Genomic DNA, 141,313 nt, shown 5'->3' with positions numbered 1-141,313 from the left:
ATGGAAACAGCCACTCTCTAGTCTACTTTCTATTCATTTGGAAAGCAATGTCTCTCTTAGCATTTGAGGCTTCTAACCCATATTTTCAAGATGGCGATTCCCATTAGGAAATCTCTTACAGCCTATGGCAGAAAATACGCGGTTTGGGAATGACTGAGGTTTACGTCAGAGCTCAGAAATGAGTATTGAACTCAGTCTAGTGAAGTTATCTGGGCATTTTCCCCAGGTGTTATTGGCATGTCCTGCTCCACGTTGGGACATTTAGATAAATAAGAACATGGGCCATTCATTTTGGTTCCACATTTACACCCACCTTATTTCCTCAGTTCTGTGCCAGCCACAGTTGACAGAAATGAAGGATACTTATTCCTGCACCCGGGAGGTACAGGATGTGGAGAAGACAACACATAATTAGAAAGTTATAATGAGCTGAACTACTTGAGAGTATGCTGGGAGTGTGAAGCCCCAGAATAGACTTAGTGTATCTTTCTAGAGAGTTGATTTCATTGCATGCTAAATAATGTAAACCTAATTAGGTTATATGAATGTGCTCGGATATACTGTGGAGTAGAATGCAAAATACAAAGTGGATGTTGGTGAAAGTGGCAGAGTTAGGGCTGGGCACAGTGGTTCATGCCTGTAATCTCAGCATTTTGAGAGGCCAAGCCAGAAGAACCACTTCATCCCACAAGAGTTAGAGACCAGCCTGGGCAACATAGTGAGACCCTGTCTCTGGTAGGGGTTACCCCATCTCTGGTAAAAAAAAAAAAAAAAAAAAAAAGTTGCCAGGCATAGTGGTATGTACCTGTAGTTTCAGGTACTCAGGGGGCTGAGGCAGGAGGATTGCTTGCATTTGGGAGGTCAAGGCTTCAGTGAGCCATAATTGCACCACTGCACCCCAGCCTGACAAGACTGAGACTCTGTCTATTAAAAAAAACAAGTGGCAGAGTTAGGACCTCTGAAAAGTCTCTCCATAAAAGCAATGAGAAAATTGACAAAAATTATCAGAGCCAATTTTTTTTTGAACTTTGGAAATTAAATTGCAACAATCCGAGTAGTGTTAATATTTAAGAAAAGTGGCAGAATCTTGGTAAGAATAAAAAGCTTTGTGACATTTTAATTTATCCTAGTCCCATCCCTATGGCAACCTTGAAAAATTATAGCCTACACTAACAGTGAAAATTAGCATGGTGGCAGCCACCTAAGGGAACAGAATTGGCCTGGAGCTCGTTAAAGGCCCATTACCAGAGAGCTGTCATTATTTGACCTGTCTGGTGATTCTCTGGAAGATGCCCCTTGTAAGGCTGTCTGTATTTGACCTGACTCTGAACTTACACAGTGTGAAAAGCTCTTTTCCAGGGGCATTTATCAGAAACAATTACAGGCAATTGATTAACTTCATGGATGCCTGAGAGAGTAGAAAACAGTTGGGACAAATAACAGACCAACCAAAAAGCTTAAAATGAAAAGTTGGGGAATAAGATGTCAACGAGGGCATTGAAAAGCTCTGAAATATTCCTGGGAATCAAGAAGGTCATGTTCTTGTGTAAGGCTGTGAGCATGCCAGGACTGACCTGAAAAAAACCTGAGAAGGTCCTAAGCTCTCATCTCTGGCTCCCCTGAGACTCTGTGCAATCAGGAAGTGAAGGCTAAGGCAGAGTTGTAAACTGCCTGGCTGAGGGTTGCAGGCATGCCTAATGTACACACAGAGCCCCCCAGCAAAGACTGGGAGACTTATTTGTTTCAGATGTTTTTAGGAAGTCTCTGTTCAATCATTAACTGATCACTAGGCTAAAGGAGCAGAGACTTCATTGCTACATACAACGAAGAATACAGACTATGCAGAATTAGTTAAAAAAAAATACACTAAACAGGCTGGGTGCAGTGGCTCATATCTATAATCCCAGCACTTTGGGAGGCTGAGGTGGGCGGATCACCTGTGGTTAGGAGTTCAAGATCAGCCTTGCTAACATGGTGAAACCCTGTCTCTACTAAAAATACAAAAATTAGCCAGGCATGGTGGCACATACCTGTAATCCTGGCTACTTGGGAGGCTGAGGCACAAGAATCGCTTGAACCTGGGAGGTGGAGTTTTCAGTGAGCTGAGGTCATGCCACTGCACTCCAGCCTGGGCAACAGAGTGAGACACCATTTCAAAAAAGAAAGAAACAAACAAAAACCCCAAAACACTAAACAAAATGAAAACAACTACAAAAAACAATAAAAACCACAAACCTTGGAGAGAGAATTTGATTTTCAGAGCTGCCATAATATATTTATTTAAAATGTCTAGTTTTCAACAAAAAATAGGAGCATGGAAAGAAATAAGAAAGTATGGGCCATTCATGGAAAAAAAACAGTCAATAGAAACTGTCCCTGAGAAAGCCCAGATGTTGGACTTACTAGACAAAGACTTTAAATCAGCTACTTTAAATATGTTCAAAGGATTATATATACAAAAATATGCATTTTATACATATCTGGTTATATATAATATTTTTTTTATACATATATAATATATATTATTTATGTATACATTATATATACTTGGTTTTACAGATATAAAACCAAATAGAAATTATGGAGTCAAAAAGTATAATAACTAAGAAGAAAATTCCATCAGAAGGCCTCAACAGCAGATTTGAGCAGACAGAAAAAAAATCAATGCACTTGAATACATGTCAATTGAGATTATCTAGTCTGAAACATAGAAAGAAAAAAGAATGAAGAAAAATAAACAGAGCCCCTGCCAGGTGTGGTGGCTTACGCCTATAATCTCAGCACTTTGGGAGGCTGAGGTGGGCAGATCACCTGAGGTTGGGAGTTTGAGACCAGCCTGACCAACATGGAGAAACCCTGTCTCTACTAAAAATATAAAAATTAGCTGGGCGTGGTGGTGCGTGCCTGTAATCCCAGCTACTTGGGAGTATGAGGCAGGAGAATTGCTTGAACCCAGGAGGCAGAGGTTGTGGTGAGCCAAGATCAGGCCATTGCACTCCAGCCTGGACAACAAGAGCGAAACTCCATCTCAAAAAAAAGAAAAAGAAGAAGAAACAGAGCCCCAGAGACTGAGACCTATGGGCACCATTAAACACACCAATGTATGCGTAATGGGATAGAGGGAAAAGGGCAGGAAACATACATCAAGAAATATTGGGTGAAAAATTCCAACATTTGATGAATAATTGTCTATACATCCCAAATGCTCAACCAACATTAGAAAAAATTCAGAGTGAACCACAGCTAAACAAATCATGATCAAGTTGTTAAAAAACAAAGGGAAAAATCTTGAAAATGGTGAGAGAGAAATGACTCATCATGTGCAAGAGATTCTCATAAAATTAAAAGCTGATTTCTCATAAGAAACCATGGAAACCAGGAAGTAATGGGATGATATATGCAAAATGGTAAAACGAAAAAAAAAAACCTGTTAAACAAGAATTATATATTCAGCAAAACTATCCCTTAAAAATGAGAGGAGATGAAGACATTCCCAGATAAACACAGGGAATTCATCACTGGGAGAGCTGCCTTGCGAAAGATATTAATGGGAGTCTCTCAGGCTAAAATAAAAGAAACACTAGACAGTAACTTGAATCTATGTGAAGAAATAAGGGGCATTGGTAAAAGTAACTACATAGGTAAATATAAAAGACAGTATAAGTGTATATTGCTAGTAATTTTTTCCCCCCATCTCATCTGAAAGACAACTGCATAAAGCAATAATTAGAAATCTATGTAGAAATACTTTTAAATAATACAAAGTATATTTTCTCCCCCAAACAAAATAAAATTAAAATCAATAACAAATGAATTTGAGAAATGCAGAAATATGTAGAAATTAACCATATATGCTCAAATAAGCAATAAGAAATAAATGCAATCTATAGAGACATTGATTATTTAATCAACGGCTCAAAGAAGTAATTACAAGATAAATTAGAAATACCTTGAGATAAATGAAATAAAGATACACTATACCAAAACTGATGGGAAACAGATAAAGCAGTGCTTAAGAAGAAATTTATAGCTGTAAACACCTATGCTAAAAAACATGAAAGATCTCAAATCAATAACCTAATCTTCCATCATAAGACACTGGAAAAAGAAGAGCAAACCAAACCAAAAGCAGGGAGAAGGAAGAAAGAAATTACAACAAAAATCATAAATATATAATGTTTTCAAGGTTCATCCATGTTGTTGTATGAATCAGTGCATTTTTATGGCTAAATAATATTCCTTGTATGAATATACCACATTTTGTTTATCCATTCATCAGTTGATGGATATTGGGTTGTTATCAACTCTTGACTAATATAAATAATGGTACTATGAATATTCATGTAAAGGTTTTTGTCTGGGCATGCTTTCATTTCTCTTGGGGGCATGCCTACGAGTGAAATTGCTGGGTGAAATAACTAATTTCTCAAGAAACTGCCAGACCATTCTAAAGTGGCTGCACCATTTTATGTTTCCACCAACAGTGTAAGAGGGCTTCAACTTCTCCACATCCTCATCAACACTTGTTATTATCTGCTTTTTAAAGTCTAGCTATCAGGACGGGTGTGGTGGCTCACGCCTATAATCCCAGCACTTTGAGAGGCTGAGGCAGGCAGATCACCTGAGGTCAGGAGTTTGAGACCAGCCTGAACAACATGGAGAAACCCTGTCTCTACTAAAAATACAAAATTAGCCGGGCGTGGTGGTGCATGCCTGTAATCCCAGCTACTCGGGAGGCTGAGGCAGGAGAATTGCTTAAACCCGGGGAGGCGGAGGTTGCAGTGAGCCGAGATCACGCCATTGCACTCCAGCCTCAGCAACAAGAGCAAAACTCTGTCTAAAAAAAAGAAAAAGAAAAAGAAAAAAATCTAGCTATCCTATGTGGTTCAATTTATATTAAATATCCAGAATAGTGCAATCTATAGAGACACAAAACAGATCTGGAGCTACAGGGGATGGAGCCATTGGGAGGGGTATTGGGGATGGAGCGATTGGAGGTGGTTTCCTTTTGGAGTAATGAAAATGTTACAAAATTGATTGTGGTGGTGGTTGCACAATTGTGTGAATATACTAAAAGCCATTGAATTGTATGCTTTAAATAGATGAATTGTATGGTATGGGAATGATGTCTTAATAAAGCTGTTAAACAATACATGTGAATATCTTTAGGAGAAAACTTGAAACTCCAGGAAACCCTGACCCTGTGGATGGCCCTGTCAATCTGCATGTCCCATGCTGGGACAGAGGTGAGTCCAGAAGTTCAGGCAAAATTATCAAGATGAGGGTAAACTTTCTACTGCTATGCAGCCCTTGGGGACCAGGGTCCCCCAAGCTGTCAGGATGCCTCAGCACAGACCCTTGGAATTAAAGAGGCCTGTTGGCCGGACACACTTCCAACTCAGGCACTCTCAGAAGAGGCTTCCTGGAGCCCCTCGGCTTTAATCCCCGGCTGCAATGTGAGCCGGGCTCACTTGCTAAGCTCAGGAACTAAGCAGGGCAGCACAGCTGAGGGGCCAGCTCATCTTTCCCCCAGGACGTGCAGCCACAGGGATCCTGGGCCCTCCCTGCATGGCATGCCGCTAAGAATAGCGAGAGTACAGTATGTGTGTCTCTGAAGCTCTTCCTGCGAGTCAGGAGTATTTACAGCCTTTCCTGGAATAGAGCTCCTCCATCTGCAGTACTGCTTGGGAGTGCCTTGTGGTCTCTCCCTTCAAAATCCAGTCTTAAATTCCCCTCCTCCAGGAAGCATACCTTGACTTAACCAAACCCCCCTGGTTGAATTTTTTGAATGACTAAACCTGAATTAGGCTGATGAACCGGTCAGCGCCCTTTGAGAAGCAGGTTTGTTGGGCTGTGAGGAAGGGCTCTGGCCCCAGCATTTCCTCTCCAGCCTACCCATCCTCTTTTTGGACAACCTGATGTACACATAAGTATTAGTTACAACTCTTTGGTTGTAAGTGACAGAAACCCAAACCAAACCTGGGTAGTAGCCAGGGTGATGGAAACAGGAACTCACTGCTACCAGCACACCATCTCCCCTGTGGCCTGGATGTTGCCTTCTCTTCCATGGCACACTGGGCTTTTCCATACAGCCAAGGACATGGCTGTAGAAGCTGCTTTGCCTCCTCTTGTATTGGACTCCTAATGGGCTTCCTCCTGGCTCCCTGGTTGGAAAATCCCTGGGAAGGGCTCTAATTGGCCCTACCTGAGTCAGGTGCTCTCCTCTGAACCAATTGCTGAGCTCAGGAGGCGGGTCAGACTACCTGGTGGAGGGGAGGCGCAAACCCTCGCAAGAGGGATGCCTGGCAGAGGAGTGCGAGTGGGGCTGAGTGCACCAGCGACGGTACTGGTGCCTGGTACTTCCCCGATTCTGTGCCGTGGAAGCTGTTCGGATGTTAAACTCCTGGGAGATCAGGCTGAGGACGACAGTCACTACTTGTGCCTGCGCAGTATCCTCTTTGCCATAACAACAACCCCAGTTTCCTCTGGAGACCACCCTGTTGGCAGCCGTGTGTTCATGGGGCCTAGGAGTGGAACACGTGGCCGGGACCATCAGCCAGCACAGTCCCTTTCCTGTGACCACAGCCCCGGCTCGCAGCAGACTGCCAGCACCTGAGGGCAGGGTCTGCATGCCATTCAGCTCTGGGTGCGGCACAATGGTGGCTCCCAGACCTGGCCTACCTGACAAACCCCCCCAGGGGCCCCTGCCCACGGCTGGTCCCAGGCATTTATATTTTTAATAAGCTCTGTAGGGAATATGAATAATTAGTTTTGGGAATGGTTGCTGCATGGTGTTTGTATACAGTAGGTGCTTTATAGTTGCCAGTGTAATGGGAAAGACTGGAGTCGGTTTTCCAGGAGTGATCATCCTGGCTGTCTTTGAGTTGCCCATGGACACAGAGCTGCCAGGACCCTCTTTGCATGTTTTGAGGTGGTCCTGTCACTCCGGGCGGGCAGACCCTGGCCCTCCTTGTTGGTGAGATGGCACTTACTGACAGGATCAAGACCTTCCAATTCCAGGAGCTGGAAGAACCCCAGAGGGTTGGGACACTTGAGAAGACAGCCAGCTTGAAATGGGCTCACCCGATTAGTTCCAATCAGGCCACCTCAGGATGACTCAGTTAGAATGTCAGGGCCTTCTAAAATTAATCACAGCTGCCTCTGAAATCAGCACCTTGCATGAAGTCCCCAGCCCCTCTTGGCCCCACAGAGGTCTTGGGAGCTTGAGGGAGCTGGTTCTGGCCCAGCACCATCTCTCAGCCCCTCAGACATTCATCTGAATTTAGATTTGCTAACAGGCAGTTTTCTTTCTGCTTTTCCTTTTTTTTTTTTTTCTTCTAATCCTCTCCCTTCTAACTGCAAGCAAAGGCTATTTTTATGACCAGGGGTTTCATTTCTCAAAAGGAGGATGACAGGAGGTAGATATTTTAGTACCGTGTCCTAAGCTCTCATTAATGGAAGTTGGATACAAATTTAATCCAATATATTCAGTTTTTTTTTCCTCTCAAGATGGGTTTTTATTTCTTCTGAATAAAAAGTTTGACTATGAACATTGTAAATTCAGGTAATACAGGAAATTCTACAGAAAAAAGGAATAATTGCTGGAAATCCCTTATCCAGAGAGAAACAATTGTTGGCATGTTGATGCATACTTATAAAAAACCCTCCCAGTGCTTTTCAAAAAACCCCCTAAAAGTCCCTAGACTTTGAAAAATAAAAATGCATAATTTGCATATATGGAAATAAATGGTAATTCCAAGAAAGTCTTTGGCTTCTTTGTGACAAGAAAGTCTGTTGCAGGAAAGAAATCAGTTATTTGGAGGCTCTACATCAATGTCACTTTTAACCTTTCTCTCTGTCTGATTGTTAGATTATGAATTTAAATTTAATTCTTCTGGAAGACAGTTGGATTCATGTATATATACAAAAAGACAAACCTGCCGCTGCTGCAGCAAATACAATGGTAGGAATTTATCTTAGAGCAGAGTTTCCCAAGGTTTCTTGGTTCTTGGTGCCTTTAGTGTTTCAGAAATGTTTTCATGGCTTTTCCTAGGCCAAAAGATGCACCTAATAATTCCATTTAAGTAGTTAGGTCCAAACAACAATTTAGTAGTTGTTTGAAAAAGTAAGACAGAATTTGAAAGAAATTTTTTTATTTCATACTTAAGTAACATCAGATGGCACAATGGCCAATAGGAGGCAATGGAACAATGCCTTCAGTATTCCGAGGGACAGAGATTTGCGGCTTGAAGGACTGTTCATCAGAGGGCAGTGCCTGCCTCATCTGCATGCTGCCGGCACTGCCCCAGGGCTTGGCTCAGCCTGAGTAGATGCTCAATGCATCTGTGCTGAATAAGTGAATGAATAAACAAATGGATGAATGAATGAATTTTAGGGTTGTCACACTTTCCAGTTTTTCTTCAAAGTCCTTGGAGAAGAAGGCGTTGGTCCCTGAAGCTCCAGCCTTGAAAGTTTCCTCTGCATCGGGAGCCAGGAAGGCCCTGGGGCAGACGGCCCAGGAGAGAGGGCCGGGTGGGCAGGCCCAGGAAATCAGTAGCCCTTTGCTTTCAAAGCCTGGTTTGGAAGAGAGTATGATTCAGTGGTTGAGAGGCCACAGACCTGACTCCAGAGTCTCCCTCTGTGTCTCAGTTAAATTATCTGCAAAACAGGAATAACACTAGTCTCTGTTCTCATAGCGAGAATGACCTGTGTGTGTCTGTAACAACTTCCTGGTACACAGAGTTCCTTAAACACTAGCTATTAATATTAGTGGCTGATCGCTTAGAACAACTTTCTGCTCTCTAAAATGGAAATGACAGCATTGAGCGCTCAGTAAGAATTAGAGGCAACACCTGTGGGTCGGCCTCGTCTCTCCTCCGCCCACCGTGAGATGTGAGAAAGCTGTGATGGGCCTGTCTGTGCTTTCCCTGCGCGTCCCTGTCTCTCTCTGAACTTTCTCTCCTGCCCCTCCTGGTTTCTGCACCAAAGAGGAACAGGAAGTGAAAGCAATAAAAGTGGGAAAAGAAAAGGGTCTTTTTCTTTAAATCAGGAATGTGCTCTGATGTTCACCTCCTCTGTGAATTTTTTCCCATGGCTCACCGTAGCCTCAACCTCCTGGGCTCAAGTAATCCTCCCACCCCAGCCTCCTGAGTAGGGCTACAGGCAGTGCCACTACACGTAGCTAATTTTATTTTTGTAGAGACAGGGTCTCACCATGTTCCCCAGGCTGATCTCAAACTCCTGGGCTCAAGCAATCCTCCCACCTCAGCCTCCCAGTGCTGGGATTACAGGCATGGGCCACCGTTTCCGGCCTGTGAATTGATCTTGATTTGGGTTCTTTGAGAGCAGCCAGCAGGCTGTGCTGTGTCTGCTGTGTAGAATTCCTGGATAGCAAGGCTTAAGAAGTAGGAGAGCTAGCTCTTGTAAGATCCTGGCTCTGGCCACTCCTCTTCATTCCAGAGCCCAGGGGTCCAACTGACCCTCTCTCTCCACTACCCTTGACTGCTCACTCCTGGAAATTCACCAGTCTACAGGTGTTCTGCAGAGGTGAGAGGACCTTTGGAGGAGCAGAAGGATGGTGGCTGTGGAAAGCTGGTGACCCTTAAGTCCACTTACACTGGAGATGGCTCTGTGAGTGACATCCCCTTAGTGCTACACTCAAGCTAATCCTTCGGGGAATGTTTGAGGTGGACCAGGCGCCCTCATTTTTTTCTCCTTTATACTAGGTTAGGACTCCTAGGACATCAAGTGGTAACTCATCATTATCACCATCACACAGCAGCTGGAACCAGCAGCCTCACCAGGCCTTTCTCCTTTAATAATGACAAACATGGTGTACAGTCTGGGCCACTTAATCCTGTTCTGCAGATGGGGACTCCAAGACATAAAGAGGTAAAGATCATGCAGGTGACAAAGCTAGATGAAGATTAGTGTTCTGAGATATGAGAATAGTAACTGGAGGGTTGATTTGTAAATGCGAAAAATTGGAAATCAGCCTTGATTTCCAACAATAGGGTATTGATGTGTAATACAACCACACAGTAGGGTATTGTACAGCGATTAAGAATGATGCAGCAGTATTTGTTGACATGGGAACATTTTTCACAGTATGTCTTAAAAAAAGATAGATAAGTGCTTATTAATAATATAGGTACAGGAACTCAAGTCAAAGTGGGGATATATTCTAAACTCTGGTGACCAATTTCCTAAACCATGTAGTGTTTGCTATAGAAAACATCTAGCTGTGGGTCTGCTTGTAATACTCAGTAAATTACCTTATTTCATATGCCATTTATTTCTTCTTTATGAAAATGGTGTCATTCATCTTTATTAACGTAGTTGAAATTCATAAACTTTCTGTGTGAATCATTTAATCAAGAAAAATATGTTACAGGGATAGATTTTCTATAAATGAGAATGAAATGAAATATTTCATTAAAACATGTGTAAGTTGCCCAGTATATCTTAAGGAGAAATCGTATATATACAATATTATTGTATTTTTGTAAGATAAAACAAATGTTGTAAGACCTTAAAAATATTGTTAGGAGAAAAAAATACATGTATGCATAGAAAAATGTCTAGAAGGATAAATGCTAAAATGTTCATCCTGGACCTCTGCAAGATGGGGCTATGGGTGGTTTTTTACCCCTTCCTTTATTGTTCACCTGTATTTTCTGATTTTTCAATAACGTTCACGTATTACTTATTTAGAAAAGACAGGGGATGAATGTTTGAAGTGACGGATATGGTAATTACCCTGACTTGATCATGATACAATGTATATATGCATTGAAACATCACACTGTACCCCATAGACATGTATGGCTATTATGTATTACTTATAAATAAAATATTAACAAGAAATAAAAAGATAAGGGGGGTACTGGGCTGGGAGTAAGGAGACTCTGCATTCTGACGGCAGCTCTGCCTCTAACTCACTGTGTGATCCTGGGCAAGCCCTTTCCTTTCTGGTTTTGGAGTCTTCATCTGTAACACGAGGGGTTGTTAGCAGACAGGAAGTTCGCGAGAGCTGGGACCATGTCTGTTTTGTTCTGGCAGTGTCTGTAGCACAGGCTATGCTACATTAACGAGTGTGTGCATGAGTATATGGAATTAGCGGCTGTGATGAGTGGGAGACTTTCGGAGACATGGCCTGCTGCGGTGGTCCTCCACTGTGTTCCAGAGGCAGAAGCCCGGGAGGTTGTAAGGCTTTTTCTGGATGCTTTAGAAAAATCACGGGGCAGAGCTTTGCATTCGACTTACCCGCATGGGAGGCAGTGGGCTTAGTGTTGAACAGAGTTGAGTTAGGGACGTAGTGCTGCTCTTTGCCGGCAGTGAAATCTTGAGCAAATTTTGTATTTTTTTTCTCTAAGCTTGTCTCCTTGTTTGTAAACTGAGAGTTATTACTAATACCTGGCTCATAGGGTTGCTCTGAGCACTCGAAAAATCTATTTAGAAATTAGCTAAAAATGGCAGACTGAGCCCCAGCCACTTTTTCATGTCCCAAACCCTTAGAAATACCAGAAAAGATAAATACATATCATCCAAAAATGTTCTAGGAGACAAGAAGGGGCCTCGGTGGATATAAAGTTGTGAGGAATTCTTGAAAGAAGAAAGTTGGTGGGGTTGAAAGGAAGAAACCACTGCCCAAAATATGTATAGGGAGACCTGCTGTCATAGGCAGTTTTGAAGGGAATTTAAGCTTGAAGATGGTGAATGGGGTGGTGGTGACTGATAGGTCAGGGTTAGGATGTTGCAGTAGGAACCACAAAGCCAGCCAGCTACCTACTCCTCCCACCACACCTTTCCCACTTGGCCAAACAGCAGGCAGCAGGGATCTCTGTCTCCCTCATACCAGTGCGGGTGCCCCGCCTAGGGAGGCAAGGTGACACTCTGGACAAACGGACCTCGGATGCAGGCACACCACGTCCACCAACTTGTTTGCCACCCACGGTCATCTCTCCCACATATGGGTGATGGCTGGAGGCATCACCCATAGACTGGGTAACAAAGAACCTCAAACACAAGATGAGCGCACACCAGAGCCGCTGAACACTGAGGAAAGCACTGCCATGACTGGGACGCAGAGCACAGGAAACAGACTGACACCCAGATAAACAGCAAGCGGAGCACACGGACGAAGCACAGTTAATCTCAGAGAGCTGTGAGAGGAAACGGTGTGAGGCCTTAGAAATAAAAAGAAGACGCTCAAAGGTATACTCAAAAAGGGGCTTTTGGAGTATGATCAGACTAGAGGTAGGTCAATAATAGCACATTAGTGAACTGGAAAATCAAATTGAGGACTTCATCTAGAATGCCCCACAAAAAGAAGAGGTAGAAAGCATAAAATAAAAGTGAGGATCTACGAAGAATAGATTCAGAAATGTTAATACCTTTTAAATAGGAGCTCCAGAAAGAGAGACTAGAGAGATTGGATGTGGTGAACGCTAAGATTAATAGAGAAGGAAATTTCTCAAGTCTACAAAAGACAAAAGTCCTCATCCTGAAAGGGCCCACTTCATGACAAGCAGAACAGAAAATGATAGACCTGCTGGGCTGAAACTTAGAACATGAAGGATGGAGAAAAGGAAAACAGATTACTCATAAGAGAAAGCAGACTAATATTAGATTTAGCTACAACACTGCATGTTGGAAGATCTTCAGAGACCCAGGGGAAATATTTTTAGAGATCTAAGGGACACATGTTTGAATCAGCTAAAGCTATCATTCAAGTGTGAAGGTAAAATATGTAAAAACAATTTCAGACATCCACAGATGAGAAAATGAGTCACCCTCCATCTTACCTGTAGGAGGAGGTACTTCAACACAATGAAAATAAATCCAAGAGAAAGCTTCAGATTCAAGAAGCAGCGGTGAGTAAAGGAATTAGAATTTGCTGCTAAGTCTAAATGGAACTGGAACTAAAAGCTCAAATGGTATTAACATTGCAGGTGGGGAGGAGGAGAGGAAGGAAGTCCAAGTGGGCTAAGGTTTGTGCTTTGCTGAGCATAATGACAAGCGGCACTATACTTACACAGGCTATGAAGGGAAAATAAAATAATGGACAGATGTTGGAGTTAAAATTTAAAGGTAAGCACTTAATAAGAAATTAAATGAAGAAGAGCTGGTCGATTGATAAAAAAGGAAAACCATGGGGAAAAGTAGAAAGCATGGTACATATATTAATAAATATAAAACAATATGGCAGAAACAAGCTTTAACATGTCAGTAATCACAATAAATGGGAATGGTTTGAATTGTCCCATGAAAAACAACAGATCAGGAGGAAAAGAAATCCCTAAAATGCAGCTACGTGCTATTTCTGAGATACAAAGAAAAAATGACAGAAAAATTGAAAATGAAAGGATGGAAAAAAGGTACATCAAATATATGTTAACAAAAAAGGTAACAAGTTTAATAATGTCATAAAAATGGAATTCAAGGCAAAACAAAATTAAAAGGAAAAAAGAAAATATTTCATAATGTTATAACAATTATGAACTTTTATTCACCTAACAACCTAACATCAAAGCATTGGGAGAAAAGCACACCATGCTGTTTTGTTTACTATAGCCTTGCAGTATAGTTTGAAGTCAGGTAGCATAATGCCTCCAGCTTTGTTCTTTTTCCTTAGGATTGTCTTGGCTGTGTGGGCTCTTTTTTGGTTTCAAATGGGCTCACAGGAAACTGGTCACAGTGCCTACTCCCAGGGAAAGAATCTGGGTGATTGGGGGATGAGAAGAAGAGACTGTTCTTCTACTCTATGCCCATTGGTACCTCTTAAAATAGATATTCCTTTGACCCAAAAAGGAGACAAAATGCATAGGTTCTGGAAAGGAAGAAAACTGTTTTATTAGCAGATGGTACAACCTTCTACTTGGATAATCCAAGAACATTATTTGGCAAATGATTAAAATTAATGAAGGAACTTAGCATGCTGGCCAGGTTACAATAGCAACAAGCTAACGTAGGCCTTTCCTATGTTCCAACAATAATGAAGTTGAAAATGCCACCACCACCACCACAGTCCACTATTAGGGATTTATTTCCTTGAGCAGGCTGCTCTTTCAAAATGAAACTCTCCAGAAAAGCCGTCTTGAATCTCCTGATGCCTCAGCTTGAACGTCTGTCTCTGGGGTGGCCGGAGCAGATGGGAGAGCCTAGCCTAGGGTGGAACCAGGGAGGAGGGATGGGGTCCAGAGCGGATACAGCCAGGGGCTGTGGAGACCTTGCTTCTGCCTTGAGTCTCCCTCGCCCCAGAAGAGTTGCTGTTTTAGGCAGGACTAAGTGCTGGTACACAGAGTGGGGGGTCTGGGAGGCCCCCAGAGGAAAGTGAAGAGGGCACGCAGCCGCAGTCATGGGACCCTGCTGTCGGGCAGTGGGAAAGGTGGCTGTGGCCAGTCGACCCTCCAGGCCTCCGCTTGCCCGAAGCGCACGGCTGAGCACAGGGCAGAGTCCGAGGAAGGGAGGGTGCATCCCAGCAGAAGGGTTAATGCCTAAACCAGTGGCTCTCAATCTCTGGTGCCCCCAGGGCCACTGTGGGGTGGGGAGTGGAGGTGGGGGTGGGATGTCTGCCTAAAGGGCCAGCGGGCAGCCCCAGAAGCTGACAGTGAGAAAGGCAGAGCAGGAAGATATGCAAACCCCCAGGGTTGTGCCCCCACCCCGCCGCCCTCGCTCCCGACCCCGCCTCTACCCCTGGCGTCCTGTTGCAGTGAGGCCGAATGCCCTGGTGCTTGAAGTCCGTTTGCGCGAGGGTTCATGACAGGATGTTCTCAAAGGTGTTCCTCCTCACCGGCTGATGCTGCTGCCTAACTGGGCTCAGCCTGCCTGCTGGGCGAGTGGTGGTGACCAGTGACCTGCGTCCCGCCCTGAACTTGGAAGACAGCTGTCTGTGAGCGCAGCTGAGGAGATGTGCCCAGCACTCTGTCCTGTGGTCGGCAGGGCAGGCTGTGCCCACACCCCCACGCCTGCTGAGTGGCTCTATGGGAGGTGGCCTCAAGGAATGGGTCGCCCCCAAGAAAGCTGATGTGACAGACATGCCATGAGTGGCAGGCCTGGTCCGCAGACACGGTCCTTGTCACACCCTGCCCTCTAGGTGGATGTGAGGAATGGAGCTGAAGGAAGCGTGTGAAGAAACCCTGAGAAGGAGCGTCAGGACCTGGACGTAGCTCCAGGATGAGGGCCTTGGAATTTGGCCAACCGTTGCCCTTTGCACTGAGTTGGTGTCACCCAGAACTTTCGAGTGGTCCCCTGGCTTCCTATGGCAATGCTCCTGCTGTGAGAGGACGCTGCAGCTGCAGAGAGGGGGACAGTCCCCCAGCAGCAACATTCTCTGTCAGTTCATGCGCTGGTGTCTGGCTGGTGCTTGCGTCTCTGATGAGCCCCCGGGCCTGTCCCCTGGGACTGGTTGACATCAGGGGCCCTCTGAGCTTGCCAGGGTGAGCCCTCCACATGGCATGCTGCCCACTCCCAGGCCAGTCCATCTTCTTCTGCTCTCCCAGCACCCCTCTGTGGGCTGGGGCCATGGTGCTGCAGGGGCTCTGAAGGAGGAGGGGGTGCTTTGGACCTTGACTGGAGGGGCAGGTTCCTCCCCAAACTGCCTCCTGTTTTTCTGCAAGAAAAGCAGCTGCAGCCCAGTTCTGCAGGAGATTATTAGTATGTCAGGGACTTCAAAGGCTGAAGGGAAAATTGCCACAAGCCCCATGACCAGCCTCCACTGCAAATTAGGCCTTGCTGGTGACCTAGGCACTGGGGAGAGGCAGGTCTGAGGCTCTCGGAGGCTGCCCATGATGCTGCCCTGGCTTTCAGACCAGGACTTCTCCAGTGTCTCCCAGGCTTATCCTGGGAGTTAGTCAGGTCAAAGGTGAGATCCCTCAGCTCCCACACCTCATCCACACTGACCAAGCAATGTCCTTCCTGCCCTGTTTCTCTTCCCTCCCCATGGGGGCTAACACCCCTCCTGCACCCCTGGAGCTCCTGTTCCGTGGCTAAGATGTGGTTCCAGCATTAATCTTTGGGCAGACTTCCAAAACTTCCTTCCCCTATGGGTGGAAATGGACACTAGACCTTCCTGTGAGTCCCTGGGTCACCCCAGCCCTGTCTGTTCCACCTTGGGCATGGAGATGGGGTCAGCAGACTCCAGCTTCCCGCAAGGCCCCTTTCAGGCCTTCGCTCTTCCTTCCTCATTCCTCCCCACCCCTGTCCTCCTGCACGTGCATCCCACCCCAGGATGCCTCCTCTCTCCATCTTCCCCCATCTCCCACCCCATGCCCTTCTCTGCTCCTGAATGCCTGGGCCCCTACCATCCCAGCATCAGGGGCCAGCATGGCAACTGCTCACGTGGCCTCTCTGATGCCACAATTCCCTGACTTCCCACCTTGTACTGGGCACTGGCAGGCACTTGCCTGCCTCATCTCGTTGCTTCTGCATCAACGGCGGGCCTGCTCTGCCCTAGGTGGCATCTAACAGGGATCACTGCATGAGTCCTTCTTGATGTTGGGGACTCTCAGGGCCTGGGTTTCAGGAGAAGGGGACGAGCAGGCCAACTTGTCAGGACAGACATCCTGCAGTCCTGCAGCACAGTTAGGGGTTGGTGAGCTGGCTGTAGGATGCTGGGCATTGTCCATAGGTACTTCCTGAGCAGGCAGCTGAAATCTCCCAAGCGCTTCCCATCCTTCTGTCTCTCCCTACCCTCATCCATCCATCCATGAAGCCATATAGCTTAGTGCAGAGTCACAAACCCCTGTTCACAGGGCTACGTGGATACCATGAGTGAGTGGAGTGGACCAGGAAGGGGGTGAAAAGTGGCCTCTGATTCTTGTCTTTGGTGTTGGAGGTACAACAGGGAGTGGTGAGGACTGGGGCAAACAAGGCAGAAGAGTCTGATGCAAAGGGGTCAGCTGCTACCCAGCTCAACCAATTATTCCCAAGAGGAAACATAGGCCCAGTGGGGCCTAATGTCCTAATTTTTCTAGAGAATTCAGAAATGTGAGATTTAATGTTAACTCTTCAGATTGCTAAACGTTGACAACAAATCAAATTTAAAACACTGAGGAGGCCCCACGTGTGTGAATCAAGTGAAACCTGTGTACAGGCTGGAATTGGCCTGGGGCCAGCTTGCAGTCTGTGGCATGGGATCCAAACACAGGCATTGCAGTCAGATTTAGACTTCTCTGACAGCAAGTCACTCAACCAGTCCAAACCCCTGTTTCCTCCTCTGTAAGATGGGGTGAGATTCACCTACCCCACAGGGCTGGTGTGAAGGTTAGGGTAGATTATGCTTGAAAAGCACTGTGTACAACAGTCACCTAGAGAGCCTGCTCAAACGCGGGCAGCTGTCATTCTTATCATCTGTCATGAGTGTCTGCTCTGGGCCTGGCCCAGTGGCAGATGTGGCCTGCGAGGACCCTCCCAAGGCAGGGGCAGTCCCTGCAAGCCGGAGGCTGGAGGACGAGGGGGCCTTGCAGTCAGCATCGAGACTTCCCCTTCGCCTCTCCCTCCACCTTCCCGTTCCATCCTGTTTCTAGTCTTCTCTGGTTCCTTCTTCTGAAAGTAAAAAGGGGAAAAGGGTATTTTTAAGAAGCAGAACAGAGATTTCTTTCCTTTTTAAAAAATCCTATTTAAAGTCCCACTTTCCAGAAAAGTCAGCGGAAGTCACTGGCTATGCGTAGGGAATGAAAGAAGTCATCTTAGTGGGGCTCAGGGGCTGGGGGTGGGGGTCCCCTGCACTCAGAAGCCTTTGCCCCTCCAAGTGTGTCTGCTCGGAGGATGCTCTAGGGGATGAGGCGCTGCAGTTGGGGGGCAATTAGGTGAGTGGAGGGCCAGGAGGCCCCTCGATTCCATCTGCACCTGTGGCAGGCTGTTCCCTTGCTGCTGGAGTTGGCCTCAGTTTCTGTCGTTTGCACCCAGAGGGACTTGTTTTGTTTCAGGGAACAGTGAGTGGCCCACATCCTCACAGACCGAGGAGGAGGTCACTGTGGGTCCCCAGTAGCTCCACTCCGGGTCTAAGCACCTCTGGGTCTCTTCTTACCTGTTATGGTTTCATGGGGGCTATCAGGCAGGGGTGGGGGTCCTTGGACCTGCTGCGCTCCTGCCTGTGTGTGCTGCTCACTCCCACACTCCTTCTCTCTCTCTGTCTGTCTCTCTCTCTCTCACTCTCTCTCTCTGTCCATCTCTGTCCCCCAGCACTCTGTTCTCTCACTCCAGGAGTGCCCCCGCTTCCCACCTCGCACTTCAGTGTCCCTTGCCAACCAGCTGATTTTCTTTGAGCTTCTTATTTAAAGAAGAAAGGAGCCTGAGGGGAAGAGGTCTGTAGACACATCTTATCATTTGGGCTCAGCGCCATCATAAATCATGTCTGATGCTGGCCTGCTCATGCATCGATTGCCCCAGACAAGAATATTTATTTTACAGAATTGTCTGAAGAACACACATTTACTCCTAGCTCCAATGCATTCATGTCTGTATCCTTAGAGTCAGGTTCACATCAGTGTTCAGTAATTATCTGTTAAGTGGATTTGTTCGTGAGTGGTGGGTGTAAGCATCAATTAAGAATGTTTTTGCTGCAAGAAACAGAAAATCTTTTTGCTAGAGGCCAAACCAGCGAACTGGCTATGTTGGTTCAGCAAGCCCTGATGTCTGTGGAGCCTTGTCTGCAGGCCTCTTGGGTTTTACTCTTGCTTGTTGCCTCATGATTACAAAAGACTTGCTGTAGCTCCAGACATTGTATTTGTGTTCAAGGCAGCAGGGAGAGGGAAGAGAAGATGCCAGCTGCATATTTCCCTTTAATCAAGAAAAGCAGGCCAGGTGTGGTGGCTCATACTTGTAATCCCAGCACTTTAGGAGGCCAAGGTGGGAGAATCACTTGAGGCCAGGAGTTCAAGACCAGCCCGGACAGCTTAGTGAGACCCCATCTCTACAAAAAATAAAAAAAAAATTAGCTGGGTGTGATGGCATGCACCTGTGTTCTTAGCTACTCAGGAGGCCGAGGTAGGAGGATTGCTTGAGCCTGGGAGGTTGAGGCTACAGTGAGCCATGTTTGTGCCACTGCATTCCAGCCTGGGTCACAGGGTAAGACCCTGTCTCTAAAAAAAAAAAAAAAAAAAAAGAAAAAGGAAAAACAAACCTTTCCCAATCCTGGAAGATTTTCACTCAAGTCTCATTTCCCAGAGCTGTGTCAAATGTCCACTCCGTTGCGGAAGAAGCTAGCAAGTCTCTACCTTTCTCAGGCTCTTTGGGGAGGTGGCAAGGGACAGGGGCTGAAATCCTCACTTTTCTACCTGCAGTCTGCCTTAGGTTCTCCTGCCCTCCTCTTTCTGATGGGACTGTGGGGTAGAGGCATTTTGGGGGCTTATCAGGAATGTGCCTGGAATACAGTACACGAAAGAGGAAAGCCAAGTGCAGAATCTGGGCCTGGGGCAGGAGGTTTGTGTTATTAGAGGTGTGACCCTCAGCTAGTTCCCTCCCCGGACCTTGGCTTTTGTCTCCTTACGGAGCTGTTGGATGGAGTGCTGTCTGAGAGCCCCTGCAGATCTTATGGTCTGGCTTCGTGAGGTCCTGTGTGGAGGCCAGAGGGAAAGAACAGAGCGAAGGACAAAGAGAAAAAATACGCATGTATCTAAGGATATACGCATCGAGAGATATATATTTGTAGGCAGCTGGAACTGAAATGTTAGATTGAAGCATCCCCCGTGCTGGGTCAACCAGATGGAAGTGAGCAGGCTGTGGTTACCTGTGTGTCCTGAGCAGCAGCGCTCAGCACACTTGGTGTGGCTGTCAGGCTCAGGATGGCTGTAGCAGCCATGGCTGGGCCAGGGTTTTGGGGGGCACAGGGCAGCATGGGCAAGCGCTTCACTCTGTCATGGGAATGCGTCAGGGCATCGGGGCTCCTTCCTCTCTGCCTTTTCTATTTTTTTTTTTTTGAGACGGAGTCTCGCTCTGTCGCCCAGGCTGGAGTGCAGTGGTGCGATCTCGGCTCACTGCAAGCTCTGCCTCCTGGGTTCACGCCATTCTCCTGCCTCAGCCTCCGGAGTAGCTGGGATTACAGGTGCCCGCCACCAGCCCTGGCTAGTTTTTTGTATTTTTAGTAGAGATGGGGTTTCACCGTGGTCTCGATCTCCTGACCTCGTGATCTGCCCGCCTCGGCCTCCCAAAGTGCTGGGATTACAGGTGTGAGCCACCACGCCCAGCCTCTGCCTTTTCTTTCTAGGGAGGTGCTGATTTATTATTGGCCCTGAATCAGGACATCTGTTCTTTACTGAGCTTGTCTGTGTTTTCTGCTCTTTCTAAAATTGGACATGTATTATCCAAAATTGCAAAAAACAAAAAAAAAAACAAAAAAACAAAAAACAAAAAAACAACAAAAAAACAAAAAAACACACATGGAACAGAAGATATATATGTAAAATAAATCAAATCTTACCCTCATCATATGTTTAAATACCACTCATCTTCGGATCACTAGTTGACTCACAAAAGCCAAGTCTGGGCCTGTGGTAGTATTTGTTGTCTTTTAGAGGAAAAAATTATCACTTATCCCAAATGTGGAAGTGTGGGCTTAAATTATATTTTAAAAATAGCTTCTTAAAATATTATTATTTTTAATTTGTGAGAATGATACAGGCTTATTATAAAGAACTCATTTATAGAAATATTAAGAAACTAAATTTGTAAATTTTTAAAAACTAACTTTGTACATTTTCTTGCTATTCAGGAAAGAAGACTCTACAACAAACTTCACTGTGACGTGTTTACTTGAAACTATGGCCTAAATGGTTTTGATTATTATGTCTTTTAAATGTATACAAATATAAAATTAAGCATAGACTTCTTATGCTGATAGCTCTTATAATACTATAAAACCAAAGCAAATTTAGAAATCATATATAAACAATTATACAAAACCAATAAAATACAAAATAACTACATTAATTTAACATGAGGGCTGATAATATTTTAATGAAAATGAACAATTTATAGTATCACTAGCAGGCATAAGGCTTTCTTTTATCTTATTGTTTTGTTTTTGTCTTTGTTCAGCAGGTTTAGTATTCTGACATATTCTAAGGTCAAAAAAATGAAAAACAAGTCTTAAACTTCACTCGATAGTTTTAGTCCTCCAAGTAATTTCAGTATTGTAATTTTGAAACTATCTGATGCATGTTGTAGGTGAAAGTAAATAAGTAAAAATACTAACTGAAACTAAGATTTTTCAGCTTAAAGGAAAAGATATATGAAGATAAAATTAAAAGAAGTTAAAGGGGAAGAAACCCTATAATATTAAAGCTGAATTGGAAATATTAACATGGTTTTTTAAATGTCAATTTTCTGCAAACTACCTGGACCGGGTGGCTCATAAACAACCAGTATTTATTTCTTACAGTTCTGGGGGCTGGGAAGTCCAAAATTGAGACACCAGCAGGTTTGGGGTCTGGTGAGGGCCCACTTTCTTGATCCTAGATGGCGGTTTTCTCTCTGTGCCTTCACAGATGGCAGAAGGCAGAAGGGAGCTCTCTGGGGTCTCTTTTGTATGGGCACTAATCCCATGATCTAATCACCTCCTAAAGACTCCATCTACAAATCCTCTCCATGGGGGGACAATTCTAACATGTGACTTTTGTCAGGGGACACAAACATTTAACCTATATCAATGAAACTGAAGTATGTCAGGAAAAAAGGGAGCATTCTGTGTTGGAAAATTTCGTGTGTCACCTTAGACTATGGTGCCCAGTAGTTTTGTCAAACAGGAGTCCAGATGTTGCCATGAAGGTGTTTTGTAGATGTGATTAACAGCTACAATCTGTTGACTTTAAGTAAAGGAGTTTACCCTTGATAGTGTGAGGGGGCCTCATCCTATCAGTTGAAGGCCTCAAGAGCCAAAACTGGGTTTCCTGGAGCAGAAGCCATTCTGCCTGATTGTAGCATAGAAACCTCGCCTACATGTCCAGCGCGCTGGCCTGCCTTACAGATTTCAGACTCGCCTGCCTCCACAAATGTGTGAAGCAAGTCCTTAAAAATAATGTGTATATATATGTGTGTATATATATAACACACACACACACACACACACACACACACTCACACACCCCTCCTTTGGGTTCTGTTTCTCTAGGGAACCCTCACTAAATCACTTTCAAAGACTAATAGGGACATACCAAAAGGACAAGGAGCCAGCTAGAAGGGACTCCCGCTGGCCAGATTTGAGATACATGAGCATCAAAAAGAATAAGGACTGAACTGATTGGAAACATTGAATAAATAGAAATCCATGAATCCATAGCAAGTTTAAAAAGAAAGAGAGAGAAAGAAAGAGAGGAAACCCGTCTCATTTGCCCCCATCGATGACTATTCTACCAATTCCTTATTCTGGAAATAAAGAGAAGGAATTAAGCATTTGTACTATCTTTTTAGCAAAAATGCTTTTTAGAAAGATGGACAGAATTAGAAAATAACCACTTGGAAAACCCCAGTGAAATAACTGATTTGGAAATTGATCATCCAGGGATGGTTAAGCCACTAGTTAGAGCTTGCATGGTGCCAAATGACCATCCCGCAGCTCATCTGCTAACTGCAAGATGAAAATAAACCTTGACGACGGAAGGAGCAGGTTGTCACCAGCTCTGCCAAGTGATCAACCCGAGTCTCATTAACAACGGGACCAGCTGACATTAGGCACCTCCTGTTGTGATGCAGTGTGAAGTGTGTCTGCTGAAAAGGATCCAGAGCTGACTTCCAGTTTATGGTAAGTCCAGGGGAACAAGTTAAACCAAAGGCCAAGGAAACAACATTCAGAATATGGAACGTTCTTTAAGAAAACTGACCTGGTTTCCTCAAACAGGTAATATCATATCGTCTCAAAAGCTGGTGGGGACTGTTCAAAACAGCCTAAAATGTCCTAGCAACAAATCCAATGTGTGAACCTTAACTGAATCCTGTTTTTAACACCGTTAAAAACACCAGTGTGACAACTGGTAAAGTTAAATTAAATTTAATGTGGATTAGATATTAGATAATAGACATATTGCTAAATTTCTAAGGCATGATAATGGCAGTGTGTTTATGTAGAAATTCTTATTCTTAGGAGATGCACACTGAAATCTTTATTTATGTATTTATTTTTTTTTTTTTGAGATGGAGTCTCCCTTTGTTGCCCTGGCTGGAGTGCAGTGGTGCAATCTTGGCTCACTGCAACCTCCACCACCCAGGTTCAGTGATTCTCCTGCCTCAGCCTCCTCCGTAGCTGAGATTACAGGCGCACACCACCATATCCAGCTAATTTTTGTATTTTTTAGCAGAGACGGAGTTTTGCCTTGTTGGCCAGGCTGGTTTTGATCTCCTGAACTCAGGTGATCCACCGGCCTTGGCCTCCCAACGTGCTGGGATTACAGGCATAAGCCACTACACCCAGCTCACACTGAAATCTTTAGGAGTAAAGTGTCACCTGCAATGAACTTTCAAATGGTTCGTATATATATTTATAATAAATATATATTTTTTCACCACAGATATGTGTGACAAAGTAGTCACAACTGTTGCATGGAGATCATGGGTATATGAGTGTTTGTTGTGTTAATTTTTCCATTTATTTATGTTTGAAATTTTCCATTAGGAAAAGTTGGAAAACAATCGGTAAAACCCATAAAATAAAATTAACAACATAAATTGAATGTGATGAAGGATATTGCTTTATTATCCTCTTTGCAGGGGTACAGGCTGTGGCTCTGTCTTAATTTACAGGTTTAGCTGGCATGCCCATAGAACTTGGTGTCAGGAGAAGACTCAATTCTCCAACTACTTTACCCAAACTATTGTGAAGCTTTTTTTATGGGGCATTATGAAGTTGTTCGGCCTTCTCTTGACTTGATGCCAACTTTGACATTATGAAATCTGCCCTGTTTTCTTACATTTACCTGGAGACACAGAATTCTACTTGGTGCCTGTATGATCTTAAACAGAAACTGAAATTCCATGCAGATGTGGCCAACAGGACCTCGCTGTCATGTGGTCAGGCAGGTAATCCAGGGCGCCTGCACCAGTTGCCTGCTTTGCCTCCACACTGGCAGCGGGGTGGTCAGAGTGCTGTGTCTGCTTTAATACTCACTTTCCCAAATCTCCTTGTTGCTAAGCATGGTGCGTGACCCAGGTCTGGCTAACAGGATGAAAGCAAAAGTCAGTCACTGGGCGGGACTTCTGGATATCTGTACAAGGGGACACCCTTGGGGGGCTGTCACTTCGGCTCTTTTTGCCCCTCCCCTCCTCCCTAATTAATGCAGGAGGCACAGCAGCTGTCCTGCAGCTGTGAGGACAAATCTCTCACAAACTATTCTCAGAGAGACTGAGTTGGAAAACAGAAGGAACCTCTGTCCTTGATGACACCCTTGCACAATTGCATCTGCCCAAGGCTACCTTTCTGCAGACTTATTATTATATGGGAAAAATAAACTCTTGAGTGTTTAATCCAGTGTTCACTGACTTAACTTACAAAAAAGATATTCTCAAATGATTCATTCAGAAAATACTGATGTTAAATGTTTAGATGATTATATATGGCATGAATATGGATGCAAAAATTCTTAACAAAAATATTAGCAAATAGAATTCAGCAATATATACAAAGGTTATACATGATGACCAAGAGAGATTTATTCCAGCAAGGCTGGTTTAATATTCAATCATATGATCCTATCAACTGATCTAGAAAAAGCACTCGGCAAAATTCAACACTAGTTTATGATGAAAACTCTCAGAAAACTAGGAATTTAGGAGAACTTCCTCAACTTGATAAAGAACGTCTACAAGGAACCTACAGCTAATATACTTGGTGAAAGACTGGTGCTTTCTCCTTAATATTAGGAACCAGGCAAGGATGCCCACTCTTACCAGTGCTATTCAACATAGTACTGGAAGCTCTAGCCAGGGCAGTAAGTCAAGAAAAGGAAATTAAAGGCATACAGATAAGAAAGGTAGAAATAAAACTATCCCTATCCGTAAATGACTTGATCATCTTATAACAAATTCTAATGAAAGTAGTCAAAGAAAATCTAAATAAATAGAAGATATATAGTATTCATAGGTTGGAAGATTTAACACTGAAAAGATGTCAATTCTCCCCAGACTGATATACAATGCAATTCCTATCAAAATCCCAGCCGGAAATTTTGTAAATACAGACAGGATTATCCTAAAATTTATATGGAAAGGCAAAGGGGCTGGAAAAGTTATTCCATTCAACTAACCCAAACTATTCTGACACCAGTGAGGTGTACTGCAGGACAATTCTGGCAGAAGCTATCCAGAGTTAGCACAGACCTCACAAATTAAATGGCATGGACCTCAACAAGGACTGCTTTCTTCCAGGCACCAGCCACAGTGGGGTTCCCAGGACACCTGCACTTCTGACCAACTGGCTACAAACCTGGGGGGTTCCCATGACCTCCTCAGGTTCAAGAATTCACTAAAATGGCACTCAGAACTCAGGAAAGCACTATATTTGTGATGATACAAATCAGGAAAAGCCACATGAAGAGACGCATGCGGAGAGGCCTTGGAGGTCCTGGATGTGGAGCTTCTGTGCCCTCTCCCTGTGGAATCGAGATGCATCACCCTTCTGGTACACCAATGTGTTAACCAATCTGGAGGCTCCACTGAGCTTCAGTGTCCAGACTTTTTTTTGGAAGTTTCATCACACAGGCATGACTGATTGAACATGGATCATCTGATTGAATGCACTCTCCAACCCCGTCCTTTCTGTGGAGGTTGGGCTGCCTCAAAGCCCAGACCTTCTAACCACATGGTTGGCCTTTCTGGTGACCAGCCCCATCCTGAGTCATTTCATCTCTCATCATAAACCCAGGTGGGATCCAAGGCGCTCGTCAATAACAGACATTCCCGTTCTTTGGAAAATTCTGAGGAGTTAGTCTCCTTCCCAGGAACCAGGGACAAAAGCCAATCAAATTCTTTATTATACAATAGCTAGAGCAACTTCAAAGAGGAAGAATAAATCGGGGAAAACCTCTCTACCTGCTTTTACATAGGTACAGTAATTAACTCTACATGGGATCAGCAAAGAAACAGACACATAGATAAAGGAACAAAATAAAGAACCACTCCCAAAAAAGAGAATCCAGAAATAGCCCCTCAGAAGTGTTGCCAATTGATTTTTGACAAAGGTGCAAAGGTTATCAATGGAAGGATGATAGTCATTTCAATGACTGGTGCTGGAGCAATTAGGTATTGAGAGGCAAAAAAAATAAACTTTGCCCTAAACTTCACATCTGTTGCAAAAGCTGACTCAAAATGGATCATAGATTAAACGTAAGTTATAAAACTAGAAATCTTTTAGAAGGCAATGTGTGGAAAAATCTTTTGGACCTAACGCTTGGTGAAGAGTTCTTAAATATGACATCAAAAGTACCTTCCTTGAAAGAAAAAAAATGGATCAATTGAATTTCATCAAAATTAAAAAATTTTGCTCTTCAAAAGACCCTCTTAGATGGATAAAAAGACAAGCTACGGACTGTGAGAAAATATTTGCAAACCACAGTTCCTACAAAGGACTATTATCTAGAATACATAAAGAGCTCTCAAAACTCAACAGTGAAAAAAACAAGCAATCCAATTAGAAATTATGCAGAAGCCATAAAGAGACGTTTCACTGAAGAGGAGATACAGATGGCAAACAAGCGCATAAAAAGATGTTCAGCATCACTGGCCATTAGGAAAATGCAAATTAAGACCATGATGAGATATCACTATATGCTTATTAGAACAGCTAAAATGGAAACCAGTGACAACACCGAATGCTGGTGAGGATAGAGAGAAACTAGATCTCCCATACTTTGCTGGTGGGAATGGAGAATGGTACAGCCAGTCTGGAAAAGAGTTTGACAATTTCTTAGAAAACTAAACATATACTTGTGAAATGATCTGGCAATTCTACTCCTGGATGTTTATCTAGAGAAATGAAAATTTATGTTTACACAAAGGTGTGTACACCATTGTTCAAAGTAGTTTTACTTGCAATAGTCAAAAATTGTAATCGGCCGGGCGCGGTGGCTCACGCCTGTAATCCCAGCACTTTGGAAGGCTGAGGCGGGCGGATCACGAGGTCAGGAGATTGAGACCACGGTGAAACCCCGTCTCTACTAAAAACACAAAAAATTAGCCGGACCTGGTGGCGGGCGCCTGTAGTCCCAGCTACTCGGAGATGCTGAGGCAGGAGAACGGTGTGAACCCGGGAGGCGGAGCTTGCAGTGAGCCGAGATCGCGCCACTGCACTCCAGCCTGGGTGACAGAGCGAGACTCCGTCTCAAAAAAAAAAAAAAAAATTTTAATCAACGTACATGTTTCCCAATAGGTGAATGGTTAAACTGTGATCCATTCACCTACACCATGGAATACTACTCAGCAATGCTGAAGAATGAACTAATAATAGATACAACAGCTTGAAGCTTGGATGGCTCTCAAAGGTGTGGTTTTCAGTGAAACCACATACTCTATGATTCCATTGTACAACTTTTTTTTTTTTTAAGACAAGGTCTTGCCCTGTTGCCTAGGCTGAAGTGCAGTGGCGTGATCATGGCTTACTGTAACTTTGAACTCCTGGGCTCAAGGGATCCTCCAACCTCAGCTTCCCGAGTATCTGAGACTATAGGTGCATGCCACCATACTTGGCTAATTTTTAATTTTTTTTGTAGAGGTGAGGGTCTCACTATGTTGCTCAGGCTGGTCTCGAACTCCTGGGCTCGAGTGATTCTCCTGCCTTGGCTTCCCAAAGTATTGGGATTACAGGCACGAGCCACTGCTCTTGGCCATACATTTTTTTTTTGAGACAGAGTCTTACTGTGTCGCCCAGGCTGGAGTGCAGTGGTGCAATCTTCGCTCACTGAAACCTCTGCCTCCCAGGTTAAAGTGATTCTCCTGCCTCAGCCTCCCGAATAGCTGGGATTACAGGCATGCTCCACCATGCCGGCTAATTTTTGTGTTTTTAGTAGAGATGGGGTTTCACCATGTTGGCCAGGCTGGTCTAGAACTCCTGACCTCAGGCGATCTGCCTGCCTTAGCCTTCCAAAGTGCTGGGATTGCAGGCGTGAGCCACCATGCCCAGCCCATATAACATTCTTGAAATGATAAGACCTTAGAAATGGAAAACAGGTGAGTGGTTGCCAGGTGAAGGGTGGTAGGGGCCGATGTGACTGAGGGGTAGCACCAGTCACCTTGCGGGGAGGTATTTCCATTGTGGCAGTGGTTACTATTGTGGCAGGCCAGGTCTCACTAATGCAGGCCTCCATAACAACTGTTTCAGTACTGAGTGGTTAAGTTAAATATTAAAAGCCAGTGCCCTTATGAAAAGGCTGGAATGTAACAAAGAGCCCACCAAGAGTTTTGCCTAGGCCTTTCCTGGGCCTTAACGCATGACAACGTAATGAAGGAATTCTTAACAGGACCCATTTAGGATTAAATACGTTCTATCGTGGGTCTGAAGAAACTCCCCAGGCCTCCACAAACAAGCTTACTGAGAGTCTGAAGGAACGCCCCAAACCTCCATGATTTAGCAGGAGACAAGACAAGGGTAATCACCCCAGCACCTGGACCCATTTAGAGTAAGTAAATTTGCTGAGGTTCCAGAGGAAGTCTTCAGGACTCAGACCTTAGTTATAGATTAAAAGAAGTTAATCACTTATGTCTTTAGATGAATGCACACTTACACATAGACATATAGCTTAGAAGGTAGGCTGGGCACAGTGGCTCACACCTGTAATGCCAGCACTTTGGGAGGCCAAGGTGGGTAGATCATCTGAGGTCAGGAGTTCAAGACCAGCCTGGCCAACATGGTGAAACCCTGTCTGTACTAAAAGTACAAAATTAGCCAGGTGTAGAGATGGGTGCCTGTAATCCCAGCTACTCAGGAGGCTGAGGCAGGAGAATCGCTTGAACCTGGAAGGCAGAGGTTGCAGTGAGCTGAGATCGCGCCACTGCACTCTATCTAGCCCTGATGACAAGAGAGAGACTCTATCTCAAAAAAAAAAAAAAAAAAAAAAAGAAGGTATATAAGTTCTGGAAAACTTTGTAATTTTGAGTTGGTCTGGCGATAATTTCCAGACCTTCTCCCTGTAACCAGTTGCAGAAATAAAAACTTTCTTCCCACTTTGGCAGGCCGAGGCAGGTGGATCATGAGGTCACGAGATCAAGACCATCCTGGCAAACATGGTGAAACCCCGTCTCTACTAAAAATACAAAAAAATTAGCCAGGTGTGGTGGCAGATGCCTGTAGTCCCAGCTACTCGGGAGGCTGGGGCAGGAGAATGGCATGAACCCGGGGAGTGGAGCTTGCAGTGAGCAGAGATTGCGCCACTGCACTTCAGCCTGGGCAACAGAGGGAGATTCCATCTCAAAAAAAAAAAAAAAAAAAAAAACCAACTCTCTTTCTCCCCAGTTCATCTGCATCTCATTATCGGGCCACAAGAAATAGCAGCCCAACCCTGACTTTGGTCCGGGAAATGATCTACACATTTGATAAAATGACAGACCTATACACATATATTGTACCAATGTCAAATCCCTAGGTTTTATATGATACTGTAGTTATGCAAGACATCACCATTGGGGGACACTGGGTGAATGGTACATGGGAGCTCTCTATATTATCTTGCAACTTTCTGTGAATCTGTCATTATTTTAAAATAAAAAGTAAAAAAATATAACGAAAATAAAGACATCTTGGCTGGGCATGGTGACTCACACTGTAATCCCAGCACTTTGGGAAGCTGCAGCTAAGGAGTTCCAGACCAGCCTGGCCAACATGGTGAAACCCAGTCTCACCCTGTTTCACAAAAGGTGAAACCTTTTGTATTTTGTAAAAATACAAAAATTAGCTGGGCGTGGTGGTGCCGCACCTGTAGTCCCAGCTACTCGGGAGGCTGAGGCAGAAGAATCACTTGAACCTGGGAGGCGGAGGTTGCAGTGTGCCTAGATCATGCCACTGCACTCCAGCCTGGGCAACAGAGCAAGACTCCGTCTCAAAAAATAAATAAATGAAATAAAGACTTCTTCAGAAAAAAAAAAAAAGATAATATAGCATATGGGCCTTCCTGCGCATCTCTGTCCACTTCCAGGGCCCGCTGTCTGGTTGCTGTTGAGGGTGCACTGGGGAAATGAGCAGCGCCCTCCCCAGAGAAGGGCTTCATCCAGTTGGAGAAGGTGCAAGGAGAACAACCTTCCTTCCCCGCTCCCTCCAGCTCTCCTCCTCTGCTTCTCCCAGGATGCACATTTGAGTACACACGCGCCAGATGGAGATCAGTGATAAATAAGGCGGCACCTCCTTGTTGGGAGAGACAGGGGCTAATAGGGTGGAACAAGTGCTGTGAGACCTCATGACAATGGTGCTGGCCCAGCTGGTGAACCTGAAAGTCTTCCAGGATGGCAAGGTTCTTGAATTGGGTCTAGAAAGATGAGTGGGAACCAGTGAGGCAAAGTGCAGCTTGTGCTGAGGCCTGCAGGTGAGGGTTGGCAGGCAGGGCTGGGGCTGGCTTGAAGCTGAATATGCAGGGAGAGGGAGGGGCAGAAATAGGAGGGAGCTGGGCCGAGGATGGGGCTGGGGGTGGGTGTGTGGGAGGAAGGGCTGTGTACTAATCTAAGATATTAGGAATTTATCTTAAAATCTCCTTGGGGAGGCAGTGAAGGGCAGGAGAGTTGCATGGTCAGATGGACATTTTAGAAAAATCTCCTCTGAGCAGAGGAGAGGGTGAGTTGGAGGGGGAAGGCCAGGGTCCAAGCAAGAGAGCAATGCAGGCAAGAGGTGGGGAGGCCTAAAGGAGGGCAGGCTACGGGCATAAGCGCAGCTCAGGAAGATAGCGTTGGAGGGAGGTGTAGATGCATGCATCTCTAATGGGGAGTGCATTACAGAGCACCATGGGAGCTAAGTGCCCCAGCCAGGCCCCCTCCAAGAATCCTGGAACCCAGCTCCCTCCAGGCTGCCAAAATGACCCCACCTGGACCCTGGGGCAGGGTGGACCTAGGCCTCGGCTGCCTCATAACTCTCCAAGATGCGCCGCCAAGAGCAGGCTCACTGCTTGAGAATGCCTTAGTTCCTGCAGATGGCCTGCATGAGGGCCAGCCTTTTAGAATGGTAAGTCACAGTGTTGGCTGCAGGGACCGCCCCACCCCAAGGCAGATTCAGCTGCAGTGAGTGAGGCCCCAGAGAGGTCTCACACAAGGCAATTGCTTTCCTCCAAAGATGCTAAGTTTGTGGGCCAATTTTAGATGTCTACCCTTGCTCAGGGTGCTCTCCTACTTGAAGGAATTTTGGCAACAGGCAGCACTTTATTCTGTTAATGATGATCATCTGTCTCCTTCCAGACTGTGGGCTGTATGTGGGCAGGGACTTAATGGATTCTCTTTTGTGCATGTCCCCAGTGTCCAGGCTTGCTCAGGGCTCAGTGAATGCTGACTGGGGAGATTTTACTGCCTAGGAGGCAGAATTCACATCAAACAGCTGTTTTTGCATTTAGAGGCAGCCTGCACTAGGTCCTAACTAGACTGCAAAAAACACCTTCATCTTTGAGTTTACAGTGGGGTTTGCATAAATGATCATATGTAAATATAGCTATACACAGAATAGTATTTGGAATGCTAGCCAACAAGTGGTCTCCCCTCCACGTTTCCTGTTACTCTACCCTTTTTGTTCAAGCCAATGAGCTCTCTGCCTTCACGGCCTCGACGAATGGATCAAAATCTTGGCTTTTGACTTCTAAAAGCCCGGCCCGGTTTATAAACCAGCAGACTGGGGGCAACGCCGGATGAGTTATCCCAGAGGAAGGTTTCCTCCTGCCTGACCAGAACAGCATCCTGAGGGCAGGATGTTTAAGAATCAGAGAGGAAGTGAAGAAAACTTGGATGTTTCTAGGTTCCCAGGAGAGACCCTAGACCCAGGACCAATCCCCAGGGGTGGGGAGAGGGCGACAGAAATCCCAGCTAGGATTAGGAGAATCTGAGAGCAGAGAAGGCCTTGCCTGGAGCTGCCCCCAGCAGTCCTACAGAAGGCAGGAGAAACATCTGCCCCAGTCTGGGCAGTAGGCTTCAGGAAGCCTCAAAGTGTTGTCCCAGACCCCAACCTGGAAGGAGAAGCAAAATGACTCCTTATGTGTGTCTGCCACCTACCTGAGACACCCACCAGAGTTGAGCGTCCTAAGGCCTGAGGGATGTAGACTATTTCCCCATGCCCCGAAACAGGCCTGGGATGTAGCTGTACAGGTGACACAGGAGCTTGAGGGAGGGCCGAGGAGGGAAGGAGCACCCCAACATGCCACGCCTGGAGTATCAGCCGGGGGACAGACAGGAGGACCAGCGCTTTCTAAGAATGGGGGCGGGGGACAGAAGTGACCTAGGGTGAAAGAAGGACTTGAAAGACAGGAGTCAAGGAAGTCAAGTGTTTCTTGCACAGCCAGGATTGTGGGCGGAGATGCATATATTTTCAGGCATTTTTTATTTAAGCCAGCATTGTTGTGTTGTGGAAGAGAACCCATTGAATTGAGCATTGTCAGATGTTTACTTAGAATGAACAAAAACGATGATTATGTTCTGTGTCCTCTTCTGTAAAATCTAAAATGCGAGAAACATGATTTCACTGCAAGAGTGACGTGGACCACCTGCGCCCTGGTGAATGTTCATCTCTGTCTGTCCTGCCACGCTGCCACCCGAGGTCCTGCCAATCAGGCTCACTGGGTCCTGCGCTTCCTCCCATGCCCAGAACACAATAATGAGGTGGTGGGTAGATAGAAGCCAGCTTTGGAAGCAATACAGGTCAGCAGGGAAAAAGTGAGTTAAATATGTCCAGTGACTTATAAAACCCTAAGATCACACCCATGCCAAATGTCAGCAACAGAGACGAGGTGACAGGGCAGGACATAAGCAAAAAGACAGATAAGTAGGTGACTTTGGATGATGAATCCCCGGCTCCAGGTGGGCCCCACCCTGCATGCTGAGACTCTTCCCTGAGATTGGGTGGACCACGTCCATACATTTATCGGGTGCCTGACCTGTGGCTAGCTTCAGGGAGGGCACTGGGGGTCAGAGCTAAGCAGACCCAGCCCTGCCCCCCAGGAGCCACAGTTGGAAGCCGCGGTTCTGAGCATCACATCTACTGAAAGGCAGCCCACATTCTGTACAAGGAGTTGTCACTTCTCAACGTGGCCTCTGAGCAGGAGGTGATTTCATAACCTCCTCCCCCAACTCCGATCCTCAGCAGGCAAAGGGAATCCCAGTGGATGCAGCTCGTTCACTGCCAGAGTTAAGAATTGGGTCCCAGGGCACCTTTCCCCCACTATTGCAGAATGACTGTTTTGGAGGGGTGCTGGGTGTGTGAGAAAGGCAAGCGCAGGACCTCGGGGGAGGATAGACGAGGGCTACTTAGCCCTGCCTGAGAGGAGTCAAAGAGAACTCCCTGGAGGAGGTGAAACCTGTGCGTGTCTGTAAAGGTGAGGCAGGTTGCCAAGTTGCCTGGTGAGGAAATCGGGGAGGAGAGTTGGGGAAGTCAGATACGTATGCCCATGTCTTTAGGAAGGATACATGCAAAGCCCCGTAGGTGTTGGGGGGCTGTCTGGGCAAGGCTGAGGTGGCCATATCGGCTCTGGAGTTGGGGAGCCCGTCTCCATCCAGGTATTTATTTGTGGTCACAGGGACACTCATGAGATAAAACAGCAGCTGGGCCCACGATCAGATTTCAGATATGTATGATGAACTGGGGTAGGAGATGGTGCAGGAGGAAAAAAGAAAAGCAAAAATTCATCATGACCGAAGGAGGACCCTGCTATAAGGGACAGTGGCTTTGGGTAGAGCTCCAGTTGCTCCCACTCCCACCAGCGTTGGGTGTTGTCAGCCTTTTAAATGTAACCATTTTTGTGAGTGTATGGCGTTAACTCATTGTGGTTTCAATTTGTATTTCCCTAAAGATTCATAAAGACTCATCTTCTCCCATGCTTACTGCCATTTGTATATCTGCTGTAGCGAAGGGTCTTTTCAAATCATTTGCCTTTAAAAAAAAAAAGATTGCTTTCCTTATTGAGTTATGACAATTCTTAATTTGTTCTTGGATACAAGTCCTTCGTTAGATATCTGTACCATGAAAAGTTTTATCTGAGTGGATTACCTCTTCATTTTCGTAATGGTGTCTTTGGAAGAGCAGGCTTTAAAAATTTTGAAGTCTCGGCCGGGCGCAGTGTCTCACGCCTGTAATCCCAGCACTTTGAGAGGGCGAGGCGGGCGGATCACAAGGTCAGGAGATCGAGACCGTCCTGGCTAACACAGCGAAACCCAGTCTCTACTAAAAAACCCCGTCTCTACTAAAAATACAAAAAATTAGCCGGGCGTGGTGGCGGGCGCCTGTAGTCCCAGCTACTCGGGAGGCTGAGGCAGGAGAATGGAGTGAACCTGGGAGGCAGAGCTTGCAGTGAGCCAAGATCGCGCCACTGCACTCCAGCCTGGGCGACTGAGCAAGACTCCGTCTCAAAAAAAAAAAAGAAAAAAAAATTTTGAAGTCTCATTTATCAATTTTTAACGGTAGCTTAATATTCAAAATACAATTGACCTTTGGTCAGTGCGGCGGTTGGGGGCACTGACCCCTCACACAGCTGAAAATCTGTGCATGACTTTTGGCCCCCACAAAACTTAACTACTAATAGCCTACCTTTCATCAGAAGCCTTGCTGATAACATAAACAGTTGATTAATACACATTCTGTATATGTATTATATACTGTATTACACTAGAGTCAGCTAAAGGAAAGAGAATGTTATAAGAAAATTGTAGGGAACAGAACATATATTTACTATTCATTCAGTGGACATGGATCATCATAAAGGTCTTCATGCTGAGTAGGCTGAGGAGGAAGAGGAAGAGGAGAGGTTTGTTTCGCTGTCTCAGGAGTGGTAGAGGCAGAAGGAAATTCACATATATGTGGATCCATGCTGGTCAAACTCATGTTGTTCAAGGATCAACTGTATGGATAAACCAAATTTTAAAATAAGCAAATTTAACAATCCATGCCTGGACATTTAGATTGTGTCCAACTTTTCACTATTTCACTTGTTGTGAGGACATCACTGCACTAGTGACTATATTCTAAGGATAGAATCTCAGATGCATATGTTTGTCAGGCTTTGGTTAGACACCTGAAATTGCCCTCCTAAAGTGCACCTAGTAACTTGTAAATGAAGCCCAGTTTCAAGGAACCGGTCAGTCATCTTAGTAGCTTCATAGCTTGTGGGTGTGTTGATAAACAAACGAGAATTTAGAAATGCTTAAACATGGAGATGTGCAATCTTATCTCAGCACTCTGTTTAGAAAGCCATTTTTAAATAGATAATTAGGGTAAATTTCCAGTGAGTATTTCCGAAGTCTGGAATCTTCTACAGGAACTAAGCAGTGATTTATTAAAGAAGGAGTGCTGGGCAAAGGGCTGTTTGCTTTTCTGCACCTTTATTTGACCACCTGGAGAGCCAACAGAGGTCTGCCCCCTGTGTCTCACCAGCAATGCGGGCACATACTAGATTAACTAAGGGACTAAGAGCCACTATGTCATAACAGCAACTATGCTTTGCCAAGCTCAATCAGCCCTTACCAGGGACTGCCTGGTACCCCTAATCCTCATCAGCAGACTTTCCTGGTGAGTATGAAGGCCCCACTTAAAAGAAGCAGGCAGTGACTGGCCCAGGGCCACAGTACTCATACCGATGGAGCCAGGGCCTTTGGCCTAAAGCCTGTGTTGTCGTCATCAGCATCTCAGTCTACTACCTTTTAGCCACAACATAGACCACGCAGGGGTTAAGGTTTAAAGACATGCAGGACAAACACAAGCAAGCTGATTTTCTTCTTCTTTTTTTTTTTTTTTTTTTTGAGATGGAGTCTTGCTCTCTCTCCCAGGCTGGAATGTAGTGGTGCCATCTCAGCTCACTACAACCTCTGCCTTCTGGGTTTAAGTGATTCTTCTGCCTCAGCCACCCAAGTAGCTAGGATTACAGGTGCACACCACCACACCCAGCTAATTTTTGTATTTTTAATAGAGACTGGGTTTGACCATGTTGGCCAGCCAGGCTGGTCTTGAACTCCTGATGTTAGGTGATCCACCCTCCTCAGCCTCCCAGAGTGCTGGGGATTACAGGCATGAGCCACCGTGCCTGGCTAAGCCGATCATCTTGAAAAACGTTTTGCTTTTGGAGACTTTACTTGCTGGTGGCAAAAGGAAGTAACTCATTGCTGGAGGCCTTGCTAATATCCTGGAGTTAGTTGGGGGATCCACTCACTGGCTCACTCCACAGGCCTCTCCTACACGGCCTGGTGAAATCTAAACATCTGGGTCCCTTAGAAGCCCAGGGACAGGGCCTTCCAGATGGTTCTGTGGGGAGTTGTCTCTTTGTCTCTGCAAGGATCGACTCAACGAAAGCTGGTCAGGCTGGGGAGTCTGCACAAGCCTCAGTGTTCGGTGCCAACCCGAGCACAGTGTACCATGTCCTTAGCCTCTTTGCCAACCTTCATTCTGAACTCCTACCCCTTCACCCAGCTACTTATACATCCATTTGCCCAGGACAGTTCTGGCTTACACCTGCTACCCAGGTGTAATTATTTTTTTCCCCTTTCACTCAAAATTGTCCCAGTTTGGACACTCCATATTAATATAGATGGGTCAGGTGCAGGCACTCAGGAGAGACTAGCTTGATGATACCTATAGCATAACAAATGCATTGGAGTTGGCTCTCTGAAGGTCTTTATTAAGATAATGGTATATTGGCTGGGTGCGGTGGCTCATGCCTACAATCCCAGTACTCTGGGAGGCCAAGGCAAGCAGATCATCTGTGGTCAGGAGTTTGAGAACAACCTGGTCAACATGGTGAAACCCCATCTTTACTTAAAATACAAAAATGAGCCGGGCATGGTGGTGGGAGCCTGAGGTGGGAGAATCACTTGAACCCTGGAGGCAGAGGTTGCAGTGAGCTGGGTTAGCACCACTGCACTGCAGCCTGGGTGACTCCATCTCAAAAAAACCAAACCAAAACAAAACAACAACAACAAAAAGATAACGGTATGTTAGTCATAACACTTCTTGCAAGTGGCCTCAAATTGGCTTTAGCAAGAAAAAAATGTATTGGTTCCTATGGCTGATGGTTGGTGGTGGGAGTGGGCAGGATTTGGGCGTCACTGGGACCAGGTTCTTAAGAAATGTCATTAATTCCATTTCTCTCTGTCCCTGTTTCTCCATCTCTTCACTCATCTTGACCTCAACTTCTAGGCAGGTCTTTCGTGTAGTGGGCAAGCTGGCATCTGGTAGCTCTAGACTCACATCCTCCCAACTCTGCGAGTCTAGAAGAAAAGGGAACTTATGGGTCCTACAAGTATAGAGCATCCCAGGAAAGCTCTTCTTGGGCTTTTCCCAAGAGAGCCCAAACTGCATGTGCTCATCCTCAAGCCTGGGCTATGTGCACATCACAGTGTAAGAGACAAGGCTCATCAAAGCACACCCACCAAGGAAGGAGCTCCAAAGAAAAGCAGGACAATGAGCAGGGCACACCACAGTTATAGCATCTGCTACCCACTATAGATAGCCACCATCTACAGAGTCACTTCTGATATTCCAGGGGCTGTAAATATAGTGTTCATTATTTCCACAATAACCTAAAGAGGTTAATTTACCCCCACATTATAGATGAGGCTTGAACAGCTTAAGTAACATATCCAAGGATGAAAAAGTGGTAAATGGAGTAGCTGATTACTTTTCTTTTATTTTTTTCTTTTTTTGGCAAGACAGGGTCTGGCTCTGACACCCATGCTGGAGTGCAGTCGTGCAATCTTGGCTCACTGCAGCTTCTTGGGCTCAAGTAATCCTCACACCTCAGCCTCCCAAAATGCTGGGATTACAGGCATGAGCCACTGCACCCAGCCAAGGAGCTGATTTCTGAACCCAGGTCTATCTGCCCTTTCCAAAATATCATGGAACTTGAGAGTGGTGGCGTTTTACATGTGAGAAAGATAGAGGACAATTTGAGTCAGGGAGCCCTTCCTGAACACCACACCACACTTATGCTGCCCTGAAATAACTGGTGCTGCCTTAGAATCTTCTGCATCCTGAGCAAGACAGCTGCCTCCCTGTCTCTGTAAGAGGTGAAGTCTGCTGTCTCAGGAGGGAGGTACAAAGCTGGTCTGTTCAAGACACCACAGATGACCAAGTGCTAACTGATCTCAGTACGGGACCCACCAGCTGAGTGCCTTCAGGTAAGCCCACTTTTTCCAAGTTTCCATCTATAAAAGGTCAGCAAAAGTTCTATCAAATGCAGGATTATTATGATAGCCAAAATAGTATAAGCAAAAATTGCTTTGTAAGATAGAATGATGATGAGGATAGTAATATCGCTAGCTCAGAGCCTCTTAATCAATCCTCGAGTTGGAGAAGAAAATGGGGCAGCTGATCTTTTCTCTCCAAGGGATAGGAGGACTGTCCTTTGCTTGCCTCTGTTCCTCATGGTTTAAAAAAAATCATTTCCCAAACGACAATGAGATCTCATTACATACCTATTAGAATGGCCAAAGTCCGGAACACCAAATGCTTTCAAGGATTTGGATGGAGCAACAGGTACTCTCATTCATTGCTGGTGAGAATGCAAAATGGTCCAGCCACTTTGAAAGACAATTTGACAGTTCCTTACAGAACTAAACACACTCTTACCATACGATGCAGCCATCATGCTTCTTGATATTTACCCAAAGGAGTCAAACACTTATGTCCACACAAAAACCTGCGCATGGATATTTACAGCAGCTTTATTCATAATGGCCGGAACTTAGAAGCAACCAAGATGTTCTGCAATAGGTGAGTGGGTAAACAAAGTGTGGCGCATCCAGAAAATGGAACATTACTCAGTGCCAAAGGAAATGATCAAGCCATGAAGAGACATGGAGGAAACTTAGATGCATATTGCTAAGTGAAAGAAGACAGTCTGAAAAGGGTACAAACTGGTTCCAATGATATGGCATTCTAGAAAAGGCTAAACTGTGGAGACAGGAAAAAGATCAGTGGTTGCCAGGGGCTGGGAGATGGAGGGAGGGATGAACAGGCAGAGCACAGAGGATTCTTAGGGCAGTGAAACTATTCTATATGGTACTCTAATAGTAGACACGTACCATTGTACACTTGCCCAGACCCATAGAACGTACAAGCCAAGAGGGAGTTCTCACATAAACTATGAACTATGGCGGATAATTATGCATCAACGGAGGTGCCTCAGTTGTAACAAATGTCCCACTGTGCTGTGGATGTTGATAGTGAGGGGGGTTGTGCATGCGTGGGGCAAAGGTTATGGGAAATCTCTGTGCCTTCTGCTCACTTTTGGTCTGAACCTAAAAGTGTTCTAAAAGCCTGGCCAACATGGTGAAAACCCATCTGTACTAAAAATACAAAAATGAGCTGGGTATGGTGATGGGCGCCTGTAATTCCAGGTACTCGGGGGGCTGAGGCAGGAGAATCACTTGAACCTGAGAGGCAGAGGTTGCAGTGAGCTGAGATCGAGCCATTGCACTCCAGCCTGGGGTACAAGAGCGAGACTTCGTCTCATAAATAAATAAATAAATAAATAAATAAATAAATAAATACAAATAAAGCCTATTTAAAACAAATAAGCAAACAAACACAGAAACATGGCTTCTTCAGTCCTCACCGTTTGGATGCACAGCACACACCCTCTGCCTGTGTGCTTTATCTTTCTATTTTGCCACACTGAGGTTTCCCAACTATTGCCCCAGGGGACATTGTCCTCATTTCAATTTGTATTTTTAATAGCACTTCTTTCTGAAGACAAAAAGAGTACATGTACAAAGTTTGGAAAATAAAAAGAAAAAGAAGTAGGAGAAAAAAAACCCACCCCGAATGGCTCCACCCGGAGACATCAATCATGTTTTGGATAGTGGCCGGCACGATCCTGTTTATATGAAACTGTATTATTCTGTTAACATCACATTTCCCTATCATGAGAAACTTCAAGAACATATTCTTTTGGTAAACATTTCATACATGGCCATACCATAGTTTAGTCAGTCATTCGGCATTCAGGTGGTAATATTTAGATGTGTTCAGTTTTGCATTATTATAAATAATGTGATGAACATCTGTGTGGTGAAAGCTTTGCCACATTTTTGAATTATATCGTAGACTTGGAATTATAAGGTGGAAGAATATGGATATTTTGGTTATCCTTATTCTATTACAAGATTGCTTTCTAGAAATTCTGTTATCTGTTTACATTCTCAGAAGTAGAATGTGAGAGTTTCTGTCTCTATGGTTTTATTAAGTAACATAATTTTAAAAATAATTTGTTGATTTGACGAAAATGAAAACAGAAATGGTATTTCTTTTTTTTTTTTTTTTTTTGAGACGGAGTCTCGCTCTGTCGCCCAGGCTGGAGTGCAGTGGCGCAGTCTCGGCTCACTGCAAGCTCCGCCTCCCGGGTTCACGCCATTCTCCTGCCTCAGCCTCTCCGAGTAGCTGGGACTACAGGCGCCCGCCACCACGCCCGGCTAAGTTTTTGTATTTTTAGTAGAGACGGGGTTTCACCGTGGTCTCGATCTCCTGACCTCGTGATCCACCCGCCTTGGCCTCCCAAAGTGCTGGGATTACAAGCGTGAGCCACCACGCCCGGCCGGAAATGGTATTTCATTGATTTAATGAAACTTTCTTTTTTTCTGGTAAGTATGACTTTCAAAAACCTATTTATTAATTATTTGAATATACAATTTTATAAGTTGTCCACTATATATTGGGGTCTTAATGTTTTTCTTATGAATTTGTAAGAGTTCTATTTTATTGCCAAAAAAATTTTCCCTAGTTTCTTACAGTTTAATTTTTACGTCAAACTTATTTTCAAAATGGGAATAACTCTTTTCCTGGTAATTAAAATAACGGGCTGTCATGGTAAAAAAAAAAAAAGTACTATAGAAAATTATACGAAAAAAGTAAAAATCTACCTTCTACCCCTTGAACTTGTACTAACATTTTTAGATCATTTCCTCTCAAACTTTTATCCTATGCTTTTATGGTATTTTCTGAAGTTTAAGAATTTTAATTTTTATGTACCTCAAAGCAAGCATTTTAAAATTTCAATATATTCTCCAGTGCTTTTGTGTTTAGAAATGTCTTTCTAATCTAGTGATCTGATAAAGAATCATCTCTAAAAAAACAGAGCTGTGATTCTTTTTTTTTTTTGAGATGGAGTTTTGCTCTCGTTGCCCAGGCTGGAGTGTAATGGTTCGATCTCGGCTCACCGCAACCTCTGCTTCCCGGGTTCAAGAGATTCTCCTGCCTTAGCCTTCCGAGTAGCTGGGCTTACAGGCATGCACCACAATGCCCGGCTAATTTTGTATTTTTAGTAGAGACGGGGTTTCTCCTGTTGGTTAGGCTGGTCTCGAACTTCCAACCTCAAGTGATCCACCTGCCTTGGCCTCCCAAAGTGCTGGGATTATAGGCAAGGCATTATGTCATATTATAGAATATTTAGGAAATTAAGGTGGAAAGAAGTCAGCCTTAATGCCTGGACCCTACACATCTTGCTTCCTTTATGCATTGTTCTTTCAAGACATTGATCATGAGCTTTTAATTTATTTTAATTTATTTTTATATGATTGTAAGTACAATTTCCTATCTTTTCCTTTCCTTCATAATTATGCCCTAAGCATTATTTTCTTGTTGCTACAGAGTCTCGGTAATGGTTGTTTTAAATGGTTCCCAATGGCCCCTCCTGTGGCTGTGCTGTCACAGCTGACCCCATCCCTCTAATGAACACTTCCGTTGCTTCCAATTTTTCTGTCAAGCGATATTTAGAAACACCAGAGTCCAGTGAAGCAGAATCTCCCACTGTTCCCTGGGGGCTGACTGTAATGCAATTTGACTTCGCTCATTTCCTCCTTTCCTCAGAGGAGTGTTGGAAGAAATCGCTTTTAGAGAATGGTTAGAAAAACGACCAACAGAAAATGAGGAGGAAGGAGATCATGAGCTGAAAGCATGTTGAGCTTTTAGGAGGAAGCTGCTTTAGAAGCCCAGACTGTGTAGGTTTTGCTTTTGTGACTCACGAATCGGGCATGAGTTTATAATAATTTTGACAGATGCTTTTCACTCATGCAGCGCTTGGTGCTTTTGAGGGCTTTGGCGCAGGAAGTCTTGATGCAGAATCTCTGCTTATCATTTGCTGTCTGTGTGACCTACATCAGCGGCGCCTCAGTCTGTCTTCCTGCAGAATAAGAATACAGTCAGCCGTCTATATCTGTGGGTTGGGCATCCATGGATCCAACCAACTGTGGATTGAAAATATTTGGAAAAATACAATAAAAAGTAAGACTACAACAATAAAATAATATAAATAAAAAACAAGACAGGGCGCGGTGGCTCACACCTATAATCCCGGCACTTTGGGAGGCCGAGGCGGGCAGATCACGAGATCAGGAGATGGAGACCATCTTGGCCAACATGGTGAAACTCCGTCTCTACTAAAAATACAAAAATTAGCTGAGCATGGTGGCACGTGCCTGTAGTCCCAGCTGCTCAGGAGGCTGACGGAGAAGAATCACTTGAACCCGGGAGGCGGAGGTTGCAGTGAGCCCATATCGCGCCACTGCACTCTAGACTGGCGACAGAGCGAGACTCTGTCTAAAAAAAAAAAAAAAAAAATACAGCGTTAACAACTATTTGCATAGTATTTAAATTGTATTAGCTATTACAAGAATCCAGAGATAATTTTAAGTATTTTGGAGGATTTGTGTAGGCTCTATGCAGATACTGTGTCAATTCACATGAGGGACTTGAGCATCCCTGGATTTTAGTATCCACGGATGTGCTGGAACCAGTCCCCGGTGGGATACCGAGGGATATCATGGTAACAGGCCCGGAAGAGGACAGATGAACACACTGGGCCATGGGGCAGCACTGAGCGGTGGTGGAAGAACCCCGAGTAGCCGGAGAAAGAGCAGGAGGGCCTTCCAGGGAAGAGGGAATGGCCTGTGTGAACCCAGGCTGAACTCAATCCTGGGACTCGGTTTCTCTGTTTGTACAAAGTGCTTGGTTCGTGGTCTGCAAGAGCCCTTCCTGTTCCTCCAGGAAGCCTCTCAGGGACCTCTGGCCCTGGCCAGCTCTGCTCCTCTGACCGCTGCGGGTCCTGCAGGCCCTGGCCCTGGCTCCTGTGTGTGCACCAGGCACGTCTAGGCCTCTTCAGCGGGACCAATCTCTCTGCTCAACTCAATCAACAGTTCTTGAGAAATTTCCAGGGGCAGCAAAGTGCTGCTGAATGGGGGTGGGTATCAGCAGACTTAATACGTATTTATTAACTTAAAAGAAGTGTCATTGGTCTATTGGCAAAGCTGGTTAGCAATAATCTTATCTTCTCCAGGAATAACGATCATTAATCATTCCTTCCTGCCGGGTGTAGGAGACAACCCGGCGTATGGTGGTGGAGCACCTGGGAGATAGAGGCAGAGATCTCGTTCCCTGATCCCGGCGCCGTGGTTGTAAAGTAGGAACAGTAATAGCACCTACCTCTAGGGCCACGGAGACCGAATGAAATAATGCCTGTCAAGTCACTTAGTACACAGTAAGCACTCAGTAATGCTAGGTTGTTGTTATTATAATAAATTTTTAGCGAACGGGAAGACCAAGCACCGGTTGGTACTGCGCTAGGCGCAGAAGGCAAAGATGTGGAGATGTCCCGGAGGCGCCTAGGGGATCCGGGCGAAAACCCGAGCGCCGAAGGCTGGGAGGAGGCGGAGCGTCGGGCACCGGGTGGGAGGTGAGCCCCTGGAAAAGGAGGGGGCTCCCGGCGCGCTCTCCCTGTAGCCGCAGCTCCTCTGTTCAGGGCCGCACCCCCTTCGCCGCACTTTCTCTTTGATTTCGAAAGCACTCCTCTCCTCCACCTAGTCTCCTTTCCTGGGTTGCCGGAGGTTACTGCTTGCGGGGAAGACCAAGACGCCAGGCCCGCGGATTAGTCCCCGCCCCGGGGCGGTGTCGCTGGAGCGTCAGGGGAGTCCCGCTCGCCGCAGCCCCAGCGCCGCGCGCGCCCCTCCCTCCTCGCGGACCTGGCAGTGCTGGCGCCCGGAGTGGCCCTTTAAAAGGCAGCTTATTGTCCGGAGGGGGCTGGCGGGGGGCGCCGACCGCGGCCTGAGGCCCGGCCCCTCCCCTCTCCCTCCCTCTGTCCCCGCGTCGCTCGCTGGCTCGCTCGCTGGCTCGCTCGCCCGTCCGGCGCACGCTCCGCCTCCGTCAGTTGGCTCCGCTGTCGGGTGCGCGGCGTGGAGCGGCAGCGGGTCTGGACGCGCGGCCGGGGCTGGGGGCTGGGAGCGCGGCGCGCAATATCTCCCCGCGCGAGATCGGCCCCTGCCACCAGGCGAGGCCTGCGCCGCGATGGCAGAAATGGGCAGTAAGGGGGTGACGGCGGGAAAGATCGCCAGCAACGTGCAGAAGAAGCTCACCCGCGCGCAGGAGAAGGTGAGCGAGCCGGAGCCCCAGCCGCCGCGGAGTCCCGGCCACCTGTCCCCCTATCCTCCGACCCCGGGGCCTGGTCCTCCGCCAGGATCTGGGGCTGTTACCTCTAGAGGAGCGCTTTCGAGGGGCTTCGAGGTCCCCAGGCTGCGTCCCCCGGTGCTCTGGGTGCCCTCTTAGATTTGCGTCCTCTGTCTCCCCACACCCGGCCGGGGCAGAACAGGGCCCCGCTTTGCACCTTCGTGGCTCGGCTGCACAGCAGTGGCCGGCCCTGCTTCAGGCTCTTCTCAGGTGCGCGCTCCAGGCTAACCCGCTTTGGAGGCCAAGGGCCGGGAGGCTGGGAGGCCAGGTGGTGACCCTCAGCTCTCCAGGCCCATGCAGGCAACCCAGGCGGGGCCGGCGCTCGGGGCGAGAGGGAGTATGTCCCTCTGCCCCCCTGGGCCACTATTGCCCCGGACTCCGAAGGCTGCTTCTCGAACCGGCACCCGCAGTTCCTTCCTTCCCACTGCTTCTCCACTTTCGTTCTCCGCGGGCCGAAGGAGGGATTGGGTTTCCTTTCCCAAGAGGTTCCTGCGGCCTGGAAGCTCCCGCCCAGCCCGGCCCCACCGGGAGCCGGAGCCAGCCCCGCAAGGAGGTGCCATCGCCCCAGCAGGGGCTTAGCGTTTCCGGCGGCCGGGGAGCGGGTGGCGGGACTGGCTTTGGGAGCCCACGGCCGGGTGGGGAGCTGGCCTGGAGGAGGGGCGTGGAAGGCGCCACAGGAATCCCGACCCCTCCTCGCGGAGAGCTGGAGTAGGGGATGGAACCGGGGCCTCCCAGGGTGCCCAGAGCGTGCAGGAAATGCAGGGATTGAGGGGCGGGGGTCTGCACCCGGTCAGCTGTCTATCCCAAGCCACCTCTGGTTTATTGAATTGGATCACGCCAGCTGCTGACGCCACTTCCCCTGCCGACTCCAACTCTGAAATCTGAGATTGCAGAATCTGTGTTTCTGCCAGGGTGGCCCCCCAGTGCCCCGCGGCCAGGCCTGCCCCCTCTCCCACCAGCTGCGCGGCCGCCGGGTGGAGGCGCAGGGACAGGCCGGCCTTCCCTTGCCAGGCCTGGTGTCTGTTTATAAACAATGACTTTTGCTTCTGAGACCTGCGGGCTCCCTAAGGATGCAACCACGTGATTGCTGGGGGAGGGGGCAGAGGGGGCGCCTAGAGCTTCCCCATACCTCCCTCAGAGTCCTACTGCTCATCCCTGTGTTTCCTGGCTAAGGAGGTGGGTGGGTGTGCATTGAAGGAAGGGCCCTCAGCCAAGCTCCAGATTTGCCCAGACCCAGCTCCCCAACCCCCAACCCGACCCCAGCGGTGGGGGGGAGGGGGGGGGGAGGAGGAGAAGGAGGAGGAGGAGGAGGAGGAGGGGGAGGGATTAAAGCCCCAGGAATAGCTGGCTGGGGGCTGGGAAGACTTCAGGTTGTGGGGTGGGGTGGTGGCAGCACAGATGCAGTCACCCCTGCTCCCGACTGCCATGACTGGGTAATCCATCTGGGTGCCTGGAGCAGGCAGCCCTGGGCCAGAGCCTGCTTCCTTACCTAAAGGTCCAGGGAGATGAATGGGAAGCGAGGTTAGCTGAGATGATTCCCTGCCCCCATCCCACTGGTGTCCCACCCCTTCCTGGCTCCCCAAGGCTCTTGGTGTGTCCCCTTTGCCCTGGTTGTCTTTTCTCTGCAGCAGCATCTTTGATGTCATTCTCGGGGCAGTAGGCATGGGCGTGTCCCCTCCAAGGAGGTGGTGATGTATCACTGAGCTCCTGAGCCACCATCCCTCTCTCTCGAGCGCCTGTTCTGTGGCCACGGGCAGTTGGCTGACAGCTGGTCAGCTATGCATGTTGGTCTTGGCCAACAGCTGACCTTGCCCATGCCGGGCTTCCTGGGACTGGAGTTTAGTGTTCCAGATGCTCTCTGCCAGCCGGAGACTAGTTACGGACCCTCCCCCCCATCAGAAACCAAGGCAGCATGACCATCACGACAGGCATCCAGGCCAGGTCTCTGAAAGTAGCCTTCCCCTCCCTTTGGGATGAAGGCCTTGCTCCCAGGAAGCCCCATGCCTTAACCCATAGCAGCCTCTGCTGTGTGCCTTCCTGTAGAGTCTGTGCCATCACTGGAGGGTCATCCGCAGTGTCTTTTGTTGGTGATCCGTGCCGCATCTAACTCCCACTGTCAATGAAACTGGAATCCTAGTCTCTTACAGGCAGCCCCACCACTATACCTACCTTGCCTTGGTGAAATCAATGGGTAATGGGGCAATTCCAGTTTCCCTGTGGCCACAGGAAGGCGTTTCCTGAGCAAGGATGGCAGGAGCTGTGCTGGGAGGCTGGGCAAGTCCTGGCGTCCTGGTGTAGGAAGAAGGGCCTGTATCTTGCATCCACCCTTCTCCCCCAGCCTTCCCACATCCACTTCCAGCCCAAACATCCAGACTGTGAGGGTGACAGTGTGGTCAAGGGCAGCCTGCACTCTTGTACCCTGGGCCCTAGGGTCCCCAAGCCAGCTCTTTTTTGACTGTTGTTACCTGTTGACCCTCCTGCCTCCACCACTGGTCTGGCTGCTCCCTGAGGGCAGGGCAGGGCAGGGCACATCCAGGTGTGTGCATTGAGGATGTTACCTGGCCCCAGTCGGTGCTTAGTGAATGTTTTTGAACAAGGGATTTGGGCCCGACGCAGGCTGATGGTGGATTGATTTGTGTTGTTTGTTCTCTGCCATCACTCATTCATCAAATCCTGCCTGGACACAGGCCCGGTGCCTCCTGGGCTGAGCCCCACCCCGATGCTGTCTCAGGCAGGGTGCATGTGGCTCTGGCCTGTCTGGAGCTTTTTCTTGAAGGTCCCATGGCCTGTGGCCTTGGTGTGAGGAGGGTATGAGAATAAATTGGAAGGGTTGCCAGGGCCTGCCAGCATGGCACCATTGCTCCTGGCCCCCTGGCCACTGCCCCTGGAATGCCTGGGGTGCACTGTGTGTGCTGGGAGCTTGAGCCTGTGGGCGCCGTGAGGTCATCTTCCCATTGCGTTTGGCTTGTCGAACCCTCTATAAATGATTGTGTCCATTTTTGGGCCTCAGAAGGGTGGCTAGGCAAAGCCAATGTAGGGTGGAGCCTGGGTCAGATGACGGGGAGGATTAGAGGTTGGCAGGCTGGGCCCCTCGCGGGATGGGGCGCCTGGGGAGAAGGACAGCTGAGGGGGTGGGGATCTGGCCTGCTGGCCCCTGAAGGACCACAGCTTGGGAGTCCTCATGGAGCCGGCCTGACGGAGCTGGGCCTTGCTCTGGCCGCGCTGGGCTGACAGCACAGGAGGAAGGCTCTGGCAGGGTGGGAGTGTGCATGCTGTCCCTCCCTCCCGGCAGATCTTGAGCATGCTGGAGGGGTGCAGGCTGGACAGTGGGGAGGGCCAGCTGGGTGGAGGGAGGGCCCAGGGTTGTCAGTGCACAGCACAGCGCTGACATGCCGAGAAGAGGCTCGCTAAAGGAAGGTGCAGTGGTAGCGATTCCTACAGCCTTGATGCATGGCCATGAATTGCACTATGCTCAGCTGCATGGTCAAGGTCTCCTCACACAGTAGCCACCTTAGCCTCCTCCGGAGGAGCCAGGCCTGTACACCAAGCCTCATCTTTGCAGCAACCTTAGAAGCAGCAATGCTACACCAGAGAGTGGGTGCATGGTCCCTGTAATAGAAAGGACAATGGGGGCATAGGCAGGCCCAGCCACCTGCCCAAGTCACCCAGGCCCTCAGTGACAGCAGTGGGAGCCCACCCAGAGGGTTTCCTCACCTTGGCCACTGACTTTGCAGGGGTCCCGCCCCCTTCCCAGGCCCTAGCACAAAGCTGCCCCCCTCTACCCACATTTCCATCTCTGTCCATCTTGGAGCCCATCTCTGTCCTTCTGTCCTTGAATGTCTGAGGTTCTTCCCTGCCGGCTGCTGTCTTGTCTTTTTCTCTGTCTCTGTCTGTACCTCCCTGCTCTGGGCCTCTTCCCTCTGAACTTGCTCAGGCTCTTCCTGTATCTCTCCAGTCTCAGCTTCCCCTGGACCCGAGTTACTTATGTAGATGGTTCATCTCACCCTGCAGGGAAGGCTTCTGAGCTGGGCATCTTCTGTGGGTGGGCCCAGGTGTGTGGGGGTTCTTGGGTGTTCGGTAAAGGCATGTGGCGTGGGAGGTTGGAAGCATGGCTTCTAGACTTCCCCAATCCCCCAGGGGCCCTGGATGGCCTGAGTACAGCCTTCTGGCTCATACAGGGACCAAGCCAGGCACAGGCTACTTGTCCAGGGAGACAGAGAAAGGGAGCTCGGTAGGCTGCATGGGGCATGGGGAAGGAGAAGGCATTCCAGGAGGTGCAGGCATGGTCCAAGGTGTGGAGAGAGGGGTGAGGACATTGAAGATGCCAGCTCCCTGAAGAGAAGGGGTGCCTGGGTGGTAGATTCCCTCCAGATTTCATGAAGTCGTGAAGGCCAGGAAGATCTATGGATCCCAAGGATTCTCAGAGAAGCTGAGGCTTGAACTCTCTGCACCTTCTTCAAGATCACCACATCGGGGCTCCCTTCTCACTGGCATCTGACCAGGTCCTTTCCCCTGGACTCAGCGTCCGGCCCAGCTGGTCCCTTACGAGCTGTGTGACTGTCTCTGAGGTTCTAGAATCCCTGAGTCCTACCCTTGGAGGTAGGCCCTCTGTCCTCATATCTCTGTAAGGAACAGCAGAGCGTGCACAGGCTCTGGGTTTCCCTGACGTGCTGCGGACCCTTCCTGAGCCCTGTTTCTTCATGTATCAAATAGGGGATAAGAACGGTTCCTCTTCACACATGTGTTGTGGAAAGTAAAGCCCTAGGCACGTGCTTGGGGCATAGCAAGTGTTCGTTGAATGCCAGCTCTGTGGCAGAGCGGCACCTTGAGCCCACATGGGGCACCCTCTTCCCGCATGGCCCCACTTTCTAACCCCTGTCCCCAGAGTGTCCATTACAGGCCTCTATAGACAGCTAATCCCTCCTGATCCTGGGGCTGATCAGGCTTATGACGCTCACAGACCCGGGGCAGTGAGTGTACGTGCATGCATGTGTGTGGGTGCAGCGTACAGGGGTGGAGGGTTGGGGCTTGGGAATCAGACAGCTTTAGAGTGAATCTTGACTACTCCCACCATAAACTGTAAGTTTTTTCCTGTCTCTGGGCTTAACTTTTCACCACTGGCATATGATGAAGTTTGTGTATTCATTCCTTTATTCATGCAACAAATATTGAGCACCACCATACACTGGGCACTGTTCTAGGGAGTGGGGACCCAGGAGTCAACAGAACTAAGCCCCTGCTCTCCTGGAGCTGACATTCTCACCAGGAGAGATGGTGAAGAAACCACCAAGTATAGTGGCAGGTGCTTAGAGGGGTGGTGAGGCAGGGACTCGCCTGCCCTCAGGACTTTCTGCATGTGTCCCGTGTGGGAGGAGTGTGCTGGGTTGAGGATTGAGGTGTGGACGTGACTGTGGGAGCTCACACAAGTGGATCGGGTGGAGAGAGGCAGGTGGGCAGCTCCCGTCCCAGGTGAGGGGCACCCACGGGAGGATGGCTTCCTGTTGGATGCCACCCTGGTTTGTTGTGTTTTCCTAAAGCTGCCTCTTTGGCAAGCCTCCTTTTAGGATTAAGAGTGCAGATGTGCAGCCTCGCTGGGTGTTTGTGCAGGGCAGGTGGGCAGGGGCTCCTGCCCAGGATGGAGGATGGGGGAGGCAGGAGGGGCTGCTAAAGGAGAGGAGGAGGGCATCAAAGATGGCCTTTGCTGCCCAGGGCCACTTGTAAGATTCTCATGCCAGGCAGCAACTCTGGGTGCGGTAGAAAGCTCTAGACAGCTGAGTTTGAGTCTTTCCCCCGCACATTTCTACCCTTGGGCAAGTCTCACTGAATTCTTGGAATCCCAGTTTCCTCATCTGAAACAGGGGTCATGATCTCTGCCGCTGGGACTGTGGTGAAGACGAAATGGAAACGTGCTGGAGAGGCTGCCCGATCAGGTGGGGCTCCAGGTTCTGCTCCTGCGGAGACCACTGGAGGGACTCGGCCTACTGTTGTTCTCGTGCTGTGGAAGAGGCCCAGCACCCGGGCTTCTGAGAAGCTGCCACCTCCTAAAGAGGCCGCAGGGTCCACCTCCTAAAGAGGCCGCAGGGTTGTGGACCTGCCAAGGGCTGACAGGGGTCAGGGCTGGGGAGCCGAGGAGAGAAAGGCGGGCTCTTCTTGCGCCAGGGAAGCCTTTGTCAAATATTAACTTAAACATAATGGCATTGTTTCCTGCATTCCGGCTGCATGCCATCATCGCTGTGGACAGGTGAGAGTGTTATACGTCCTATCCACAAAGGAAGAAACTGAAGCTGGACTGGTTGTGTGACTCCCCAGTGGGCTGTCTGGGCTTCCACCTCCCTTGCGGTCAGTAGGATCAGTAGCGGGGTCTGGCCTGGGGCAAGGCCTTGGAGACAAGCAAATGAGATGGAGGTGTCCAGCAGACTCCCTGCATAAAGCCCTGATGGGGAAGGGGTGTCACTGTGACAGACTTTGGTCCCCAAGACCTTCCCCTGTTTAACAAGACTTGGGGCCCCTGTCGGCCCCTCAGCTCCACCTGGGGTCTAGGCTTGCACTTTGGAGTGTGTGGTAGACTCTGGGGTGATGGGAACACCTGGGGTTTCTAGGTGCAAGTCCAGAGATGGGACGCAAATGAGGACAGACAGGACCCTGCGCTGTGTGTTTTTTCCCAAATAGTAAAAGCTGTCTCCAGTTTATTCCAGTCTAAAAGAACACTCTTGGCCGGGCGCGGTGACTCATGCCTGTAATCCCAGCACTTTGGGAGGCTGAGATGGGTGGATCCCCTGAAGTCAGCAGTTCTAGACCAGAGCTAGCCAACATGGTGAAACCCCGTCTCTACTAAAAATACAAAAATTAGCCTGGCATGGTGGTGGCGCCTGTAATCCCAGCTACTCGGGAGGCTGAGGCAGTAGAATCGCTTGAACCCGCAAGGCGGCGGTTGCAGTGAGCTGAGATTACACCACTGCACTCCGACCTGGGTGACAGAGCGAGACTCCATCTCAAAAAAAAAGGTCAGGCGCAGTGGCTCACGCCTGTAACCCCACCACTTTGGGAGGCCGAGGCGGGCAGATCACGAGGTCAAGAGATCAAGACCATTCTGGCCAACATGGTGAACCCCTGTCTCTACTAAAAAATACAAAAATTAGCTAGGTGTAGTGGCATGCACCTGTAATCCGAGCTACTTGGGAGGCTGAGGCAGGAGAATTGCTTGAACCCGGGAGGCGGTGGTTGCAGTGAGCCCAGATTGCGTCACTGCACTCCAGCCTGGCGACAGAGTGAGACTCTGTCTCAACAAATAAATAAATAAGTAAATAAAAATAAAGCTTACGTCCCTCTAATTTTGTTTCTGTTATTGCTACAGTATTTTTTAATGAGATGATGGTCATACTAGTTGTTTTTTAATGTTCCTGGGGGGGAAAGAACCATGCTGCTGACACTGCCCCCACTACCACGCACACACACGCACCCTGGGAAGACTTCCTGGGGGGAAACCCATGCTCTGGGCACTTTGCTTTGCTTCCTGACCCAGGCAGGCCCATGTGTCTCTGGTCCCTGTGGTCACCAAGGCATCTCATCCCCTCAGCTTGGCTCACAGTAGGTGCATACTTGTTGCACATGTGGCTGCATGGATTCTTCAGGCAGTGGAGAGACAGCACTGATGGCTGGCAGAGGCCCTGGAGGCTCCCTGGGTTTGAGGGTGCAGGGTGGGAGGGGGAGGGATGCTGTGTCTGCAGGATTTAGGTTGGGGCTAGGCTAGTGGGTGCAGATCCCACGCTGCCCCGGCCACCCTGGAGGGACCCAGGATCACGCCTCATCACACTTCCCTGTGGTAAAGCAGCCGTGGTCAGCTGCTCAGGCCTGTGGCGGGGCCTAACCCGAGCTGGTGGCTGTAGTGCTTGGTGCCCACGAATGGGGTTCTTGTGATTGGCCCGGGCCCAGCCGAGGAGTCCTGCTTGATTTTAGGCCAGATGCCAAATAGGGCTTGGCCTCGGTCCTCTGCAGGGGGCTGTCCTATAAGAGAAAGCTTTCAGGTGACAGCAGTACTGGGCAGTGCTGACTGGGGGTTCAGTGTGATTTGCTGGACCCAGACATCACTGTGAGAGCTGCTGTCCTTGGACACATTTTGCTGGCTTTTTGCAAAGCCTCTTCCCTCTGCTTCCCAGGCCTGCACCTTCAGCCCCAGTCATGACCCAGATCCCAAGCGCGACAGCAGGTGGGGTGGGACTGGGGTCACAGCAACAGCATGGGGTGTGGGGGTAGGGCGGTTGGGCCTTGGAGCCTGGGGCCACAGCCTGGGGCACTGAGGACTGTCCTGTGGTGCCCCTGGGAGTGGGCGTTCGTGACCCCATACTATGCCCAGCCCCCACTGCTGCCTCCAGCCTGCAGACATCTCCCCTCTGCAGTGTGAAGGCCGCAGTGTCGGGAGGCTGAGCCCGGATTGTTACGGGGAGTGAGTGGGCGGCTGCAGCAGCTGCCACGGGACTGGGTTGGGGGTGGGGGAAGGAGTTATCACTACCAGGGTCTGTGGAGCTCAGGCCTTCCGTTCCCTGCAGGCCTCCCCATCCTCAGTGCCCCTGGGGCATCCCCGCTGGCTCCTGAAGTATGGTCCTTGTTTTGTGGGTCAACTTCTTACTCTGAATGAAGTCCCCCGAGGAGCCTGCAGATCACATGGGTAGAGGCTGCGATGGCTTCGCATTTACACCCTTAGTCATTCTGTCATCTGTGGCCTGCCCACTGTGGGTCCCTGCTCTCAGGAGCTCCCAGCCTTGCACACAGCACGCATCCCAGGACTGTGGGTTGGGAAGGGCACTGGAGCCTGAGGGGCTTCCCCTCAGGCCCTGGCAGTCAGGGAAGGCTCCTCAGAACCTGAGCCAAGTTCGGAGGGCAAAGGAGGCAGGTGGTAGTGTGGGGAGAGATGCTCGGATGGCAGTGGAAACAGTGCTTGTCAGGACCCATTCAGGGCCTGAGTTTGAGAAGATGGGCAGAGGCTGGGCCTGGGCTGTAGCCTGGGGCCCCTGGGAGAGGCGGGCTCTGCCTTGGGCTCTTCAGCTTCCCTCCTCACGTGTTGCCTGAACTGTCCTTCTGTCTCCTGGTCTGGCCTCAGCCAAGAACTGTATCTTAATTGTCCTGGGTTTCGGGTGAGGGGATGAGCCTGGAGTCTCCAGAAGGAGTGGCCTGGGCCAGATTAGAATCCAGCCATGCCCAGGGTCTGGGGCAGGGCTTGGGCCTGGAGTCCACCCGTTAGGGCTGGGGACACAGGGGCCAGGTGACACCTGTCGCTGGAAGGGCAGGTGGAAAACATCCTGTACCTGCCCTGTCCCATGCATGCCTGATTCTCCACCTGCTGCACAGCCCAGGGTGACACCAGGAGGGCTGATGCTGCTGGGCCTGGAGGAGTGACGCTGCTGGGCCTGGAGGGGTGACGCTGCTGGGCCTGGAGGGCTGACGCTGCTGGGCCTGGAGGGGTGACGCTGCTGGGCCTGGAGGGGTGACGCTGCTGGGCCTGGAGGGCTGATGCTGCTGGGCCTGGAGAGCTGGCGGCTGGCAGGTCTATCGGTGGATCCACTTACCCTTTTTAGGGCGCCCCTGTATTCACGGCCCTGTGTGGCCAGGCCATTGACTGGGATGGCCATGGGGGTCCTTTTGTTCCAAAGCTGGGTCAGAGCTGGGGAGGGGCCTCAGAGGAGCGGTCCTACCAGCTGTGGGGACCCCTGGCTCCAGGGCAGACCCCCGAGTGGGGAGTGGGCACAGTAACGTGAATGACGCCGCAGTCTCTGTTGTGTGGATGGAGATGGGGGCAGTGGCTGGCAGCGAGGGGGTTCCACCAGGCCCGTGGCTGGAGAAGCTTTGTTGGAACCACAGGGCTGGCAGGAGTGGGTGCCAGGAAAGCCTTTGCCAGCCCAGCCCTTTTTTCCAACAGCTGCTGCTACTTTCTTTGGACCTTTGCTCAGCTCGCCATCTCCCTGGGACTGCGGCCAAGACGCCTGAGTCCAGGGCAAGCCGGGGCCCTAATGGCACAGAGAGGCCTGGGTGGGAAAGACCCCTTGAGGGTCTTTGGCCTCCTATCCATTTGGCCCATGGTAGCTCCCCATTTTTCTCTGGCCTGAAGTGGCATGAGCTGTCTAATTACGTGTCAGGGGCCAGATGCAGGTGATGGGGTGGATGGAGCTCGGAGCTGGACCCTGGGATCACAGGCAGATGGGCAAAGGGAGGGGAGACACTGAATGAGAGAAAGGGGAAGAGGAAAGTTAGGATGTAGGGAGGAAGGAATTCATCCCCTTGGGACCGCTCCCCCGCTGTGTGGCGCTGGGCAAGTCACTTGCCTACGGCTTGTTGGAGGGTCCGCAAGGATGTATGGGGGAAGCACGCAGCTCTGCCCTCCCTGGTGGGTGACGCAAACGCTCTTTCCCGGGGAGCATCTCATGACAGCCCATAGGCGTCATTCTGGCTTTTGTGTTTTGAGCTTGTTGTCTGTGCTTATGACAGGTTTCTTGAAAGTGAACTTCAGTGAGCTTCCCCGCCATTCTCTCCCCACCACCTGTAGAGGCTGAAAAAGCTAAATTGGGAGCTGATGGTCTCACCTCCCCGGGACAGAAGTCAGCTCTCCTTTGACTTAGACCCTGATAGAATGGGGAGGAGAGGGCGAAAGAGGGTGGGGCCGAGGTTAGAGGGGCCAGATGAGGGGCACAGAGCTGAGGGTGGAGGAGAGGGTCTGGCATCATTTATTCATTCACTCACTGGCTCACTGAGGAACGTGCTGTGTAGCGGAAGACCACAGGCTCCAGGTGGGCCACCAAGCCTCAGTGTGCCCACCTGGGAACCGGGAAGTGGGAGACTCCTCTCTCAGCAAAACAAGGTGAACTCCCGACTCCTGTGAGTGAGAATGGCAGCAGCTGGGTTCCTGCTGGGTCCGGCTGGGTCTGGAAGGTTCAGGGGGGCAGAGCCATTGCACCTCTGTTGCATTATGTAATTTACTAAGAACCATCACACCCGCCGCTTTCCATTTGTTTCTCTCTGTGCCCTGTGAGGTAGGTGGGACCAAACTATGGCCCCATCTGGCAGATGAGAACAGAGGCTGGAGAAACTCTGGGATTCCCTCCCTCCTGGGCCTCAGACTTTGCCCCAAGTTGGCCTTTCCCAGGCACTGCCACCCCCATCCCCGAGTCCAGGGAGTGGGAAGGAGGTGGTAAGAAGAGCTTGGAAGGGACTGTTAAGGTGCAGATGCCTTCATTGTCTTCAAATGAAAATCAGTGTGGGGGCTGCCTTTGTTGGGGAACACCTGGCATATGTTTGGGGGTGGGAGTGGGGCCCCTGGGTGGCTCCAGGAGGCTGGCACACCAGAGGGAACGTGAACCCACAGAGCCGGGCCCTTCACCTTGGGATTTCCATACTCCTGGGATCCCCCAGTGACCCCACCAGGGAGGCGTGGTGCAGGGGACCTGGGTACCCACAGGAATCCAGGGACCCGGGAGGATCAGATTTGAATGAAGCTGGCCTGACTGTGCTCCGGAGAAGCACACCTCCCACCTCCCACGAAGAAAGAGTTGCAGGGATCCTGGGGGATGTTAGTGGTTTGGGAGGGGACTCCAGGATGAGGAATGAGCTGACTCTTGTTCTAAACTGAGAAACAGAATCCACAATTAATTGGATGCATTTGCTGAACCTGGGACAGGACCCAAATCTTGTTCTTTTTCTGAAATATAAACCAAGCCAGGAGTTTATTTATTTGTGTCCCCATCTCCCTGCAAGGACTCAGTGAAGCAGCCTGTCCTGGAAGGCAGCCTGGCTGAGCTGGAATGTCACCGCCTTCCCCAAGTTGACCCGCCTACCCTGTCCTCCTGGTCTGGTGAACCATGGGCCTGGAGGAGGCCCCAGTTGAGGGGGTCCTTCCCTGAGGGCATTGGGGGCAGCACCACCTGGGGGCTAGTGGGCAGGGTCTGTTGATCCTGGGCTGGTCTGGCCTGGGGCCGACTTCAGAAGCCTCCCTGAGGAATGGGTGTGGGCTGCAGGGCCGGGCAGGGGGAGCTGAGTCAGCACTGTGGGAACCCCGATCACAGCAAGGACAGAACCTGATGCCAGCGTCCGGCTTTGTGCCACTGCACTTGCGGGTCACCCTGCCTGCTGCACTGCGAGAGACTAGGGAGGCCTTCCCCACAGTCTGCAGTTGGCTCAGCGCCACTCCAGTGCTTAGACTGTGTACCTGAGCCATGCGGGGAGGGAGAGAGGGACCTGGAGCTCCGAGGTTGCACTGGCCTCCTGGCTAGCAGGCAGCGGGAGCCCCCAGGTTCCTACTCCTGCTCTCCCTCCTCATCTCCTTTTGACTTCCATAAAATGGGCTAACAGCGCTGCTTGCTGGTCTCAGTCCTGAAGGGGGAGGCTAGACCCATCGTGCCTGTGTTCCTGGCTTCTGGCACATGGTAGGCACACAGTGCCAAGTGAATTGGCGTGTGAGGCTTCGGAGGATAAAAGCCTTTGTATAAGGCTTTGCAAACACCTTACACAATGCAGCAAGGTGGAAAGAATATGATTTTCAAGTCTCAGAGCCCCAGGTTCAAATCCTAGCTCTCCTCTTCCTAAGTGCTTTGACCTTGAACAAGTTACTCCCCCTCCAAGTTTCAGTGTCCCCTTTTGTGAGGTGGGATAGTATCCTGCGTGGGAGGGTTGTCATGAGGATTAAACGGGAGAACAGCTGTCTCCATTTCACACACGAGGACCCTGAAGGTCGGGGTGTCGGCTCGTGGACTAGCCCTGCTCCAGGGTGGGGAGCGGGGCCTTAGGCCAGTGGGGGGTGTCCAGCTGCACCCATGCCCTCTGTGTGTATCCTCTAGGGCCGTCCCGTCTGAGTCTAGGCCTGGGCCCCCCCAGCACTGGAGGAGTCCAGGGAGTCCAGGCCTAGCTCAGGATCCAGATGGTAGGGCTTGAGGCCTTGGGAAGGAAGGAAGGGGAGGGGATTGTCCAGAGAGAACGGCAGGGGCGGAAACGTGTGATATCGTTCTCACCCATCATAAGGGCCACAGCTGACACCGCTCTAACGAAAGACAGGTTTCCAAGGGCAAAGCATCACATTTCTTTAATCACCATATTACATGACACGGGAGCCTTCAACAATGAAGACGCAAGGACCAGAGAGAACTGTCTGTTTTCAGGTATAAGTTGGTGAGGAATGGACAGCCGCGTAGACATGTGACGGGACAACGGGTGTGACCTAATGGTGATAGTCCGAGGGGGAACCCAGCAAGGCCTGTCGGCTAAACTTCTTTCCAGCCTCTCTGTGTTGTGTGGCTTCCTCCCACATAGAGTGCAGGACCCCTGTGGAATGAGGGTCTTCAGGGGTGAAGGGAGTGGGAGAGAGTGAACTCTCTGGGTTTCATGGCTGGCTTTGGGGAAAAGGGGTTTTGGTCTTTATGCTTCACCTTGGGAAAGAAAAATTCCAGTTTTGATGACTCACCTGGGCAGGGAAAAAGAGGGGAGAGAGACAGAAGGGCAGGAGAAGGTCCCAGAGAGCTTACCTCTGAGGCCTTTCACATGCCCTTTGTTCAGAGTCTGCGGTGAGCCACAGCACCACACTTTGGGGCGCTGTGTTCTGAGCCCCGACAGGGCCTTGTGGGGGCCAGGCTCCAGGTGATACTGTAAGCCCCCACTCCCCTTCTGCCCTCCTGCCCTGACCCCTCTCTTTGTGGACAGCCCTAGCGTGGGGGTGGCCGGGGGCTGACCTGGCATCTGTGGGGGGCCCCCAGGCTGTGCCCCACTCCTTTGGCTCCCTCCTGGGATTTTTTTTTTAGAGGGATTAGCCCCCCTGTCTACTCAGCCCCTTACTGTTGAACTGTGCTGCTTTTGGTGGAGAGAGCCCTGGGGGAGGAGGGGACAGTGCAGGACGAGCTCCTCTTCCCTTCGGGCACAGGGGGTGTAGGTGTGGTCTGTGGCTTCTGGGACCTCTGTCCTCTCTCCTGCATGGGGTCCCTGCCTCCCCTTCCCAAGTGCACTGCACTGTGTTGGCCCTTCCCAGGGAGCTTTGGAGGAGGCCTGGATGTGTTAGTGAAGGGACCTGGGCACACCTCTGGGGACTGTTCTAGATGATGACTGGGACGGCAGGGCTGATCCTCTGGAAGGCTAGTGACTTGCCCAAGGCTGCGGGTCAGTGGGAGGCCTTTGCTGCCCCCTGCAGCATGCCCCTGAGCTGGTGGCTGGCCTCAGGGCTGAGCCTGGTGGTGCTAGGGACTGCGGACAGGTGTTCAGGGCCTTTAGTCAGCAGCACTGCCTCCCACACAGGGCAGCCCGCTGAGCAGCGGTCAGCCTCTCTGGGCCCTGTTGTTCTTGTTACCTCCCTCTAAGGTTAGTGGGACCTGGATTATGCCCAGGGAGGGATGGCACCTGCTGAAGTCACACAGCCCATTAGGGTGGGACTGGGCTATGTCCACTTCTGTCCCACTGTGTGCTGACATCCTTATTTGGGTGGGGAGGGGGCAGTGCCTTTGTCCCCCACATCCATGTCCCTGTAGCCCTTCATATTTATCTCATTCCACTCCTTCTTGCCACACAGCACAGGACGGGCAGGGTTAGGGGGAGGAAGCCTGGAGCCCCTCTGCTCCCCTGAATGTTCATTCCACCTGCCAGGGCCTGGGGCAGGGGCAGGGATGGGGGGTAGGGAGGGTGTAGGGGTGTGGTGGAGGATGGCATGTGGGGTAGGGGCCAGGCGGAGAGCTGGGCCAAGAGCCTGGGGAAGGGGCAAGGCTGGGGGCAGGGCCAAAGGTAGGGGCCATGGGGTAGGGCAGGGGTAGCCGCGTGACTCCCTCTGCATGTTCTTGTCCCCTCTGGCTCTCCGTTCCATTCCCCCCCACCCACCAGCCCCTATTCTTTTGTTGTTTTTCTGAGACAGGGTCTTGCTCTGTTACCCAGGCTGAGTGTAATGGCACAATCATAGCTTGCCGCAGCCTTCAACTCCTGGGCTCAAGCGATTCTCCTGCTTCAGCCTCCCGGGTATCTGGGACCACAGGTGCATGCCACCACACCTGGCTAATTAAAAAAAAAAAAATCTTTTTTGTAGAAATGGGGTCTCCTTATGTTGCCCAGGCTGGTCTTGAACTCCTGGCCTCAAGCAATCCTCCCACCTTGGCCTCCCAAAGTGCTGGGATTATAGGCATGAACCACCACGCCTGGTCAGCCAGCCCTTATTCTTGATCTGATTACCTGTTGATCAAACACCTCGTCCCCTTCTGGTTCCTTCCCAACTTTCCTCCAGCCTTGGTTTCCTACTTCTGGGGCCAAATACAGTGGAATCAGCCTTGGACTCGAAGTAGGGCCATTCTCCTTTTCTCTGGGACTCAGAACCTGCCAGCCTTGGCTTTTGTTTCTGCATCTGCAAAGAGGGGGAGCCCCTGTGGCTGAGAACAGCACTCACACTTGTGTGGAGGGGCAGGGCATGCTGGACAGGCCAGGGTGAGGCAGGGAAGCCCCTAGAATAGCACTGGGCAGAGGAAGGCCTGAGAATGCCCTGGGGCTGGGGTGAGGGCAGCCTCCTCAGTACTGTGCTGCGTGGGGTGCCTGTTGGTGCCTCAATGGGCACTTCTGGGTGGGTGCTATCTAAAGCTGACTCTGGGCATTCACTCCTTTGAATAGCAGAAATGACAACAGTACTGTTTGAAGTAATACCAATGATGCATTTGAGACAAACACATACCTCCCATAGGCACCATTTACTAGTTCCAGTGTCATAGATGTAGAAACCAAGGACTTTGATTAAGGAATGAATAGCCTGGTTGCATGTTTAGGTTGAGCTTCTCAGACAGAAACAGATGTGTAAGAACCTGAAGGCATCCAGAAGAACAAGTCAGCCCCTGTGCCTGGAGTGGAGTCGGGGAAGGCTGCCTGGAGGAGGTGATGGGAAGGGCCAGCATAGCCTGGCATTGCTAGGGAGGCAGAGTTTCCTAATGAAGACTGTGGGAGTGTGTGGTGACCCGTGGCCGGTTGCCCTCCCACCCAGCTCAGACCTTCACTTGGCCCCAAGGCGGGTGGATGCTGGCCAGACCTTCCCCCTCCCCTGCCCTGGCTACTGGAGAGCTGTCACCGTCCCCCACCCACAGCTGTGCCCTGGCTGGGGCTGGGCTGGTGCTCTGCTTCTCCCAGCACAGGCTGTTCCCCCACTGAGCTCAGGAAGCAGGTGATGAGGGTGGGAGGTGGGTGGGCTGGAGAAGCAGATTCCACCCTGTGTTTGTGGCCAGCGTCCTGGAGCTGGGCTGAGAATAGCACCCACACTTGTGTGGAGGGATAGGTGGGTGGAGGGCTGGGGCCAAGGGTGGGGTGCGTGCCTGTGGAGACAGGCTGTCCTCAGCGAGCCCCACCCAGCACAACTGAAGTGGTGGAGGGTCACCCTGTGTCACTGATGTCCCGCGGCCATGCCCTTGCTGACGGCCTGTGGGGGTGGCACTGGGATGTGGAGTAGTAGCGAGGCCCATCAGAGCTCCGCATGTGGCCACAGCGGGTTGCACCAGGCTGGCCTTCCTGCGATGGCCACTATATTCAGCTGTTTGGTTGATTTCCATGGGGCCTTTTATCGGTTTACCCTTTTCCCAAAGGGGCCCAGGGTAATGGGGTGGCTTGCAGGTTCCCTGCAGAGCTGCAGGCAAGGAGGCTGCAGAGGGGAGCTTGATTGGAGAGAGGAAGGGTGGTGGTTGGTATATGCTGTTCCAAGGAACTGGCCATGCTGCAGTGGACTGTGAGTCACAGGAGCAGGTGCACTGGGAAGCAGGTGCGGGGAAGGCTTGTGTGGGTTGGGGGTTGGGGGAGTAGGGCATTGGGGACTAGGGTGGGAAGACTGCAGGAACTTTCAGCCCTGGGTAGGGGGAGCAGGGGGGAATCCAGTGCCAGCGGCTGGGCCCTCTTACCTACATGATCATACTTCACCCTTAAACACCCTTGAGGGAGTTCTTGGCTCTGACTAAGTGATGAGACCCAGCAGGTCAGGGAGGTGAGCTTACCTGCCCAGGGCTGCACAGCCTGGGCCTGCTCCCGGCACCTTCTGCCCCAGCAGTGTCTCCTACCAGAAGGGGTCCCTGGCCAGCTGCCCAGACTAGATGCCCTGAGCTGGTCATCCAGAGTGGGCAGTGGGAAGGACTGAGGGGCAGGTGGGTGGGGCTGGGGTGTGATAGAAACCTGATGGTGGGGTGTGTCCAGTCCACCCCAGGGTTCCTGGCCATTGTGTCTGCACCTTCCTCCTGGACATCTCTGGGCACTGCAAACTCCCTGTGACCCCCAGCTGTTACCCCAACACATATCCCCATCTCAGGTGATGACCGCCCCTTCCCTCTAGTAGCTCAGATCACACAGTCCCCTTGCCTCCCACCTGGGTCAGTGCAGTCAGCTTCTGAACAGGCGCCCTGCCCCACTGCACTTCTGAAGTGTGCACACGCGCCAGCCTGGGAGCTTTACAGGCTGCAAAATCAAGGCTCGGCTCAGAGCTTTCCAGGGTTCCACGTTCTACGCTGGGTTTTAAGGGCCAGAGTCTTCCAGGGGCCTCTGGTCCTGGGGGCCGAGGCCGCATGTGCAGTGGTTAAAGCTCCTCACCGCTGGACCCAGGCCTGGGGTTGGGATCCTGGGCCTGGCTGCGTGACCCTGGGGAGTTGTTAAGGCCGTGCCTCAGTTTCCTCACCTGCCCTTCAGTGTCTCTCTCTTTTTTTTTTTAAGAGATAGAGTCTTGCTCTGTCACCCTGCCTGGAGTGCAGTGGTGTGGTCAGGGATCACTGCATTTTTTGAACTCCTGAACTCAGGCCATCCTCCTGCCCTAGCCTCCCCAGCAGCTAGGACTATAGGTGCACACCGTCACACTCAGCTAATTAAAAACTATTTTTGGTAGGGGTGGGATCTCACTATGTTGCCCAGGCTGGTCTGGAACTCCTGACCTTAGGCGATCTGCCCCCAACCCGGCCTCCCAAAGTGCTGGGATTACAGGCGTGAGCCACCGCACCCGCCCCCCTGCTGCATTTTTGTTCGGAGGCTCACAGCACCTTTCAACATTGCCTCCCTCCTAGAGCGTTGGCTCCTCCAGGGCAGAGACCTTGCTTGGCTTCCCACAGAGCAGGGCCAGGCACACTGCCACCAGGGCATGTTGCTGAGCCTCCAAATGCCTGTTGTGAGGTGAGAGAGCAGAAGAGGAAGCTGCCTTTGTCTTTGGGTGGGAGTTGGCAGGGGAGGCTCTGATTCTGCACCTGTCCTGCTCTTGGCACCCCTCTCAAGGAACTGAGTTATGAGAAGATTCCTCCTGCGTCTGGCCAGCTCACCCACAATGTGACCACCGTAGCCACTAGCCCCTACAGCCGAAAGGCCACGTCCCAGAGCCGGGGTGGGGACTCTTCACAGTGGAGGGGCTGGTGGAAGGTTCCTTTCTTCCACTAAGTGCTGGCTGGGTGGGGAAGAAGCTGGAGGGGGAGGCCTGGGCAGCTGGTTGGGCGCTCGATAGTGGTCTGGGTGGGCCTAGCCCTTCTAGAAACTCCTCTATTTGCTGGTGGACACCTGGTTCTGCTGATTGCTAAGAATGGACTCAGCTTGGTGTATAGTCCCGAGGGGAGGGGAGCCAGTCATGATCCAGGGGGTCCTCCAGCCCTCCTGGGTGGAAGGTGGTGGGGTGGCTGATAAAATCCATGGGCTCGGGAGCGGTGGGCCTCGTGTGGATTCTAGCTCATTGCTTACTGACATGGGAGTCTCAGTTTCCTCACTGTGAAACGCCTCCCTCCCCTGCTAGGATTTTGAGCACACGTGGCCTTTGGATGAGCGGCTCCTGCCCTGCCGTCTGTCTTGCACTGCCCTGGGCTGGTCCAGCCCCACCGGCCACTCTGAGAGTGCTCACCCCAGCCCGCTCCCAGCCTGACTCTGGCTCCTGCTGCCTCCACTCACGCTGTGTGCTCTGCTATGGGCTCCCCAGGCCACCGCAGCCCACCCTGGCTTCCTCTGGGGTCCACGTGGCACCACCCTGGCTGCAGGCCATAGGCTTATCTACAGAACCGGCTGGAATTTCAGGCACCCTGGGAGGGATGAGAGAGAGGACGGGGAGGGGGCTTTCCTGGCCTGGAGTCAACTGGACACTCGTTCTCCGGGGCGGGAGCCTTCCCTTCCAGCTGCAGAGATGAGTGTGGAGGAGGAGACCCTGCCAACTTCCCTTCCCCTCCCCCTTCTTTCTCAGGGGCAGGGCTGGGCTGCCAGCTCTGATGCAGAAAGGACCTCCAGGGGCCAGCCGGGCTGGGAGGGCTCTCTGTGTTTTCGTTTTTGACCGGCAAGGCATTGTTGTGGGGCTGACGTAGTTGGTCAAGTTTTTATTGTCAGTTAAGCATGTAAAAGAGAAAACCCAACACCACTTTTCGCTCTCACCAGTATTTCACAAAGGAAAGGGAAAATCACCAAAAAGAGGGAGATCATCATTTTAGAGTGACAGCCTCCCAAGAGAGGCCAGGCAGCTTCCTCAGTCAGCCGTTCTGAGCAGGGGACCACGGAAAAGTGTGATGAGTCTTTGTGGACTGGTGTCAGGGGACACAGCACGGGGCTTGTTAAAAAGGCGGATCACCATGTGGGGGCGAGGCCAGGCACTTCCTGGGGGTCACGGACTTGTTAAAAAGACAGATCACTGTCTGGGCGCAGTGGCTCATGCCTGTAATCCCAGCACTTTGGGAGGTCGAGGTGGGCGGATCACGAGGTCAGGAGTTCGAAACCAGCCTGGCCAGCATGGTGAAACCTCATCTCTACTAAAAATACAAAAATTAGCCAGGCGTGGTGACGTGCGCCTGTAGTCCCAGCTACTCTGGAGGCTGAGGCAGGGGAATCGCTTGAACCCGGCAGGCAGAGGTTGCGGTGAGCCGAGATTGTACCGCTGCACTCCAGCCTGGGCAACAGAGCGAGATTCCATCTTAAAAAATAAAAAAGAAAAAAAGATGGATCACCATGTGGGGGCGAGGCCAGGCCTTCCTGGGAGGAATGTCTTCCCGGTTTTGTATTTCATAGAGAAAATCTTTGTCAGCTTTGCGTTCTAATCCACAAGCTGTCTATGTTGGTTATGTCACAAAAGTGTTTTCTTTACCAGTTCGATCTTTGGATCAAAGCAAGATGGAGTGTGAATGTTCTTCAGCAAGCTCCAGACACACCGCCCGCTCCCCCCAGTGTCTGTGTGCCCCAGTTTTGGAGTCCAAAGTTGAGTCTGGGCTTTGGAACTGATCAGGCGTGGCATCCTGGCTCTACTGCTCATTAGCCCAGTGACCGCCCTGACCCTCGGTTTCTTCATCTGTAAAATAGGACCAACAGTCATCATCTCAGGGTGGCCTAGGGATATGAGCCCAGTGAGAGGGGGTTCAAGGGTGGTGGGCCCCCCAAGGTGAGTCCTTGGAGGAGAGATTCCCTGGTGGTCATGCTTTGTGCTGTGAGCTTTGTGGAGCTTACCTGGAGGGGCACATGTGGGGGCCTCAACTGGGCTCCGTGGGGAAGGAATTTGATGGGGGAGGGGGTGCCCTCTGAAGTGAGAGCTGAGCTGCCAGCATCTCCCTCGAGGGAGGGCAGGTTGACAGATGCCTGTCCCCAGAGCCAGCCCCTCCTGCCACCACCTCATATCCAGCCCGGGGGACATGGGGGCCCCAGGTATGGGGGCACAGAGGAGCCAGGGAAGGAGGCTGAGGCCTGGCTCAGGTCCCCCTTTCGGAGCAGCCCTGAGTGTGTGAGCTGAGGGGGAGGACCCCATTCCCCCGGAGGTGCTGGGCCCTTCTTGGTGAGGGTGCATCTTGCTGCCCTGGGCTCGCTTTTGGTTTCCCCATATCTGGTTTTCTTTCGGGCTCCTTCCTCATTATGGACTCTCCCCGGGCCTCCCTCTGCCTCTTGCTTGTCTCTGTGGCTTCTTGAGGGTTCCTCCGCCTTCCTACTGTGCCCAGGAGCGACTGGAGGGCCATGAACAGGTGGCTCTGCCAGGGAGGGTGTGTGTGAGCGTGCGTGGGCATCATCTCACACTGGGGGTGCTTGCTGTGTGTACATGGCCGAGCTTGTGCTGCTGTGTGGGGCCCTGAGGGCTGGGGAGCATTCTTGCCTCCGGATGGAATGCACTTATCTTTAAAGTCATTGTGCCTTTGAGAAGTTGGAAGGCATAGCCTGAAGGGTGGCTAGCCGCTAAGAAGTGTGCTGTGTGTTCTGGGCTTGCTTCCTGGGACTCACTTCCCAGTGCCCCTGGGCTCTGCTCTCCAGCAGGAACCTGGGCCACTTCTCCCCTTTGCAGCCACAGTTGGGGCGGCTGCAAGGGGCCCAGCTGCCTGTAGCTTTCCCAGGGAGTCTGGGACCCTCATTCTAGCCCCTATGTCCTTGGCTGCAGGTCTGGATGCCCTCCCCTCCCGACCTGAGGGTGCAGCAGCAGCTCTGGAGTGGGGCGGGGCGGGGGGGTTGGAGGGAGAACAAGGCCTCATTTGTCACCAGGAGAGTGAGTGCTAGCTTCTGGGTTAAGCACTGCTGCTCTGAAGACACCTCTGTACGTCTGACTTCACTGGGTTCTGAGGAGGGAGAGAGTTTCCGTGGGCTGGATGAGACCAGGAAGCTGCCCCTGGTGCAGTCACCAGCCTGGGGCAGGTGCCACAGCCCACAGTCAGTGTGGCCTCCGAAGGAACACTGCGATGGACTCAGAGGGCGGCTGCTGGGCCATGGGTCTGTCTCCTTTCTCACTTCTTGAAGCAGACAGACCTGAGTGATGATGCTTGTTCACCGCCACCACAAAGCCACAGAATCTGAGCTCTGCTGCTTCTTAGCTGCAGAGCCAAATCCTTCAGTGCCGCAGCCTTTCCTTTCTTATCTCTAAAGTAGGGGTAATAACCTGCGGCTTTGAGCATGATGGAAAGCTGAAATGCCTAAGAGCAATGAGCATGCCTCTCCACTAAAGGAAATCAGGGTTCCTTGGAGAAATGGCTGATTTCAGCGCTGGGGCAGGGACAGTGCAGGCTGAGCCTGGAGCATCTGCTAGTGCCAGAAAGTAAGGAAGCGCGTGCAGACGAATGAGGATGTGTCCGAAACCTCCCACTGGTCGCACTTGGGATGTTTGAGCATCAAAATGAATCATGAACGCAAAACGAAGGACTCATGATATCCTCACCGCCCTCCTTGCAAAGGCAAGACCAGGGAAGCTGGTCTTTGTGGAATGCCGGGTCACGTGGAGGAGAATGCCGGGTCACGTGGAGGAGAATGCCGGGTCACGTGGAGGAGAATGCCGGGTCACGTGGAGGAGAATGCCGGGTCATGTGGAGGAGACTGGGTAACAGTGGGTTCCGGCCAAGATGATATTGCAGTGCTTCTCAGACTTCACTGCGCATACGGTGCGCCAGGGGGACTTGTTAAAGGGAACACTCTGGTTCAGCAGGTCTGCAGTTTTTTCTCTCCTCCAGGCTCTCGGAAGACTGTGATGCAGCTGCCCACAGACCTCACACTGAATAGCAAAGAATGATGGATAGTAAAGGCACTGTGCAAAAAGTTCAACAACTTTTTGCCTTGCCACAGTGACCGTGATTGCCCTGCAGATGACTAAGAGAAAAGTGACCTTTCTTTCCAAGAGATCTGGCAAACACGACTCAGACCCGGCGGTCAAGCTTAACACAGCTGTGGTGCGGTGGGAAGGCTCAGCCTCCCTCTGCAGGACTCTCGCCAAATCAGCCTTTAACTTGAACTTTCTCACAAGGAAACAATCAGATGGATCCAGAGTGTGGGGCATTTTCCAAGTGATTGGTTTGCACCCTTAAAAAGATACCAGTATCATGAAAGAAAAAAATGGATAACATTGATAAATAGGCATACGGGGAATATTCTGGACTAAAGGAACAAGAGACCCGACAATCAGAAGCAATATGTGAACCACAGTTGGATCCTAGACCCGGACATAAAGGGCATTTGGGGGACACCCAAGGGTATTTGAATGTGGACCGTGTGGTAGATGGTATTTTAAAATACATATTGGGTGTATTGGGGGTGCTTATGGTATCATGGGCATTTTGGAGCATGTTCTTGTTCTTAGGAAATTTGTTGGAGTATTTAGGGGTGAAGTATTCTGGAGCGAAGGTCATCCCAGTGACCCTTCTGCTGCTTACCTTCTGTTGGCTGGGCAAACATACAAATGCAGGAACTGTTCATATGTAGAGAAAAGTGACTGGGCACAGTGGCTCGTACCTGCAATCCCAGCACTTTGGGGGTGCTGAGGTGGGAGGATCACTTGAGGCTAGGAGTTCGAGACCAGCCTGGGCAACATAGTGAGGCCCTGTCTCTACAAAAAGTAAAAATACTAGCTAGATGCAGTGGCCTGTAGTCCCAGCTACTCGGGACGCTGAGGTGGGCGGATCGTTTAAGCTCAGAAAGTCTAGGCTGCTGTGAGCCATGATTGCGCCATGTACTCTAGCTTGGACAACATAGTAAGAAAAAAGAAAAGCAAAAAAAAAATAGAAAAGAAAAAAGAAAATAAACGTGGCCAAGCGGTAACAGTTGATTGGTGAATCTGGGTGAAAGGTAGATGATAGTCCCTGCAGTATTCTCTCCACTTTCTTTGAGGTTTATACTTTGAAAATAAGGAGGTGAGAGGGGCACATGAAATGTGGAGGTGAGTGGTGGGCTTAGAACCTCTTTTCCTCCCTCTGCTCTCTCGTCAGGGCTGCTGTGGTCTCCTGCATGGCATCTAGATTGTTGGAGGCCACCGAGACCCTCCACTTGGAGGTGTGGAGCAGGCTTAGGTGGCTCCACTGTCCGAGTGGGGCTGGGGAGGTGTGAGGAGCAGCTGGGAGAGGGGGTCCTGTGTGTGTGGTTGCAGGGGCAGCTCTCATTTGAGAGATGGGCTTGGAGGAGGGGTTGTGTGCTGGGGAACTAGGTGACTATGGGGTCTGCAGGACTGTCCTCAGACTGGCTCCCTTTGCCCCTGGGGGTTTAAGACTCCCCTTGTACCCCTTTCACCACTGCCACCCCGGCCTGATGTGTCAGACAGCAGGCAACATCTTGGGGCAGGAGACGGGAGGCAGAGGGCCTTGTACCCCTTCCCCTGCCTGGGCGCCCACCATGGCCTGCCCACGCCAACCCTGGTCTCGGTGCAGACTTGTCCTGCGATGTCCCTGGCATCTCCAGCTGAGTGCCTGCAAGGCCTCAGAGCTTGTGACCGGGGAGGCCTTCAGCTGGCCATCCTGCCCTCTGTCTCCCCTGAAGGGGCCCCTGGAGCACCAGGGCAGAAAGATCCCTGAGGCCAGCCCTGTGTCGTCAGCCACAGCTCCCCAGCTTGGCTGACCCAAGCTGTGTGTGGGAGAGGATGGAGGAGGAGGGGCAAGGAGAGACTGACAGAGGGACAGCCCCCAGGAGTCAGGGAGCGAGACTGGACCCAGAGGTGGGGGGCAGGGTGGGGAGAAGTCTCGCCTTTGTCCTGTTCTAGGGGCCCTCCTCCCTTTCGCCTCTTGGGGTGTCTCCATTGGGACTGGGCCCAGAGAAAGCCTGGCCGGGTGTCTGACAGTGGCCTTCCCCCTGCCTGCCTGCCTGTCCTCTGTCTGTGTCTGCCTGCCTGGGGAGCCTCAGTGTGAGAACGCCAGGGCACAGGGGTGTGCATCCTGTCTCTGTGGCCCCCGACCGCAGGCTCTGCTGGGAGGAAGGGGCAAGACAGGGCTCACTTCTCTGCCCGCCCTTCCTGTGCAGGCAGGCGGGGAGGAGATGATGCGGAAGGTGAGGGCCTTATGCATGTTCTGGGGTCTCAGCAGCTGGGTGGTGGGTGCCTGGGAGGGGGATTTGCTGGATGAGGCCCCCCTTCCATGTGTGTGGGGGGGTGGGGTGTTGGGAACTCTGCAGCCACTGCGGGGACGAGAGGTGCCGCTGGCTAGTGGAGGAGCCCCTAGCTTTCTGCCTGGCCCTGGCCAGGACCAGAGTGACTGGGAACGCGGCCGTCACCCCTCCTCCCTTGGGCTTTCGTCCTGGGCCCCTGGCTGGTCCTTCTGACGGCCTTGGGAAGTGCTTATCCCTGCCCTGGGCCATGCCATTCAGACTGTGGGTGTGTGTCCCGCAAGTGCAGGGGGCCCACTGGTCTCTGGGGCCGAGGGAGGGATCAGAGACCCCAGGAGGGGCTGCTGGGACCCAGCCGGGTGAGCCCGAAGACCCGGCCCTCCTCCCTGTGGCGGCTAGAGCTTCCGGCCCCTCCTGACTGGACGGTGTCAGGCTGTGTCCTGGTTTGTTTGTGCTCACCTGCCATCTGTCACATGGAGATGAGGACACTTCCTTTCTGAGGAGGCGGCCCTGGTGACTTGAAGTGCGTGCATGGTGGGTGGGTGCTGTACGTGGTGAGCTGCTCCTGGCTCAGACAAGACAGGCCTGGGCGCCCTCCCTCCCTCTGGGTTCGGTGGCCGTGCACTGACTGTGCCCCGTGACTCACGCTGTGGGTCAGGGCCTCGCCTGCCATGCGGGGGCTGTTGGAGGGTGGCAGGACTCCCTGTACCCACAGGGAGCGGCTGATGCCAGGGCCTTCTGCCCTCTCACTGGGCCATGACAAAGATCTTGGCGGAGGGCTGGGGAGGGGCACCCGACCACGGGATGCTCCCACCGAGCCCCTGTGGACCCTGGTGCCGGAGGGGCACGGCGCCAACTCAGTGAACCACCCAGCCTTTCTAGGGAGGAGCCTTGGGCCAGTTTCCTTCCACAGCCGAGGCCCAGCGAGGCTGAACCCTGTAGATGTTTGCAGGAGGAGGTTCTGGAGCTGGCCACGAGTTCACACTTTGTCATTCCTGCCACCTGCCCCCCCTCCCTGCCCGGCCCTGGGGTGTCCCCTCCAAGGCACTTCAGCTCCACTCACATCTGGCCTTGGGTTGAGAACATGGTGAGAGGAAGCTCTGATAGGAGGTGATTGGGTGTGGCACTGATCAAGCTCCTGGGACTGTTGGCTCTGTGGCCGCCTCTGCTGCCTGGGCCTCTGTGTGTCTTATCCTCCGCCAAGTTTTCAAAGGCTCCCGTTTGTTTATCACAGAGTGAGTGTGCATGATTAGTGTGTGATGAGTGTCAGTGGAACTGATTGTCTAAGGCACCCTCACCCAGTAACCCTGGACAGAGTGCAAATCCTGGCCTGTGCCGCCAGACCCTCCTCCTCACCCAACTCCTGCTCATCCTTCAAAACCCAGCACAACTGTCCTGCCCAGCTTTCCTGAGTCGCTGCTGGGCCAGCCCCTCCTGGATACCTGGAGTCCCCTGTGTCCCTCAGTGGTCTGCCTGTGAGCTCGGCACAGGGGAGGCCCCACTGACCAAGTGTGGAACGGATGGGGTGGGAGATCTGTGTCCCAAGGCTCATGGCCTTGTCCCAGCTCCTGTTCTGGGGCAGGGGGTGCCCAGATTGTTTTTCCCTATGGTAGCCACACCAGGAGCTCCTCGAGGATGAGGACCCCAGGCCACTTGCCTGCATTCCCTCATGGATGAAATGGGGGTAGGTGCAGTGAGGATGGCATGTGGCCAAGGCCAGCCTCGCCCATGGGTCTTCCCTGGGCCTAGGCCATGCTGTGGCCTTGTTGTTCCTCCCATTTCCAAGGTGGGGTGGAGCACTGAGAGCTTCAGCAGCCTGAGGTCCCGCAGACTGGGGAGACTGGCTCAGCCTCAGGCTTCCGTGCTGTCACGCCGTCACGCCCTCCACCCCTCAGGGCTGAGGGCTTTCTGTACATTACCCTTCCATTTTGCCTGGGAGGAGCCTGAGACTGAGAGGCGGGGTGTTTTGTTTAGGGTCATGTCTCTGCCCTCAAAGCCCACAGCTCAGATGAGCAGCAGCCGCTGAGAATGTCTTGTGTGTCTGTCCTGTGCTTAGCCCTGTGTGGGTGTCGGGGACACAGATGACTGGAACAGTGTCCCTGACCTCAAGCTGTTCCTTCAGGGTGAGGGTGCGAGGCACACAGGCACATCACATAGCAGTGAGGAACGGTCCCAGGCTCTAAGTGGTACAGAGTGTTTTGAGGGAAGGAGAGATCAGGGACAGTTCACAGTGATGTCACCTGAGTGAGGTTTTGAAGGATGCATAGGAGTTTGCCATGTGCAGGTAGAGTGTGCGCATCTGTGACTTCTGTCTCACATCTTGGGATGCCATCAGCCTGGACCTGGTGTGAGGGCTGGTGGTGTCAGTCAGGCCCATCCCGCAGCTGTGCGAAGGGTGCTCTGAAGGCCTTTTAGGGATTTGCCATTTCTTGAATATCATGGGCCAGGTACTGCTCTGCACGTTATAGACATGATCTTTGTAATCCTTGAGGAGGGTGCCAGTGTTCACTTCATTTTGTAGACTGAGGTTCAGAGAGTAGCTGTCCCTTTTCCCAAGGGTCTTCTCCTGCTGGGTGGAGTCTCACCTGGGCTGGTGTCTCGTTCTCAAGGCTGGAAGATCTCCCCAGTTCTCCAGCTGTCTGTGCAGAGCACACAGCAGTGTTTGGGAACTGGGTCGAGTGTGTGTCTGTCTCTGCACACCTCTGGAGCGCTGGTGGCCAGTGTGGGTGGGGTAGACTGGGGACCTTTTGCTGGCTGAGTGTGTCTGTCTTCCTGCGGAGAGGGAGAGCAGGGCGTGGAAGGGGCATCCTTCCTGGTGCTCCTGCCTTGGGAGCTGGCCAGTCCCTGCCCTGTTTCTGAGAGCTTCTGGCTCTCTCTGGTGGCTCTGGTAGACTTCTGGGAGTTCTTTTCCGTCTGATGGTCTATTCCGCTCTTTGGAGGGGGTGGGGCTGTGGGGCGGGTGCCTGAGCAGAGGGGCTGAGTTGCCCACCCAAGCTCTGTGCTGAGGCAGGCGAGGTACCTCCCCAGCTCAGCCCACTTTCTGGGGGGTTCCCTTCTGGATGTGGCTGCCAGGGAGGGGCAGCAGTGGGGAGACTGCGAGTTGTGCAGTGTACATTTTCTTGCTCATGTGGGGGTTTCGTTTTGGTTTTTCTCTCATCCCAGTGTCAGCCCTTGGCATCCAGCTGCAGTTGCCCAAGGGGCTGTGTCCTGACCACTGTAGCACAGCATCATTGGTGGCTGCCTCCCGGTGCCCACCTGCCCCCTGCTGCCACTCTCACTTTCCCACACCATCCTCTGTGACCTCTAGTCACCTTGAGCAATTCAAAACTCCCCAGTAAGATGTTCCATCTTTCTGGTCTCCTTACCTTTGTTGCAACCTCTCCCCTCTGTCTGAGCTGCCACCCACTCCAGGAAGTCTCACTGACTGCCCAGGCTAGAAGAGATCTCTACCCCCAGGGTCCCACAGCCTTAAGCGTTCCCCCATGTCAGGACAGAGACCCACATCTGATTCCTCTCTGCTGTAGCAGCCAAGGTGCCCAAGGCCAGGCACAGAGCAGGTGCTTGGTGAGAGATGGCCAAGAGCAGCTGGCCATGCCAAGGCTCCTGGGCCGGGTGGGGGAAGTGCAGCAGGGCAGCATAGGACCTGCAAGGGCCAGCAGGGTGGGAAGGATCCTGGCTCTGTCCTGGTACCAGGCATCCCTTGGTCCAGGACCCTGGCCTGGGCCCTGGGCTGCAAAGCTGATGTTCCCGGCAGTGTGGGCTGGCTCCGGGTCTTGGAAGGGAGGGGTGTCTGCAGACCTGCTGGCCTCGGCAGATGCTGGGCTGGCCCCTTGCTCCTGGGGCTCCCCACTGCTCCTGGGCCCACCTTTTTCTCCCTTTACTTTCCACTCCCATCCCCTACCCCCGTTTCCTTCTCATTCTTGTGAGGTCTTGCCCACTGCCTGGGAGAGGCCTCTGCTGAGACATCAGTGTTGGCCTTTCTGCCGCCCTGATGGAGGTGCCTCTTGGGCTGCAGACGGGTGTGTCCCGCCGCCACCCTGGTCTTCCCCTCTGCTCTCCTGCAAACCCATCTGGCACTCCTCATCCCTTTTCTGTGCCCCAGCTCTTTGTCTTTTTCTTCTCCTGCTCTTTCCTACCGTGCCCCCCCACCCCTCCTTGCCTCTGTATTTTATCTCCCTTCTCCCACCTCTCTCTCCATCATGTGGAGCTCTGGGATTGGAGGAGCAGGGCCCAGAGAGGGAAGTCTGGGAGAGCGCGGTGGTCAGCATATGCTCTCAGGGTCCTGGCCAGCGCCCTCCTTTCCTAAAGCTTTCCCCTCCCCTGGTGTGGCTCCCCTTCTCTGCCCTTGCCCACCCATCCTTCACCTCCCCCTCCCCTTCCCGACACAGCTGAAGGAGAAGGACAGCTGCCACTCACCGTAGGGGGTTGAGGGGGAGTCCACCTCTGAGACTGGGAGCAGAGCTGTGAGCTCATGTGTGTGCCCTTGTGTGGTGTGTGTGTGTGCGGGGGTTGGGGGGGGGACAGGTCACATCTAAAAACCCAGTCAGATCGGAAGCAGACTCTGCGTGGCCCCCGGCAGCTCCTGGCCACCCCTGGCTGCCCTCCTTGTTCCAGGACGGCTCCTGTCGGTTCAGGGCCTGCACTGCTGTTGCCTGTGGCATTCATGGGCCTTGGGCCCAGGGAATAGAGTCATGCAGAGAAGTGAGGCTGCTCCTGCTTGGCCCCTCCCCTGCTTGGCTCACTTTTCAGCTTCCAGGGAGGGGGTGGAGCACCCAGGGGTGCAGTGTGAGATCAGCAAGGAGGGTGCCCGATCCTTCCTGCCATCTTTGAAACCTCCCTCCTCCCGGCTGTGGTCACTACATCAAGCCTGTCCTAAGCTCCATTTTTGGCCTATTGTCGAGCCCTGGGTAGAGGGTGGGGAGGCCTGAAGACCTGACGGACCCAGCCGTGCCCTGGGGGATTGCAGCCCTGGGTGGGCACCCTGAGCTGGGTGATGTTGGCTAGAGGCTTCCCAGCCCCTGGTCTGTCCTGTTGGTGACTGAGCACTCTTGGTTTGGCCACTCTCCTTTCCAAGGTAACAGTCTCCCCTTCTCTCTTGGCTTCGGCAGGTTCTCCAGAAGCTGGGGAAGGCAGATGAGACCAAGGATGAGCAGTTTGAGCAGTGCGTCCAGAATTTCAACAAGCAGCTGGTGAGTGTGGGTGGCCCTTGGCCTTAGGGAGTTTGTGAAAATTCGGCTGCCAGGTGAAAAATGGCACAAGCTGAATTTGTGGAGTACGAGAGCTTGGAGGAGGGTAATCAGTGTGGGCTGACAAGATCATGTAAGACTTCCTAGAGGAGGGAGCACTGGCAATGCATGCTGGGAAAGAAGAGGGATGGGGTATGTATACTTTAGGTCCTTGGTAGGAGACATAGAAAGGGTAGGTGGGGGGCCGGGCACGGTGGCTCACGCTTGTAATCCCAGCACTTTGGGAGGCCGAGGCGGGTGGATCAGGAGGTCAGGAGATCGAGACCACGGTGAAACCCCGTCTCTACTAAAAATACAAAAAAAAATTAGCCGGGCGTGGTGGCGGGCGCCTGTAGTCCCAGCTACTCGGAGAGGCTGAGGCAGGAGAATGGCATGAACCCGGGAGGCACGACTATGCTCCAGCCTGGGGACAGGGGGATCCGTCTCAAAAAAAAAAAAAAAAAAAAAAAAAAGGGTAAGTGGGGGGGGGAGGGGGAATAGACTGTGGCCAGACTTGGGGAAACTTTGCATGTCAGGGGCAAGTGGGAGCTATAGAAGCTCCTTGCCAGGAAAGTGGTATCTGCAGCGGTTAGCGTGGGGGCGGAGCAGGCTGGATTTGATTTGGGCATCTGCTGAGCATGGCGTGTGCCTGGCTCTGTGGCAGGCTCAAGGCTGGGCTGTTGGGAGGTGTCCGCAGCCATCTGCAATCGGCCTGGGAGCATTCTGAGAGGGCTGAGGGCGGCTGAGAGGGCCGGGGAGCAGCTGGGAGGGCTGGAGAGCAGCTGGGAGGGCCTGGGAGCAGCTGGGAGAGGGCCGGGAGCATTCTGGGAGAGGGCGGTGGGGGGCAGCTGGGAGGGCTGCAGAGCAGCTTGGAGGGCTGGGGAGCAGCTGGAAGGGCTGGGGAGCATTCTGGGAGAGGGCTGGGGAGCAGCTGGGAGGGCTGGGAGCATTCTGGGAGAGGGCTGGGGAGCAGCTGGGAGGGCTGGGAGCTTTCTGAGACAGGGCTGGGAGCAGGGGGGGAGAGGCCCCAGAGCCAAGTCGGCCTTGGCTTGCCAGAGGGGCTCAGCCTGACAGGCTTCCCTGGACAGGGACTGGGGAGCCACCTTGGCTGCTTGTCCTTTAGGCCAGTTATGGGAGGAGTTTCAAGGCCCAGGTAGACCCTGTGGCAGGGATATCTACTGCCTCTGTGGCTCTGGGCAATTCCTTCCCGGAGCCCCTTGGGCCTCAGTTTCCTCACCTGCAAAATAGAGGCTTGAACAAGAAACCTGGTCTTAGGTTCTGATTCCATGTCTGGGAAGCCCCGGGGCATGTCCCTACTCAGCTGGCTTCATCAGGCTGTGGGTTGCTCTGAAGGCCCTTTAGGGAGTTGCTGTGGCCATGGGCCAGAGCTGCTGTGTTTGACAGACATCTGTGCAATCCTTGAGATGGGGGCTGATATTCTCCTCATTTTGCAGATGAGGCATTTGAGGCTCAGAGAAGTTAAGCACATCTTCTGAGGCTATGTAGCTGGTGTGGGTGTTGGGGATTGAAATCCAGGCTCTGTGGCCTTTGGCTCACTCTCGAGTTTCCTCTCTGGAGCTGATGCCTTGTCCTGAGGGCAGCTGGTTAGGCTGGGGAGGCAGGTTAGGGGTGGAGGTGGTGGGGGCCCCTTAGAACAGGCTGAGCTGGCCCGGCACTGTGGCTCACGCCTGTAATCCCAGCATTTTGGGAGGCGGGCAGATCATGAGGTCAGGAGTTTGAGACCAGCCTGGTGGTCTCGCCAATATGGTGAAACCCCACCTCTACTAAAAATACAAAAATTAGCCAGGCGTGGTGGTGTATGCCTGTAGTCCTAGCTACCTGGGAGGCTGGGGCAGAAGAATCTCTTGAACCTGGGAGGCAGAGGTTGCAGTGGGCCGAGATCATGCCACTGGACTCCAGCCTGGGCTACAGAGCAAGACTCCGTCTCAAAACAAACAAACAAACAAAAAACAGGCTGAGCTTTGGCAGAGTCAGGGAAGCACAGCTGGGAGCTGAGGCTCTGTGTGGCCTGGCCCCAGGGCTGAAACCACAGTGTTGCTGTCTCCACTGTCCCTCAGAGTCATCCCTCTCTGGGTCTCTGACTCTGGGCAAGCAGTCACTCACTGCTCCTTGGACAGAGGGGTTGGGCGGAGAGTCCAGGGCTAAAGATAGCCAGTGCTGCAGGCTGCCAGGTGGCTGCTGGGCTGTGGGTGTGGAGCAGTCCTGAGCTGGGCCTCTGTCTGCCCTCGGGCTCGGGTTTGGTGGGTGGCTGGCTTTTCAGGGGCCAGGGCTGGTAGTTGGGGTGGGGGTTTTAAGGTCTTGTTCAAGGCTGGGGCTAAGGCAGCCAGTTCTAGATTTGATTGGTGTGTGGGGATTGGCAGGGTGTGGGGGTGGGTGTGGGGACCAGGAAGGAATGGGGTGAAGGTCACTGTTGTTGGGGGAGTGAATTCAGGAGGCTGCAGTGGGCTTGGGGGCCCTGGGAAAGGAGAGAGAGAATGGGGCATGGGAAGCCTGGAGGCGGAGCTTTTTCTTGCTCCTGATTCTGTGAGCCCCAAGCCTAGTGGGCCCAGCACTAGAAGGGACAAGGATGGCAGGTGATTTAGTCTTTAAAGAAGCAGACCTCCCACCCCTTCTTATGGGGTGGGGGGCCCTAGGAGAGGGTGTAGATCACCCTGCTGTCACCTGCTCTCACAAGGACCGAGATGCACAGCCCCTCCTGGGCCCACCTGGCGCTGGTCACAGTAGCATCCCTGCCTTCTGCCCCTGCTCTGAGAGTGCATGGGGGCCTGCATACGCCTCCCCCAGAGTACTGCACACCCGGCACAGGCCCTTCTGGAAGCCATCCTGGGTCTCCGGGGCATCCCAGCTCTTATTCCTAGGGTCCGTCTGTAGCTCTCCAGGCTGCAGGGCTGTCATTGCTGTTTGTCTGTCACTGAGGTGGGGCAAGTCTGATTCCTTCTTGTCCCCAGGGCCCACCCAAGGTTTTGCTCAAAATGGGTGTCCCTGACTACTGAGTGAAGGTTGCCCCCCGAATGATGGCCGAGGGGTGAAAGTCAGAGCTGGAGCCAGAGGGAGTCCACATAGGAGGGCAGTCCCTGCCCCCTAGACCCCCTGGGAGCACAGGGACTTGGGTGCTCAGGCCACCTGTGGGGACTGATATCCAGGGAGGCGCAGCGAGGGCTTGGGGATGCTGGCTGAGCCCAGCCACACTGGAGCTGCTCCAGGTCCTTCCTGACTCCCCCAAGTCCTGTAGCTGGGACACGGGCCGAGGTGGGCAATGGCTCCCAAATCTTATCTTCCCCCAGCTGGGCTCTGTCAACTCTGAGACCTCCAGAGAATTCTTTCTCAGATCCTTGTTTAGGGGCTGAGGGAGCCGGTTTGGAAGCAAACACACACTGCTCTGTACTGGCCTGGGCACTGCCCTGCAGGGGGTAGCTGGCTGGGGCCTCCGTCGGGGGAGGGCTCTGTCTACCCTGGGGACTGATGAGGAGCTTAGGAAACCAGCTGCAGTGGGCACAGGGAGGCAGCGCTCCGGCCGGCCCCTTGCACATCTGCGTGCCACGTGCCGGCGCACAGCCCAGCGTTGTTTGGGGAACACAAGGAGCCCTGGTACGGCCTGAAGTCCGGGGGAGCACAACGACCCACCCCATGGGGACCCCTGCTGCGGGGGGGAGGTGGGGAGGGCATGAGAGGTGTGGCTGGGATGGTGGAGGCTTGGCAGGGAGAGAAGCTGGATCTGGAGATTCTGTGACATCAGGGGACACAATAGAATCCCATCATGAACACACTTTAATCCTCATCTCAACCAACAAAGCCTTTAATTGTGAAGACTTAGGGTGGCTGTGTCAGGAGTGAGGTGGACCCTTCCTCATTCCTCAGCCCCGCAGGGTCTCCCTCCGACCCCCTGATGGAATTCCAGGGAGGTCTCAGTGTCCGTGGAGCGGTCTTCTGTTTCTTCACTCAGTCTCACATCGGCGGGCCTTGAACTTGGATGTTTGTAAAGATGATGATTAGCCAGTGTTATACACCCTACTCTATGTGGGATTAAAGGAATTTTAGAGATTTTTTTTTTCCACACATCCTCTCTTTAAATTATACATCTTATGTGCTGCTCTGAAGCTCTCCCTGTGATGTCTCTACTGTCACATGGAAGCATTCATCATAATAGGCAGATCTGTGAGTTCTCAGGGCCGCATCACTACCCATTACCCACAAAACACGCTGCGGGCTGCGTGCCCAGGCTTGGAGGGTCTCATGGGCTCTCCCAGTCTCTGTGTGACTGGGCCGGTTGCCGACCCTCTGTCTGCTTCTTTGCTGTCAGGTGGGGCAGTGGTGTTGAGGAGACTGCCTGGAAGGTGCTGGCCCCTAGGGCACCAGGGCAGGAAGAGCGGCCCCGGCTAAGGACAGGGAGAGGCCTGTAGCAGGGAGACAGAAGAGGGTTTGAGGGTACTGGGGGTGAGCCTGTGGAGGTGGCCGGGTCCCTGCTGGCCTTCACCTGGAGATGGACCTGAATGGATGGGGCCCACCTTCCGGCTCTTGCGCAAGCATGAAGCTGGCTAGTCTGGAGCTCTGCAGGCATGCTGGATCTCCTGGGACCATGGCCAGCTGCCCCTCCTTCAGGGCAGGAGGCATATGGAACATGGGTGTCCCTGAGGCTTGGGCTGGCAGCAGGCAGGGGAGGCCAGGAGGGTGCCCTTCCACTACGAAGGTCAGCCTCAGGCACTGCCGCTCTCCCAAGTCCCCTCTCTGCCTCGCGTTCCTGTCCTTAGCATGAAGCCCATCTCCTGAGGCCTGCCTTCAAGCTCCAGGGCCTGGCCCGGCTCACTGGATCTGAGGAGTGCCAGGCAGGGATCATTCACCTTCCATTGAAAGACGAGGAGACTGAGGTTCGGAGAGGCTCACTAGCTTACTTAGGGCTGCGTGGCTAGTAAGGGACACAGTTGGGTCTGAATGGCCTCAAAGCCCGTGTGCAGCCCACTGTTTGCACGTGGCTTCTGGAAACTTCTGCAGCTTGCTGAGCATGGTCTCAGACCTCAGTGCTGGCCTCGCCTGTTGTTCACCCCTCCTGGAACCTGGAGTTCTCCACTCAGCTTTCCTGGCTCTGGTTTTGATGTCCCAGAGGGACTTGAGGCCTGGCCCAAGCTTCTACCCTCTCTGCTGGTCCTGCTGTCTCAGGAAGCCCCTGGAGGACACTCTCCCAGCTCAGGGAGCTTCACCACCCAGCCCACTGCCCCCTCAGCCTTTTCCCTCTACATCCTATGTCCCTGCTCTCAGCGGGGCCAGTGAGTCCTCGCCATGACCACCGCATTCTGCACCCTTGCTCTAATGCCGTCTCTTCCGCAGGTCTTCTGACCCTATACAGGCTCGCACCAGGCCCTCTTTTCCTAGTACGAGGCAGTGGGAGCTCTGTGTCCCTGGGCACCACCTGAGCTTGTGGAGCAGGGGGCCTGGCGGTCACCACACCTGCCTTGCCCATACTCCTGTGCTCGTTGGTCACTTGTCTGCAGGTGTCTGAGGGCAGGTCTGTGAGTGCCGGGGCTGCTGCACACTGGTGCTGTGCTGTTTGTGTGTCATTCAGCCGTACCCCAAGTGTGTCACCCTGGAGGGGGGTCTCTGTCTTCCCGCCTTCCTTCCTGGGCTGAGAATGGCATCTGGAAGAGGGCAGGTGCCCACAAACACGGGCAAGGGTGCCTATGGACTCAGGGTTCCTGAGGCAGGGGTGGTGACCGTAGCTGCTGTCCTCTCAGGAGGTCAGCTGATCAGTGACTGCTGTCAGGAGAGCAGCCTGGTTCATTCATGTGAGGGTGGCAGGAAGGAGAAGGGTCAGGGACCGGGTGTGCCACCAGTCCCTGACCTGGTCCTTGTCCTTCTCTTTGCAGACTGAGGGCACCCGGCTGCAGAAGGATCTCCGGACCTACCTGGCCTCCGTCAAAGGTAGGAGGCAGGCAGAGCGCACCTGGCCCGTGTGGAGCTGGTGGGTGCAGAGCTGGGGAGGGTGGGACAAGGGCTAGCAGTGGGAGACCCACATACTTCCTTTCTGCCCCATAGCCATGCACGAGGCTTCCAAGAAGCTGAATGAGTGTCTGCAGGAGGTGTATGAGCCCGATTGGCCCGGCAGGGATGAGGCAAACAAGATCGCAGAGGTGAGCGTGGGACAGGTGGCCCTGCCCTTCTCAGAGGGCCCCCTGGTCTCAGCTCCTGTCCCACTCTGCCGTGCCCTCTGGGACAAGCCTCTCTGGTTCTCGGGCATTCGCGTGCTGTGTGCCCTGGGGCAAGCTGCCCTCCCTCTCTGAGGGCCTTTCTCCTGACACGCCTTCACACCAAGGTGGGTCAGATGGTGGGTCGTGGTCGTCCTTATTTGTGTGTTACGGCTCACAACTCACAAAGCCTCCCTGGCTGACCCCAGTCCTCAGCGTATCTGATCCTCACAGTCACCCCAGTAGGGCAGGAACTTTTGCCCCCATCTTCCAGATGGGGAAAGTGAGGCTCTGAGAAGCCACTGAGCTGTGAAGAGATGAGGCTGGGGCTGGTCCCCAGGTGAGCGAGGTGAGCGCTGGGGCAGGTGTGGCCCAGCACTCCTGGTGGCACTGTCGCGCCCTTGCCTGTCTCAGAACAATGACCTGCTGTGGATGGATTACCACCAGAAGCTGGTGGACCAGGCGCTGCTGACCATGGACACGTACCTGGGCCAGTTCCCCGACATCAAGGTGAGAGGCCCACTTGCAGATCTGCCCTGCTCCTGCCTGGAGGGAACTGGAGAGAGGACAGGGCCTAGGGTGTGCGGCTCGGGCCAGGGGGAGGCTGTCCTGGAGGCAGGAAGCGCCTGGCCTGGTGTTTCATCCCTCCAGGGTTGCTCTCTCTGCGGCCAGCCCACCGCCCCCCATTCCCCAGACCCGGGCCTTCCTGTCCCTTTGGGTCTCAGGGCTATGGGAGGAAGCCTCACGGCACGTGTGTGTGTGTGTGTGTGTGTGTGTGTGTGTTGCTGCGGAGTGGCTGGCTGGATGATTGTGGAAGGTGTAGAAGGGTGAGTAGGGCCTACGCATGTGTGTACCTGCAGGTCCCCTGTGTTTACACCATGTGTACTTGGAAGGGTATGTGTGCGTGTCACCTGTTGTCTGGGTCTACATGTGTGGGTGTGTTTGTGTGGCTGTGTGCATTCGCAAAGTCTGCTGTCTCTGCTGGGCCTGGGTTGGTGCTAGGAGCTGGCAGTGTCTCTGGTATCCACCGAGGCGAGTGGTCCCCGGTAATGTGCACATGGAAGCCTGGGTTGACCATTGGGTTGGACGAGACCCCCTTGGTGGGCAGGATGGGGGTGTCAGCTCATGCTAGCCTCAGGGGTCCCCAGTGCAGATGCCTCAAGCTCCCAGAGTCTGATGTTGGTGGCTCTGGAGATGAGAAGCCAGGGGCCACGCCAAGGAAAAGACTTGGCTGACACGTCACCAGCTGGTGGACACGGACACATGGGCTCATGTGCAAGGAAGTGGTTTCCCACAGTGGGGCTGGACTGCCGGGAGGGGGTGAGCTCTCTGCCGCCAGGAGGGTTCCAGCAACAAGGGCTCAAGGGTTCCTGTGGAGCTGGGGTCTCCTGCCCGCCCTGCGGGTCCATCCGGGATCCACTGGACCTGGAGTCTCAGCAGGGGTGCCAGGCCCCGCTCAGCGCCCTCCTCTGTCTGCCCCAGTCACGCATTGCCAAGCGGGGGCGCAAGCTGGTGGACTACGACAGTGCCCGGCACCACTACGAGTCCCTTCAAACCGCCAAAAAGAAGGATGAAGCCAAAATCGCCAAGGTAAGGGCTGGAGGCGGCTTGGGGCAGCGTCTGCAGGGGGCTGAGAGAGGGCGGGTTTCTGGGACCCCGAGGGTGGAGCCTTCCTCCTGCCTGGCCCCAGGTGGCTGAGCTGGGGGTGGGGACGATGCCGGGCCCAGGCCGGTGAGTGAGAGGTCCTTGTGGGTGCCTGGGTGAGGTCCACCCTAGGCCCATTCTTGCCCCCTCGTGCCACCCTGGCCCCTCAGCCCCGATCCAGGCCATCTGCCAGCCTGAGAATGGGCCTCCTGGGTTTCCCTGGATCGGCGCCACCCTGCCTGGCGAGCCGGGTGGAATTCGTCATGCGATCCCAGGCCACCTGTCCCTGGCTGGAGGGAGCCAGTAGGTGCAGAGCTGGCCCCACTCATCCTGTGGTGAGGGGCTGGGGTGGCCCTGTCCTCCGGGCAGGGCCGTGCTTGCTGGGCCCCCTGTGCTGCTAACCATGCTCACCTTTTGCCTCTGCAGTTGGAGTTCACCCCCTTTCCTTGCCCCTCGGGCTCCCCCTAATTCTCTCGGCCTCAAGGGCCCATATCTGCTTGGGGTGGCCCCCGCACGTGGGGCGTGTGGACGTGCATTTAATCTGTGTCTCTGTTTCTCTCTCCCCACCTCCCTGATCTCTCCACCTTCCTTTGCCTTGACCTCCCCACCCCAGCCTGTCTCGCTGCTTGAGAAAGCCGCCCCCCAGTGGTGCCAAGGCAAACTGCAGGCTCATCTCGTAGCTCAAACTAACCTGCTCCGAAATCAGGTGACACTGGCTTCTAACCTTGCACGTGCTGGCGCCTTCCGGTCTGTCGTCCTGTCCTCTCGCCCTGCGGTGGAATGCAGGGCTGGCATCTGACCCCGGCTGAGGCAGGGTTTTTCAAAGGCCTCCGCTGGGAGAGCTCTGCTTCAGAGGAGACCTGAAGTCAAATGTAGGGGTCAAAGAACCGGCTGAGGGGCTCTGTGTGACCTGGGTGGGGGCATAGCTATGCCCGCTCCATGGCTGCATCTGTGGTCGTTCCTGGAGACTCCTCTGAAATCCTAGTGGTCCAGGAATGCCTTTGAGCCATTTGTCCTTTGTGAGGGCTCCTTTGGGGAGGGAGGTGACATCATCAGGCCCCTGTACTGCCATGCCTGTCCTTCAAGCCTCATGACAACTCTGAGATCATCTTGAATTTACTGAGCAGAGAAAGCTGCCCAGAGAGGCACATCACAGCCTCCTCCCAGGGCCCCAGAGCCGGTTAGGGGCAGGGTTGGGGCTCTCCTGACTGAAGCCCCTGTGTCATTTTCCTGGGACTTGTGGTCCCCGTGGTGACTCTGGAGGAGTTATTGGGAGGACCCTCCAGTCTGGCTGGGATGCTGAGACCTGGAGGGGAAGCATGGGTCCTCGGCCTCTGGGGATTCGTGGAGGGCAAGTGACCAGCACCACAGTGTTCCTGGGGGGCTTCCCGGAGGAGGAGTTTTTACAAGACTCCTGGGCCATCTCACCATCCTGGCCACAGAGGCTATGGTCTTCTCAGCCCCCTGTCCTCCAAATGGGTTACAGTGTGGCCAGGGACTGCTGGATGCAGTGCCCTGTGAGAGGTGGGTCATGTGGTTTCCCTGCAATGAAACTGAGGCACATTTCGGGTCAGTGTAGTCACAGCCTGGATGTGGCCCTCACACTTCTTCATATTCCCAAGGGGCCGGCGATAGGGGCCCGGCCCAGGAGGTTGGGTTTCTCTCTGGGCAGCTGCCCCATTTCTTCTGAGCCTCCTCTTGATTTCGTCATTTTCATTGAGTGCCTGCGACGTGGAGAGCTCTGGGTGGGCTTGGCATGGCTTGCTGTCCAATTTCTTTTTCTATTTTTTTTTTTTTGAACGGGTCTTGCTCCATTCCCCTGGCTGGAGTGCAGTGGTGTGATCATGACTCACTGCAGCCTTGACTTTCCCAACTCAAGCAATCCTTCTGCCTCAGCCTTCCGAGTAGCTGGGACCACAGGCACGCATCGCCGTGCCTGGCTAATCTTTAAGATTTTTTGTAGAGACTGTACCTCATTATGTTGCCCAGGTTGGTCTTGAACTCCTGGGGCTGAGTGATCCACCTGCCTCGGCCTCCCAAAGTGCTGGGATTACAGGCATGAGCCACTGCTCCTGGCCTGGCTGTCCAATTTCTCACCTGATCTGCTGCCTGATTTATTTAAGGCCAAGGCTGACTTTGGAGGCACTGAGTGTTGACAGCTTCATCCTGAGGTCAGGGTGCCCATGGGGAACCAGGGGCTGGGGGTGATGCCTAGGGGGACTTCAGTAGGCCTGAGACTTTTCATCTGCCTCTGGAGGTAGAGGAGGAACCAGGGGCTGGAGTGGGTGTGCTCTGCCAGTCAGTTCAGCACTTGGGCTAGAAGGGAATGGGACTACTGACTGAGGGCCGGGGTTTCTGAAGAATTTTCCCTGAAACAGGTGAAACATTTTTTGTGGATGGGAGAACCTCTTAGGAGGCTATGTGGCCTGCCCACTGCTTTTGGGCTCCTGGGACAGGTGTGGTTGGGATTCTGCTGGGAGGGCCTGCCTCCACGCCCGCCCTGGGGTAGCAGCGAGAGGGTGAGGCAGGTGATCACATCTTTGGGTGCTGGGCTGTAGTGTTTCACATTTTGGCCAAACTGGCTGTCCCATTTGGGTCCCATCTTTATTTGAGCACATCCTCCTTGTCCTCACCCCACTCATACCTGGCTGGAGGCTGGAGAGCCTTTGGAGTGGCCTGTGGGCAGCTGGCTGGCTGTGAGATGGGACAGCTGGGACTCCGGGGCTGCCCTGCTGGGGAACTTGACTTTGGGGAGACAGTGCATCCTCTCTAGGCTGCACCAGGGGGGCTGGCTGGCTCCATGCAGACCCTGGGCTAGTTCTGAGCTGCTCTCCACACCTGCCTCAGCGTCCTGAATGCTGTCCTTGGGACCCCAGGCCCATGTGACTCTGCCCTCCCCAACTGTTAGCTTCAGTGGAGCTGGGGTGGGGGCATTCTCTCCTCACAGCAGACAGCCCTCACCTTACTCCCTGCCCCTTCCACATGCTTCCGAAAGAGCCAGAATGTAAGGAATGTCACCCAAACGGAATACAAGACATGGGTCCTGACTTCCAGGAACTCAAGTGGAACTGTCCCCGCTCTTGCTCTCGGCAGTGTTGCTGAGCGGTGAGAGCACGGTTAGGTGCAGATGTGCCCCCTAGACAAGCTGCAGTGCTGTCTTCACTGCTGTCCCCACCGTTGCCATCTGGGGAGTTGTGGGGGTGGTGGCTGCATCCTCATGGAGAGGAGGTCCTAGTGGGTACAGGAGCCGGGTGGTCCAGGCAGTTTCTTGTGGAATGTGGGACTTTAGACCTACTCTTGGCAGTTGAGGGCAGGGGGTATGTGTGATGGTGCTCAGCTCACAACAGTACCCCTAGGAGTCACTCATTTTATGAGTTCCATAGAACCATGGTTGGCAGCCCCCCTGCCAGGTAATAGGACACCCAGAGGAGTAGGGCAGGGATGGCCCAGCCATAGCCTGGAGAGGGAGGAGGGGCAGTATTCCCCTCCTGGTGTGGGGTGCCCAGGGCCCCTGGATCCAAGAGAGGTGTTCATGTTGGAATAGGCATTCTTCCCCACCCCACCATTTCTGCCTTTAAATTTTTATTAGATTCTGAAAAGCCAGGCAAGGAGCCCACGCCCAGTCTAGCGAGTAGCTGGAGGTAACTTGTCAGAAGCCATGGTGGCCCCTCCTCCAGTCCCAACCCAAGTCACTGGGGCTAGGGGCTGACCTGGGCTAGTGCTGGTGCCTGAGACTGGATGGGACAGCTGGCTGGGCTTGGGGCAATCGTGTGCTTTGTGGTTAAGTGGCCTTCCGGCCATCTGGCTGCCTTTGCCAGAAGGCGGCCCAGCCCGGGCCCCAGCCCTGGCCTGAGAACGTGAGGCTGCTGGCGGGAACTTTCCCTAGGCGGGGCCTGACACGTTCCTGGGCTGTGACTCAGACCCCGAATCCCTGAGTCACTCTCCGGCAGTGTCCTCCCGCAGTGAGCCAGCAGAGCCCCTTCCCCGGGGCGGGCTGGGAACTGGGCGGGGTCTGTGACTCACCTGCCGCCTGCAGTCCCTTCCCCAGCACTCTGTGGCCGTGCGATGGGGCCTGAGCGCCACCGCCTGGTGGGTGTGAGTGGCCTGGAGGGTGCAGGGCCTGCCCTGGGGAAGGTGTGGGCCAGGAGTGGTACCAGGCTCGGCCCAGCTGCCCGGCTGCCTCCTCCCTGGCCCTGCACCCTCCTCTAGGGTCCCCCTGACATTCCTAGAGGTGCCTGAGTGGCTGCCTCTGGTCTCCCTCTGGTGGGGACAGGTCCCAGGAGAGGGCTTTGTGGGGACTGTCCCTGGGAGGTGAAGTGAAAGCTGGTGGCTAAGGCTGCCAGGAGCTGGCCCTCAGAAATGGGGAGGAAGCACTCAGGGGTGGGGGTGGTGGGGGGCAGTGACAGATGCCAGAAGGCAGCAGCAGGGCTGGGACCTAGCCTGAGGGGGTTCATGTGGAAGTGGGCAGGGTCCCCACTTGGCTGGGTCTGGGGCCTGCCTCTGTGCATGTCCTGTGTCCAGCTCGCCAAGCCCCAGGCTTGCCCCTCTTGTTGTGCCCTACTCGACGCTCACTGCCCTCCCGGCCGTGTGGGCCTCTCTTTGGCAATGGCTGCTCAGCCCTCCCTTTCCCAGATGTCCTCAGGGTCCTGGAGAGCTGCAGGGGGAGGTCGCCAGCGTGGGTGTCCACATCCAGTTCAGCCTCTGTCTTGCCCAGAGCCCTGGTCCCAGCGCGCTGGCCAGGTGGGGTGGGCAGGAGGTGGGTGGACTGGCCATGGGGCTGGGCTGGCTGGGACAGACGCCCAGCAGAGGGGAATGACCCGTGCTGCCCCCCAGGCCGAGGAGGAGCTCATCAAAGCCCAGAAGGTGTTTGAGGAGATGAATGTGGATCTGCAGGAGGAGCTGCCATCCCTGTGGAACAGGTGAGGCTTGGCACGGTGCCCAGCCTGCATGCTGCGGTGCCCGGCCTGCGTGCTGCGGTGCCTGGGCCCTCCCTGGTTTGTGTCTCTGATGAGCGTGTGTGGTCGCTCGTGGGTGGGTGTTTCTGAGTTGCTGTCCCGACCTGCCTGTTCATCTGGCCCCCATCCTTCTGCCCTTCTGTAGCCGCGTAGGTTTCTACGTCAACACTTTCCAGAGCATCGCGGGCCTGGAGGAAAACTTCCACAAGGAGATGAGCAAGGTAGGCCCTGGGGACCCCTCTGAGGGGCCACACCCCACCCTGGCCAAGGGTCAGAGTCAGAGTCGTGGGAGGGGCAGCCTGAGCTCCTCCTTCCCTGCTAGGTTCAGCACACACCAGTGACCACAGGGCTCCCTCCCGGCCCTGTGGAGCAGCCCCCTTCAGGAGTGCCTGGGCCCAGGAGGGCAGCAGGGCATGCAGGGGAGGTGGTGAGAGTGTCCTGGGTCCTTGCCTGGGTAGACCACCTGAGAACATAGACCAGGCCCTCTCAAACTGTGAATGTGTTCTCTAGCAACCTTGGCCCAGGGAGTGCAGTGTTGGACAATGGTGGCAGTTTCTCAATTTGTAGGAAAAAAATTACTAGCATTTTCTCAATTTTAATTTTTCTCCCGTGTTTTTGAGACATTTAAATAGGCTGTTTCGTCTGCGTGAATCCACTGTGCGACAGGGTCTGGTCTGATTAGCGTACCTTTCTCTGTTGTGTTATTTTCATTTTAACCTATCTGGCAACTAAAACGCAAAGCTGTTGAACTTTGCAGTTGGAGAGACCCAGGGCTGGCACCCCCGCCCCCAGTGGTGGGTCTGACTTTGTCTCTTGGGCCCAGATGGATGAAGTGATGATGGTGGATTCCAGGCCCAGGGTCGGAGGAGGAAAAGCAGCTTGGGGCCTCCCCTGACTCACACTTCTAAGTACGGTTTCCTGCCTTTTAGACTTTCTCTTTCCTTCTTAACTTTTCCTCTTTCCCTTCGAAGATTTGAGACAACTTATGAAAAGTTTAAAAAATAGAGAGAGGTGTTTTAGAGAAGGAACGTTTATATAAAATTAGTCTCTAAAAATATATGCCACAGGGCATAGTTGTTTATAAATAGGATGAAAATTCGGCTCTGAGCTCCCTAGTGGCCAAATCAGAGAGGAATATTCTCAGTAATGAGAATCACCATGTATAAGGAATAAACCTCCTGTCGTGCCTGTGCTTTCAGTGAAATATCTGGCAGTTGTAGTGTGGTCTGAAAGCATCTTGGCAAAATGACTTTAACAATTAAGATTAACAGTCTGCCAAAACAATTTTTAAGAGAAAAATGTAAAAACAGGGCAAGCTCTATGTGGCATTTTAGGATATCCTATAAGTAGGAGGGGAAAAGATGGCTTCGAGAGACAGCAGGCATTAGTGATGCAGCCCACTTGCCCCGTTTTGTTGCCCCCCTTGGTTTTTCTGGGTTTGGTGTGCTGGTTCCTCGCTCTCACAGATGGGGAAAGAGGAGCTTGTTCCTGGCAGGGGCTGGGGGTGGTGGGGAGAAGCAGAGGTGTTTGGTGGCCCTGGAGGCCCCCCACCTCCTCACTGTCTCTCCCGCAGCTCAACCAGAACCTCAACGACGTGCTGGTCAGCCTGGAGAAGCAGCACGGGAGCAACACCTTCACGGTCAAGGCCCAGCCCAGGTGAGTGCGGGGAGAGCCCTGGCACCCCTGACTGTGTGCACGGCAGGCACAGGGCTCGTTCCTGTGACCCTGTTGGTGCCCTCCCTGGTCCCCCATGGGTTTGGCCTTGGGGGTCTAGGGACCTTCCTGTCTTGGCCTCTCTGCTCAGGGAGGCAGGTGAGGGCAGGTCTCTGTCTTGAATGTCCCTGCCCCTCTGGCTGTGTTCGTCGAGGAAGGAACACTCTAGGGAGTCCACGGGTCCCTGAGCCGGCTGACCCCCTCATTGTGGAGCATGAGCATCCAGGGTTGGGGTGGGCAGCCTGCTCAGCTTTGGGGACTGGGGGGTGTGAACAGGACTGAAAGACTCCAGGGTGTGCAGTCCTCTCACAGCAGGGAGGTAGCACTGCCCTTCCCTCTCCTGCTCCTGGAAAAGCTCATGTGCCTGGATGGCAGCATTCTGCTCACCCGCACGGGCGTCCTCTTCCTGTCCTCAGCCCCAGCCCCTCCGGGAATCCCAGCTGCAAGGAGGTCTCTGTTTCCTGAGGGGAAACCATGAGGGAGGAGGGAAATGCCTTGCTTTCCTGGCTGTGGATCAGAGGAAGCAGCAAGCCTGGGACTTCCCCTCCCTTCTGGCCATGTGTGCGTGTGTGTGTGTGTGAGGGGGACTGTGTGTGACAGGTGTGAGTGTGTGCATACCCACACGCATATCACAGCAGAGTGCAGAGAGCACCGATGGACTCTAAAACGGGGTGACTGTCTGCTTCTTGGGGTATTGCCTGGGATGATGAGGGTATCGGGTGGTGGTGATTGCCCGCCCCCTCCTTCCCTGAACATAAAATAGTTGTGGCTGAGAGAGGGGCCGTGGTGACCTGAGGCTGGGAGGGGGGAGCTTAGGACGGTGGCATTGCAGCGGCGGGGGGCGGAGGGTAGGGGTTGTGGAATAAAGGCCAAAAGGTGAATCCAAGGTCGGGCAGGGAGGGACAGCTGCCTGGCCTGTAAGCACAGGTGGGAACACTGGGATGGGTCAGCAGGGGGTAAGTTGGGCCGTCCTGGCCAGAACCATGGCTCCCCTCAGGAAGGAGGTGGAGGGAAGAGAGGGGCAGTGGAGACCCAGGAGTCTCCCTTCCAGCAGAGAGGCGTCTTGTGCACTCTGTGCTCGCCTGGGAGCCTTTTCTCACTCTGGGCACACCTGGAGCTCCTGGGGACTGGGACCACAGGCAGCGTGACTCTCCGCTGCCCCGAGCCTCCTGCCCCTCACTAGGTCCTGTTAGCATCACCCCAGGCACCTGGCCACAGCAGGGGCCAGCCAGGGCACCCCGGGATAGCAGGCCCAGGCCCTCTGCAAGGCCTCTGGCACTTGGGAGAAGCTTTTGCCCCTTTGTCCTCTGAGCAGAAGGGTTGGCAAAGAGGGAAGGGGACAGGCCAGTTCTGCACCTGGCCTTTCTCCGGAATGAAGGCCTCCACCTCCCGTCCGTCCCTACAGAAAGAAAAGTAAACTGTTTTCGCGGCTGCGCAGAAAGAAGAACAGGTACCGGCAGTGAGTGCTGCGGAGGGGCGCAGTGGCCCGCGCCCTGGCCGGCCCTGTGCATGCGCCTTGCGCCCTGCTCCCAGGCGCCACTAACCCGTAATCTGGCTCTGTGTGCAGTGCTGCCCGGCAGGGCTGTCGTGTGCGTGTTGGGTGGGAAGGCAGAGGCGGAGCGGGGCGGGCAGGCCTCTGAGCAGCTGGCTGGATTTAGCACGTTCCTCTGGGCGCCCCACACTTGTCTAGCCCTGGTGGTGCCCCGGCCACCAGCGCACTTAGCCATGGAGGACGTGGCTGGGAAGGAGGCCTGGGGAGGGCTAGGGAGGTGACACTGCAGCACGGTGGGGTTTTTTGTTTTTTAAACAATTCTATGTGTATACTATATACTTATACTGATATATATTCTTTAAGGAGAATACATTCCCATAAAACACAAATTCCAGGAGGAAAGATGGTGTCAGCGACATCTCTTACACTGTTCCACTGTTTGCCCTCAGGTGACTCGGTCACTGGTTCCTGCTGGATGCTTCTAGATCTGCACTGTCCAGCACAGGAGCCAGTTACCCCATGGGGCTATTGAGCACTTGAAACTGGCCAGTGTGTGACCGGGCAGCGGAACTTTTCATTTGAATTACACGTAAATTTCATTGCTTTGAGTTTGCATTGCCGCCTGTGGCTAGTGGCAACCCTATTGGGCAGCACCTTTCTAGGCCTCTCTGTACAGGTTCTGGTAGAGAATTTTCTCCCTGCACCTTCGCCCCTGTGCCTGGGGTGCACAGCATCACACCACCTCCCCCTTGGGTTCTAGCACTGAACGCCATGGCTCAGGACCTGTCCCCTCCATTGCCAGCTGCCCACTCCTCTGTGATGAGGACGCTTCTCTTAGTTTGTCTAGGCCCTGCTTGTGGCCTCCAGCGGCTGAGAGGACAGGAGAGCCAAGGTCTGGAGACATGTTCCAGGGTGCTGTGATGGACAGGCAGGGAGGGCAGCCGGCTGGGGAGCAGCCCCCAGAACAGAGGGGCTGCTGCGTGTGGTGTGGGAGACTCATTGTGCCTCTAGGATGTCTGGCTTTCTCCTGCTGTGGATCTTGGGCTGTCAGCATGGGCCCTGGTGGACCCTGTGGAGCCTGTGGGGTGGTTGGTCTGGCCTCTGTGACAGATGGTTCCAAGGGACCTGCCTGCACTCCTGGGGACCATAGACCTCCAGCCTGGAGTCCCGCCTTGTGCTGTTCCTGTTTCTGAGGCAGGCTCCCCACTTCCAGCCCCCCAAGCCCAGGTCCCTTGGCTCCCCGCACCCTCCTGCTCTCTCTCACATACACACACACACATACACACACACACACAGTTTCACACCTCCATATGCACACACCTCTTCACACAGACGTCAATACATTTGCCCCTCCGTCTCCTGCGCCTTGGCCCCCCAACACTGGGCTCCCTTTCTTGTCCTGCCCCCACAGTGACAACGCGCCTGCAAAAGGGAACAAGAGCCCTTCGCCTCCAGATGGCTCCCCTGCCGCCACCCCCGAGATCAGAGTCAACCATGAGCCAGAGCCGGCTGGCGGGGCCACGCCCGGGGCCACCCTCCCCAAGTCCCCATCTCAGGTAGGAGTGATGTCTTGGTAGCAGGTCCCCTGCCCTCCCTCCTTCTCCTCCGGCTTTGCTGTTGTCCCCCATCCTCCCATTCCTCTGTCCCCTTTCTGGCCTGGGCAGCTATGGACCCGATGCTTTGCCCAGTGGGGATTGGGCCTGGACCTGGATCTCCTTCCCCCGACCCAGCCTGGCGTGCTTCCGGGAGGCATCTGTGACTGCTCGCTCCTCCCCAGCCCCCACCCCCACTGCAGTGCCCTCCCCTTCCCTCTCCCTGGTCTTTTGTCTGCTTGACTCTTTCTCCATCTTCTTTTCCTCCCTAGCAGAGGCTCTGGGCCCTCAGCCCACAGAGCATCCAGATCTCCAGAGTGGGCTGCCTGTCCCTCTTCCTGGGGCAGGAAGAGGGAGGAGCCCAGCCAGGTGGCCATGCAGGACCTTTAAAGGGACAGGGAGAGGAAAGGCTCAGAGGAGGGTGTGGGGTGGCTAAGGGGTCAGGTCCTGGGCTTCCGGACTGTCCCTGTCTCCACCCCGCCTGCTCCCAGCGGGCCCTCCAAGTGTCTGCAGGGCCCTAGATGCTGGCTGGCCAGGTTGGGGTGTTCTTATAGCCAGGGCTTCTGCAGCTCCCCGTTTTCTGCTGCCGCCCTGCTCTCCTGCTGACTAGGATAGCAGGGCTAAGGACATGGTGGGAGCCTGTACCGAACAGCACTTCCCCTGGCCTGGACATGGTGCCAGTGCCTTCTGTGTTTTCGTTCACTGAGTCCCCACAACCCCCCTGTGAAGCAGGCGCTGTCATCACCTGATGCACGAGGAAGCCCAGCCTCATGGGTGTGTGACCTGCCTGAGGTCCCCCACCTGGTGGGCAGGGGTGTGGCCTCTGCCCCATCCTGGTGCCACGCTGGCTTCCTCTGGGATACACTCGTCTGAGCTGAGCTCCCTGTGGGCAGCCCTGTGCCCTGGGAGGTGGAGGGAGGGGCCTGTGGGAAGGGAGAGGTGGGCAGGGGGAGGCTGGGGCCCGGCTGTCTCTCAATGACTGTTTCCTTCCCCAGTCTTCTCACCAGGCCAGTGGGAGCCTGACCCTCCCACAGTTGGCTAGTGGGCAGCCTGGGGCCTCTTTCGCTTCTTCGCTCTCCTCCCTCCTCTCCCCTCACCTCTCTATCTCTTCTCTCTCCACACAGCGTTTCTGGACCGCCTGCCTCGGTGTCGCTCTTGGGGATGGCCTGGGGTCTTGGTGTCTATGTTGGGGGGCTGGGAGGGCAGTGACTCTTCATTTGCTGCATCCTGCTCAGTGGCCTGGGTGGGGCTGTGGCCTGAGGTGTGACTAACTGTGTCTTTGTCTCTGTCTGTCTCCCCCAAACCCCGCGCTCTGCTGTGCCTTCCCGCGCGGCCCCTCACCCGCCGCCGACCCACAGCTCCGGAAAGGCCCACCAGTCCCTCCGCCTCCCAAACACACCCCGTCCAAGGAAGTCAAGCAGGAGCAGATCCTCAGCCTGTTTGAGGACACGTTTGTCCCTGAGATCAGCGTGACCACCCCCTCCCAGGTCAGCCGCGGCCGCCGCGGCCCAGCTCTCCTCTCTTCCTGCCCTCTCAGGGCGTGCATGACCTTCATCCTCTATGCTTCTGTCTCAAGAGCCAGGAATCTGGCCAGAGACAGTGTCAGTTTCCCTCTCTCACCCTTCCTTCCCTCCGTCCATCATCCTCCATCATCCTCCATCACCCATCTCTGAGCATGTACTAAGGCCAGATGCAGGGCCACAGAGGGGAAAGGTGCCGCCCCTCCCGGCGCAGCAGTCATGTCAGCAGCGCCCTCGCGGTGCAGTGGGTGCTATGGCAGAGGGGATCGGGGAGTATGGAGGACCTGTGGCCATCAGGGAAGGCTTCCAGGGGCAGGGAGAGTTGGAAGGTCCTGGAATGGCTGAAGCACTTGGACTTCAGCTCCCACAGCTGCTGTCAGCCACTCAAGGGCGGGGGCAGCGGCCAGGCTGAAGAGCAGAGCTGCTGTGTGCACACTCCCTAAGAGGCACGGAATGCCCAGATATAGCAGGGAGCCACCCAGGGTGGCTTGGGTCTCTCCCGACGGGCCCTTGGCTCAGCGAGGAGCCACGCAGAGGGTCTTGGGTCTCTCCCAGTGGGCCTCTGGCTCAGCTGTGGAGGTGCCTCTGGGAAGCCCGGCCCATAGCCCCAGGTCTCACGTCCTTCATGGTGGAGGTCAGGTGGGAGTGCCTGTGCTGGAAGTGCATCTTGCCAGTGCTGGAGTGGGCTGACGTGTTGTCAGATTTGCCCAGGGGTGGCCGGCCTTCCCCGCACTTGCCCAGAGCTGACTGCCTCCTCAAGGCCAGCCCTCCAGGCCTCAGCCTCCCTCCTGTGGGTGAGCCAGGACTCTTCCCACACGGAGCCTCGCCTGTAGGGAAGGCTGTCCAGTCCAGGCTGTGGTGGCCTCCAGCAAACCCCTTCACACAGCTCAGATGCCTAGCGGGGATAGGTTGGAGGGTGTGAGTGTGGGGAGTGGCTGCTGGGAACTGCGAACAGTGGTCGCTGCTAGGAAGGGTTGGGGATGGTGGGCCTCAAGCCCCTATGCAAAGACTAGGGCTAGAACTAAGGAACTTTAAATACGAGGCTGCAGGTGTCTGGGTGGGTGACGCCCTAGTTCAGGGGCCTGGCAGGTGCAGGAACCCCTCTCTGTGGGACAGTGGCAGAGGGCGATGTAGGAAGAGCAGTGTGGGGCCGGGCTGAGGACCTCCAGGGCTGCTTGCTGCTGGCCTCCCTGGCTCGAGCGTGCCTCCGCCCTGGGGATGCCCAGTGTGTGTGCAGGCGAGGGAGATGGGATGGTATGGACACTGGCAAATACTGAGCGGAGAACGGTGCCAGCCACTTCCTGTACCCCACTGTTTGGTTTTCAACCACCCTCTAGGAGGGCATCGTGCCCCCATTTAACAGGTGAGGAAAGGAACCTAGGGCCTATGCTGCAGGCCCACGCCAGAACAAGGTGTGCCAGGCCAGGAGGTGGCCCAGAGACCACCCGCACCCAGGCTCTGAGCGCGCCTGTCCCTCCATACCACACCTGCCTCCTTGGCCACTGCGTGTGCCATCTCCAGGCAACTGATCTTCCCGGTCTGGTCTGGGGTGGGGGAGCCATGACCTTTGGGTGGGGGATGGGGCAGGGGTGGGTTTGCCCTTGTCCATGACACTGGTGCCCACGGGCTTCCTGGCTGTGGGGTAGTGAGTAGCCTGTGTCCCTGCATGGAGGGACAGTCCCGGGCCTGCATGGCAAGGTGCCACCTGCCGGGGCACGACAGTGAAGGGATGGTCAGCTCTCTGGCAGATGACCCTCTCCTCAGCACATGACGGGTATTGCTGCCTGGGTTGGCTGACTTCTCTGAGACGGGAGGGAGGGGTGTTGCTGGGGCAGGGTGGGGGCCACTGTGGAGAGATGCTGGCCGCCCGCTGGTGGGAAGCACTTCGGGGCTGTGTACGGGCGTCCTCAGGGCTCCTTCAGAGATGGCCGGTTATGGGGCAGAGCAGTGACCTCCCCGCCCTGGGTTTTCCAGACAGGGCTGGACCTAAAGGAAAGTCAGCTGCTGGGATGGGCCCAGGGCAGGGCTTGGGGCCTAGGGCCCCTGGTTCCAGGAAGTGAGTCCACTTGGCCTGAGCTGTCTGATACCTCGGCTTGGCCATGTGGACTGCTCCACACCTTGTCCCCTGAGCTGCAGGACAGCTGGGTCCTCTTAGGACTGAGGGCCTTGGGTCTCTCCCGATGGGCCCTCGGCTTAGCTATGGAGGTGCCTCTGGGGAGCACGGCCCACAGCCCCAGGTCTCACATCCTTCATGGTGGAGGCCGGGTGGGAGGGTGCCCCTATCAGTGCACGGTGCCTGTCAAGAGCATGTGGAGCTGGGAAGCCTCTGGCCTGGGCTGTGGGGCTGGGGTTCTTCCAGCACTGCCTGAGGGCCCTGGAGGGGAGCACCCCGGCCACGTCCCTCTCTTTTTAAACCTTGGCAAAGTTCTCTCTGGCCCCCAAAGGGAAGCCCCAGGTACAAGATGGAGATCGCAGCCGGGCAAGTCCCTGCTCCTCGGAAGGCAGCTTGTGCCCTGGGCATGGGTGCTGCCCCAGGGCTTACCGGAGTCATTGTCCCCGCCCATGCCGGGGGCTCTGAGGAAGCCCCTTCCTCCCGTGCTAGCCTGGCCCAGCTTATGGGGAGGCTTGTCACAGTGTGGCCAGGGCCACCGTGTCCCATCCCTGGGGCCTTGCCTGTCACATGCCTATTCCTGGGCTCACTGGAAGGAGATCTTGGCGGGGGGCTGCTGGGAGGGGTCAAGGGCCTGCAGTTTTAACCCAGGTGCCCCAGGTGGTTCTGAAGCCCCCGAATGTTGAAGACCCCCACTTTGAAGCTTGGCCTCTTGGGCTTTGTGGGCTGCCTCCACCCTTTCCTCCATCCCTGGAGCTGACTGCTGGTAGTGTCGCCAGAGTGACCTGCCTGTCTGGGGTTGAGGAAAAGCCAGTGTGAAGTCTCTGCCTTTGGAACTTTCCCAGTCGGGAGCACTGAGGGTGGCTGTGGCATGGCGTTACTCTTGCCACTGGGGGGTAGCAAGATCAGCAGAACTCTTGGGGCAAGGAGCAGAGAGGAGGTGTGGGCATCAGGGTGGGGGGGCCCGCCAGCCTGTGGATGGAGGTGGGAGAGAGCTGGGGCCTGGCGCTGGCCCTGTGGGGTGGTGGCCACGGGTGGGCCTATAACTGGGAGTTTGAGGCAGGCACTGGGGTCGTCCTCCTGGCATGGGCGGGAGCCTGTGCCGGGGCGTGTGGCTTTGGGCAGTGCACCCGTGTGTGAGGTGGATGAGCTGGTGCCTGGGCTGTGTGCCAGCGTGTGTGCGTGTATGTGTGCTTGCTCTGTGCATGCATGGTGTGTGTGTGTGTGTGTGTCCACCCTTGTGCCTGTGCCTGCAGTGTCTGCCTGGGGTGAGGCTCCCAGCTTAACACTAACTGCTTCCTCCTCTGCTGCTGCTGCCAAGTTTGAGGCCCCGGGGCCTTTCTCGGAGCAGGCCAGTCTGCTGGACCTGGACTTTGACCCCCTCCCGCCCGTGACGAGCCCTGTGAAGGCACCCACGCCCTCCGGTCAGGTTGGTTGTGCCCACCACTGCCCATGGGCCCACCAGCTTCCAGGTACCCAACCCTGGGCTCACGTTGCCTATTGGCCACGTGACCCCAGCTCGGCCTGGGTCACTGCCCTTCCCCCTGGCACCTCAGCCTTCAGCCCTCATCACCTCCTGGTTGTAGGGCAGGAAGCAGCCCCTGATTAGCTGGGAGAACTCTCAGTAGGGGGTCACTGAATACTTCCCAGCAACTTTGTGCTCATCTTGCATCCTGGCCTGGGGTCTTGAAGCTCCCTGAGAGGTGTCAGGAGCTCGGCCACCTGCAAACCTTGAAGTCTAGCTGGCTCCGAGCCACTCCTGTGCCTGCTGGGCTGGAGGGCTTGGGGCGAGCGGGGGTAGGGTCCCTGGGGACTGCTTGCCGCCCTGTCTCTAACCTCTGTGCTAACTGTCCTTCTCGCCCTCACTGCTGCGCTCAGTCAATTCCATGGGACCTCTGGGAGGTAAGCTGCACGTCTGCTCTTTGTCCAGCCCCTGGGGGAGCCACTCTTCCATATGTGTCCAGGCCCACATGCCTTGGCCTCCTCCTAGCCTGTTCACAGGTGCATGCACCCCACACACACCCCACACGCAGGACACAGGCACGTGCTCATGCACAGGGAGCTGGTGAGGCCACCCGCCTCCAGCCATTCTGCTGCTTCTCCCTCTGGCAGGCCCTTGGAAAAGGGGATCCTCAGTTTAGCTTGAGACAGGGGTCCCCTGAGATCTGGTCCTGTTTTCATAGCCTGTGAGTGTTTGCCTCCAGACAGAAGTGGGCTGGTGCCCCAGGATGGACGAGTGTCCTCAGGGTGTGGGGCAGGAGGGCCTCAGGGTGGAAGGTTCTTGCCTTCTCTGAGCTTTTTGGCAGTGGGGAGCTGTTTGGGAGGAAGGGGAGAGGGGAGGAATGGATGGTTTGAGAGAGTCAGGGAATACAGGGTGTGGCTGAGTGCCTTCTGAGAGCAGGGCCTGCAGGCAGGTGCAAGGCCATCTCACACAGGACAGTGTCACTTTCACCTGATAGCTCAGGACACAGAGGCTCAGGGAAGGCTCAGTACTTGCCCAAGAACTGGTCATGGTAGAGCCAGAGTTCCAACAGGGGCTCCTGGGCTTTGTCCCTGAGACCCCCTGATACAGGCAGAGATGCTGGGAGGGGCAGGCGGGCGTGCAGGTGCCCTTGGGGCACGTGCTGGCAGCCCAGGCTCCTGGGAGCTCTGGAGGCTCCAGGGCAGGACTTCCCTCTGGAGGAAGCCAGAAAGAGCCAGCCTGGTGCGAGCTGGTAGGGACATTTTGACAAGTGGATTTTGGTAGGTGCTGAGCTTGGGCAGTACAGTCACACCTGCCTGTCCCTTTGACAGTGGTAGGAGAGAGGATGAGGGAGGCGGGTGGCTGGCCGGGCTCCGCTGGTACCCACCCTGCCCCCACCAACCCCAGCCGCTGGTGACATTTTCTCTTGTCTTGTGATCCTGCCCATTGCCTTTCCACCCCGGCCTCCCTGCCCCCTCCCTGTTCTCTCCTCGTGGCCTGTTACCAGCCCACAGAGAGTCCAGCTGGCAGCCTGCCTTCCGGGGAGCCCAGCGCTGCCGAGGGCACCTTTGCTGTGTCCTGGCCCAGCCAGACGGCCGAGCCGGGGCCTGCCCAAGTAAGTGCCCACCTCCAGCCCCTGTCTGGCTTGTCCCCAGTCTCTGGGGGTGCAGCATGGAAGCCCCGAGGAGGGGTTGCAGGAGGGACCAGGCCACCATGGATGTGAGGGTGAGGATAGGGTCCTGAGCTAGGCTGCCCCAGCACGGGCTTGTCACCAAGGCTGCCAGGGGTGAGTGAGCACAGCTGGGCGCATCAGCCCCTCCTGCTCGCCCACCCCAGCCCAGCCTCCCAGCCCAGCCTCCCAGCCCAGCCTCCCAGCGCAGGAGGAGGAGCATTTAGAGCACCTACTGGTTTATGCCAGGCACTTTCCAGAATCTTCTCATTTAATCTTCATCATCACCTTGCCAGCCAGACACTTCCTCCTTTTACAGATGAGGAGATGGGGGCTAGGAGGGTTGAGTAACTTGGTTCCAGCACTCAGAAGTGGCCAAGTCTGAGTGTCGGCCCAGGTCAGCCCAGCTCTGGGGTTACTGCAGGGCCTGCCATGGTGCCCGTGCTGTGGTACCTGTGCTGTGGTGCCCGTGCTGTGCCACACCCTTCTTGGATTTGGGCTGCACACAGGCTGCACTGCACCGCCTGCGCTGGGTTGTGCTCAGGCTGGGACAGATGTGTGTTGCTGTCCCCTGCCATGGACTATAGGTTCAGCAAGCTCCTGCCACCTGCCGGGTCAAGCAGGGTGGGCGGGCGGTGGCTGTGGATGGGCGAGGTCTTGGTGCCGAGAGGGCAGGGCCTGTGAGGTGGGGTTGGGGGTGGCACTCCGGGGCTTGCACTGGGCTTCTTCACAGCATGTCACTCACATCCCTGGGCCTGCCAGCACCTACTCTTCAGCTGCTTCCCGGGCCCAGGGCCCAGCCTGTCCAGCAGAAGCTCCCTGGATTCTTCGAGGCACTGGGCGGCTCTAGACCCTGCTGCCAGCTAGGCGATGCCCCTGGCCCTGTCACTTGGGTGCTGCCCTCCTGTGGCCTGTTTCCTGTGTCCTGTCCTGTGTCTGACCCCAAGCCGGCATTTATGTTGCAGCCAGCAGAGACCTCGGAGGTGGCGGGTGGGACCCAACCTGCGGCTGGAGCCCAGGAGCCAGGGGAGACGGCGGCAAGTGAAGCAGCCTCCGTAAGACAGCAGGGACAAAGCCCTGCCTTTTCCTCCCTGCCGCCCGCCTGCCTGCCCGGGGCTCCCCTGTGGCCCCTGCTGGTGCTGGTCCAGGCCTGGCTCCTGTTGAGGAAGCTGGAGGTGGGCTGGTCTGGCACCAGGCACAGACACCTTTCTCCCCTTCCTGCCCCTCTTCTCCTCGGTGGCCCTGGTTGTCCCTGGACCACCTCCCTGCCCAGCTGACCTGTACCTCTGCCACCAGAGCTCTCTTCCTGCTGTCGTGGTGGAGACCTTCCCAGCAACTGTGAATGGCACCGTGGAGGGCAGCAGTGGGGCCGGGCGCTTGGACCTGCCCCCAGGTTTCATGTTCAAGGTGAGCCCACAGCCTCTGACTGCTGCAGTCCCTCGGTGCCTGGTGGGCAGATGAGATGAGGCTCTGTGGTTTGCCCAAAGTCGTGCAGGCGCTACTAGGTCGCTCCCAGCCAGCAAGGTGGCATCTGAGCCCCATATTGTCCTGCTGCTTTTGAGCATTCCTGGTCTCCATATCGCCACCTGCACCTCCCACCCTCGAGGCCCGTGCTCTGTGCAGGGCTGGAGGTGGGACGGAAGGTCTGACTCGCCATCCGCATCCTCTGCAGGTACAGGCCCAGCACGACTACACGGCCACCGACACAGACGAGCTGCAGCTCAAGGCTGGTGACGTGGTGCTGGTGATCCCCTTCCAGAACCCTGAAGAGCAGGTGAGGGCTGGGTGGGGCCGCCAGAGCACAGGAGGACCACAGGCGTCCTGGCTGTGGCTGGCACCGCCGTGGTGGGGGCAGGCCAGCAGGGGGCAGCAGAGGCCCGCGAGCACCAGGGCTCCCGCGCCAACTGCTCCTCCCCACCCTCCACGTCTGGCTTTTTCCTCTCTCCTTTCCTCTCCTCTCCGTTTGCTCGGCCCCTCTCCTGTAGGCCTCTCTCTCTCCCTGTCCCCATACCCCCTTCTTCCTGTAGCCTCTGCTTTCTTCTCCCCACGTCCCCCTTTGCTCAGGCGCTCTCAGCTCTGCCTCTGTCTATCCCCTTCTCCTCTCCTGGCGGCTGTGCTTGAGGCCTGCCTCCCTCCTGGGACAGGATGCTTGACCCCTCCTGCCCCGCCCACAAGGTGCCCACCCTGCAGCTGGCCAGAGCACTGGTTGGGCTCATGAAGCCCCGTGTGCCGTCCCTCGAGGCGGGCCCTGCACTGTGCACGCAGGGCCATGGGCTTCCCAGCTGTGTCCCCAGCTGAGGCTCACCCACGATGCCTTCCAGACCCTTCTCCTCCTTCTGTGGCTTCGTGTTAATCTTCTGGAAATGAGGGCTCCTGTTGAGCCTGGGCGGGTGCTGTGTCCCTCCTAGGTCTTGGACCCTCCTGGATCTGGGTCAGTTGCCCCGCCCAGGGGGCCGTGGACTCTTGGCAGGAGCCTCCCTGCTGTGTAGAGCCAGCTTTGCTTGTGGGGGGTCGGTGGTGCCATGTGGGCATCTGGCTTCCTCCACGGCTCAGCCCCTGAGCACCTTGGGCTGTGCACAGAGGGCCTGGCCGGCTTCTTCCTGCTTCCAGAGAACATGTTTAGCCATCAATACATCTGTATGAATGGGTTATCAGAGCGGCTGAGGGTGACAGTGGGTCTGCCTGGGTCTTGGATGAGGCTGACCCTACTGGGGGTCCTGGGCTGGGATATAGGGGTACCAGGTACTTACTGAGGTCCGGGGCAGGAGGCCCGAGTGATGATGACCTCCTGGGCCTGGCACTGATTCGGCCCTTTCTCCTAAGCCCCCAGATCTTCACGGACCTCCTAGTGGGCCAGCCCGGGCTGGGTAGGATTTCAAGCAGACTCCTACCCAGAGCCCACAATGAGAATTGCCCTGGGGCTGCTGGAGGGGTCTCAGATAGGGCATGAGTAGGGTCTGTGACCAGGCTGACAGTGACACAGAGGGAAATAACAAAGACCCAGGGAGGCCCCAGGCACAGCCCAGCTGCAGGGGCAGCCTCGGCCCAGCCACTGGCAGGAGTGGATGGCCCTACAGCTCCCCGTGACCCACCTGGGGCCAGGGGCCTGTCAGCACGCCTAGAGAAGGCCCTGCAGGGGTCAGGATTGAAGCAAAGGGCAAGTTGACGTTGGAGGGACTGGTGGGATGGCCCCAAGTCCCTCTAGAACTTATAACTTGTTATCACTCCCAAAACTTTCTGGTGTTGTTTGAGAAGCCTGGAAGCCTGGAAGGGCTGATGTGCTCTGCATGCACATCATGCATGCAGTGGGACTCACCAAAACCAGCCACGAAAGGTGAGATCCACCTGCGGACGACAGGCTGGCTCCTGTGGTGCCTGTGGGCAGGAGCGTCAGCCAGCAGCATCAGGGAGTGCTGCCTGGAGGAGGTGTTCTCAAGGTGCGCTTGGCAGGCTGAGGGCCCAAGAACAGCAGGAGGAGGGGCTGTCTTCCCAGCAGATTGGAGTGGGATGCGTGCCCTGTGGGGTCGAGCCCCTTGCTCATCCCTGTGCGACCCGGTGCTCTGCCCCTCAGGATGAAGGCTGGCTCATGGGCGTGAAGGAGAGCGATTGGAACCAGCACAAGGAGCTGGAGAAGTGCCGCGGTGTCTTCCCCGAGAACTTCACTGAGAGGGTCCCATGACGGCGGGGCCCAGGAAGCCTCCGGGCGTGTGAAGAACACCTCCTCCCGAAAAATGTGTGGTTCTTTTTTTTGTTTTGTTTTCGTTTTTAATCTTCTGAAGAGCAAAGGGAAATCAAGAGGAGACCCCCAGGCAGAGGGGCGTTCTCCCAAAGATTAGGTTGTTTTCCAAAGAGCCGCGTTCCGGCAAGTCCGGCGGAATTCACCAGTGTTCCTGAAGCTGCTGTGTCCCCTAGTTGAGTTCCTGGCGCCCCTGCCTGTGCCCGCATGTGTGCCTGGCCGCAGGGCGGGGCTGGGGGCTGCCCAGCCACCATGCTTGCCTGAAGCTTCGGCCGCGCCACCCGGGCAAGGGCCCTCTTTTCCTGGCAGCTGCTGTGGGTGGGGCCCAGACACCAGCCTAGCCTGGCGCTGCCCCGCAGATGGTCTGTGTGCTGTTTGAAAATAAATCTTAGTGTTCAAAACAAAATGAAACCAAAAAAATGATGAAAACTGTCAGAAAACGTGTGTGTATTTTTTCTCCCTCTTCTTGTCCGTGAGTGCGGATGGAACCGTGTTATCTGTGGCTTTCTCACCGAGATGGTCTGCACCTGAAGGCCCGCTGCCCTGGGCTGGTGCACCACAGGGCTTCAGCCCCTGTCCTCTGGGGTTTTTAGGGATGGTCAGCTGGAGGTCAGGGACTGGGCGCTTGGGTGAAGGGGTTTGGCGAACCATCTCCGTCCGAGAAGTCTGCTGAGTGCTATCCGAAGTGACCTTTTTTATTTTATTTTATTTCATTTTTTTGAGACAGAGTTTTGCTTTTGTCGCCTAGGCTGGAGTGCAATGGCGAGACCTTGGCTCACTGCAATCTCCCACTCTTGGGTTCAAGTGATTCTCCTGCCTCAGCCTCCTGAGTAGCTGGGATTACAGGCGCGAGCCACCACACCAGGCTAATTTTGTATTTTTATTAGAGATGGGGTTTCACCATGTTGGCCAGGCTGGTCTCAAACTCCTGACCTCAGGTGATCCACCTGCCTCGGACTCCCAAAGTGTTGGGATTACAGGCATGAGCCACCACACCCAGTGACCTTATTTAATACGCATGAGAACCTGTGGTTCAGGTACCAGGACTCCCTTTCACAGATGAGGAAGCTGAGGCCCACGGAGGTCCAGTTACCGGCAGGTGAGTGGTGACACTGGGCTGTGGGTCTGAGCACTTGACCCCAGACCAAGGGTAATGCTTGTGTCTGGTGGGGTCTGAAGGGCCTGGGTGGGGGGCAGGCATGCTGGCCTGGCTTGTCCCTCACCTCATGACCCTTGCCGACCCCGCCCTGGGCGCTTCAATTCCATCGGCAGACTTGGACAAGTCTGAGCAGCGGAGCAGCAGCTTTCCAGGAGCTGCAGGGGCTGTGCCCATCGTCCCAGGGAGCAGCCTGCACTTCCAGGTGGAAGGAGCTCACGGCTCCCTTTAGTAATAGTTAAAGCCGGTGAGTGCGGTGACTGTCAGAGTCTGAGCTTTATTTTGGGGTAAAGCCCCTGGGCTTTGCTTTAGGTGGCAGGATTGTCATTGCTGTGGCCCTGCCTGGTTCTGCAGGGGGCAGATAGTGTTGGCTCTGCCATCCATGGCTTCCAGGAGCAGTGGAAGTCACAGCAGCCGGGACAGAGCCCCTTTCTGGTTGTCCCTGCTTGGAGATCTCCCACCTTTCCTACTTTCCTTCACTCCCTCCTTCATCCCTTCCTCCCTGACAGCCTCATTCCGCTGCCCAAGGTCCACAGTGCATTGTGGGTGGAGCCGGCTTGGAGCCCAGCCCACTTCTAAGCCTGGGTGCACGTGCCCCGGGCTTTGTGAGGTGCAGCCACAGTGCCATCATGGGAAGTCTTTGCTTTTATTTCAACCTGAAAATTCAAAACAAAACAAAACAAAACAAAAACAAAAACAAAAACCTCATCTAAACACGTTATCCAGGAGAAAGCATTTAGATTAGGTTTTATGACAATATAAGATTCCAAGATAAGTTCCATGGCAGCTTTCAGCTTTACCCCAGCCCTCGCCACTGGGGTAAGGAGCGGCCCTACTCTGTACCACAGGGTCAGGGCCTGCAGGGAGCTTCTTGCCAGAGGGAGCAGGGCCAGGATCGGGGCTGGGAAGCCTGCGGATCCAGAGGGAGGGAGGCCAGGTGTGAGGTTCCCACCCTGCTGCGGAGGGGCAGCGGCCCAAAGTCTGAACTGAGATGTGTGTCTGGGAGCTGGGGTGTCACTAGGTTCATGGTAGTGCAGGGGGCATTCAGAGCCAGGCAGCGTGAACAAACAGGCCAGTGAGCTGAAGGGCCGGGCAGAGCAGAGGGCCCAGGCCAGGATGGGATGGAGGAAATAGCAACAGGTGGGGTGAAGGTGGGCCATGGTGGGGGCCGGGAGAGGTGCGGGCTGCTCTCCATGCCTGGCAGCTGGATGTGCAATGTCCCGGAGGGCTTGGCAATCTGGCTTGATTTGGGCTGACGTGGTCGCAGAGGCCCAGACCCTGGGCAGGGCTCCTGACTCTTAGAGCAGGCAGGCCAGGGCTGTGGGTTCTGGGACCCAACTGGGGCTGGGGGCTCTTGCAGACCCCACACCCTGGGAGGGCCGAGCATGAGCTTGGGAAGAGGCCCATCCTGGGCAGCCCTCTGCGTGGCTCCCCTCCAGCCTCCCGGAGCCAGCGTGTGGCGGGCATGACAGTGGCGGTTTGGAGCCAGGACTGGAGAGAGTGAGGTCTAGGAAGGCCGCCCTTTGTGTGGGGGCTGTGGGGTGGGCTGCAGCACCCCAGGTGCCTGAGGGAGGGCCAGGCCCTGCATGGAGGCATTCTCATGGCTTCCTGGAAGGTGTGGGCCACTTTTGAAACCCCATGAAATTCTTTACAAATCGATTTACTTATTTATTACTCTATGTTACAAACTCGTTTGCTGGCAGGAGCAGGATTTTGAGTCATGGGACTTGGCAGCTAAAATTATCACACACACACACCCTGTCAGTGCAAACGGCCCTGGGGCCTCAGGCTCTGCACCAACTCCGCCGCCAGAGTCTCTCAGAAGTGTCCGTTCTGGTGCAGGGAATGACCCTGCTCTCCGCCCTCCTGCCAGCTCCCCTGTCTTCCACTGCAGCCCCAACACTGACCCTGCTGCTGGCCCGGCCTCTCGGCCCTTGTCCTTGATTGGATATGCTAATCATGTTGGTGTCGCTTCTCTCAGTTTTGCTGGCCTGAAGACCCTTGGCCATGCCTCTGGGGTTTTAAGTGCCCATACTCCTGGCCTCAGTCACCCCAACACCAGGCTGCATGCGGGGATGTCATGAGGGGTGGCCAAACACTGGGTCGCTCTGCTCAGCAGCTGTGGCTGGCGTGCTGGGTGCTGGGTGCTGGGTGGCTGTGGCTAAGGCCGTCCGAGATGCTCTCGGCCTCCTTGGCCTCTGGGCAGCAGCTTCATCTCGGGGCTGAGTAGTTCCGAGTTTGATGCCTGCACACTTCCTTCCGAGATGCACCCCAGAAAGTATTTTTTTTGTGTCATTGAACCCTGAGCCAGTTGCTGTGGCCTGGGGTGGCACTTGCAGATTAAGACAAATAAGGTCTGGAGCTGGAGGTGGGCTGAACTGGGTGAGGGAGGGGTGAATACCTGAATGAAAATCGGGGTGAGGCTTCTGAGGAGATAGGTTCTAGGAGCTCAGATCTGGGAATGTGCACTCCATGGTGGCTTCCAGAAAGGGCCCTGAGACTAGGGAGCTTGCCTGGATGGGAACTTCGAGAGATGTGTGAATGTGTGTGTGAGTGAATATGAATGTAAATGTGTGTGGATGTGTGAGTGTGAATGTTAGTGACTGTAAGTGTAAATGTGTGACTGTGTGAATGTGTGACTGTGTGAGTGCAAATGTGTGAGTGAATGGGTGAATGTGAATGTGTGAGTGTATGAGTATAAATGTGTGAACATATGTGTGTAAATATGGGAGTGTGAATGTGTGTGAATGGGCAAACGTGAATGTGTGTGACTGTGTGTGTATGTGAGTGAATGTGTGAATGTGTATGTGTGAATGGAAATGGAGGAAGTGAGGTGTGTGAAAGAGATGTAAAGGTGTGTGAATTGAAATATGAACTGGTGAATGTGAGTGTGAATGTGTGTGAATGTGAAGGTGTGGGTGTGAATGTGTGAATGGTCAGAATGTGAGTGTGAATGTGTGTGAAAGGTGAGGTGAATGTGAATGTGAGTGTATGTGCATGTGAATAGGTGTGAATGTGGGAGTGTGAATATGTGTGAAAGGGTGAGTGTAAATGTGAGTGTGAATGGATCAGTGAGAACGAGTGTGCGTCTGTGTGTAAATGCATGTTAATGGTTGTGTGAGTGTGAATGTGTGCACGAGTGTGTGTGAATGTGTGCACGTGTGAATGGCTGAGTGAATGGCGAGTGTACATGGGAATGGGTGAGTGTGAATGGGCGAGTGCACGTGTGACGTTTCTGGGACACTTGCTTGGTTCACTTTATCCAGCCTATAGCTGGCCTAGGGCAGCGTGAGGGCGGAATGCAGCCGTGGAGGTTTGCTCCTTCGTGTTCCAGGGGAATGCTCACCCGACGGCCCCCGCTCCTGGTCTCAAGAAGCTCCTCCGCTGGAGACAGGGAAGACAGCTGAACCCCTCCTCGGCTGCGCTGTTTGGAGGCTTGTGCTCTGGGGATGTGTTGCATCTGTAGATCCAGTGTCCCAAATGGTCATTCAGTCGCTCCTGTATCCATTCATTCACCGGCCATTTCCCAGGCAGGCACTGAGCTACAGAGAAGATTAAAATGCATTCCTCAGTGGACTCGGGACTGCTAGACGAGAGAGGACGGAGGCAGCAGGGCTGAAAAGCTCCCCATTGGGTTCAATGCTCACGACTTGGGCGATGGGATCAACACATACCCCAAACCTCAGCATCACGTAATACACCCGGGTAACAAACCTGCACGTGTCCCCGATTCTAAAAGAAAAGTTGAAAAAGAGAAAATAATAAAATGTGGTTCCTACGGAGGCAGAGCAGCCGTGGCCACAGCGGTGCGTCTGGGTGGTGCATCTGAGGTTCTGGGGACAGAAGTGGAGCCGCCACTCGGCTTCGCACAGGGTAGGTGCCCCGGTTGAGGGGCTGGCACTTGGGAGGCCGCCTCGGGCAGGGGCAGCCAGTGGAACAGGCAAGCGGACACCAGGTTGGTTGAGCTGGGGAGGTCTGGAGCTCAGGAGAGAGACGGGCCGGGAAGAGGCGAAGGTGCTGGGAGAGCTTGTAGAGGAGGCGGAAGGAGGGCCGGGGCAGCTGGTGACCACCACATTTAAGAGGAAGGAAGCCAGCTAGGCGCGGTGGCTCATGCCTGTAATCCCAGCACTTTCCGAGGCCAAGGCGGGTGGATCACCTGAGGTCAGGAGTTCCAGACCAGCCTGGCCAACATGGTGGAATCCTGTCTCTACTTAGAAAAAAACAACCAAAAAACCCTCAAAAATTAGTCTGGTGTGGTGGTGCATGCCTGTAATCCCAGCTATTCAGGAGGCTGAGGCAGTACTATTGCTTGAACCCAGGAGGCAGAGGTTGCAGTGAGCCGAGATCAAGCCACTGCACTCCAGCCTGGGTAACCGAGCGAAACTCCATCTCAAAAAAAAAAAAAAAAAAAAAATGGAGGAGGAGGGAAGCCTGTAATCCTAGCACTTTGGGAGGCCGAGGTGGGGGGATCACCTGAAGTCAGGCGTTTGGACCAACCTGACCAACATGGTGAAACCCTGTCTCTACTAAAAATACAAAAATTAGCTGGGCGTGGTGGCAGGTGCCTGTGATCCCAGCTACTCAGGAGCCGAGAATCTCTTGAACCAGGGAGACAGAGGTTGCAGTGAGCTGAGATCATGCCACTGCACTCCAGCCTGGGCGACAGAGTGCGATACCGTCTCAAAAAAAAAAAAAGGACAAGGGAAGCAGGAGGTTTCACAGGCACAGCCAAGGAGCTGTTCAGTGCCATCCTTAGGAAGAGCTCCCTCCTCAAGAAGCAGCTGTGGTGGATGGGGCCCAGAAGGCTGGGAGATTTAGGACAGTGGCCTTGCCCACCTGCTCTCAGGCCCTGGGGATCCACAGAAGGGCCGCTGTGGGCAGCCAGGGAACACAGGCGGGCTGCTGCCACCGGTACTCCTCACCCTGATTATGCAGAAGAGCAAATCACTGAGGAAAGGCCCTTCTTAGCGCAATTAAAAAGGATAATAAACAACGGGTGAGAAAGCTGCCTTCCCGAAAGCCCCCGATGACAGTGAGGATCAGCCGCTGGAGGGAGAAGGGCAAAGCCATGCTCCTCTTTTCCTAGACAGCCACGGCCAGTGCACAGGGGCAGAGAGGGCCCTCCAGGCTTGTCACGGAGAGGCTTTGAATCCCAGGCTGGACAGAGACTTAAAGGCCCCTGTCAATCAGCCCGGGGTGCTTATCTCATGTCCCTGCCCCATGTGACCTGCAGGGGGTGGCTGGAGAGGGGAGCACAACTCTTCCTTGAGGAAAAGGATAGGCTGGAGGTGGGCCGAGGTTGGCACACAGATGCCATTCAGAGCTAAGGCGGCAGACTTTTGTCTCCCGGAAGCTGGTGCATCTCCACCTACTTTCAAGCTGCCAGGTCTAGAGGACATGCACTTTCCATGAAGCAGAGTCACAGATGGCTTGGAAGCTCCTGGGAGGCTATCCTTCATTAGGAATTGAGGGCCCGAATCTGTGGCTCAGGGCAGTGTTCTCACCTCCAGGTATCCAGCTGCCCATCTTCCCCCATGCCCGTGGGCACCTTGAACTTGAAGTGCTTCTAAGCTGACTAGTCCAGTGTGGGCTGTCCTCGGACTCATTCCACACCCTCCTCTTGGAGCAGACGCTGCTAGGTGCCCACCCAATACTCATCCCCTCCGCTTGCCCAACTGAATTCTGGTTTCGTTCAGGGTACCAATGCAGTCCGCTAAAGTCAGTCATTTTCCCAGCCTTCCTTGCCGCTGTGGGTGGCCTTATGACATAGTCCTGGCCAATAAGATGGGAGAGGGCATCCCTTTGCAAAGAAAACATCAAAACCTTGCTAAGAAAAAGGCCTTTGGGCCGGGTGCAGTGGGTCATGCCTGTAATCCCAGCACTTTGGGAGGCCGAGGTAGGCAGATCACTTGAGGCCAGGAGTTCAAAACCAGCCTGGCCAACATGGCGAAACCCCATCTCCACTAAAAATACAAAAATTAGCTGGGCACAGTGGTGCGCACCTGTAATCTCAGCTACTTGGGAGGCTGAGGCAGGAGAATTGCTTGAACCCAGGAGGCAGAGGTTGCAGTGAGCTGAGATCGCACCACTGCACTCCAGCCTAGGAGACAGAGCAAGACTCTGTCTCAACAACAACAACAACAACAACAACACACACACACACACAAAAAAAAAGAAAAAGAAAAAGGCCTTTGCCTCCTTCTGCCTGGAATGAGGGCCGGAGGTGCAGCAGCCATTTTATGACCCTGAGGCCACACTCAGGAGGATGAAGGGCCACTCACTGAGGATGGTAGAGCGAGAAGGTGGGGTATGGCTTTGCAGAGAGTATGCAGTCCAACCCCATTTCTCTCCTTCTGGATTGTTTTTGTATGAAACAAATAACGGCATCACATCTGTGGGGGTTTTGTGGCTTGAAGCCTCCCTGATTGCTGCCATGTCCTGCCCGAGTCCTCAGATTTGGCCTCTTAGAGAATTCTGCATAGGTTGCTCCCTCTGCACCGGCCCCTCCTAGTTCAGGCCTGGTCAGGCCTGCAGCCTCTGCAATGTCTTCCTCTAGGCCAGTCCCTGGAGGGCACCGTGGCTGCCGGGGCGGTTTTCCTGAACCTCCTTTCTGGCCTCATTGCCCCATGTTTCAACCCTCCAATAGCCTCCACTTCTCATGCAAGCCCAGATCCCTTAACCAGCCCCTTCAAGCTCTGGCCCCTGGACAGCTCTTCAGCCCCATCTTCCACCACCCCTAGTCTGGAATGGCCTGTCCTGGTAACCCAGATGAGCTGCGGGTCTGCTTCCCAGTGTCTGCCTTTCCTCTGCCGTGCTGTGGTCCCGCATTTCTGAGGTGCCCTCCCCCTCCCAGCTGATTCCCCCTCCCTTCCGGGGTGCACGGGCCCAGCCCGAGGGGGGTTTGCCTCCTCCAGGTGTGCTGGTTTGTCCACCTGTCAGTCATGGCACTGGTCGCACTGCGTGTACCTGCAGTCGAGCTGCCCATTTTTCTGACCCCACCTGGACACTGCCTCCTGTGCAGCTCTGTGGCCCAGGCCGGGGTCCAGGCTCAGCGTGTGGATGACATGCTCTGCCTCACTCTGCTCAGGCCCCTGCCACGTGGCCACTTACTGCTCACTGCAGAAGCCACAGGGCACTGTCCACTAATAACTAGAGAAAATGAGTCATAATTCCCTCGCCCCAACCCAGCAATCTTTTTCATTTTTGCCTGTGTGAATTGAAGCTTTTAAAAACTCAAGGGCAGGCTCTGGCATTTCTCCTGGCCACATTTCACCTGGTTAGAGTTGACCCGGCAGTTGGGCGTTGTTGGCTCTCTGCACACTCTGAGTTGGCCATGGCAGCCTGCACCCTAATGTGGTCCAAGCCTGTCATCCAGACTGAGCCCAGGTGGGTGGACAGATGGAGGGACAGGCAAACCCACTATGTAACCTCCAGTAGCCTACTTACAGACCACAAACCCAGCTTCCCCATCTTTTTTTTTTTTTTTTTTGAGACGGAGTCTCACTCTGTCGCCCAGGCTGGAGTGCAGTGGCACAATCTCAGCTCACTGCAACCTCCACCTCCCGGGTTCAAGCGATTCTCCTACCTTACCTCCCGACTAGCTAGGATTACAGGCACATGCCACTATGCCCAGTTAATTTTTGTATTTTTAGTAGAGATGGGGGTCTCACCATTTTGGCCAGGCTGGTCTCGAACTCCTGACCTCAAGTAATCTGCCTGCCTCGGCCTCTCAAAATGCTGGGATTATAGGCATGAGCCACCGCACCCAGCCCAGCTTCCCCATATTTAAGTGAGGAGTTTGGATGAACGTGATGCACTGTAATAAAATCATTAAACTCCACCCACAGAACCCCGGGGCACACTACTGTAGACTCTTGCCTTTCACTGTGTTAGATATTCTCTTCCAGAATATTGATTTTTTTCAACTTTTATCCTTTTTTTTTAAAATTTCAGATAGGGTCTTGCTCTGTTGCTTAGGCTGGAGTGCAGTGGTGTGATCATAGCTCACCGCAGCCTCAACCTCCAGGGCTCATGTGATCTTCCCTATTCAGCCTCCTAAGTAGCTGGGACTATAGGTGCACACCACCACACCCAGCTAATCTAATGTCTCCTTGATGTCCTGCAATTTGCTAATCTTTCTCTGTTTTGTTCACAAGAATTTTATGAGAGACCATGAGGTCCCATGGCAGGGATCTCACATTTTAACATGTGTGTCCATAATTTTTTGAGCCAACAGAAAGCATCCACACAAATGTGAGCATCTTTCGAGGTGGTGTGCCGTGTGTGTCCTTATTCTAACAAAGGCTGTGGCTGTGCAGCGAATTCTAGAATTTCCTCGCTGGGATACATATTCAGGCTAGCGGCAGTGTTGCTCAGATACATTCCATGCTAATGGGGTAAGATCTTCTGTCAGGGAATTTGATGATTGTGTAATAATAAGAACATTTCTGTTTGAAAAGTTGCCTACAGGTTGAAGTTGGAATGGATTAGAATAGAAAGAAGCAAAACATTCCTCTGATGGAGTGACAAGGTCATTTGTTGGAAAAAAATGACCTTGAGAGCATGATTGGTCCCAAAAGCTAATCCGCCCTCCCCATGGGCTGGGTGGAAGAAACCAAAGAGGCGACTTGTTCTGTCTGAAAAAGGAATGACAATTTTGTCCTGCCTGTGGGGGACAGACAAGGGAGGTGGGTGGAGGACCCCCAAAAAGGGATGGGGTAGGAAGAGCATGAGGAGGAGAGTGTGGAGGGAGACAGGGGCCTGAGGAGATGGCCTTTCACCAGGCCTGAAGACGGGCCAAGCCTCGAGAAATCTCCCGGGCAGCAAACAGCGGGTGAGTCTGTAGGACGCCCACAGCTCCTACTCAGTAGTAAGTTACTTCTAGTTCTGTGCTGGGCTGAACATCCCACCTTTAACCCTACGCCCTGAGCGTGTCTGTGTTCCTTCAAAGGGCTCCAGGAGTTGGCTGAGTTCCACACTAGGTCTGACCCAGAGACAAGAGGAGAGTTGCTACAGGAGAGGAGAGGGTTTGACCCAGCAAAGGGAGAAATGCCACCTTCCCCAGCTCTGCCTGGAAAAGGTCCTAGGAGGGAGAGGGGCAGGAACTGAAGTCCTCACAATATGTAGGAAGGTACCTTGAGCGGTTTTATTTGGAAGCAAAGAGGATGATCCCAGAAGATACAAGGGCACAGGGCCAATAAAAAGCAGATATTTGGGTTGCATCCAGGAGCTTGGAGGCAGATGTTGAGTTGTCAAGAGCTGGGCTCTCCAGCTGGAAGCATCTAGCCTTTATGGTGAGACATTGCCTTGGGCTGCAGTTTTTCTTCCTGTAAGATGGTGGCCATAATACTTAACTCACAGGGTTGTTGTGTGAAGTAAGAAGTATTACAGGACAATTTTCAAAAAAGGTTAAGTCATTCGGCAGGGCGCAGTGGCTCACACCTGTAGTCCCAGCACTCTGGGAGGCTGAGGTGGCTGGATCACTTGAGGCCAGGAGTTTGAGACGAGCCTGGCCTACATGGCAAAACCCCATCTTTACTAAAAATACAAAAATTAGCTGGGCGTAGTGGTGTGCATCTGTAGTCCTAGCTACTCGGGAGGCTGATGCACAAGAATCACTGGAACCCAAGAGGCAGAGGTTGCAGTGAGCCAAGATTGTGCCACTGTACTCCAGCCTGAGTGACAGAGTGAGACTGTGTCTCAAAAAAAAAATTATACATATACATATAAGTATATATATGCACACATCTCATACAAAGAGAAAAGCTACACATTTTATTTAACTAATTAACAAGGAAGCAGTAAGATGTTACAGGCAGTTTAAATGAGAACTGGATTTACAGAGGTTTATATTCTCCACTGGACAAGATGCACGTGCGTTGCTTTGGCCCAGAATTATGTGCATAGCTAGGAAAAGGAAACTTCTGCATCTTCAACAGCCCCACACAAGCTGATGCTCTCTCTGCAGAACTGCAGAACAGTCCTGCCCAGACAACTGAAGGCATGTGTTCCCACAGAATCAGACAATCCCTGAGGGTCCCTAGCCAGTGCCCAGAATCCATCAAAGGGACACTGAGTTTTTGCCCATTTAAAGCCTATCACAACTGAACAATCTTCGTCTCCCTGCTGCAGGATCACAACAGTCTCCAAAAATGATTCTCAATCACAAGACGATGGGTCTCAGTTTGGCCTATTTACACAGGTGCAGTGAGAATGTTCTAGACTTTCCAGAACTCCTTGGGTTAGCTTTCTTATTTTTTTTAGATAGAGTCTTGCTCTGTCTCCCAGGCTGGAGTGTAGTGGCATGATCTCAGCTCACTGCAACCTCCGCCTCCTGGGTTCAAGTGATTCTCCTGCCTCAGTCACCTGAGTAGCTGGAATTACAGGCGTGGGCCACTATGCCCAGCCAATTTTTGTATTTTTAGTAGAGATGGGGTTTCACCATCTTGGCCAGGCTGGTCTTGAACTTCTGGCTTCAAGTGATCTGCCCGCTTTGGCTTCCCAAAGTGTTGGGATTACAGGCATGAGTCACCGCGCCTGGCCTGTAGCTTTCAAATCTAGAGTGCTGTGCAGCATTGAGCAACTGCCATGGCCCTGGAATTCGCTTCTGTCTGTCTGCATAGAAAATCTTAGCTGGGATTTACAAAAGCCTCTTTTATCTGCTAGGAAACCGAGTTCAAGGAACTGTCGCCACCAGATCTCACCTATGTACCTGTAACTTTGGATGGCTTCCTCGCTTCTCAGAGTTCCCTACATCGGTTGATGCTCCTGGCCTGCAGGAAGCCACCTTTCCTACCACCAGTGAGGCTAGGACACAATGGCCCAGCATGTTCTCCTGCAATAGCTTTGTGGCATCAATTCTCTATATAAAGTGGCTTATCCCACCTGATGAAATGAGAATCGCTTCCAAGTATGACAAGTCCGCAATAACCCTTATTGCGTAATGCTATTTTATCCCAGCAAAAGAAGAAAAGTTCGCCATTGAATTTATGAAAATAACTATATTTCCATGAAAAGTTAAGACTAAGTCATTTTCTGAATTCTGGAGGGTTAGTGAAAATAATAAACTATTTAAAAAATGTTTCTTTTCAATTGACAGAAGCAAAGTCTATTAAATTGTAGGTGAAGAAGGAAGAGAAGGAGCTTCCTCACAGATCTAGAAATGAAAGAACATCAAAGCAACATCAGCAATATTCCAAAAAATAACCACAACAAAATTGCCTCATTCAATCCTAAGTAATAATTCCTATTCTCTGGATCCAGTCAAGAGAGAACTTTTAGGGAGCCTCTGCTCTGAGCTTAGAGGCCTAGAAGTCATGACTCCATCTGATGGAAGATCTGAAGGTGGCCTAAGTGAGGTCCGCTCAGGAGCGTGTCCCCGTGAGGTGATTCACTGTAGCGTCCTCAGCTCAGAGCCCCCGCACGTCCTCTTGAGCCCCTTGTGGAAGGCGCAGCCGCTCGCCAGTGGCTTACAGCAGAGTCCCAGGTGCACATCAGAGTAAATACAAAACTACTGGTAGTTGACTGTTGGTTAATTTATTACAGCAACCAATAAAACAAAACCGCAGGAAAGTAAGATTCTCTACTGGGAAATAACTATTTCATAAGCATTTTGATCAGTGTCTCACTAAAGGTAAAGCATACAGCGGACGGCGACGAGGGCACTGGCAAAGCTTCAGGGCCTTCCTACAAAGTGTGCAGTGTCTGAAATATTTATACTGACAGTTTACTGATAAAACTTAACCTAGGGAGGCTCAGCATCTCTTCAGATGCTGATTAAAGAATAACAAACATAATTACTTCTGGCCTCTCTTGCTCTTGCTTCATAGGGTGAAAGTACAAATCTTTGTGAATTTCCAGGGGCCCTCTGGGAAGTTTCAAAGAATGTTTTAGTTCAAGATAAAAAGTTTTCTTTTACTCTTTCTATATTTAGGATCTGATCTCTGGGAGGAAAAATCAAAAGAGCTGTCAGAGAAGATTTAGGCACTTAACTCAGAGCGTATCATGGGTGCTCGAGAAATAATTCTTACTCTTTTAGTAATGCAAACAGATGTAAAAGTAAACAGAAGGTGACATGAGTTTAAAGAATCATCTCTTTCACAAGTGAGTTTTTGTATTGTTTTGTTTAAATACTCAAGGACTGAATAAAGTCAGCATAAGGCACACACATTTTTCTGGCAAGACACACGCTATTGCTGTCAGGAAGACCACAAGGAAGGTAAAGAATAGCCTTCGTGCTGCAGGTCAGCGGTCCCCAGCCTTTTTGGCACCAGGAACTGGTTTCATGGAATACATTTTTTCCATGGACCGAGGTGGGGGGATGGTTTCTGGATGATTCAAGCACATTACATTTATTGTACACTTTATTTCTACTATTATTACATTGTAATAGATAATGAAATAATTATACAACTCACCATAATATAGAATCAGTGGAGGCCTGAGCTTGTTTCCCTGCAACTAGATGGTCCCTCCTGGGGGTGATGGGAGACAGTGACAGATCGTCAGGCATTAGATTCTCATAAGGAGCATACAACCTAGATCCCTTGCATGTGCAGTTCACAATAGGGTTCACACTCCTATGAGAATCTAACGCCACTGTGACAGAAGGCAGAGCGCAGGCAGTACTGTGAGTGAAGGGGAGCGGCTGTAACCACTGCTTACCTCCTGCTATGTGGCCCGGTTCCTAACAGGCCATGGACAGTTGCTGGCCCATTGCCTGGGGATTGGGGACCCCTGCTGTAGATGAAGGCAGTGACCAGTAAGCCAAGGCGGCAAGCCCATCAAAAGTGAGGAACCTTTGCTAAGATCTAAGATACTTCATGTCTCTTTTCAGACTCAGGTATTATAAACCAAGGCAAATAACATTCACTTCTTTAGACCTTCATTCACTGTGTTCATTCATATTCTGGAACAAAACCACTTTTTATTGTGTGACAAAACAGAAGCACGCACACAGAGTTTTATTTATTTGTCACTATTGCTTTGTGTATCAGCCACCTATATGAAAGATAATTTTCATCCAAAGTAACCTATTTCACAGAAAAAGCTGAGGAGGTGGCAGAAAATTGAGAGCCGCCCTATGCGAGCATTTCTGCAGGTGAGCAGATTGCAGGAGCGGACAGCCACATGCTTCCAGATCCACATGGGCCTCTTACTCCTTCAACTGGCAAACATGAATACGTCCGTCAACACAACTCAAAGATCCAGCCTTTCTGCAAAATGTAAATATAAGAAGCGGCCGGGCACGGTGGCTCACGCCTGTTATCCCAGCACTTTGGGAGGCCAAGGCGGGAGGATCACGAGGTCAGAAGATTGAGACCATCCTGGCTAACACGGTGAAACCCCGTCTCTACTAAAAATACAAAAAATTAGCCGGGCACAGTGGTGGGCACCTGTAGCCCCAGCTACTCTGGAGGCTGAGGCAGGAGATTGGCGTGAACCCTGGGGGCGGAGCCTGCAGTGAGCCGAGATCGCGCCACTGCACTCCAGCCTGGGTGACAGCGAGACTCCATCTCAAAAAAAAAAAAAAAAAAAAAAAGAAGCAAAAGTGGATAAGCCTAAAAGTAGGCTTAGCAATCCATGTTTTAGTGTTATATCTTACTTAGTTTACCTAGGCATCTGATGATTATCTATTAATTAACTCCATTCAAGGTCAGGTTCTGATTTATCTGAAGATTCCAGGTTCTAAGTTATCTAAAGATCTTGGAAATTTATTTAATTGGATAAATTATACTACAAAACATAGGTTGAGGTAACAGATGTGTCTAAATAGTGATTCAATTTAGAGTAATACCAATATTCAGTTTTCATAATAGTGACATTGTATTAGACTAATGTTATCTTTTTGATAAACTATTTAAGAAGACCAGATTATTCTCTTCATGAGAGATTCAACCAAATACACAACTGAATTATACTTAACACTGTAAATCAAAGACAAGACCAATCTGTTTTTTAAAAACCAAAATTATTAAGCTAGTTTGACTTGCCACAGATTTACCTTAGTTACAGGAACTTGGATTTATAAAATGTATTTAGGTAGCAGTTTCTGTATGAAGGATATTTTAAAAAGCCTAACACATTGAAAGCACTAGAAGCTAGAAATATGAGATATATAAGATGTATAAGTGCCTCTTTTCCTATAAACTGGTAAGAACAGAGCTCCTTTAAGAGACATAACTAATTAATTTATCTCACACTCAGTATTGAGGAATCAAGGCTTTTCTCAGTTATAGACTTGCAGACACATGGATCCCAGGTCCCAGACATATGGAGAGATTTTGGCTTTGGCCCTGCAACTTCAGCCACAGGCCGGAAGTAAGCAACACACCCTCTTACCAATCCCAAGTCTCAAAGAGCTGTGCTTTGCAGCGGGCACTAAATTTCTAACTGCCTGGAGCTCAAAATAAACAAACAAGAAAGGACCAACAAACCGGACTTCCTGTTGTCTCTCACTTGAAAGGAACTAGATCTATGTCATCCATCTACAGAGATGACTAAATGGTCAGGCCAAAAACCAAATTCTCAATCACTGTTGTCAAGAATAGGGAACAACTTATAGTCAGGAATAAACCAGAAATAAAATCCCAGACACAAATTCAGTAAAGATTAGAAAAATAAAACTAGATAAACAGAAAGTGAGTAAAATTAAAGTTCTGTGGCTGCTTGGAAGTCACCCTGGGAGGTGAGGGAGGCTCTGGTGGCATCTGAAGTGCCTTTTGGCAGCTGTGCAGCTCATCTGGCTCTGGCCGGTGAATCCACTGTGTATCTTATGGGACCAATAAAACTGCTAGAGGGTCATTTCCAAAAAGGTAGAATCATGACTCCACTATAAATATAGAACGAATACATGTCAAATATTTTGATTAACTAGTAATTAACAAGAGAGCCCGTTCAAATATTTATCTTCTCCGTTGGATAAAACCCATTTGCATTGCTGTGAACACCTTTTGTGTTAACACGGACAGAAAACGTCTGTATCACCCTCAGCCCTCCACAAGTTAGTTTCCGTCTCTACAGTGTTGCCAATTGGCCCAACTAAACAGTCAAAGATGCGCACCCCCATAGAATCAGACAATTCCTGGAAGGTCCAATAGACAACAGCCGAAATTCCATGGAAAGGATCCCTGCCATCTTTTTTCTCCATTACAAAGTCTTTTTCCTGGGACAAGGATGTTAGAAGTGCATCGGTCACCCAGTGACTAGGAGTGGCAGCTGCTTAACAATTTTTTTCAGACAGGTAGGTGCCATGGCTCTGGAGTGTTGTCCAGAGTGGGCTGAATCCCCGGCTCCTCCGAGTTGACCTCTTTCTTCCTGGGGAAAGAGACTAAAAGTGTTGGTGAGAGTAGGGTCAAAGAAGGGTGGTAGTGGAGGGGGACATTGCCTGAGGACACAGGCTTGTGGCTTTCTGTAGGAAAGTACACTTAGTTCTTCTATTTCCCCAGTTTTTCTGTGAAGTTGCCTGGAACGTTCACAAATAAAATTTTATCTTGGGCCGGGCGCAGTGGCTCACGCCTGTAATCCCAGCCCTTTGGGAGGCCGAGGTGGGCGGATCACTGGGTCGGGAGATCGAGACCACCCTGGCTAACACGGTGAAACTCCGTCTCTACTGAAAATACAAAAAAAACTAGCCGAGCGTGGTAGTGGGCGCCCGTAGTTCCAGCTACTCGGGAGGCTGAGGCAGGAGAATGGCGTTAACCCGGGAGGCGGAGCTTGCAGTGAGCCGTGATCGCGCCACGGCACTTCAAAAAAAAAAAAATTAATCTTCAACGTGTTGGAGGAGTTGGCACAGAATTAAATACTATAATGATTTTTTAAAATGAATATGCTTTTTTTTCTTCTTGCAGCAGTGATTTTAAAAGTTCTCAACAACCAAAACGGCACAGGCAGCGACAATCAAGCTCCAGCACTGACCAATGAGAATCGATGTGAGCTGTGAGCACACTCACTCAAGCCGGCTAGTCTATTTCCTTCCTGTAAATTTCAGCTTGCTCCTTCCAGGAAAACCAGAAAATGCCCCAAATGAGGACAGCTTCGGTTAATATCTCCTCTATGTTCTTTGAGGTCTATTTATCTATATTTTATTGTATATTTTAAAATACGGATTAACACTTACCTGCTAGTTTGCAGTTAAAACGAAGTACGGTGAATATCAGTTAATTGCATGTCTGAAACCCCTCTCTTCAGACTTATCATGTTCTATGTGCTGTGTGGATCGCTCATCCCCTGTTGTGCACTATTGCGCTGTTTCCAGGTTTAACTATTACAAACGTCACATCTGTAACTTATTCTCTGTTTGTCTCTTTATTTATTTCCTCAGGATAAATTTTCCAAAACGGAATTGCTGGAACAAAGGGCATACATTTAAAAAATGTAACCATTTTATTTTAGAACACTTTCAGATCTGTAGGAAAATTATGAAGATGGTATGGGAGCAGTCCCATATAATCTGCATCCAGTTTCTTTTCTTATTTACATCTTATATTAGTAGGATTCATTTGTTACAATTAATGAGCCTATACTGATACGTTATTTATTTATTTATTTATTTATTTGACACCAGGTCTTGCTCTGTTGCCCAGGCTGGAGGGGCAGTGGTGCGATCTTGGCTCACTGTAATCTCTGCCTCCTCAGTTCAAGTGGTTCTCCCACCTCAGCCTCCTGAGTAGCTGGGACTACAGGTCTGTGTGTCACCATGCCTGGCTAATTTTTATATTTTTTATAGACATGGGGTTTCACCATATTGTCCAGGCTGGTCTCGAACTCCTGGGCCCAAGCAATCCGCCTGCCTTGGCCTCTCAGAGTGCTGGGATTACAGACATGAGCCACTGCGCTGGGCCCTGATACATTATCATTCACTGAAATCCATACTTTATTCAGATTTCCTTAGTTTTTCCTTAATGCCCTTTTTCTGTCCCAGGACCCCATCCAGGATCCCATACTGTGCGGAGTCATCACTTTTCCTTAGCTTCTCTGGGCTGTGATAGTTTCTCAGACTTTCCTTGCTTTTGATGACTTTGATAGTGTTGAAGGGTCAGGTCATTTTACAGAATGTTCCTCAAGTGGGATTTGTTTGGTGTTTTTCCTCATGATTAGGTTGGGGTTTTGTGTTTTGGGATTGAAGACCACTGAGGCAAAGTGACATTTTCTTCCCTCCTATCAAGGGTGCATAGTGTCAACATGGCCTTTTACTGTTGGTGTTGACCTTGGTCACCTGGTTGAGATAGTGTTTAGTTTTTCCCTCTCTACCCCTTTCCACCCTGTGCTCTCTAGAAGGAAGTCACTAGGCACACCCACACTTATGGGGTGGGAACTTAATGTTCCATCTGCTTGAGGCAGAGGTGTTACCCAAATTTTTGGAACGTGTCTGCGTGATGTTTCTCTGTTATCTCTCATTTATTTATGTTTTCAATTGTTCATTTATATCAGAATGGACCCAGGGTTATTGATCTTATACTCTGGGTCATAATTGAATGCTTTTTTTTTTTTTTTTTTTTTTGCTTAAATTGTTCCAGCTTTCACAATGGGAGCTCTTTCAATTGACTCTTTCGTCCCTTGCCAGGCCCCCATCATTGTGGGATATACATATATTTTCTTACTTTCTGGCACTATAAGATGCTCCAGGAAACATTTCTTGCCTCAGTTCTAGATCCAGCCATTTCTCCAAGGAGCCCAGAGTACATCTTTTTAGAGGTTTTTGATACATGTTGCCAAATTATCCACCAAAAAGCTTACAGAAAGTGAACAAGCCAGCCAGCAATGTGTGAGTGCTTATTTCTCATTACACTGCAATGATCTAAAAATAATATTTTGTCACTCCTTTGATTTGATTCCTTTAATAATTAGTGACTCTCTTTAATTTTTTAAAGTTTATTAGTGATTTGTAATTTGGTAAATTGTCTTTTCAGGTTCTTAACCCATCTTTCTCTCAGAGTGTTCACTTGCATCTTAATATTTTCATAAGAACTCCATATCTAGAATGTATATTAACCTGTGATTATCACGTAAAATACAAATATTTGTCCTAGTATCTTATTTGCCTTTTGAAATTACAGACTTCCATTTTACTATAAAGACACATGCACACGTATGTTTATTGCACAACTATTCACAATAGCAAAGCCTTGGAACCAACCCAAATGCTCATCAATGATAGACTAGATAAAGAAAATATGGCATATATACACCATGGAATACTATGCAGCCATAAAAAAGGATGAGTTCCTGTCCTTTGCCGGGACATGGATGAAGCTGGAAGCCATCATTCTCAGGAAACTAACACAGGAACAGAAAACCAAACACTGCATGTTCTCACTCATAAATGGGAGTTGAACAATGAGAACACACGGACACAGGGAGGGGAACATCACACACTGGGGCCTGTCAGGGGGTGGGAGGCAAGGGGAGGGATAGCATTTGGACAAATACCTAATGCATGTGGGGCTTAAAACCTAGATGATGGGTTGATAGGTGCAGCAAACCACTATGGCAGATGTATACCTATGTAACAAACCTGCACATTCTGCACATGTATCCAGAACTTAAAGCAAAATAAAAAATGAAATTTCAGATTTTTAAAATTTAAAAACAATAAAAGACTTATTTAATATGGGACATTTAAAACATATACAAAAGAGGATAATGTAATGAAGAACCTCATGTACATATTCCCCAATTTCAATAATTATAAACATTTTGTCATCTTTACTTGACCTACCTCTTCTCTCACATTATTTTTTTTAAACTGGAGTCTTTTCAAGTAAATCCCAGATGGTATGCCACTTTGCTTGTAAATACCACAGTATGTATCTTTAATTAACTAGAGCATTTTAAAAACAAGACCCCCACACATTATCACACCTATCAACATTAAATTAGTTTCTTAATATCATCTAGTACATAATTAACATTCAAATTCTCAAAAAGGTCTTTCAGAGTTATTTTGTCTCAATCAAGATCCAAACAAGACCAATACATTGTTTGGTATATCTTAAATATCCTTTGTTCTTTTTGCTTTATTCTTTATTATTTGTAGATGCCACTGGTTCACTGGAGAAACTGTTTCATTGGATCTGTAGAATGGCCCTTATCCTGGATTTTGCTGATTGCAGCCTAGAGGGCTTTTAATATTTATTCTGCTGTCCCTCATATTTCCTATAAATTGGTGATTAGATCCAGAGACTTGATTAGATTTAGGTTCACTTTTTAAGGCAAGAACACTTCATAAGTGGCGCTGTCACTTTCTAATGGGTCCCATCAGTGAGACTCATCATATTTGTTCTACTTTTAGTGATGATAAGATTGATTAGTAGGTTCAAGTGGGGGTCCACCTGTCCCCCCATTGCAAGCTTCTTCATCAAATTTACCTAATTGGCTGGGTGTGGTGGTGCGTGCCTGTAGTCCCAGCTACTTGGGAGGTTGAGGTAGGAGGATCCCTTGAGCCCAGGAGTCCTGGGCCAGCCTGGGCAACATAGTGGGACCCTGTCTCTTAAAAAAATTTTTACCTTATCAACTCTTTGGCCCCTCTAAAATATAATTTTGAAGAGGAGGACAGAATGAATGCTTGATTTTTGTCCCTTCATCAATTTTTAGAGTAATGTGTTAATGTCCTAACAAATTCCAGTGATGACCAAAGAGTTTTAGAAATGTTATTATAACTCACAGAGTTTTATATATTTTTTATGCTTCATTCCATTTCAATCACTTGACTTTTTGGTGCTCAAATGATCCCATCTTAGGGCAGTGGGAGCCCTTTCAAATTGACTCGTGTGTGTGTGTGTGTGTGTGTGTGTGTGTGTGTGTGTAGTATGTGTATGTCTGTGTGTGTGTGTATCTATCTATCTATCTATCATCTATCTATCTATCTATCTATCTATCATCTATATGCATTCAAAAATATATATGGAAATGCAAAGGGCCAAGCTGAGCCACATTTTAAAAGAATAAGGTGGGAGAATTGAATCACCACACATCAAGACCTATTTTAAAGCTATGGTAATTAAGCAGCATGTTTTTGAGCATAGACATATAGATGATTGACTCAAAATACAGGCTTTTGATACAGACCCACACTTTGGTTTATGATCTTGTAAATTACAAGCTTCTCAATAAATTGACAATTAGAAACCCATGGGAAAAAAACTGAAATCCCAACTCACAAAGGCTTTAATATGGAAGGTAAAGCTAAAGATTTTAGGGAAAAAGCAGAATATCTTTGATATCTTTTAGTATCTTTGATATTCTGCTTTTTTACTATCTTTTAATAGTGAAATATTTCTTAAGAAAGATAAAAAGTATTATTAACTCTAGAGGGGGAAAATAAGATAAACAGAGGTATTTTTAAAGTAGTATTGAGAGACCTGAGACCAGTGCCATCTGCACACTCTGTTTTCAGTTCGTGACTGGGCAAGTAAACGCATTGAAAACTCAACTTTTAGAAACTTTTATGTCAATTTGACAGTGTATTTTCCTTCTCTTCCGGACTGCCTGCCTGCCTGCCTCCCTGCCTCAATGTATTTTATGTCTGCTTAATCTACTGATTAAAAAAATGGGGCTTAGCCTGGGGGCAGTGGCTCATGGCTGTAATCCCAGCACTTTGGGAGGTGGAGGCAGCGGATCACTTGAGGCCAGGAGTTCGAGACCAGCCTGGCCAACATGGTGAAACCCCGTCTCTACTAAAAATACAAAAATTAACCGGGCATGGTGGTGCCGCGCCTGTAGTCCCAGCTACTCGGGAGGCTGAGGCAGGAGAATCACTTGAACCCGGGAGGCAGAGGTTGCGGTGAGCTGGGACTGTGCCACTGCTCTCCAGCCTGGACGACAGAGTGACAAAAAAAAAAAAAAAAAAAAAAAAAGCCGGGGAGGGTGGGCTTAGATTGCGAATGCCATTAAATTTTTTCAACAGTTTAATGTTTGAGAATTTCAGTGTGCCATTGATTGAAATAAAACAAACGGACAAACCAAAACTGGTCCACTGTCACAGAAAATTTAAGACATACTGAAATAGGCAACATGAAATTCAAGAAATCAAGGAATTGAGAAATGCTGCTAATGAAAAAACAACATAGATGTGAAAATTGCAACACATTAACTTCAAGAGAATAGAAGAATCAGTTCAAATAAATCAAGAAAATGGGCAAAAACAGTGAACAGATACTTTACGTAAGGACTTCCAATACCCTATCAGTGCTATCTTCCGGGAAATGAGCATGAAGCCACAGGAAGTTGCAGCGTCAGCCGATCAGCAAGGGTTAAAGACGTCTCGCAATCCTGAAAGTAAGCAAGTACGCTGACCACGCTGTCTCTAGAACGCGCTGATTGGAGAGTGAGCCACTCAAGACCTCTAAAAACCACTCAAGCCCTGGGCAGCATCCACCCACGCTAAACCTTTGCGCGCCCCTAGCAGCAATGCACGCCTAGTCCTGAGCAGCAATGCACGCCTAGTCCTGAGCACCAATAAGGATGCTCACGCAGGACCCGGATGGCGAGGCGGGGACCTTCGTAGCGGCGCCACTGGCGGTGGCTGCACAGTGAGAAAAGCAAACGCCCCCCACCGGCAGGGTGGACGGAAAATGGAGTGCCCTGGCGCTGCGGAGGAGTCACTGCGGTGAGGATGGCCTGGACACCGCTTCGGGCACCCGCAGGCGCAGCTAGCCAGTGGGGCGCACCTGGGTCCCCTCCGGCTTCCGCGGGATATCTGCAGGGCGACTCCCTCCAGATTCAGTAAACGTCCTGCTGGGGGAGCCTTTCCCATGCAAAAGGCCCGCCCCTGCCTCCCATGTCGTGGAGTTAGAGGCAGGGTCCCTGAAAGGGTCTTGGGGTGGGAGGAGTCCTGTGAGGTCACCGAATGATGCAGGGTCTGGCCTGGGTCCCAGGCCCAGGGGTCCCGAGGCCCTGGGGAAGCTGGGTAGCCCTGCTGGCCGCCCTGTGCGGGGACTCTCTACCTACGCAGGTCTGGTCGGACCTGGAGGCAGCGGGTTCTGCTGCTGCGAAGATTCCCAAGGGCTGGCTGGGGAGGGGCTGCACAATCCTGGACCTCGCGGGAGTACAGGACCCGCAAAGGCAGGGAGTCGGATCACGTGCCAAGAGCATCCCGGGGTCCCGGCTGCTGGCTTGGCTGCCCTGGTCATCTCTGCGATTATTTGCCGTTGCTACAGCAGAGCAAGCGGCCCCGGTTCTTGAACCACACCTGCACTTGATGCTCCTGCAAGTTGAGTCTGACAGCCAGGGCCCCCGCTGCTCGTGGACCAGCTCTTTTCAGAGCCTGTCTCCAGCTCCGGCTGCTGTCCCTTACTGTAGACTGCGCTTCCTGCCGCCGCCTCCTGGGAGAGTGTGGGATGGTGGGGGATAACTAGGTTCTGGCATCCTCACTCCTGTCTCTGCACACAAGGCTCTGCCCACAAGCGATGGGATTTAAAACGCACCCTCCATGCTGTGCTCATTGAGGCCCACCCTGCTTTTACTGGGACCCTCCCTGCAGTCCCCACTCCCTCCTCCCCACGAGTCTTGCAGTCATGGATTAATCCCTTCATTATTGACCAGCTGCTGCAGGCGGGCCCTGTGTCGTCCTGTATCACTTTAACGTGACCTCATTAGTCTTTGATTTCTCCTTCACTTTCTGGTACAATAAGAGACTTGTATCCAGTCTCCTTTTGTGCATTTTTTGCCCTGGACTTAGAATCAGCCAATTTCATTGGTAAATGTTATCTAGAGAGTTCAGCCGTGGAAGTGTGCTCCTTGTTACTGGGTTTTCATTGCTTCTGGGTCTTTTCAGTGGACAGAACTAGAAAATATGCATTATTTAAAGAGTAAAACACAACGTGAGTTCATACTGCAATTTCCAATTCACTTTTAAGGTTACAAGATTTTTACTTAAGCTTCCTTGATTTTATACTATGTCATTTTTATGCTGAAAATTATGGTTCCTAATGATGGAAACATAGTAATTTAATAAAAATGCCAGTACTAATATATGGCTACTGAATGCCGTTTATGATTTCTTTCCTTTTTTCTTCTCCTTTTTTTATTGTCCGTAGCATATCTCTCACTTGGGATGTATAGTCAAAATGCTGTGTTTTAAAGCCACTTTAAGTAATTGTTTTCTTTATGTGGTTACGCCACACACTTTATATGCAGGAAGGCTCATTCATTTCAGTTTACTTTAATTTTTAAAAATCACATAAAACATTTATAGTCCTCCCAAACTCTCTATTTATCCAGTTGCAGTCACACAAATCTTGCTTCTGTAACTTCCCGTTCACCCTGTTTCTTTTTCCTCCCAATAGATAACTATTAAAACAGTTTAGTTTTGGGTTTATCTGCCCATGGTTTCTTTTGATAATATCAATTAATATCTATCTATCCACTGTGAACTGAATTGTATTTCCCCAAAATTCATATGTTGAGGTGCTAAGCCCCAGTGTGATGGTATTAGGAGGTGGGGCCTTCAGGAGGTGATTGGGGTTAGATGAGGTCATGAGGGTGGGGCCCTCATGTTGGGATTAGTGTCCATATAAGAAGGGACACCAGAGAACCTGCTTGCTCTCTCTCTTCACCATGCGAGGGCACAGTGAGAAGGCAGCTGTCTGCAAGCCAGGGAGAGAGCCCTCATCCAGGAACAGAATCCACCGGCAGCTTGATCTTGGACTTTCAGCTTCCTGGACTGTGAGAAATAAATTCCTGTTGTTTAGATTACCCAGCGTGTGGTGTTTTGTTGTGGTAGTCCCAGCTGACTAATGCTCTACCATCTAGCTACCTCTCTGTCATCTAATTCCCCATCACTTACCTAAAAATTACCAATGATAAATATTACTCTATTTGCTTCTTTCCTTTGCTTATTTATTTTTCCCCATATCAGTATATAGAGATACTTCTCATTCCTAATTACAGCTGCTCCATATTCCATTGTGTGGATGAAGGATAGTTTATTTAATCAGTCAGTCCTGTGTACTGTTTTAAACCTTCATTGAGACTATTTTTCTTACCATTTGAGTCAATTAAATAATTTTTTTAAAATGAAGAGCTCAAGTAAATAGTAAAAAAAATCCTCCCACAGTTTATTTTTTAAAATTTAACTTTTGTTTATCAGAAGTCCTTAAATGAGACATTTAAAAAAATTCCGAGAGCCCACAGTTATGAGCTTGCATGAGGCAACCGCAGTTGCCATCAGATGAGAATGGCCCCTGCTGGCTCTTCATGTATGACCCCAGGCCCCCTCAAGCCCCTCACTGCTGTGCGGAGTGTTCCCTGGCCACCAGTTATCTGCCCCGCCATGTGCTGATAATCTCACATGGTACAAATATACTGTCGAGCCAAATTAGGGTCTTGTGGAAGGTGCAAAGTTTTCTGAAGCAGTTAAATGTGACTTTGGTGAAATCCTCTGTGGAATAGGCACATCAGAATGGAACAATTTGGGCCAAGTACTGTGGCTTATGCCTGTAATCCCAGCACTTTGGGAGGCCAGGGCGAGAGGATCACTTGAGGTCAGGAGTTTGAGACCAGCCTGACCAACATGCCAAAACCCTGTTTCTACTAAAAATACAAAAATTAGCCTGGTATGGTAGTATGTGTCTGTAGTCCCAGCTACTCAGGTGGGTGAGGCAGGAGAATTGCTTGAACCCAGGAGGTGGAGGTTGCAGTGAGCCGAGATTATGCCACTGCATTCCAGCCTGAGTAGAGTGAGACTCCATCTCAATTAAAAAAAAAAAAAGAACAATTTGAATATCAAAACCATGAGGCCTGGGATAGGGTATGATTGTACAGGACAAATTGAACATGAAGCCAGGAACACTTGGTCACACTCAATACTGTCTGCACATGCTTTGTAGAAAAAATCATATTTTGACACCCTGCTCATTCTAAGACTTAAATGTAATCAACTCATGAGCTCTAACTTGGAGTTGAAAGGAAATACAGAGTAGAGGAACAAATTAAATGACATCGTGAAGAAAGAATCAGACAAATCCAGAAGGTGGGGGCATTCTACATAACAACTGGCCTGATGTCTTCACCAGGTCAATGTTACGCAGTACCCCCTAGGGCCAGGGGAATGTTCCAGATCAGCACTGTCCAGTAGAAGTTTCTGTGGCGACAGAAATACTCTATCATATAAGTGCTACCAGAAAGCACTGGAAGTGTGGCTATGAGTCTGAGGAGCTGCATTTTAAATGCTATTTTTTTATTATTTATTGATTATCAATGACTTTAGACAGTGGCATGTGGGAAGCGTCTACCGTATTGGGCAGTGGATTATCCACATTAAAAAGGCCTAGGCTGGGCATGGTGGCTCATGCCTGTAATTTCAGCACTTTGAGAGGCCGAGGCGGGTGGATCACCTGAGGTCAGGAGTTCAAGACTATCCTGGCTAACATGGTGAAACTACAAAAATTAGCTGGGTGTGGTGGCGGGTGCCTGTAATCCCAGCTACTAGGGAGGCTGAGGCAGGAGAATCCCTTGAACCTGGGAGGCGGAGGTTGCAGTAAGCTGAGATCACGCCACTGCACTCCAGCCTGGGTGACAAGAGCGTGACTCCATCTAAAAAAAAATTGCCTAGAAGTCATAGCAACTCCATGCAATGAGTGGTTCTTGATTGGTTCTATGTTTGAACAAACCAACTATATGATGTTTTGGGGACTAACTGGGGGAAATTTAAATGTGATTTGGGTATTAGATGATATTAGGGAATTGTTTTGTTGATTATCTTATGTGTGATAATGGCTATGTGTTTACGTAGGTAAATTGTCATTTTTTTGAAGTGATTCATATTGAAAAGTCATAATACCTGTAATTTACCTTAAAATACTTTAGCCAAAAAAAGTAAATGGAGAAAAATGTTAATAACTGTGAAATCTAGTTTCATTCTCTTTTCTGTTCTGCTTAAAATTTTTCATAATAAAAAAGAAAACCCCAAACAGAAGTAAAGGATCATTATAATTATAAACCAGGTTTTATTGAATATAAGATGAAATGCTTTCATAGTTTTTTATTTTATTTTTCAAAATAAAGTCTAAATCTAAGCTTTTCTTCCCACTGTTGCCTATGGATTACAGTTCCTGCTTTAAGCAGACTTACCTTTAGTGGACTATTTTTTTGGTGCCAACATCTTTGGGTAACAAGGACTCTGTATTCCTGGGTAAAGTGCTTACAAGCTTTGCAGCAAAGAATTCTAAAAAATTCCCTTTGAAAATGAGAGCAAAAACATTCCTTTTAAAAGCAGAGCCAAGGCCGAAGATGTAAATTTGGGCGTTTCATATTTCCTTGCAGACTGGCCTTGCTGGCCCATTTCCCTGGTGACTCACTCGTGTCATCTCCCTTCATAGACGCTGGGTTCTACTGTGTGTCTGAGCAGGGCTCCTGGACTTCCTGTCTCTCAGATGGGGATAACCCTGGTCTCCCAGGAGGTAGTGAGGATTAAATGAGCTGGTGTTGTCAACCCCACAGCAGCCTCAGGCTGGGTCCTGAGTAGCCACTGATGGAGGTGTCTCCATTGCAGAGAGATGCTGGGTGTGTCACACCTCCAGAGCTTCCTTTGGCTCTCAGGTTCACTGTGCAGGCCTTTTGAAAACAAAAGCCATTGGAGGAATTTCCAAGAGGAGATTAACTAGGGGTCAAGGGGTCTGGATAGCCGGGGTGGTGGGTGAGGTGGTGGGCAGTACAACTGTGAGAAACCAATTGGTCTGAGCACAGAGAAGGGAATGGAGTATTCGAAGATATTATTTTGTTGGGTAAATCCTTTAACTTCCAAGTGATACTGCAGTTCCCTGGGTCGGCTGTATTTTGTGCAAAGAAATGAACCAGGCTTTATCCTCCTCAATGCTCCCAACCTCTGCTGAAGGCCATAGCCTTGAATGAACCTGCACCTAGAAGCTGTTTTAAAATGCAGTGACCATGTTTATGCAGATGACTCATCATTTCTTTTAATCTCCAGCCCAGACTCCTCCTCTGAGCTTTAAACCACAGTATACAGCTGCTTACACAGCTACTGACATGAATTTTGCAAAGGCATCTCCAATCTGGCCCACTATCCAAGACAAAATGCAAGGCTTGAGGTCCCCTGACACTTGCTCCTCCTTAAATGAGAGGCATCATTTTCTATGCAGGAGCCTAAGGCATTCTGTTTTTTTGTTTTTTTTTTTTTGAAACGGAGTTTCACTTTTGTTGCCCAGGCTGGAGTGCAATGGCGCAATCTTAGCTCACCGCAACCTCCTCCCGGGTTCAAGCGATTCTCCTACCTCAGCCTCCTAAGTAGCTGGGATTACAGGCATGCACCACCACGCCCAGCTAATTTTTGTAGTTTTAGTAGAGATGGGGTTTCACCATGTTGGCCAGGCTGATCTTGAACTCCTGACCTCAGGTGATCTGCTCGCCTCAGCCTCCCAAAGTGCTGGGATTACAGGTGTGAGCCACTGCACCTGGCTGCCTAAGACATTCTGATCCCCTTCCTCCTTCTCTTCCCTCCCAGAGCCAATCTTAACTAAATCTGGTCAGTTTCTTCTCTACTGCCAGAATGCATACACTCTTGTTCCATTTTCCCCCCTGCCATCTTCCAAACACTTGACTCTTCATATATCACCCCTCTACTTAACATTTCTTCAACAGCTGTTCATTGCTGTTGGGATCCTTAACAGGGCCAAAACCTTACATGATCTGATCCTTGCCCACTTCTCCTGCCTTATCTTATCTCATTCTCTGCTCTGACTCTAGTTCAACAGTGGAAAATGGACTTGGCCAGAAAGGGGATTATTTAGCACCAGCCTGTGGGACACAGACTTCAGTAGAAGAGAAAGTTTGTTCTGGTTTCTTATCACAATTCTACCACCTGAAAAGCAGAGGGACACCACTAATATCACTGGGTTTTGACAACCTGAGCTGGCTCCTTTAGCTGCCAGTTACCCCCCTTTTCTGGTTTGCAAAGCTCCCACCTGTATGTGCAGTTGGTGCCATAGGGTGGATGTGTGGGTTGACCCGGGTGAGAGTGTGACCTGGTTTGAAGCCTACTGGCTTTCCATTGTTCTTGAACCTGGATAGCAGTTGCATGGCATGGTAGATCGATCTTTAAATCCTGGCTGTTCCATTTAGTAGTTCTACAAACTTGGGCAGGATTGGAACCTCTCTGATTCTCAGTTTCTTCATCTATAAAATAGACACAATCTTATGTGTTCTGCCTGCCCCCAAGGGATTACTCTGGGGCTCAAATAACTCATTCAGCCACCATGTATGGTGATCACACAGGTTACTGTTCAAACTGGGCCAGTTTTGAGATGGTCAGGGTATGCACTTCATAATTACACAGAAAGTCACCCTCCTAGGGAAGACCATCTTCCTCTACACCTTGGCCTTTGCTTACAGGTCATCACCTGGGTGGAGGTGAGCAGGGTTGCCATGCATCCCTAAGATGATGTCAAATGTGCTTGTAAAGTAATATGTGCTTTTGGTCCTCACAGAGATTATTTCAACTCCTCAGATAATCCAAGATAAAGAGTGGATTGGTTTTTAGAAGCTACTAAATTACACACTTTAGTCCTGCTGAGATGGAACAACCCCCCTCTCCCTTTTAGGGGCCTGCAAACCCACAAGCATGGAAATAAGAAAAATCCCAAAGTTCCTTTAAGAGAAATTACAGGCATCTAGGTAGCCCAAGAGGTAATTAAGTAACTCGTTTAACAAGAATAGTAGCTTAAGAATAATAGCCAAGGGACTTAAAGGTCCAGAGATGTTTGTTTTCCCCATAGAAACTAAAGATAATGTCTTAACATATGTCCCTGAGTTACCTTTCAGAAGCTTGGACCCCCTGAGGGCCCCCACTGAATGGATCAGCTGGCATAGAGACCCCGGATGAGGAAGAAACAAACTAAAGTTCAGCTATTGTCCTTTGTTCTAAGTTTCTTTGTGAGGGTCTTCGAGAAAGTCACTCTCTCTAGCAAGTTAACATTTTTCTACTGACTCCCTATTTTTTTTAATTTTACTTTAAGTTCTGGGATACATGTACAGAATGTGCAGGTTTGTTACATAGGTATACACGTGCCATGGTGGTTTGCTGCACCCATCAACCCCTCATCTAGGTTTTAAGCCCCACAGGCATTAAGTATTTGTCCTAATGCTCTCCCTCCCCCTACCTCCCAACCCCCAACAGGCCCCGATGTGTGAAGTTCCCCTTGTCTTTATAGTAGCATGTGTCTTTACAGTAGAATGATTTATAATCCTTTGGGTATTGCTGCTGACGCCCTAATGTTTAAACAAAGCTTCTCTTACTTAACTAATTGCAAATCAGATCTTGGTATCTACCCATGATCTGTGAGCCCCCATTCAAGATGTCCCATACTTTTAAGCTTATACCAATGTGTAACCTGTGTTTATTGATTTAGGATTTTGCCTGTAGCTTCTGTTTTCCTGAAACTTGCCCCTGCCTTTAAAAACCCTTGCCTGCGAGCCATCCAGAAGGCCAGATCTTGAGCAGTTAGCTGCCTGGTCGTCTTCGCTTAGCGCTCTGCAGTAAACACCCTCCTTTCTACCATGGCAGAAAGCTTGGTGTGGGTATCTGGTTTTTATTGTGCAGGGAGAGTGACCCCCCAGTTTGGTTCTATAACACTGCCACTGTGTCTGGCAGACTAGAAATATTAGTTCTTTGAAGGGAAGCCTGCAAAGCAGGGACAAAGGCCGCATTGGCGGTAGAAAGGCATTGCATAAATTCCCAGTCACCAGCTTGGACCCTAGTCCATTCTGTTCTCTTTAATCTTTTTTTTTTTTGGGAGGGGTGCGAGATGGGGTAAGAAGCTTCCAGTAGAAACCAGAAAACCTGCTAGACAAATTCTAAAAGAGTTCTTAATATTCTCCACTTCTTTCTGCCTTTGTTCTTCAGTTTTCCTGCATCTCTTTTTCCGTCTTTGTCTCTCTGCCTGGTCTCGTCTTCTCTCCCAAGGCTGTCTTAATAACCTCAGGTGCACAGTAGTTTGTCATGCGTCTAGCAGTGGTACAGCAGGAAACAGCTTGGTGGGACCCCCCTGTCTATCTGAGGGTGAACCATTCACTACTGTGGCTCTGGGACCAGGCGGGATAGAGTGAGATGAGTGAGGCACTCTACTGGGGGCAAACATTTTAAAGGCACCAAAAATACTCAGTCGTCAATATTTTAATGCAATATTAAAAAAATAGTTAATGTGAGATTTCCATGGTGAGCAAAATATGAAAAATTTAAATAAGGACAGGATCAGTGCCAGCGCACTGATTTTTTAATTTATTTTATTGCAACCTGAGGGAAAAGGAAAAATCTGTAATATCAATTCTGTCTTTACTTAGGATTTTGATATTTTGTTTATCATGGGTTTTTTGGGGGATTAAATCTGCCACAAGGGCGCTGTAGAGCTGAGCCTCCGTGGGAACTGCCATTCCACAACGGTAGGATGTGCTTCCATAAAAGGGCTGGGCCCAGCAAAGACCCACCCATTGCAAGCTACAAGGTGCAGCGGTAGAGGCGGCCCAGATGGAATTCCCATGGGGCTGCGGAGGGGAGAAGGCTGACCCTGAGAATGAGGGCCAGAGAAGAGGGTGAGTGCGGCCCCTCTTCAGGGCAGGAAGTCCTGCTGGACGCCCGCGTGGTGGTCCCCGAGACTCGCTCAGGGCCACGTGGGAGGAGAGGCTGCAGCCCACGCGTGAAGAAACTGGGACGTCGCTTTGCACAAGTGGACAGTGGTGGTCTCGAGGCGCTCCGGCTGTGGTCTCGAGGCGCTCCGGCTGTGTGCCAAGCCACCTGTGGCTCCGGGCGTCTGGAGAACCACGGCCCAGAAGGAGCCTACTGTTCGGGAGGGTGGGCCTGGGGACACACACGCGTAGTCCTCTGTGGGGGTAGAGACCAGAGCTGTCCTCTCGCACCCGCACCCACACAATCTCCCTCAGCAACTAAACCCTGCGCGGGCACGTCCGCAGGGCTGAGGCTGGCAGCGAATTCCATCTCTCTCTAGGGTCTCTTCTGCCAGGCCTTTCCCTCTGGAGCCATCTAGGGTAGGGCGGTCAGAGTTCCCAGGACCAAGCCGCTGCTGTGGTTTCCACTGGGGCCTGCTCTCCTTGTACCCCTCTCTCTGCCTCCCATCTCGGCCTGTTCCCTAAGGCTGCTCCTGCGGGACCCTGTTGTCCAGCCCCAGCTCTGTGCTGAAGGGGGCTCAGGCAGCCACTGTCATGTTTGTGGCCCTACCCAACACGCTGCCCTGGAGGGTCTTCAGAACCTCTTTGTTGGCCCAGAAGAGCCCACACTCACCTCCCTTCACCCAGGATCCCCTTGTCCTGGGAGCGCCACCCCACAGACCACTCACTCTTATCCCTCCCTCCAGACCCCCACACAGGGAGGCACAGGAGAGTCCCAGACAAGCCCGGCCATGCCATGGAGCACAGTGCTGCTGTGCCCACTTGGGTGCAGGGGTTTTATTTGGGAGGTGATCCCAAAGGAAGCAGGAGAGAGGAAATGGGGCAGAGGGCAACAGGAAAGGAGGCAAGAACAATATAAGGTAGGACTTTGAGGTCACCACTGTGGGCAATGGGGCCACTTCCAAGTATTGTTCCCTGAAAGGCCAGGCGCCTTCTACCGGGTCCCGTCCACCACTGGTTGGGGTGGGCCCCAGGAGGCATCAAGGACTTGGGGAAGGTGCACAGACTCACAGCTGTTCCTGCTCATTCCTTAGGTCTCAGGGCCTCCTCCACCTGGCTGAGACCTGGAGTGCCCACTCTGCACTTGGAGCTTCCTCATGCTGGGTTGTTTCCACACATGAGCACCGGTGGACAGGATCACAGGTCTTCTCTCACCTTCCTCTTGTCTCCACCGTAGCTCATGGTCTGGCACACAGATTGGCCCGCATCAGGCCTGCAGGAACTGCTTTTCAGATAAAAGTGTTAACGCATAGAGGACACTTTTCTTCTCTTTTGCCAACTCTTATTGGTCAGTAGTGGCTACTTGGAGGAATGTGTTAGGTGAGATTCTGAGGCTGGATTCAGGCTTGGCAGAGAAGAATGTCTCTCATGGAGGGCCCTGCTGGTGGCAGCACTCATGTCCCCGCTGACATTTCTCAAAGTTAGACTTTCTCTAAAGGGAGGCAGTTTTTTAGACACTAGAATGTCTTAGGACTTGTCTAAGGAATCAGCGCAGTCTAGTGAACATGCTTGGAATGTAGGTTTTTGTGACAAAGGGAAGAAGCCCCTTACAATGGTGATTGCCTATTAGATTCTAGAAACTGTGCTAGGTTTTTGACATGGTTTCTCATTTAATCTCCACAGCATCCCCAGAAGTTCATGTTATTTCCGTTTGTCTTGATGACTAAGTTGAGACTCAGAGATGTTGAGTAAGATGTTACCCAAGATCACACAGTTATGAAGCTGATGTTCTCATCACATCACTATTCCTTGCAGGCAAACCTCTGCAAGCACAAGCATGAGACCAGTCAGCAGTCTGGGGAGTGTACGTGGAGGGTTTACTCTATCGCACCCAATGACATAAACAGGGGCAGAGAGACCCAAACGCTGCAAGCGCCAAGAGAAAAGATAATTCAGTCTCAGCTGGTGATCAGAGAAAGCTTCCTGGAGGAAGCAGAGCATGAGGAGAGCGTAGAATGGAGAAAAATGGTTGGCATTTGGGTAGCAAGAGAGTAGGGGATGGACATATTGGGAGGGGCACGGCCCTGGTCAGAGGGAGATAGCCCTGGGAATCGAACAGGCATGTTGGTGACCAGTGTGGATGGCCTGAAGTTTGGTGGAGGAGCTGAGCCTCAAAGCACAGATGGTTGGGGACCTGTAGAACCGGATTTGGTAGTGAGACAGAGCTGGAGCAGGCACAGAGGCAGTGTGGCGGCTGCAGGGTTTAGAGGCATTCATCAGGGAGTACTACCTGCAGATATGGGATGAAAGGACAGGAGCCTCAGCAAGGGCTCTCGTGAAGGGTGTGGTGGGCTGGGATGTGTGTTCACCCTCACATACGTGCCTACCTCCCTGAGCCCTCCTACGTAAGGGAGCTGTGACCTTGCACAGGCCAGGTGAACTCCTCTAAAGGCTGATGCTTCCTGAACTGCAAGGGTGGAAGTTACTTTCAGCTCCCTGCATTCATTGTTAACTGTGAAGGATGTTAACCAGGGCTGTTATTTACATCAGATGATAATCAATAAACCCCATGAGGGAGCCTGCAGGGGAAGTCACCAGCCTGTGGGGGCTCCACGGTGAGCCCAACCTACCACTTTAATTTCGTACTTCTGTAGAGTGATTTCTTGAAGATTTCTTAAGTGACTGCCTAAACCCCTAGTCACAGAAGGTGTTTCAGTTGCCAGTGGCCAAAATCCCAACTCAGCAGCTTTTCAGGAGCAGGGGATTGATTTGCCTGGGCGTTAGGCTCAGTTCCCTAGTACCCACGTCCATTCTGTGTGAGCCTCTTGGCTCTGCTTTCTTCTATCCATGCTGGGAGCCACCCTCAGGCTGGCCTTGAACTCCTGACCTCGTGATTCACCCACCTTGGCCTCCCAAAGTGCTGGGATTACAGGTGTGAGCCACTGCGTTATCACCTTTAACTCAAAACAGTCAATATGCTGTAGCAACATATTTTGGGGTGGCATGTTCTTTGTTTTTTTTTGGTGGGGGGTGTTTCTCTGTTGTCCAGGTTGGAGTGCAGTGGTACAACCATGGCTCACTGCAACCTCAATCTCCTGGGCTCAAGCGATCCTTCTGCCTCAGCCTCCCAAGTAGCTGGGACCACAGACACACACCACCACGCCTGGCTAATTTGTGATGGCATGTTCCTGACTCCTTCACTCTCTTTGCTTCTCCACCTCTCTGCTACTGTCTCTGCCACTCTGTTTTTCTGTCTCTTTGTGTCTCTGTCTGTTTCTGTCTCTTGGTCTCTCCCTGTCTCTTTCTCTCTTATCCATCTCTCTCAGTCTCTCTGTCAGACTCTCTCTGTCTCTCGGTCTTTCTCTGTCTCTTGGTCTCTCTCTGTCTTTCAGTCTCTCAGTCTCTCTCTTTCTCTCTCTGTATGCATCTCTCTCAATCTCTTTCTCTCTGTATCTGTCTCTCTGTCTCCCAAAAACACACACTTGTTTTCTCTGCTCCTCCACACATGTAGGGACACATGGCTGCTCAGCCCAGATACGACTCACTTCCTAGGACATGTTTAGCAGAACTAGAATAGAGTGGTCAAGCTGAGTAGACTAATGTTTAGCAGTGAGAAGAACTCGGGAAACATGCTGCTTGGATTTTGACCCTCAGTCTAGCACTTACTAGCTGTACAGCCTTGCACATGTTACCTATTTATAACTTCTCTGACCAAGTGGTGAGAACAATAACACTTATCTCACAGGGGTTTTGTGATGATTAGATTATGACAGTAATTTAAAAGAGAACCCGGCAGTGGTAAGTACACTGATAATGTTCACAAATCTTATTCTTATTCTTCACCTTCTTGCCATCGTTGTTGCCATCTCTGAATTCCAACGTCAGTTTCTGAGAATCAGAGTCTGAGTGGCTCAGGTTATACTGGACTGTATGTTTGGTATATTTGGTGCAGTTGGCTGAACAAAAGCCAACACTGGAGAGCCACCATGGCCCACCCACGAGCATGCATGGGGGTGGAGTGGGGAGACAGGTGGATCTCTGGAAAGGCAGGGATGGGTTGAACAGCAACCCAAAGATGGCTCTGAGATCCAGGGTCACCAATTATCCCAGTTTGCCTGGGACTGAGGGGTTTCCCTGGAAATGAGACTGTCAGTGCCAAAATAAAGAAAGTCCTGGGAAACTGGGAAGGTTGGTCACTCTATAAGTCAAAACCGATTTTGATGACTTCCAGATGGGGTCAGTGTGCCCGGTAAAATGTGTGTTGATGAAATCTCTTTTGAAATCCCTGGAGGAGGGTGAAAAGGTGGATGAGGCCATTTTGCAAGTCTTTTGCAATGTGTCCTAGGCTGCTCCCACCTAGGGAGGTTTGAGTCCACCACCCCTCTTCCCTGCCACTCCCCAGCCCTGACCTTGCTTGCTGCTGACATTGGTTAGCTTTTCCAATACTTCTGTAACTGGCAAAAAGGTCTGGCTGCTTGCCGCTTGTAAAAAGGAGCCAATGTAACACGAGTGAGGTGTGATAAAAAGAGAATGAGTTTTATTATCCATGCTAGCATGGGGAGGAGTGAATGAAATTCTTTCCAAAATTGTCCACTCTTCAGTTTGTGGAGGGAATGCGGTGCTTTTTAAAGAGAGGGTTTGGAATGAGAGGCGGGGGCGGGGTGGGGGGCGGGGGCTAGGAGGTGCCAGCTGGCATGATCCACTTCTATGGCTCAACTTGAATTACTGTTTTATCTGGTGAAGGGGCCAGCACCATCATGGCTGGGGGTGTCTGGTCCATATCAGGATCTGGCCGCTGAAGCTTCTACAGGAATATATGACCGGATAAGTGAGTATGGTGTGTATTTAACAAGCATCTAGGTAAATAAATGCGCATAAGACAGAGGAGCATAGAGTGGGAAAAGAAACGGAGGGAAGGTTCACAGCACATTCCCAGGCTGTATTTCAAGATGAAAGATAAGGCATATGCAGTTTGTCTCAAAGTTATATCTTGAAACTGGGGGAGGGGAGGAGGAAAGGGAAAAGGAAAAAGTTTTAAAACATGGTTTGAGGCTAAGCTGCTCAGTTACACCTGCAGTGTGTCAGCTGTCTCCCAATGCCAGCGCCATGACTAAGAAGGTCTTTCCCACCTCCTGAAACTTCTCCTTCCACTGACCTGCCACAGCACATGAAATTTGACTATTTTCTTCTTTGGTTTAATGCACTCAAGACTGAATTAAGATTCAAGTGTTTTATGGAAGGCAGAGTGCATTAAGCTGTTATGGCTCATTAGGGTCTTAGCCTGGATAACTTCATTGGATTAGTCAGTCCCTGAGCAGTGCTACAGTCTGGGGCACAGAAGATTGATGCTTGGAAGGGAGAGGGGAAAACTGCAGCAAGAGGCTGACCCAGCCTGAAGATCAGGGCCCTAGTGGTGCCAAGGCAGGAGTGGGTGGTGCAGCCCCAGTGCAGGGAAGGCAAGGGGAGGAGGCAAGTACTGTCTTCCCCAGTCAGCTGTCCAGTCTGTGCTCAACTGAAAGTGCTTACTTCTTCCCTATCCAGGGGAAACTGGTTGAGAACTTGGACAACTTTTTAAAGAGTTAGGAAGAAAAGGATGGGGCTGAGAATGGCCTGGACTTTGGGGCTGGTATGGAACATCCCGAATGCATCTCTAAGGAAAACTGACTTTCAGGAGTTGCTTCTTTTCTGAGTCTGGTTTTTTTTTTTTTTTTTTTCCCGTATCCATGTATGGTGGGCAGGGGACATTGGGACATGAAGAGGGGAGTTATGTGATATATTCACTCATTCACCAACTCCCTCACTTGCCCACTGATGGAACTATTTTTAAGCAAAATGACACTTTAAAAATAAGCTTATAAGACTGACCAAGAAAAAAGGAGAGATGACTCAAATTACTAAAATCAGTAATGAAAGTGGGAACATTACTACCCATTCTACAGAAATAAAAAGGATTATAAGAGAGTACTATGAACAATTGTATGCCAACAAATTGGATAATCTAGATGAAATGAACAAATTTCTAGAAACATAAAACCTACAAAGGCTGAATTACAAAGAAACAAAAAATCTGAAAAGACCTATAACTAGTAAGAAGGTTGAATCAATAATCAAAAATCTCCTGATAAAGAAAAGTTGTGGATCTGATGGCTTCACTGCTAACTCTACCCAGCATTTAATAAACTAATGTCTATTATTCTCAAACTTTCCCAACAAATTGAAGAGGAAGGAACACTTTCTCACTCATTTTGTGAGGCCAACATTGCCCAGGTACCAAAGCCAGACAAAGCTATGAACATTGATGTAAAAATCTTTAGCAAAATACTAGAAAATTGAATTCAGCAGCATATTAAAAGGATTATACACTATAACCAAATGTGATTCATACCCGGAATGTAAGGATGGTTCAACCTGTGAAAACTGATCAGTGTAAAACACCACATTAACACAACAAAGGAAAAAAAATGACATGGTCATCTCAGTTGATGCTGAAGCAGCATTTGACAGAATTCAACACTTACAATAAAAAGAAGCAGCACTCTAGGAATAGAAGGAAACCATCTCAACATAAGAAAAGCCACGTATGAAAACTGAGGCAACATCATGCTTAGTGGTAAAAGACTGAAAACTTCTTCTAAGATAAGGAACAAGGCAATAATGCCCACTTTTGCCACTTTTTTCAATGTATTACTGGAAGTGCTAGCTAAACAATTAGGCAAGACGAAGAAATAAAAGGCATCCAAATCTGAAAGAAGTACAGTGATCTCTGTTCACAGATGATCTGATCATAGATCTAGAAAGCCCTAAAGTTCCACAAAACACTTTGAGAACTAACAAGTGAATTCAGCAAAGTAGCAGGATACAAAATCAACAAGCAAGAATCAGTTGCATTTCTGCACACTCACAATGAACAATCTGAAAAGGAAATTAAGAAAAGATCCTACATACAATATTATCAAAAGTAT

At 51.6% G+C, this 141,313-nt stretch overlaps 1 protein-coding gene and 1 non-coding gene across 11 annotated transcripts; one reads left to right on the top strand and one right to left on the bottom strand.

The window, feature by feature from the left end:
* The first annotated feature begins 44,047 nt into the window (after positions 1–44,047).
* On the top strand, positions 44,048–103,054 carry BIN1 (bridging integrator 1). 10 transcript variants are annotated; one of them, XM_032145563.2, is made up of 19 exons: positions 44,049–44,500; positions 74,413–74,493; positions 80,409–80,463; positions 80,578–80,672; positions 81,141–81,236; positions 82,209–82,316; positions 82,984–83,076; positions 87,204–87,289; positions 87,471–87,546; positions 88,899–88,981; positions 91,942–92,086; positions 93,481–93,609; positions 97,074–97,181; positions 97,631–97,654; positions 98,722–98,829; positions 99,849–99,938; positions 100,180–100,290; positions 100,556–100,657; positions 102,455–103,054. In XM_032145563.2, the coding sequence occupies exons 1-19, from the start codon at positions 44,417–44,419 to the stop codon at positions 102,560–102,562; spliced, it is 1,782 nt and encodes a 593-aa protein (XP_032001454.1). In that variant the 5' UTR covers positions 44,049–44,416; the 3' UTR covers positions 102,563–103,054. The 10 variants fall into 10 exon arrangements, with proteins under 10 accessions (XP_032001456.1, XP_032001454.1, XP_032001457.1 ...); XM_032145564.2 differs by lacking the exon at positions 44,049–44,500 and adding an exon at positions 69,165–69,250 and having other exon boundaries at positions 102,455–103,053; XM_032145565.2 differs by lacking the exon at positions 82,984–83,076 and having other exon boundaries at positions 44,048–44,500.
* A 30,488-nt stretch (positions 103,055–133,542) lies between these two features.
* Positions 133,543–133,604, bottom strand: LOC116463064 (U7 small nuclear RNA). The gene has a single exon (XR_004246537.1). It is a non-coding gene; the product is annotated as a U7 small nuclear RNA (small nuclear RNA).
* Positions 133,605–141,313: the final 7,709 nt, after the last annotated feature.

The sequence above is a fragment of the Hylobates moloch genome, unplaced genomic scaffold (genome assembly GCF_009828535.3).
Source record: "Hylobates moloch isolate HMO894 unplaced genomic scaffold, HMol_V3 SCAFFOLD_24, whole genome shotgun sequence".
Taxonomy (NCBI): Eukaryota; Metazoa; Chordata; class Mammalia; order Primates; family Hylobatidae; genus Hylobates; species Hylobates moloch.
This window is presented reverse-complemented; position numbering and strand designations above follow the sequence as displayed.

Excerpts from the sequence above, each read along its gene's own strand:
- BIN1 (XM_032145563.2), top strand. The coding sequence starts at position 44,417 with ATGGCAGAAATGGGCAGTAAGGGGGTGACGGCGGGAAAGATCGCCAGC. Across the intron at positions 81,237-82,208 it reads GCCAGTTCCCCGACATCAAG|TCACGCATTGCCAAGCGGGG; the intron begins GTGAGAGGCCCA and ends TGTCTGCCCCAG. Across the intron at positions 97,655-98,721 it reads TTCCATGGGACCTCTGGGAG|CCCACAGAGAGTCCAGCTGG; the intron begins GTAAGCTGCACG and ends GCCTGTTACCAG.